The following is a 121,896-nucleotide window of genomic DNA, read 5'->3' on the forward strand; positions in this document are numbered from 1 at the left end:
GGGCTGAATGTCACTGGGTCAGCATTAACATGTCACGGTTAATAACTTCACAGCTGCGGGGCAAGACGGAGAAAGCCACAGCAATCACAGAGACCCCACAGCCATGTCCATCTCTGCTGCAGCCGTCAATAGTCCTCCCTCCAGCAGCAGTCTACACCGGCAGAAGCTCAGTCATCACATCCGGGCTCTTGTCATCCTCCCCAGCTGTGGTCACTATATTCCCATTCTCCGTCAGCTCCTGGACCGGATATTGAATTTCGCTGCTGCACTTCACCTGAAATATACGAAAGCCTGGGTCAGATTACGGAAGGGTAGACTAGAGCACAGAGCGGAAAGGCTCTTGTTTGTGATGGTGGCTCTCCGCCCACCAGTGGGGCATATGGGCCGGTCCCTGCCGCAGGTTGCAACGCCAGTCACATCACTGTGCCAACGGGACTACTGGGCAAACACCACCACCAGACACTGCCCTCAGCCGTGCCTATCCTGGTTGGCACTGGCCCGTACACCTCCCCACTCCAGAGTACCATTGGTCACTCTGCCCCACTCACCACCCATCATCCCTCCAGTGATCACAAGCTGCCACGACCCCCAACATCTCCTCGATTCTCAGTCACCTCCAATTCACCACATGAACCCCTTCTCAAATCAATGACCTTCTTCTGAGAGTCGGCCACTCCCTCCAGACCACCCGCCCATGAAGATCAGGGACCTCCCTCAACTGGAATCAGTGGCCTCAACCCAATCACCACAACTTCCCCGACTCACCACCAGTGACGTTCTCCCTTCGTCTACAGTGACTCTCGGTCACCACAAGCGACCAGTTCCTTAATCATCACATAACTGACTGACCACCATTACCCCCGATCACTAGTGACCCCTCCCCGATCTCTAGTGACCTCCCCCTGGTCACTGGTGACCCCTCCCCTGATAACTAGTGAACTCCCCGCTGATCACTAGTGACCTCTCCCCTGATCACCATTAGTGATCCCTCCCTCGATCACCATTAGTGACACCTCCCTTCAAAGAGTCAACGCTCCCCTAATCATCATCATGTCCATTGTAAACTGGCCTTGTGCACTGATTTATTCACAACACAACTTACCAGCCTGGTAATAATGCCCCGTATCTTGGTCCGATTCTCTGAAAGAACCAAAAAAAAACACACAATCAGTCAGGATATGTACCCATCGCCCAGCACCTCCCTGTTCTAGAACAAGGCAGACCGAGGCCAAGATTGAGTCCTCTGACACAAAATACGTTAACAAATATTCACAATGAACTGCTCTAACTACTCACCTTGATTGTGTGCAGAGTAAATAGCGAAGGATAGTACGATGGCAGTAAGTACTGTACTGAGGAGTGCAATGATCACAACTAAGACCACTTTGGATGGAGTTTCCAGTGTCCCTGAGAGTAAAAGATGCAGAATAGACAGCAATAAATAATCAAGAATCTTTAATAAATGATAGTTTAGATTGCTTTTACATTTTGTCTGTAAGATGGATGAATGTATAACCAAATTCTGCTAGAACCCAGACTTGGTGGCTTGGTGGTCCAAGGGATAGCGAGGCAGCTTGCCTTCTCTTTATTTGACTCCCCCATGATGTAAAGGACAAGCGAATAGGTCTGAAGAAGGGTCTCGACACGAAACATCACCCATCCCTTCTCTCCAGTTTAAACCAGCATTTGCAGTTCCTCCCTACACAGGTCACGTGAACTCCCACCTCAGAGCTAGACAACCCTGTGTGGCAGAGTGGGGCTGTAGGACCTGCTATCTGAGAATAGGTTTCACCAGCAACCTCACAGAGAGGAAGACAGGAGGTCCAGTCCGCTGGCAAACTGCGCCCACTGGTGGATGAAGAGAGAACTTACCCTGAGGAACAAACCGATTTGGAAAGGAAGCACAACTTGCCACCTGCTCTCTCACTAGTTTAGTGTTATGTATAGGAAGGAACTGCAGGTGCTGGTTTAAATCAAAGATCGACACAAAAACCTGGACTAACTCAGCGGGTCAGGCAGCATCGCTAAAGAAAAGGCAAAGGTAACACTTCGTCAGACTCTCAGTGTTATGCTGGGGCACAACAGGAGGCTGAACAATATCAACAAGCCCCCATGCACCAACTTGAAGTTTCATACCCCAGTCTTGGTTTTACTTTCATTAGGTTTGGGTATAAACAGGAGCAGTTCTAATCCAGCATTAGATTAGTTTAAGAACATCCCCTCCCCTTTCCCAGTTCTCCCACCAGTCTTACTGTCTCCGACTAGATTCTATCCCTGTCCCGCCCACTCTCCTGACATCAGTCTGAAGAAGGATCTCGACCCAAAACGTCACCCAGTCCTTCTCTCCAGAGATGCTGCCTGTCCCGCTGAGTTACTCCAGCATTTTGTGTCTATCTCTGGTGTAAACCAGCATCTGTAGTTCCGTCCTACACACTCCAGTACTTGTCGAGTAGCTGAGAAAACACTGGTTGTCTTGCAGTGTAATCCTTCCTAGACGACTTCCCAAAGTGAGAAGTGTGACCAGTGTGGGAGATACAACCTCCAATGCCCTCTTATAGGTGTAGGAAGGAAATGCAGATGCTGGTTTAAACTGAAGATAGACACAAAACTGGAGTAACTCAGCAGGACAGGCAGCATCTCTGGAGAGAAGGAATGGGTGACGTTTCGGGTCAAGACCTTTCTTAAGACTCTTATAGGTATCAGTTACATCCAATGCAAATGAATTTCTCTTTTCTTACAGAGCTTTTAGAAACAAAGTGGGGAGATTGCTAACATTTTTAACATTGGGAAAACTGGGCACATGAATTGGTAAATCAAAATCTCTAAAGTGGAACTTACCACATTCCACATCTTTTGTTGTTGTTCCATTCACCAGCATCTGGAGTGAACCACAGCTAGAGGCAAAAACAGGAAATACCTCCGTTATTTTCCTCCCCGTTTGCAGTTCTCCGCCACTCAGACCCCCTGCCTCAAGTACAACTGGAGACGGCTGATGCTGCAATGTGTATCAGGGACTCAACCCGACACATCGACTCTCCCTTCACCTCCACAGATGCTGCCTGGTCTGCTGACTTCCTCCAGCAGTTTTTTTAATATAAAACACTAGGGGCAGTCTACCTATTAAAACCTATCCCTTATGTCCAGCAAACCTCCATTAAAACATACTCTTTCAGTACCTTGGCTTTCCCATTACAGCCTTTCTCTTTGATATCTAAGAATACATTCAAATGGAAGTGCCTGAGATTTAACTCTGCCGCTGGGAAGAATAAATCAGTTGAACATTGTAAGAATGCAGAAACATTAAATTGCACCTACATTCTGAACACTCATCCCAGCTGATTCACTAGCAACATGCTTGATAGTACCGTCTCCCCTCTCTGCATCCTTCCCTGCACTGGCACTCCTGAACAACATCAGTCCAGTCACCTCCTCCTTGCCCGAGAACATAGTTTAGTTTAGAGATACAGCGCGGAAACAGGCCCTTCAGCCCACTGACCAGGGATCTACGCACATTAACACTACCCTACACACACTGGGGACAATTTTACATTGATACCAAGCCAATTAACCTACAAACCTGTATGTCTTTGAAGTGTGGGATGAAACTGAAGATCTCTGAGGAAACCCACGCAGGTCACGGGGAGAACGTACAAACTTTGTGCAGCCAAGCATCCGTAGTCAGGATCGAACCCGGGTCTCTGGTGCTGTGAGGGAGTAACACTATGCCACCGTGCCACCCGTCACACATATCAAGAATTTCTGTCTTGTGTGCACATTAGGCAAGATCTTTGCCTACTACAGGGAGTCGGCAACCGGGGTGGGGGGGAAGAGCTCCTTTCACAGCATGTGGGGAGTCTGGCCCGGGTCAGCACTGCCTGGCTGCACAAAGTAGCAAATTTAGCTGGGTCGCCAGGGGTAAAGTTGCAGGGAGGGCAGGAGCGTTGAGAAGGTGGGGGTCGGGGATCCTGCGAGCGACTCATTCACTCATTCAGTAGCTCGGGCGGCTGTGAGCGGCCGCTGAGAACGAACAGCGGAACCAGCCGCCACCTCAGCGCCTACTGCCGGCCGGCCCATTGGCCAGCCACGGTGTCCTTCGGCACAAGTACAACCGGTGGAGGTGGTGGTTGGCGGGTAGCTACTGGGCGGAAATCTGGCTGCTCTGCCCCGGGGTCTCTCTCTCCCCCGTTATGTGATCTCCCTGAGCCAGGAAGTCCTCGTCCCTCAGACCTGAACCGCACAGTGCATTGTGGGACCGGCGAAGATGGAGGCTCCCCGGTCCTCATTGCCTCCTCGAAGGAGTTTCACATCTTCCTTTCTACTGACTAAACCAAACCCTTGATGCTGTCCCTCCAGCCTTATTCCAAAATGTAGCAACTCAAAATGGGGGCGTCTTCTACGCCGGGAAATACGGTAACTCAAATTTCACTGGTTCAGTGACAATAAATGCAAAATTGATCATGAGGGTTGTTTCAATACCAGTGTCTCAAACTAATTCCTATCTTCAGTAGACATAATATTTCTTAAATATATAAATATGTCAAAGTTTATTAACCATGGCGATAGATGTGGCCCTCTAACCGTTCACAGGCATGGGACCCAGCACAACAAGGTTACCCACCCCTGGCCTACTTGCTTTGGATAATTCTACTGTATGTGAAACTACTTCTGAGATGTGTGAACATTATATCCTAGAAACTTCATCCAGTGCCAGACTCACTCGTTCCATTTCCTGCAGGGTTCCAGGTTAGAAGATACATTCGAGTAATATCCAGCCTCACACATCTCGCACACGGGGACCGTGAAATTTCCACTCTCTGAGGAAAACAAAAGCCTGATATGAAATTATGTTCCACGTACTTCATTGCAAAGTGTTTAGAAATAATGCAGTCAACAATTTGATCAAAACCTTGCCGTGTCACTCGTTAAAATCACGCCGCCTTTGATGTGTTAAACCACACTAAATTACTTTGCACTTCATAATCCAATACAAATACATATGAATCATAAGCAGGAGGAACACCCACAGGGCTGGTGATTAAATATTTGGTGAACGTTAACTTTGAAAGAATATCTTAAATGGGAAAGATGGAGAGAACAAAGGGATTTGAGTGCTTACAGCTGAAGCATTTCTGCCATTGGTGAAGTAAAGAGAGGGCAGATTTGTGGGAACACTGGGTTCTTGGACATTATTGGTCGAATTCTCCTGAGATAGGAGGCATTTAGATCACACATTTACAACTGTTACCAACTATTTTCCAAGGATCATAGAGATATTGAAAAGAACCAGCAGATGAAACTGTAAATGAAAGGCTTGGATGGAGCAGATGTGGAGAGGATGTTTCCACTAATGGGACAGTCTAGGACCAGAGGTCATGGTCTCAGAATTAAAGAACGTTCCTTTAGGAAGGAGATGAGGGGGAATTTCCTTCGTCAGAGGGTGGTGAATCTGTGGAATTCATTGCCACCGAAGGCTGTGCAGCCCAAGTCAGTGGATTTTTTTATGGCAGAGATGGATAGATTCCTGAGAAGTGCGGGTGTCAAGGGTTATGGGGAGAAGGCAGGAGAGTGGGGTTAAGAAGGAGAAATAGATCAGCCATGATTGAATGATGGAGTAGACTTGCTGGGCCGAATGGCCTATTTCTGCTCCTATCATTTATGAACTTTATAAAGATAATCTAACCGCAAATTCTCTTTGCTGAAAATACTAGATCATTTAATTCATTCAATTAATTTAATTCGATCTAGGAGGGAACTCCTTGGAAATTGTCTGATACAGTTGAAGGCCGGCTGTGGCTGCTGTCGTTTGTTTCCCTGTATGTTCCAGAGGTCGGGGGATTTACCTGCTCTGCGCACAACTCCGTAGCCAGGTTCACACACTCTGTTCACTTCACAGATCTCACAGTCCTTATTGACACAGTGCTTCCCAACCTGGCACTGACAGACTGTATCACTGGTACTGGTGCCAATCTTTTCCACCACAAATCCTCCATCTACACAAAGAGGGGCATAAAAACAAAGAATTAGAGGTGGCAGCACATTAGGTCAAAAGGTCATAAGTGATAGGTATCAGAATGAGGCCATTCAGCACCTCAAGTCTACTCCGCCGTTCAATCATAGCTGATCTATCCCCCCCTCTGAACCCTCTTCTCCCCATAACCCCTGACACCCGCACTAAACTAAATCAGACAACCTATTTGTTACGACAGAGGGAGGACTAAAAGTGATTATTAAGCAGCAATGTTTTCGCTAAGTATTAGGCAAAAACGTTTTTATCTTTAAATAAACTTTGCGAAAGTTCTTTCCCATCATGGCTTGGTACTTTTCACTGAAGATCAGCTAACTCTCCCTACTCAATTAGACGAGCAGTAATAATTGCTACTTACTACTGGTGCAGATTTTGTGCATCTGGCAGTGGTGCAATGTGTTCCACTGGGACTGGTAACGATCAGGACCACAGTGCTGGCATTCCGTGTCCTTGTCCTGTGTGCATTCACTGCTCACGTACATGCCTGCAGACAACAAACGGTCAACATCCTCAGCACAGGACACGCCCAGCGGTACAGCTAAACCTGCCTTTTCTTTACCAATACAATCGCGAGGTGAACCGATTCAGACCTCTGAAATCACCCACAGCCTCAACCCAACAGACACTTCCACAAGGTCAGCATGAGCGTGATCCTGATCCAAATGGATTCGCCAACTGGTTTACAGATGATTGGAATTAGGGTTTTATTTAATCAAAAAGTACTTTATTCAAGTAAATAAATATACAGGAACTGTGCAGAAAATTCTTCAGACATTTTTGGAGGCTGTACATACATTCAATTTGTCGTTACATGGTGTTTACACAATTTTACCACACATCATTGCCACTCATGTGTCCCACTGGCGTTAACTCCCTTCCCTTATTCGAGGGACATCTCTCCCCCCCCCCCCCTTAGAATAAAGGGGAGGTCATTTAAGACTGAGATGAGAAAAAACATTTTCACCCAGAGAGTTGTAAATTTATGGAAATCCCTGCCACAGAGGGCAGTGGAGGCCAAGTTACTGGATGGATTTAAGCGAGAGTTAGATAGAGCTCTAGGAGCTAGTGGAGTCAAGGGATATGGGGAGAAGGCAGGCACGGGTTATTGATAGGGGATGATCAGCCATGATCACAATGAATGGCAGTGCTGGCTCGAAGGGCCAAATGGCCTCCTCCTGCACCTATTTTCTATGTTTCTATGTCCAACAGCGGAAGAACCCTAGACCGTGGTCCTCCCCCACCGAGCCTTGGCGTTGGCTGCACCGAGCTTTAGTGCGTCCCTTAGCATGTACTCCTGCAGTCTGGGGCGGGCCAGTCAGCAACATTCCCCGACGGACATCTCGCTCCACTGGGAGGTCAACAGGTTTTGGGCAGACCAAAGAGCGTCTGTCACTGAGTTGATGACCTTCCAGCAGCATTCGATGTCCGTCTCTGAATGGAATTGTGCTTAATGTTTTGATACCCTTGGATTGGGTCAAATCCCTCACCTGAATGAAAAATGCAGGACTGGGCTTGCTTGACATGACACTTTACAGGCATCCTCCAATGAGGGTGTCTATAGAACCAAATTAAGGTGGATAGATGCCGTTAATTTGTAGATCAACCCTAGCTTGGTTATGAAGGCCGAACAGGCATGAGGAGCGGAATGGCCTTCTCCTGCTCCTAAAGCTCAGTCCCCAGATTAACTTGTTAATATTATCACTCACCAGGCGAACACTTCTGGCAGCACTTGCCAAATTTTGCGTATTGGTTTTCAGGGTTGCAGTTACTGCTCGAGACAAGTTGACAACACTGTAAGAGAAATCAAAGCAATATCAACAATCCGGTCAGGTCCATAATGATAACTGGCCACATCTCCTTGGATAAAGACAACGGCAATCCCCCGAACACGTCCCAAAGACCACTTCTTTGGCTTGGTGCTGAGTTACATTTGCAGGCGCTCCAACAAAGTGGAATGGTCTGTTAGGTCACAGGTGCCCCTTAAAAGAACAAGTTGTTGTTATTAAAGGTGCTCCATAACAGAATAGCGTCCATCCCCTCTAGTATCAGGCTTCTGAACAGTCTTTCCATAAGCTAGGATACTATCTGATTCACCTCTATCCCATTGCAGACATTGGATTTAGTCTATGGAACTGATGCGCTACATTGCAGAGAACTATATTCAGCACCATGTATCATCTCCTTTGTGCCACCTAGTGTACTTGAGTTTCACTTGATTGTATGCGTATATATATTACCTGATCTGATTGAATGCCATGCAGAACAAAGCTTTTCACTGTACATTGGTACAGGTAACAATAATAAACCTAAATCTAAACTTAAACCATCTTATTGTCAAGAGAGAAGGAATGGGTGATGTTTCGGATCGAGACCCCTCTTCAGTCTCGACCCAAAATGTCACCCGTTCCGTCTCTCCAGAGATGCTGCCTGCCCCATCGAGTTACTCCAGCATTTTGTGTCTATCTGCAGTTGCTTCCTACACTTATTGTCAAGAGAACCAGATGGAATTAAATCTTTGTCAATTTGGCAGGTTTGTTTACGTCCCAAGACCTTGACAATTCTGGCATAGAAATTCATGGGTCCTAGAGGTGCGGGAGGTACACTGAAGGATCTTTGCATGGTCCTGAGATTTGGGATACTGGTCGCCAATAAATGGCCTTTGCATGCTTCCCTTTGTGTGCCACCTCAATGCAGAGCCAACAAAGAAAGGTCTCAGTTAAGATCATAAAACATAGGAGCAGAATAAGGCCATTTGGTCTGTCCCACTATTTAATTATGGCCCATCTACTTTTTCATATCAAACACATTCTCCTGCCTTCTTCCTGTAATCTTTGACTCCTTAATAATCAAGAACCTATCAATTTCCGCTTTCAAAATTGTTGTTGCCTCAATACTGTGGAGCTTGCGATTTAAGTCTGAAGGGGAGAGATAAGCAAGAGAACCCAAGTGTGAGTTCTTCTGAGCCTCAGGCAGGACCTGCCCAGGGAACAGCAACAATAAAGATTAGGTGAATGTGTCCGAGAAGGATATGGTGGGCTGAAGGGCCTGTATGTGCGGTATGACAGAGATCCACAAACTTGCCGCAGTGTCATGACGATGCTTTTGCCAATTAAAGGACATACAGTCATTTCATAAACTTCCAATCTGTGTTTGTGAATCACTTTGTTCCCCTGCTTCAAAAAGAGGAATTGCTTTTCTCAGAGAAGCCACAGCCTCGGAAATCCAAAGAAATTGCAAGCGTTCATGTGAAGTGCGGGAAAACAATTACTTCTTTGTACCTGGAAAATTACCACACGTCATTCTAGACACGCTCTGAATCACAAACAGCAAGTGGATTAACTGGAACTACAAAGGTTACATCCAGCAGGCTTGTTGAGATTTCTTCATAAACTCACAAATCCCGCGGAGCAGGAGGAAATAATTTGGCCCATTTTATACGTAACATTCTTTTTTGTACAAATCCCGCTTCTCAGCTCTCAATCTGAAGCTCTGTAGATCACAGAACAAGAGCTCTCTCGGGTAATTCGTGTCTCCACACTTCAAACAGTGCGTTCCACAAACATTCCTGTAACTAGATAAGCAAACTGCAGTCAGACTACAGTATCCTGGCTGTGGCCCAGCCAACACTCATGCAGTGGACTGGACTTTAGAATTTAGAGATACAGCACATAAACAGGCCCTCGGCCCACCAGCCAGTGATCACCCCATACGCTGGCACTCATGTTTTTCCTCAGGATTTATTTTATTTGGAAAAACAGCAAGAGATTTATCTTCGACCTGTAAACCATTGAAAAAATATTGTTCCACTTAGAAATTGGCCAATTTGTCGGCCAGGTAAAATGTGTTACACTAAAGGGAAGTGTATGCCTTGTATTCATTTCCTAATGTTTTTTAGAAGTTCCTCCTTTAGTTTAAAGCTTAGCTATTGAAATGACAAATACCGGTAATGACTCACATGTCATACGCCTTAATAAATACATTTTATACAAGCACATCAGGACTTAAAATATAGATATAATATACCTGGACAAAGCCTGGCAGATAATAGATTGAAGACAGACATTAAAAAGCTGGAGTAACTCAGCGGGTCAGGCAGCATCTCTGGAGGAAAAGAATAGGTGACGTTTGGGGTCGAGGCCCTTCTGGATACAGGTCAGGGAGGTTTTTGACAGACAGATGGTTGGACAACTGTCCCTATACCTCCTCTCTCACCTCCATCCAGGGACCCCAGCAGTCCTTCCAGATGAGACAGAGGTTCATGTGCACCTCCTCTAACCTCATCTGCTGCACCCAGAGTCCTGGCCTCCTGTGCATCGCTGAGACCAAGCGTAGACCCGGAGAACATTTCACCCAACACTTGCGATCGGTCTTCTGGATCTCTCAGTTTCTGACCATATTAACTCCCATTCCATGCTGACATTTCTGTTCTGGGCCTCCTCCATTGCCAGAGTGAGGCCACACACAAACTGGAGGAACAACACCTCATATTCTGCTTGGGAACTTACAACCCAAAAGTATGAACATTGAATTCTCTTAATTTAGGTATCCATAAACACGCTCCTTCCCCCTCCTCCTCCCCCCCCCCCCCCCCCCCCCCCCCCCCCCCCCCCCCCCCCCCTCCCCTCCCCTCTCCTCCCCTCCCCTCCCCTCCCCTCCCCTCCCCCCCCTATGCCTCACCTGCACCTGCACCTATTTCTCCTCTCCTCCTCCCCTTTCACCTACATTTCAGCTTCACAATTTGTAATTCCATTGTTCACACCTTCTGTCTTTTCATCTCCTGCCTTTGTCCAACCATCTCCATATTGAAATTCCCCTTCACCTGTATCTACCTATACCTCTCTTCCAGCTTTCTTTACTCTCCCACCTCCCCCTCGATTAAAACGTGTTTCCTATTAAAAATCAGTGCTAAAACATCAACACAAACATCACAAGTGACACTAATCTCTTTCTGTACACCTATTTTGGTAACGGAATTGACACTTCTGTATTTAGATATGTTTAGAATAGATAACTCATGGATCTTACTCTTTATGGACTAGATAGACACAAAATGCTGGAGTAACTCAGCGGGACAGGCAGCATCTCCGGAGGGAAGGAATGGGTGACGTTTCGGGTTGACTGACGAAGGGTCTCAACCAGCATATACACATAATCTTTATGCAGCTGTAACTGCTGTCGTTAATTCTTGGTTAAATATTGTAAGACAGGTTTTGACAGGGTAAATAGACATGCACTAGGTGGGGATAATAACCAATGCTACAAGTTTAATGTAATTTAGTAAAAGAGCCAAGGGGAGACAAGAAGCATTTTTTATTTGCAAAAGGAAATGTTGGGATTTAGAACTCAGAGATCGATGCAGAAGCAAAAGCAAATTGAATATATTTTGGAAATGAAAGATATTGTGAGATAATATAAATAACACAGCAAGAGTGGAACTATGTGAAGGCCTTCCAAAGAGCAGACAAGTTATGAAGAAAGACTGGATAGACTTGGTTTATACTCTCTAGAATTTAGGAGATTGAGAGGGGATCTTATAGAAACTTACAAAATTCTTAAGGGGTTGGACAGGCTAGATGCAGGAAGATTGTTCCCGATGTTAGGGAAGTCCAGGACAAGGGGTCACAGCTTAAGGATAAGGGGGAAATCCTTTAAAACCGAGATGAGAAGAACTTTTTTCACACAGAGAGTGGTGAATCTCTGGAACACTCTGCCACAGAGGGTAGTTGAGGCCAGTTCATTGGCTATATTTAAGAGGAAGTTAGATGTGGCCCTTGTGGCTAAGGGGATCAGAGGGTATGGAGAGAAGGCAGGTACGGGATACTGAGTTGGATGATCAGCCATGATCATATTGAATGGCGGTGCAGGCTCGAAGGGCCGAATGGCCTACTCCTGCACCTAATTTCTATATTTCTATGTTTCTATGTTTCTATCGACACAAAAACTGGAGTAACTCAGCGGGACAGGCAGCATCTCTGGAGAGAAGGAATGGGTGACGTTTCGGGTCAAGACCTTTCTTAAGACTCTTATAGGTATCAGTTGTATCCAATGCAAATGAATTTCTCTTTTTTTACAGAGCTTTTAGAAACAAAGTGGGGAGATTGCTAACATTTTTAACATTGGGAAAAACGGGATACTGAGTTGGATGATCAGCCATGATCATATTGAATGGCGGTGCAGGCTCGAAGGGCCGAATGGCCTACTCTTGCACCTAATTTCTATGTTTCTATGTTTCTATGTTGATCTGAAAGGTAATAAGATTCTCTAATCCCTAAGCATTGACTCAGTTACTTGACAACAACAGACCTGAAAGACCTAGTTCAGTAACCAAAAGCCAACATGTACAGTATTTCACAAGACGGTATCAGTGACCAAAACCCAAATCAAAAATGGTACTAATATCCAACAAATAAATAACTTTCATTTATATATAGAACCCATAACATCTCCAACATATTTCAAAGCACTTTATCGAGGCTGATCTATTTCAGATGTAGGCAGTGTTGAGCAGCAAGACCACATGGTTCATAAGCAATACGGGCAGAATTAGGCCATTCGGTCCATCAAGTCTACTCTGCCATTCACTCATGGCTGATCTATCTCTCCCTCCTGACCCCATTCTCCTGCCTTCTCCCCATAACCCCTGACACCTGCACTAACCAAGAATCTATCTATCTTTGCCTTAAAACATATCCAGTTAAACCTACGCTCAGCAAGTTCCCCGAAACAGGAAGGTTGAACAAGCAGCTATCTGCTTCTGGTGGTGAGGGTCTGCAGATATCCAGGATATCAGGAGAACACTTCAGCTCTTCTCTGACTATGGTTTGTTCTCTGGTTGCCTGAGAAGCCATGTGGGTCCTCAGCTTAACAATGTATCTGACAAACACAATGCAGACGGTGAGGAGTAGCCCATGAACTGTGCTGAAGCTTTGGCCTGGATTACCTCCACCAGTCCTGGATTGGGAGCGGCCCGGCCCCCATGACTTTTAGACTCAGATTAGTTTAGTTTAGTTTAGTTTAGTTTAAAGATAGAGCACGGTGCCCTTCGGCACACCAAGTCCGTGCCAAACAGCAATCCCCGCACATTAACACTATCCTACTCACACCATGGACAATTTGCACTTACACCATGTCAATTAACCTACAAACCTGTACCTCTTTTATTGTGTGGGAGGAAACCGAAGACCTTGGAGAAAACCCACGCGGTCACAGAGAACGTACAAACTCCATACAAACAGCGCCCGTAGTCAGGATCGAACCCGGGTCTCCGGCGCTGCAAGCACTGTAAGGCAGCAACTCTACTGCTGTGTCACTGTAAATCAGATATTGGAAACAATCTCCTCTCTCCATAATCAAAGAAAGATTAAATAATAACTCAAACTGGTAGCAGAGAAAAATCCGCTGACTTCTAATTAACAGTCTGAAACTGATATGGAAACCTCCTGGTTATAACTCTGTGGATATACCTGAACTGAGTCTGATCAGAACTCACTCATTTGTATTCTCTCTTGTTTCCTGCTTGCGTACCTTGCACTGTCCTCGAGAGGTGGTGGAGAGTTACTCGCATTAAGACTTGCTGCTATCCATGCAATGAAGGTACCCAACCATCTCATTAGGTAGAAAGTGCAGTATGTGAAGCCCGCGGTGATAAAGGAACATCTGATGTTTTTAAACCAGAGCAGTGTATATCTCAGCGGGTAACCAATGTGTCTTGTGCCATTTTCCTTCCAGTGTTAACGATTTGAGAGGTAAATATGCTTTATTTATAAAGTACCAAACAAAATGCACTGGGATGTTCCGGTGTTATTTATAAATGGTAAGACAATCTATTCTCTTCTGTCCTATTCCATTCTGTTCTGATCTGATCTATTCTAAATGCAATACAGCTCAGCAATTATTTTAATTCCTGTGCCTATTGAGATAACAGTTTATTGTTTTAATGAATGGAATTGCTCCTGTATCAGCATCGTAGAAACATAGAAACATCAAAAATAGGTGCAGGAGTAGGCCATTCAGCCCTTTGTGCCAGCACTGCCATTCAATATGTTAATGGTTGATCATTCAAACTCAGTACGCCGTTCCTGCTTCTCCCCATATCTCCTGATTCTGTTAAACCTCAAAACCTATACCAAACCCTCTCTTGAATACATCAAGTAATACCTGATCACATCTTAATTCCAGGTGTAGAATTAATCCTTGTATTTTCTTCATCAACTCTCCTTGGCCTCCTCGGGTATCATGTAATACTTTTTTTCCACTTGTTACAATACCACTGCTTTATGTGCAATTTCACCCAGGAACTTCTGTGGAATTTCCACAGAAGGCTGTGGAGGCCAAGTCCATGGTTGTTTAAGACGGAGATTGATAGATTCTTGATTAGTACGGGTGTCAGGGGTTAGGGGATGAAGGAAAGAGAATGGGATTAGGAGGGAGAGATAGATCAGCCATGATTGATTGGTGGAGTAGACTTGATGAGCCCAATGGCCTAATTCTGCTCCTATCACTTGTGAACATAAACTAGGGTTAGCAAGGTCAACCAGGCTAACCAGACCTGTTTGTTAGATCATTACATTCACCAATGGAAGCTGATATTAAGCCGTGTAGCTTCCTGCAGTGCAGCTTTAAGATATATCTGTGATTTGGCCTGAATGACACTACTCCCTCCTTTGCTTGTGGGAATGTACCTGGATTTAGCCCAATTATTGACGTAAGAAACTGGTATTCTGGAAACTGGAGCTGATGAGATGACCGCACCATTTAGAGTGTGAATAAGAACAGTCCATATATATATATCTGTGTTTGCATAATGGTTCTGCCTGACAACATTTTAGGAACATTATTTGTCTATCTCTACTTCCCTGAAATCAAACACTCATTTAGTTCTTGCCCCACCTCGCAAAGACTGGTTTGCTTTATGCAAAAGAGGAAGCAGAAAGGATAGCCGAGAGAAAGCTGAAAGGCTAGTCAAACCGAGCTTGTACAGTATCTGTCCTCTGTGGGGCTTTTTTATGGGAAAATCCCACACGATCCAGTGGTTTCGAACATATCTGGGAATTCCTTTACCGTAAGGAATCTCATCCAACATGATTCACTCGCAAAGAACTATAAATCATTTAAATGTACAATAAATTATACTTTCTACTAATACTGATAATTAGTACATGCTGTGCTGTTGTGAATGCAAGAAATTGTTGCCAGTGGGCAGAGACCTGATTTTAACCCAAATATTCATGTCACACAGCCACTGAGATCAGAGAAGTCTTGTAACTGGAGAATTAAGACATGACTGCAAACACATCCTTGCTTTCGCTCTCTCTCTCCCCCCCCCCCCCCCCCCCCCCCCCCCCACCCCGCATCCTAGTCCTCCTAGTTTCACTGTCGTGTTGGTTAAATGTTACTGATTGTATGCCTCGTTGTCACCTTCCCCACGGCTAACAATGATCCATTCTACATGTTCCTTGATCTCTGTCCCCTTTGATCTCTCGTTTTCACACCTTTCCCTTCCATATCTCTATCTCCCTCTCCCCCGAATCTTGGTCTGAAGAAGGGTCTCGACCTGAAACGTCACCCATTCCTTCTATCCAACAGATGCTGCCTGTCCCACTGAGTGACTCCAGCATTTTGTGTTTATCTTCGGTGTAAACCAGGATCTGCAGTTCCTTCCTACACAAAATATGTCCTGAACTATCCCCCCAGTTCACCAGATGAATGCACTTAATAGGTTTTCATAGGATGGCTAATTTCATGCTGATTTTTCTCCATTCATTCACCACATCGCACCCATGCCCCCTATCCAGTTCCGAACTGACCCACCTGCATTCTGTTAACCTAATCAATATAATTAGGAAGAAACAGACAAAGAAATGGCAAGATCACATAAAGTTGGTGGTGAGACGTGGGTTGTGGTAAGCCTGGTGGGATCTCTGCACCTACTTCAAATGGTTTGGATTTAAGAGGAATCATATAAAATATGGCTGATGGCAGATACAACTTCATGAGAAAAACGTTCCCAAAAATTAGTCAATAAGAAGCAAGGATTGCAGATAGCAAGTACTGTATACATCAGACAAAAGCACAGACAAGGAACTGGCATGAATGTGACTAACCACAATTGGCACAGCTAATTGTACAGCCAGTACAAGGGAAGCAACTGTGATATTGTTATTTCTTTCAAATGCTTGACATTAGTTTAGTTTACTTTATAGATACATTGCGGAAACAGGCGAAGGACAAAGGGTCGCACCGAGTCCGCACCGTCCCCACACATTTACATTGATACCTAGCCAATTTACCTACAAACCTGTACGTCATCGTACTGTGGGGGGGAAACCAAAGATCCTGGAGAAAACCCACGCCTTCACGGGGAGAAGGTACAGACAGCCCCCTAGTCGGGTTCGAACCCGGGGCTCTGGCGCTGTTAAGGCAGCAACTCCACCAATGCACCACCCATGTTCAGGGGGCAGCGAGAGATGAAAATAATGCTGCTCGGCATCCCACAAATGAAGCAGATCGAGAACTTTTCCTATCAAAATATCCCAAATAAATCTGTTTCAATATGGTGCTCTTTTCTCAATTTGTAACGCCCCAGTAGTAATTTATCAATCCCTTTTATTTCATTGTCATTGTGCTTGGCTAAAATGTTCTGCTTCAAATACTTTACCACAACATCTATTTTTTATAAATACACCCAGAAAGTTTATTAAACCACAGCATACAGGGTGAGGAAGGGTGTTTTACTTACAAAAGTCCCCTTACAGCTACCAAAAACAGTGCTGAACTCCCATAAGAGACACAAAGCTGTTGCCAACTCTGTTGCTTGCTGTCGAACGGAACTCCCCAACTTGTAAATTACATTGCATACTTTGCTCTGATGGCAGTTCACTTTTTCACAAGTGGTATACAGGTGTACATTCACACTTACACTCACTTTACTTCAGCTTTGGTAAGTTGCTGTCATTCGGTGCTAAGCAAAGTTTAAAAGAACTTGCTTGGAGTCACCGTGGGTGGGAAGTAGGAGGTACAGCATTCAATATGCATTACTGTAAGATTTTTAAAAATGACACTGGGATTAATTACCCAATAGCCTGTCTAAATGGCAATGATTGGGATAGAAATATTGGTCAAGAGTCTGATAGAACTCTTCCCGAGGCATTCACACAAAATGCTGGAGTAACTCAGTGAGTCAGACAGCATCTCTGGAGAAAAGGAATAGGTGACGTTTCAGATTGAGACCCTTCTTCAAACTCTCGACCCGAAACGTCAACAAATTCTTTTCTCCAGAGATGCTGCTTATCGCGTTGAGTTATTCCAGCTCTTTAAGTCTGTCTTCGGTTTAAACCAGCATCTGCAGTTCCTCTCTTCTCAAGGCACCTGCTTTGAAAGGGCATTAATAATACCGGTGCCCAAGAAAAGCAAGGTGACATGCCTCAATGACTATCGACCAGTGGCACAGATGTCGGTGGTGATGAAGTGCTTTGAGAGGCTGATCATGACGTAAATCAACTCATACCTCAACAACTGCAGTTCGATTCCTGCCACATACACCAAAATGTTGCCTATTTCTTTCGCTCCATAGATGCTGCTACACCCGCTGAGTTTCTCCAGCACTTTTGTCTACCTTCGATTTTCCAGCATCTGCAGTTCAGATTCAGTCAGATGAACATTGATTCAATTTTAATTGTTGCAATTATGTGTAGGAAGGAACTGCTGCTGATTTAATTCATGATGCTTAGTTCTTTGCTATTCTTAACTTAACACTATGTGCATTGGCAGAATCTCTGGAGCCACACTGACTCAACAACATTGAATGTCTAACACACACAAAAATCAAAGTGCTGGGGGAACTCAGGAGGAAGATTCTGGGTCGAAATGGACCCTTCTGGGTGGGGACTGAGAGTCAGGGGAAAGGGAGAAACGATGGAGAGTGTATAGACGATGACCCCTATCCCAGAGAGACTCTGATCCTCCAGCACAAGCTGGAGGAACCCCTTTCAGCCCTGCTGCCTTCACCTCCAAAGAAAGATTTTGAAAAACAGTAGATAGACACAAAAACGTAATGAGGCAGCAGGAAAAGGAATAGGTGAAGGTCGGGATTGTTAGTCTGTGGGCTAGACGAAATAGAGAGATATTACAAATAAATAGATTTTCAATGATAAAGACAGGTGATTGTTAGCTGTGGGCTACGGTTACAATGCAATAGGAGTAGGCCATTCGGCCCTTCGAGCCAGCACCGCCATTCAATGTGATCATGGCTGATCATCCTCAATCAGTACCCCGTTCCTGCCTTCTCCCCATATCCCCTGCCTCCGCTATTTTTAAGAGCCCTATCTAGCTCTCTCTTGAAAGCATCCAGAGAACCAACTGAGGCAGAGAATTCCACAGACTCACCACTCTCTGTGAGGAAAAGTGTTTCCTCGTCTCCGTTCAAAATTCTTACCCCTTATTCTTAAACTGTGGCCCAGAAACACTGTTACAGATAATGAGACTCAACAAGACGACTTTGAAACTAGTACAACGACTTGCATGGGGGTGGGAAGGGGAGAGAAGGGATGCAAGGGTCACTTGAAGTTAGAAATCAATGTGGAATTGGAGATGTTGCGAGAGTTCAGACGGCATTCGGGGAAAGACAAAACCAGACACAGTTTCGGGTCAGCACCGCGAGGGAGGGAACCGAGCCGAAACAGTGGCCAGTTTCTCTTCCCAGAGACGCTGACTGACTGGCTGCGTTTTTGCAGCATTTTCGGGTTCATTTTAAATCCCAACATCTGTACTTTTATTCGTTTTCCCAAACAATAACTTCAAGACTTTTATCAACACGAGGCTCCCACGGATGCACCACTCGTGAAGGAAACACGATCCATCGGCGGCACGGTGCGAATATGCGTTGAATCACACACCTGGTGGCTGAATAAGAAGGACCACATTGCCGCATCTTCCTGCCTGCCCGCCCGCACTGACACCGGGGATGCCGACGAGGTCGCCTCTCTCTGCAAAACCGGCCGCGCCGTGGCTCCATCCGGCTCAACAAGTGATCGAGTACAGGGAACTCGCCATTTCACTCGTTCTCGCTTCTGTTGAGCACCCTGGCTTTCTCAGCAATTGGCTTTCTCTCCCCCCATCCCTCGTCCAAGGTGCAGCGATTACCTGGCTCAGCCCCAACGCACGACCCTCATTTAAGATCAGATGCCACAACTCACAGTTTACACCCCAGTGGTATGAATATCGACCTCTCTAACTTCAAGTAACCCTCTCTCTCCATCAGTGGCGGACTGGGTCTAAAAATATTGTTTGCCAGGAGACAAAGGGGGCCCACCCACAACTACAATGCAATCATTTAACAGGGGCCCACTTGCCATCACTTGCTATCACTTCATCAGGGACCCACTTGCCATCGGGCAAGCTGACACCCTGTCCAGTCCGCCACTGCTCTCCATCCCTCCCCCATCCTAGTTCTCCCGACCAGTCTGACTGTCCTCCTGATACTTTGTTTTCTTCGTTACCACCTTGCCCTAGCTAACAATGGTCTATTCTATGTTCAAGAAGGAACCGCAGATGCTGGAGAATCGAAGGGAGACAAAATTGCTGGAGAAACTCAGGGACGAAACGTTGCCTATTTCCTTCGCTCCATAGATGCTGCTGCACCCGCTGAGTTTCTCTAGCACTTTTGTCTACCTTCGTTTTTCCAGCATCTGCAGTTCCTTCTTAAATAAATGAAATAGCTACCGTGAAAGTAACCTTTTGAAATGAAACAAGCGAAAACAATGGCATGATTTAAGCTTCTAAATGGATTTGAAACAGGCTTTTTAAAAAATCTACTTGCTTACCTGAAACAGTAATACAATGCAACAAAACAGGGCGCGTGAACACATCATTTCGGCCAGATCTCTCGCCAGTATCGCCCTTTAATAAATGTCAATGACTTTCACAGTCTGGAAAGGAATCCTTTTCTTGCTCTGAAACAACAATAACTCGACAGCTGCGTTGTTCTGCTGCCTTCGGACAGAGAGACATTTATAGGAAACCAGTTGTCTCCACCCCTGTCGGGGGCATTTTCACGGGGGCTTTCCAGCCTCAACTCCCATTCACGCCGTTCATTTTCAGGTTTCTTTGTGAGTGGTGTTAATCCAACCATGTTACATAACTTTTTTTTTAGAAAAAATAATACCGCAACGCAGATCAAAGTAAATACGAAAGAGACACACAAAATGCTGGAGTAACTCAGCGGGACAGGCAGCATCCCTGGAGAGAAGGAACGGGTGACGTTTCGGGTCGAGACCCTTCTTCAGACAGTTCAAAAACGTCACCTACTTCTTCTCTCCAGAGATGCTGCCTGACCGGTTGAGTTACTCCAGCATTTTGTGTCTATCTTCGGTTTAACCAGCATTTGCAGTTCCTTCCTACACATCATAGTAAATACTGCATTTTTTTTTGCAGATGGTTACAAACCCAGGAGACTCAACCCCAGACTCACGCCCAAGAATAATTATTTTTCAAGAATATTTTTTGTAAACATTGATACTATTTTATTTCATTTCACTAAAGGCAACAAAGAAAATCTTATCGGCATAATGTAATAAAAAGGAACAGCCGGTGCTGGTTAATACCAAAGATAAACACAAAATGCTGGAGTAACAGCGGGTCAGACAGCATCTAAGGAGATATATCTTTAGACTGATTGTGTGTGTGTGTGTGTGATGTGTGTGGGGTTTGTGTGTGTGTGTGGGTGGGGGGGGGGGGGGTGGGGGGGGGGGGGGGGGGGGGGGGGGGGGAGGGGGGGAAGAAAGTGGGACTAGAAGCAAGAAAAGACCAGGACAAATCAGGACTAGCACAGAAAACCTCAGGCAGGGAGGTTCCGTGATAAGCCAATTGTTGACAATGTGGGGGATACATCGTTGTTAACTGTGGAATGAGTTGAATTATTGGCTGCCTTTGAGTGGAGAGAGGGGCAAGGTGGGGAAGAGCAGGAAGTGGGGGTGGGTGGATTAATTTTGCTTCTTTCTCTGCCGGAGCTACCTGGTCTGCCAAACATCCTCAGATTTCCAGATTTTATTTCAGATTTATCACTTCTGCAGGCTTTCTATGATTTTTGCATTATGTTCCAACCCACCACAAAATTCAATAAACCCAATTTATATCATAAATGTTTAAAATGTAAGGGTTTCCAGAGGAGAGAAGAATAACATTTTCCCACAACAACTGATGTCTGACCAGGCTTTCAGGTGTCTCCACTTCAACCTACACTCTATGGGTGCACGGATCAAGCTTCCAGAGGAGGTAGTTGAGGCTGGGACTATACCAACGTTTAAGAAACAGTAAGACAGATATATGGATAAGACAGGTTTGGAGGGATATAGACCAAGCACAGGCAGGTGGGACTAGTGTAGCTGGGACATGTTGGTTGGTGTAGGCAAGTTGGGCCGAAGGGGCTGTTTCACACTGTGTCAGTCTAGGGCAAGGCTGCTTTGTCAAAGGGAGCTGAGGGAATGCTCTGTGTTCAGTTTCATAGATACATGGCTCACCCCCAGCTCCCCAGACTCAGCAGTCTAGCCTGAAGGTTTCTCCATCCACCGTATGGACCATACACTGGCATCTGGGAAAGGGAGAGGAGGAGGCGTCTGCCTCATGGTCAACTCTGCGTGGTGCTCAGACGTGGCAGTCCTGTCCAACTCCTGCTCTCCACACCTCGAACATCTGGCGGTGAAGTGCCGTCCCTTCTACCTCCCAAGAGAATTCACCTCCCGTCATCCTGACCGCGGTCTACATCCCACCCCAGGCAGCCCTCCATCTGGCACTGGAGGAGCTGCACGCCGTGGTCAACAAACACCAGACGTCTTACCCCGAGGCATTTAGTCCCCACCATTGGAGCCCCCTAGGGACTTCAATAAGCGCCGCAGCCTCCGACTCTCCCAGCAGCAGAAGCAGCAGCGCTCCTCACCGCTCCCTCCGGAACTCCGCGACGGCAACGGTGAGTCGGCACCTGAGTCCCCGGCTTCTTCCTGTTGGAGGCCGCTCCTCGTTGAGGCCTCAAACCTGAGACCCGACGAGAAAAGGTCGGGTCTCCAGTGAGATTCAAAAAGTTCCCCCCCCCTCCCACCCCACCCCCCACCCCCACACACACACAACCCCAACATAAAATAACAAAAACTACATGAAAAACACGGACAGGCTGCAGAGGCCGCTGCTGGCCAGAGCCGCGCCGCCTACCGGATGCTGAAGCAAAGCAAGAATTTCATTGTCCTATACAGGGACACATGACAATAAACTCACTTGAACTTGGACTTGAACTTGACTCTCTCTAATTTCAACAGGTGCACAATAGAGAGCATGCTGACCAGTTGCATCGTGCCTTGGTTCGGCAACTTGAGCGCCCTGGAAAAGAAAAGACTACAAAAAGTAGTCAACACTGCCCAGTCCATCTTCGGCTCTGACCTTCCTTCCATCGAGGGTATCTATCGCAGTCGCTGCCTCAAAAAGACTAGCAGTATCATCAAGGACCCACACCATCCAGGCCACACACTCATCTCCCTGCTACCTCCAGGTAGAAGGTACAGGAGCCTGAAGACGGCAATGACCAGGTTCAGTAATAGCTACTTCCCCACAGCCATCAGGCTATTAAACTTGGCTCAGACAAAACTCTGACCAGTAATATTCCATTATCTGTTATTTGCACTTTATCAGTTTATTTATTCATGTGTGTATATACAGTATTTATATACAATGGCATTTGGACACACTGATCTGTTCTGTAGTCAATGCCTACTATGTTCTGTTGTGCTGAAGCAAAGCAAGAATTTCATTGTCCTATCAGGGACACATGACAATAAACCCTCTTGAATCTTGAATCTTGAATCTGTGACTTTATGAGTCTTAAAGCTCACACAGGTCAGACAGCAAGTGTGGAAAGAAAAACTTGTCCTTCCGCAGAATTGTGAAAGTGAAATGAAATTCTAATCTGAAAAAGCAGAGTACGTGGAGGGATCGATGGATATAACTTGGGACAAACAATGTAAATGTTCTGGTTATAATCTGATTTTTAGCAAAGGTTATATTTTATATTTATATTTAAAAGTACTTTTGGACAGGTATATTCCTGAAAGGTCGTGATGCAGTGATGTTCTATATTAAGGTAATTAAAATTTGAGAATGTTTGCAGTTTGGGAATAAAATTTAATTTACAGATCATTTGTCAGAATAATTTCCTTCTATTTACAAACTGCAAAATGGGGAAGATTTTTATAGAATTCCGGGAAAATAGCTTTGTTGCTTGCGGACTTTTACAGTAAGTATATAATCTGGTACATTCTAGGGAATTTTGTGGGTTGGGCAGCGACAGAAATCCCCCAGGTTCTCCAATGGTAATAATTAAGCTGTAATTCTTTCTGCTTTCTGGAGTTGCCAGGAAACTTCAACTTCTAGGACGCCCAGCGTGCGGCTGCCGGACAGCGCATGCGCCTTTGTGCCTCTGGTGGGTGATGTGATCGGTGGATCAAAGCGATTGAACTACAAGTCCCGGCATGCATGGCGCTGGACTGCGCAGGCGCATCAGGCTGCTTCTGCCTCCAGTCGGTCGCCATCTTTGAGCTACCGGGGGGATAGTGGGAAGGTTGTTGTCGGCTTGCGCTGTTGGTTATGGTGAGTATGAGTGACAAGGGTGTTGACAGCCGCCGCCACTGTTCCCCGATGGTCTTTGGATGCTTCAGGTCGCGATGGGTGATTGAGGGAGCGCTGGGTGAGGCGGTGTGTGGGGAGCTGCGCCTCTCCCTGTGCCCATTCTCCTCAGTGACAGGCGCCCTCACGCCTGGGCCCCCTCGCCCGGTGGGTCCCTCAGGCCTAAGCCCCCTCGCCCGGTGGGCCTGGGCCCCCTCGCCCGGTGGGTCCCTCAGGCCTAAGCCCCCTCGCCCGGTGGGTCCCTCAGGCCTGAGCCCCCTCGCCCGGTGGGTCCCTCAGGCCTGAGCCCCCTCGCCCGGTGGGTCCCTCACGCCTGGGCCCCCTCGCCCGGTGGGTCCCTCACGCCTGAGCCCCCTCGCCCGGTGGGCCTCGCACCCGGGGCCCCCTCGCTCGGTGGGTCCCTCACGCCCGAGCCCCCTCGCTCGGTGGGTCCCTCACGCCTGGGCCCCCTCGCCCGCCGGGCCTCCCACCCGGGGCCCAGTTCTGGGACCTGTTCAGGGGGCATCTAGCGCGGCGAGCCCCTCGCCTGGACCCCGTTCGCCCTGCGGGCCTGATACCTGGGCCCCTGCGCCCAGCTTATAAATTAATTTTGTTATACAGAATCAAAAACGTGCTAGAAACACTTTATAATTCAGGCAGCTCGGTGACAAGAGAAACAGTTACAGTTTAAAGTGGAATAGTTGGGATGTGCTACCTCAATTGCCTCAATACCCAAGTATTCCACCTTAAACTGTAACTGTTTATCTTGCCACTGAGCTGCCTAGCATTTGTTGTGTTTGTTGTTTGTTTCAGATTTTGTGCATCTGCAGTTTTTAAATTTTAGTTTATTGATGTTTTGTTATTTAGTTAATTAGCAAACACTAAAATACCTACCAATTCTGGCATTGATTTTCCAAAACCTTAGATAGAACCCGAAGAGGGGTACATTTGTCAAGGAGTTTGCCAGTTCCACAGTAAGACATTCTCGTGGATAGATTGTATTTTCTGAGACCCGGCAGGTACTATATGATAGAATCTTTTTCTTATTGAATCAAGTATATTTCAGAAACAAATGTACCTTTGTTCCAGATAGAACATTTCCGAATATGCACTTCAGGAACAACCTTCTTCAAAAGCAATTACTGTGAAAATAACTGGTTGCAGTTATCAAATTAGTTTGCGCCCTAGAAGGACTGACCTTGTCTAAAGTTGGGGCTTCAATTGATATTGGTTTATTATTATCATGTGTACTGAGATCCAGTCAAATTATATCCAGTCACAGCCACAAGTACAACAGGCCAGGCAAAGAGAATGTAGAATATAACATTAAAGGTTACAGAGAAAGTGTAGATAAAATGTGAAGATATAAAGTCTGAGGTAGATTAGAAGATCGCGATGAAACTGTCTGAATGGACCATTCAGTAGTCTGATAACAGAGGGAAAGATGCTGTTCCTGAATCTGATATGTGCTTTCATGCTTTTGTGCCTACTGTCCAATTAAAGAGAGAAGAGGAAATGGCCAGGGTGAAAATGGGCCTTGTTTATGTTGGCTGCTTTCTCAAGGCTGCATGGTATAGATGGAGGCAGGATGGGGTATGATGGACAGTATTACCTCCATAACTGAAATTTCTTGCAATCTTGTGGGAGTCAGCTGATAGATCTTCTAATGTCATCGGCTACGTAGCACATTTGCTTGATGTGCATTTGTGATTCCTTTACTAGTTTCTGTCAATTAGCAGAATTTGAATGGTTTGCTTCTTTTCCTTGTTTATAATCTGGCCATGAGGAACTCACCTGTATACTTACTTACTTTTTATTACAGACTCGTCCAGATAAAAGACAAGACATTACATAGAATACATTTCACATAAAAACACAATAAATTACATATAAAAGCACAGTAAATTACTTGCAAAAGCACAATAAATTACATACAAAAGCACAATACATGGTTTAAGATCAAGAATTTAAAAAAAAAATCAGTGTCCTACTACAAGACAACTATACCAACGTCTCCACAGCTGGGATTGGTAGTGTGTAGTGCTAAACCTGATGTTTAATAAGGCCAAGATGATTTTATTTTCAGTCGTTAATCTGGCAAATAAATTTATACATAAGTTTCCTTAAGACTGTTTGTAAAGTATTGACTCCTGCAGCCACAAACATTTCACTTGTATTGTGCCATCTAGGACTCTTTTGTAATATTCTCATGGCATAATTATAAGCTACTTTAAAGTCTGTAAGCTTGCTTTTCTGTCGTTTGACCACAGGTGTGCAGTATAGAGTGGTGTACAATATGCTGTACAGAGGTACAGAGGGTCCAATCAAAATATTACTCTTCGTGTAGGCCAACAAGCTATGTTCAAGTCGTATGATGATGTCGGAAGCATTACGTTGACTGCATATAACCATATAACATATAACAATTACAGCACGGAAACAGGCCATCTCGACCCTTCTAGTCCGTGCCGAACATGTATTCTCCCCTAGTCCAATCTACCTGCACTCAGACCATAACCCTCCATTCCTTTCCCATCCATATAACTATCCAATTTATTTTTAAATGATAAAATCGAACCTGCCTCCACCACCTTCACTGGAAGCTCATTCCACACAGCTACCACTCTCTGAGTAAAGAAGTTCCCCCTCATGTTACCCTAAACTTCTGCCCCTTAATTCTCAAGTCATGTCCTCTTGTTTGAATCTTCCCTACTCTCAGTGGGAAAAGCTTATCCACGTCAACTCTGTCTATCCCTCTCATCATTTAAAAGACCTCTATCAAGTCCCCCCTTAACCTTCTGCGCTCCAAAGAATAAAGACCTAACTTGTTCAACCTTTCTCTGTAACTTAGTTGCTGAAACCTAGGTAACATTCTAGTAAATCTCCTCTGTACTCTCTCTATTTGACATCCTTCCTATAATTAGGCGACCAGAATTGTACACAATACTCCAGAATTGGCCTCACCAATGCCTTGTACAATTTTAACATTACATCCCAACTTCTATACTCAATGCTCTGATTTATAAAGGCCAGCACACCAAAAGCTTTCTTTATCACCCTATCTACATGAGATTCCACCTTCAGGGAACTGTGCACAGTTATTCCTAGATCCCTCTGTTCAACTGCGTTCCTCAATTTGCTACCATTTACCATGTACGTCCTATTTTGATTTGTCCTGCCAAGATGTAGCACCTCACACTTATCAGCATTAAACTCCATCTGCCATCTTTCAGCCCACTCTTCCAACTGGCATAAATCTCTCTGTAGACTTTGAAAATCTCCTTCATTATCCACAACACCACCTATCTTAGTATCATCTGCATACTTACTAATCAAATTTACCACACCATCATCCAGATCATTGATGTACATGACAAACAACAGTGGACCCAACACAGATCCCTGTGGCACCCCACTAGTCACTGGCCTCCAACCTGACAAACAGCCATCCACCTGGCATCTCCCATTCAGCCACTGTTGAATCCATCTTGCTACTCCACCATTAAAACCCAACAATTGAACCTTCTTAACCAACCTTTCACGAGGAACCTTGTCAAAGGCCTTACTGGAGTCCATATATACAACATCCACTGCTTTACCCTCATCAATTTCCCGAGTAACCTCTTCAAACAATTCAAGAAGATTAGTCAAACATGACCTTCCAGGCACAAATCCATGTTGACTGTTCCTAATCAGATCCTGTTTATCCAGATGCTTATATATATTATCTCTAAGTATCCTTTCCATTAATTTTCCCACCACTGACGTCAAACTAACTGGTCTATAATTGCTAGGTTTACTCTTAAAACCCTTTTTAAACAATGGAACAACATGCGCAGTACGCCAATCCTCCGGCACTATTCCCGTTCTAATGATATTCGAAATATTTCTGTCATAGCCCCTGCTATTTCTACACTAACTTCCCTCAATGTCCTGGGGAATATCCAGTCCGGACCTGGAGACTTATCCACTTTTATATTTTTCAAACATGTCAGTACTTCCTCTTCTTTGAATCTCATAGTATCCATAGCTACTCTACTTGTTTCCCTTACCTCGCATAATTCAATATCCTTCTCCTTGGTGAATACCGAAGAAAAGAAATTGTTCAATGTCTCCCCCATCTCTTTTGGCTCTGCAGATAGCTGTCCACTCTGACTCTCTAATGGACCAATTTTATCCCTCGTTATCCTTTTGCTATTAATATAGCTGCAGAAAACCTTTGGATTTACTTTCACCTTACTTGCCAAAGCAACCTCATATCTTCTTTTAGCTTTTCTAATTTATTTCTTAAGATTCTTTTTACATTCTTTATACTCCTCAAGCACCTCATTTACTCCATGCTGCCTATAATTATTGTAGATCTATCTCTTTTTCCGAACCAAGTGTCCAATTTTCCTTGAAAACCATGGCTCTTTCCAATTTTTACTATTTCCTTTCAACCGAACAGGGACATAAAGATTCTGTACTTTTAAAATTTCACCTTTAAATGTCCCCCATTTCTCTTCCACATCTTTCCCATAAAACAAAATATCCCAATTCACTCATTTTAAATCCTTTCGCATCTCCTCAAAGTTAGCCTTTCTCCAATCAAAAATCTCAACCCTAGGTCCAGTTCTGACCCTCTCCATAATTATATTGAAACTAATGGTATTGTGATCACTGGACCCAAACTGTTCCCCAACGCATACCTCTGCCACCTGACATGTCTCATTTCCTAACAGGAGGTCCAGCACCGCCCCTTCTCTAGTAGGTACCTCTATGTATTGCTGCAAAAAACTATCCTGCACAGATTTTACAAACTCCAAACCATCCAGCCCATTAGTCTGAAGAAGGGTTTTGGCCCGAAACGTTGCCTATTTCCTTCGCTCCATAGATGCTGCTGCACCCGCTGAGTTTCTCCAGCTTTTTTGTGTAACCACAGCCCATTTACAGAATGTGTTTCCCAGTCTATGTGTGGAAAATTGAGATATCCCATAATCACTACCTTGTGCTTACTACTAATATCTGAGATCTCCTTACATATTTGCTCTTCCAATTCTTGCTCCCCATTTGGCGGTCTATAAGTGTTGCTACCCCTTTCCCATTTCTCAGTTCCACCCAAATAACCTCCCTAGACGAGCCCTCTAATCTATCCTGCCAAATGTAATATCTTCCCTGACAAGCAATGCAACACCTCCACCTCCTGCCCCTCCAATTCTATCACACCTGAAGCAACGATATCCTGGAATATAGAAGAAAGAAATCCACCTTTCTTACAATGCTCCTAGCATTAAAATATACACATTTAAGAAACCCACCGCCTCTTATTCTCTGTTTAGTGTCTTTTTCTTCTTTCTCCCCTACATTTTGGGTCAGAGTGCTACCCTTCTCTGCCTCCTGCCTCACACACTGACTGTGTCTCCCCAGTAGCCTTTGCGAATCTCCCCGCCAGGATATTGGTCCCCCTCGAGTTCAATATACTGTACCTTGCATGTAAGAACATAAGAAAACAGGAGCAGCTGAAGGCCACTTAGCCCCTCAAGCCTGGCACACCATTCAATATGATCAGGGCTGATCTACCCCATGCCGTATGGGACTGTCATATGAGGACAGATTGAAAAGACTGGGCTTGTATTCACTGGAGTTTAGAAGGATGAGGGTGGATCTTATAGAAACATATAAAATTATAAAAGGACTGGACAAGCTAGATGCAAGAAAAAGGTCCCAATGTTAGGTGAATCCAGAACCAGGGGCCACAGTCTTAGAATAAAGGGGAGGTCATTTAAGACTGAGGTGAGAAAATACTTTTTCACCCAGAGAGTTGTGAATTTATGGAATTCCCTGCCACAGAGGGCAATAGAGGCCAACTCACTGGATTGATTTAAGAGAGATTTAGATAGAGCTCTAGGGGCTAGTGGAGTCAAGGGATATGGGGAGAAGACAGGCACGGGTTATTGATAGGGGACGATCAGCCATGATCACAATGAATGGCGGTGCTGGCTCGAAGGGCCGAATGGCCTCCTCCTGCACCTATTTTCGATGTTTCTATGCCTTTTTTCTTTTATGCCAATTTCCCGCAGCCCTTAATATGCTAGTCTTTCAAATGTTTATCAACCTTATCTTTAAATGTCCCTTATGGTCCTGCCTCCAATACCCTCTGGGGTAAAGATTTCCAGAGATTCACCACCCTCCATGAGAAGACATTCTGAAGCACCTCAATTTTAAATGCCCAGCCCTAATCTTGTTGTTGCATCCCCTCATTCAAGATTATTAGACTACTGAAAATATGCCAACATCTACCCTGTCATGCCCCGTAAGGAAATTGTGCCTTACAATATAACTTAATGAAGCACTGTTGAAGTGTATGAAATCGCAAGCATTTATTTTTAACATTAAAACATCATTTGATCTCAGATTTCACCTCTTCCTTTGTCCATTTCTGGACATAAGTAGTTATTTTAACCTATCGTCACCACCTTCCGAAAACTACCGTAAACCAATTTTGCTTCAACCTTCTAAATTCCGACATTAATTCCTGAAACTAACTTGTTGCTTCACCTTGTCCTCTTTTGTTTAAGGAAACCTAACACTTGCCTAAGATAGGCATAACATGCTGGGTTCAGCAGACCAGGCAGCATCTTTGGAGAAAAAGAATAGGTGACGTTTTGGGTCAGAACCCTTGTTTAGTACTTGCCTGTTTGCCCAATCTTTGTCTTCATCTGAGCTAACATCTTTCTGGTTCAGTGTCTATATGTGCTTCATTGCACCTCGTTGAAGGACTCTGACATGTCTTAGCTGCATAAAAACATTTTTAGATCAATCAGCACATTTGAGATTTTGTGAACTAGGAAGGTCAGAATTAGGATCATCGGGTAGCTTTATGAAATGCTAGAGATAATCAAGCAATTGGGAAGCCAGATACATGTTGGCCTTTATTGCAGAGGTTGGAATACAAAAGTGAGGACAGGTTTCTGAGAACATATTATTTAATGTTCTTAAACTCTGAGCAGATTTTATGATTTTCTATTTGCATATCTTTACGTGATTCTGCTATTATAAAGTACTTGTTCTGTATTCACTTTTGCAATATGGGGTCAATCATGCGTCAGCCATTCAGGATTGAGATGAAAATAAATTTTCACTTAATGAGAGAAATCTTTGGTGCTCTCTACCCAAGAGAGCAGAGGGGGCTCAGTTGGTTAGTATCTTCTGAAGTCAACAGATTTTTTAATATTAAATAAATCAAGAAACTGATTTTGTGCATGAAAGTGGTGTTAAGATAAAAGAGACTACTTTTATTAAATGGAAGAGCAAGCACAAGGAGGCCAGGTGTCTATATTATTGTGTTTCTTCATCCACTTTTTGGTTTGGGAAACATTTGACAATTTGTGTGATAAATCACTATTTATAGTAGAATTTAGAAAATATGGCTGGGATTTTTTTTTGATATAAACTGCTGTTGGGATAAATTAACTACAATTCCAAAGAAGCTAATTCTTGACCGATGAAGCAAAAATTAAAATTTACCAACGTCAGTGCTTTAGATTGGATATTCAATGTCTTGTCCTGATTTCCTCTGAAGCCTTCTGCTACTTTCGTGATGTAGCTGCATTTGTGTTAATAGTCTTCCAGTTGTTTCCTGTGGGACGATTCTTTATTCTTGGAAGTTTAGGCAATGAGTGCTGTTTTCTGTAACAAGCCATTAAGCCGTGCCTGGTTGTGTCCTTGACTACTTGATTATTAGATGCTGAACAGTCAATACTGTCTTTGCCCAATGCTGCACATCCTCATTTTCCATGAGAAAAATAGGAAAGCAATCAGGATTGATAGACCTTGATTGTAGCACCACTATTTCCATCGAGCAACACAAGGTCAGAACTTGACAGAACTTGATGGCAGAGTATCCCTGGACGATACAAACATACTTTTTTTTGAGTCTTTAGCAGTGGCCTTCCGTCCAGGATTCCCACATTTCCTTTTTATCTCCTTGTTCAATTACAGCCATATCCCTCCCTCTGACTTTGCATTTCACACTTTATTTTCTTTCTTTATCTAACACCCTTTGCTCCTTTTCACCTCTAGACTTGCACTTACTCGACCCATCACCCAATCTCACCCTCACCCCCACCCCATCTCTGCTGCGTTGCTGTACGCACCCATCACTTGCAAAGTTTTGCCCCACCCTTAACCTTTCCAGTTTCTCCCCCATCACAGTCTGAAGAAGGGTCCTAATCCAAAATGTCACCTGTTCGTTCCCTCCGCTGATGCTGCCTGACTCTTGAGTTCCCTCAGCAGTTTGTTTTTAGCTCATGATTCTAGCATTTGTAATTTCTTGTGTTTCTTGTGCAAGATTTAACCTGACATGAGATCAGCATGCAGATTCCCCATTGGCACTGCCAGGGAATTGCAGCAAGTATTACAGTCCTCCATTGTATTCTCACGAGTCCATCAGAACACAGCTGGCAAAACTCCAGTGAAGTGATCAACAATTTAGGACCGCCCCTCACATGGAGATCATGAATTTGTAATAGATCAGGAATAGAATGGTTTAATAATGTCAATGCTTGTACTAAATTAATTATAAAATTAATCCATACTAAAGCTAGTTAGGTAGTGAGTACTTTGTGCTTTAATCAAATGTTTTTTTTTGGTGGGGAAGGGAATTGCTTGGTGGGGAAGGGAATCTGCCACCATGGTGTAATGTAGCAGTATAATTAAAATACACACCTCCAGATTCAGGGACCGTTTGTTCCCGGCAGATATCAGGCAACTGAACATTCCTACCACAACTAGCGAGCAATGCTGAACTGCGATCTACCTCACTGGTGACCCACGGGCTATCTTTGATTGGACTTTACTGGCTTTACCTTGCATTAAACGTTATTCCCTTCTGTATCTGTACACTGTAAATGGCTCGCCTGTAAATCATGTATTGTCTTTCCGCTGACTGGTTAGCACGCAACAAAAGCTTTTCGCTGTACCTCGGGACAAGTGACAATGAACTAAATTAAACTGAACTGATGTAGGGTTAAGCCCAACTGACACCTGATCTTTCTTTTTTTTGAGTTAACACCAACATCAGCCGGTTATTTGCCCTGACAATATTGTTGGAAATGATTTTGTCTCCTCTATACGACGTCCAGACAAAATCGCCGGGTCACTACCTCAAATGAGAATATTTTCAGTTAGCCTGACTTCGGTGGTTGGTAAGATTTTAGAGTCAATTATAAAGGATGAGGTTACGCAGTACTTAGAGGTTCACGATAAAAGGCCAAAACCAGCATGGTTTTGTTTTGGTGAAAATCTGTTGGAGTTCTTTGGGGAAATTAATGGTAGGACAAACCAACCTAGATTTTCAGGAGGCTTATGATCAGGTGCTGCATGTCAGGCTGCTGGGGAAGATGAGATCCCATGGTATTAAAGGGCAGATACTAGCATGGATAGCGGGTTGGATGGATGGCAGAAGGCAAATGGTTGTAATAAAAGGTGCTTTTTCAGATTGGCTGCCAGTGATTAGTGGAGTTCCGCATGGGTAGGTGCTGGGGCCGCTTTTCTTCACGTTGTATATTAATGATTTGGATAAGGGGATTGATGGCTTTGTAGCCAAGTTTGCAGATGATGCTAAGATAGGTGGAGGGGCAGGCAGTGTAGAGGAAGCAAGGACTCTGCAGAAGGACTTGGACAGGTTAGGAGAGTGGACAGAGGAATGACAGATGAAATTCAGTTTAGCAAAGTGTGGAGTCATGCATTTTGATAATAAGAATAAAGGCATAGAATACATTTCTAAATTGAGAGAGAATCCAGAAATCAGAGGTGCAAAGGAACTTGGGAGTGCTGGTGCAGGACTAGTCACTTGTCCAGTAGTATTCCTTCCATCCATTATAAAATTAAAATACAAATGTACTTCGATGCAAGTCTTTAAATGAAGCAGCCCATGTCTGCATGCAAAATTCAAGCTTAAACTATAATGGCATAACTATTGCCAACTAAAGTTTCTCACCATTGCTCTTTGGTCAGTGGAATTATTTTTGCTGAATCACTGGCCTTGAGCAGTGAATGAACAGAAACTTAACTTGACCAGACACAAAAATACTCGGGCTTCAAAAGTAGGTTGCACGCAGGATACCCCAAGTGAGTGATTTAACTCCTAATCTCTGAGCCTGTAGTTACTGAGATAGAATGCATTCCATTTGCATACATAAATGCAGCTCTAACTTCTCACAAGAAATCAACATTTTCCACCTCAAAGCGGACCACTTGGGTAACATCCCATCTACAATAGTTTGTCTTCTCCACTCTCAGGTAGACACAAAAACCTGCAGTAACTCAACGAGGCAGGCGGCATCTCTGGAGAGAAGGAATAGGTGACGTTTTGGGCCAAGACCCTTCTTCAGACTGACTCTCCATTCGTACCTTGTGGCTGTTGGACTGGGCAAATTTACTTTGGCCACTCCTAAACTTGCTACCTCTTGCTGTCCTCCTTCAAATTATATACCATTCTGACTGGAAATATAACGTAATTCCATTATTCTTGCTGGGTCTAAATCTTGGAACTCCCAGCCTAATTTTACTGGCAGAAGGACAGCAAAGGTTCTTAAGAACACAACTTACTCCACCAAGTCCATGGTGATTAACCATAAATTGCTGTGCTGTTAAATAACACAAATAAGTGAATTTAGTTGCAAACTACCCATATGTAAGATACGGACGGGTTTCATATTCCTGCTTGACATTTAGCACATGTTGTATATTTAGGTCATTTTGCCCTGCAGGATGTTTTCCATAATCAGGATTTGTGTTTTACCGGTACAAAAATCTCTACTGGAAGCACAACAATAAGACACGTACATATTTGTGTGTGCAGAATAGCGAGCCCTGTCTCCTGAGGCTATTTTACGGAATATGTATTGCCCAGTCATTGATATCTTTGAAATTTTCTTCAGTAAATGTGTAAAAATGTATTAAGTTGCTGGGTGCTGCAGTTTTTGTTTTCACCAGATTAATTACTGTTTCTCCAGTCCATTAATTGATGGTATGCTGATACTAACCACTGTTTTGCTCTGATTAATCCTATTCGGGTGAATATTTTGCTTTGAATAATCCTATTCGGGTGAGTTTAATCTTAAAAAGTGTGAACTGTAACAGATTAAACTCATTCAGGGGTCAAAAAAAAAAAGATGCACAGAAATAAATGGCTTTTTTAAAGACATTTTAGAGTCAGTAGAATTGATTGCCCTTTTCATCAGAATGAAACGGGAACAATAGGACTTTCAACTATTTATTCTATGGAACTTTTCTTTCACTCTACTTAAACCAAACAAAGATTTCCTCCAAGGTAGACATAAATGCTGGAGAAACTCGGCGGGTGAGGCAGCATCTATGGAGCGAAGGAAATAGGCAACGTTTCGGGTCGAAGCCCTTCTTCAGACGAAACATTGCCTATTTCCTTTGCTCCATAGATGCTGCCTCACCCGCTGAGTTTCTCCAACATTTTTGTCTTCCTTCGATTTTCCAGCATCTGCAGTTCCTTCTTAAAGATATCCTCCGTGTATATTTCAGTGTTGTGATGCTGTGTGTTGAAATTTATTGTAATTGGTACATTATCATATGGCATCTTGATTGGAGTTGTACAGGTTCTTGCTTGGGTTTCTTATGTGTTTGGATATTTATTGTGTAAACAGATGCCTGACGAATGAAGGATGTTGTGTACAGTCCATTCTGATCAACTGTTTGCAGTAGATTGATTGATTCAGCTAATTTCATTTTTGCTGTCCACTATAAATGTATTGCAAGAGGGGTAAAAGATAAGGAATCCATTAAAGTATCTCCTCTTTCCTATTCTGACACATGTGGTGTAGGTGGCAGATGGAGTATAATGTAAGTGTGTATATTTGTGTTTCTTTAAGAGGGCTGCTTTGTGAAGTTATCCAGTGCATATAAAGTTTTTGAATATAGTCTACTCCCAAGACCTTGTTATATTTTTGGTAGGATTTGGCCTTCTCGACACTTTGGTTATGATTTTCACCGATGTGATTCCCTACACCTTTCCAAGAAAAATGTAGGGTGTCACTCTAACCAGAACCAAGACAACACAAACCTTAAAAAAGGAGACATGGGTCAGGTACAGGCAGCTGGGATCAAATGTATACCTGGAGCAGGATAGGGAATTGAGGAGCATACTTAAGAAAATCAGGAGGGCAAAAAGGGGGCATGAGATAGCTCTGGCAATAGACAATAGGTGCAGGAGTAGGTCATTCGACCCTTCAAGCCAGCAATGCCATTCAATGTGATCATGGCAGATAAGCTTATGGGCAATAAACGAATGGTTTATGACTAAGGGAGAAAAAAAGGTAACTAGGGAGATAATAGGGGGCATTAAAAACCAATAAGTAGCAAGAGATGGACAAGTTCCTCAAATAATATTTCTCCTATCTTCAACCAGGGGGTGGGAGGGAGAGAGACATTACGACTTGGGAAAGTTAATGGAGATATCTTGAAGACAATCTGTGTTTCAGTGGAGGAGGTACTGGATGTCTAAAGATGTATGAATATAGATTCATCTCCTGGGCCTGATCAGATATACCTAAAGCCCTTGTCCCACTTTCACGACCAAATTCGTGACCTCTGACCACCTTAAACGACCTAAAAAAAATCAAGGTTGCGGTAACCTACGACCTCCTACGACCATCCACAATTGTGTCTACGACCTCCTACGATTATGTTGAAGACCTCCCACAACTATGAAGAAGACCTGCTTTGACTATGTTGAAGACTGGCTTCGACTATGTATGTTTTATTGCTGTTTGCAGTAGCCCTTTTGCTTCAGAAAGGCAGAAGGGGAAGAGCAAGGGTGAAGAGGAAGCACAAGAAGAGGTCTCAGTGGGTGAATGGGGATGATGTGATGGACTTTCCTAGTACACCAGGCTGGGCTTTGACAAAAGATGGAACTTTAAGCACACATGTGGGGCAGTGGATGGCAACCATGCCATTCTTGTCCCTGTCCCTGTACCCCTCATTTTCCTTTCTGTACAGGATGGCATTCTGCTGGAACCATTCCTCAAGGTCCCCCTCCTGCTGCCTGGTGAAGGTGTGGGGCATAACACAGGAGAAAGGGCTGCTTTGCTGCCTTCAAATGAGGCAGTGAAGGATGGGGTGGTGGTGGGGACATATACTACCACCCTGGTCTCTTCCTCCAGGGGTCTCTCATGCAGGGCTACCTCCTCCTGCACTATCACCTCCTGCCACTTCTCATCTTGGGTTGGCAACACCTGCATGGCCGTTTTTTTTTTAGGGTTGTGCCTTCCCCCTGCGCTGCTACCTTTTTGGTGCCATCTCTATAACACAAGTCTCCTCTCCAAAAAACTCTCCAGCTATGAATGAACATGCCTTGGAGTGACAGAGGTGACGTTCTGCTGTTTAAATAACCTTTTTTTTCTCCTGACCATTTTTTCACCCCGGAGCTATTACCTTCGACTGCCTCAGACCACCTACGACTAGCATCACGACCTACTACGACCTATCTACGAGTAAAATGTATCGATTTTTTTCCATGCCAACCTTTTTTTTACTCGTGGACATTTTTTATCAGGCTAGAAAAAACGCAGCAACTAAACTTGATGCCATGAGTACGCGGAGACCACTCGTGAGCATGAGGAAGATCTCCTACGACCTCGTGGCGACCATGCTGCGAGTATGAGTCAAGGGCAAACTCGGCAGAGGTCGCGAATTAGGTCGTGGGGAAAGTGGGACAGGGGCTTAAGGATTCTAAGGATAGTGTGGGAAGCTAGAGGAGAAATTGCAGGCTGAGATATGTGAATCATCGTAAGGCACTGGTAGAGTGCCAGAAGACTGGTGATTGTGCCAGAAGAGCTACAAAGAAAAAATAGGAAATATAAATCAATACGCTTAATGTCTGTGGTAGTTACCGGACGTTACTGGAGAGTATTCTGAAGGATAACATATACATCCATTTGGAAAGATAAGTTTAATTAGGGATGATCAACATGACGTGTAAGAAGGAACTGCAGATGCTGGTTTAAACCGAAGATAGACACAAAAGCTGGAGTAACTCAGTGGGCCAGGCAACATCTCTGGACGGAAGGAATGGGTGACGTTTTCGGGTCAAGACCTTTTTTCAGACTTCAATCTCCCATTCCTTCTCTCCAGAGATGCTGCCTGTACCGTTGAGTTACTACAGTTCTTTGTGTCTATCTGTGACCAACATGGTTTTGTACATGGGAGTTTGTGTCTGACGAATTTGTATTAGTTTTTTGAAGATGTAACCAAGACGGTTCCCGTGGGCTGGGACATAGACAATCTAAATGGACTTCAGCAAGGCCTTTAAGGTTTTGCTCTCTGGAAGATTAGATCACATGGGACACAGGGAGATCTAGCCAACTGGATCCAGAAATGGCTTCATGGTAATAAGCAGAGGATGGTAAAAAGTTGTTTTTCCAGACTGGAGGCCTGTGACTGGCAGTGTGCTTCAGGGGCTGGTGCTGGGGCCATTGCATCCATGATTTGTGTGAGAATGTACATGGCATGATTATTATGTTTGAGGATTACACTAAAATGGGTGGTATCGTAGACTGTGAGTATAGTTATCAAGAATTACTATAATCTAGCCGGATATTGATCAGCTAGACAAGTGGCTGAGGGATGGCAAATGGTGTTTAATTCAGTGCTTTGTGAGCGCTAAACCCCAGTGAGCGCAAATATGCACAAATGGAGCATCTTGTCATTATTTTTAAGGTAAATAAAATTCCATGAATTTGTTCTGATTACAAATCGCAGGTACTAGTGGGCCTAATCTATGGCAGCAACAGGACTACAACCTTGCGTGATATTTCCAACAAAGTATGAATTCTTTAAATACAGATGAACAGAATGAGATACCAATTATTTTGTCATGCCTCCGTTTGAAGGTCCTGATGTCAATGCAGAAGCGTGTCTGATTTGTATTGCCCCACCCTTCCAATGTAATGGCAATAGAATTTGTTATAACTACCAAGAAGGACCAGATCCTTGGGTAAGTGTACAAATGGATCGCTGGTACCTTCGAGTTAAAACCCTGTGTGGTTAGGAGATTTGCATTTAAAGCTGACCAGAGACACTTTCAGTGGAGTCATGCGATCATTATCCTCGCTGTGTTGCCGCCACAGAGGAGAACTATTTTGGGCCAAATTAACGTAGAATGTACGCCATAAGAGCAAATGTAGTTAGTGTAAACATATAGATATACCAGCTGTAAGTCTTAATGTTTTATGATGACTATGGTTATCTTGTTTAGTTTAGCGATACAGCGTGGAAACAGGCCCTTCGGCCCACTGCGTCCGCATGGCCCAGCGATCACCCGCACACTAGTTCTATGTTATCTCAGTTTCTGATGCTAGAAACTTGGGGCAATTTACAGAAGCCAATTAGCCTACAAACTTGCTCATTTTTGGAATGTGGGAGGAAACGGAGCACCCAGTGAAAACCCACTTGTTTGCAGGTACAAACTCCATACTGCGAACACCAGCAGTCAGGATTGAACCCTGGCCATTGGTAATGTAAGGCAGTAACGCTACCCCTGCATCATTGTGCTGCCAAATATGGAAATGCAAAGTGGAGCCATCGTGGTTTAGGAGCAGACGAGAATTCACATGAGCATGGTAGAACTAACCTGCATCTTATTAGTTATTATGTAAAACAATTTGTTATTATCTAAAGAAACATGCTTGGCCCAGGTCTTTCAATATTGTTCGAGAATGTCACAGCAAAAAAACGAGGTTCTGCACTTTGGGCAGATTAGAAAAGTAGTGCTCTATAAACGGTGAGAAACTAATAAATCTTGGTGTGCAGGGAGACTGCTGCGTTGGAGCATGAGATGCAGGAGTAATCCTACAAGTACAGTGAGCATTTTCAAAAGTAAGTGGTTTATTGTACTGCATCCTCCTGGCAACAGAAGTGTTTCTGAGATTGTGCAATGATGTGACCGGATCTCATTTGGATTATTGCTTGCCGGTTTCTTCATGTATTTTAATTCATTGCAGCATTGTTTCATGTGATTGATTTCTTGGAAGAGGTGGTTAGCTGCTGGGAGAGAGGGAGCTGCACACATTGATAAATAAAAATCCTGAAATTAAAACATAAAATGCTGAATAAATCTGACAGATCAGGCTGTTTCTATGATTTAAACGTTAATTGTTTCTGTTTTTACAAATGCTCCCAAACTTGAGTGTTTCTAGCAAGTTAGTAGAACAAGGTGATCTCACTCAGTCAACGATTTTGAAAAAGATTGACAGGGTAAAAGCTGTTTTGGCTTGAATTGAAGGCATGATCTCGAGTGATCAACTATTTAGAAATAAGATTAATATGATATTTGGAGAGTTACAAATATTCAAGCATCCACGTGTGATAATGGTTTCCACTCATTGAATATATACAAAATTAAGTTGGATAGACTTGGACACCTTTGGGGAAACTAAGCAATACGGGGAAAATAGGTTGTTGTCACAAATGCAGAGGTAGAGTGAAAAGCTTTGTTTTGCATGCTATACAAACAGAGTTCAATCAAGTCAAACTCGAGTACATTAGATGCAATGAGTAACAGGAGGTTGGGAAAGGAATTAATTTGTGATCCAAATGGTTTTTCAAAAATTGTTTGACATAGTCCACAGAGAAAAGACTGGTTAGCAAGGTTAAATGTCATGAAATAAAAGGCTGCAGTAGCATGGGAAAGTAATTGGCCTCATTGACAAATAGTTCAGATTATAATAGTGGGGTTCGTCAGGGTGAGTGCCAAATTTACTTTTAGTGTGTAGAGTTACATTTTAAATTTGCAAATAATATAATAAATATCAATGAAATTGAAAGAATGGCATTGCTGGATCCATCTACTTCGAGTTGGCATGAATTGAATGGCAAATTATCCTTTGATTAGCAGGCAACATTTACTGCTGCTGTTGTGATTGGTCTTAGAATGTGTTGAGTAGCTGCGTGACCATGGAAGACGATGCAGCTGATCCCGGTTTTATGTGGCTCACCTAACAGCTTTTTGAGCAATGGTCAGTAATGAAAATATTTAAAATGTTACCTTAATTAGTAAACTGGTTTCTTTAATCGTAGAATACCAGTTATCATTTATTTGAGAACTATTTTGCTTTTTAAACCAGGTGGCCTCTCAAGAAGAAGTCTGGTTAGTTCTGTTCTTCTACCTTGTAAGTATTTGATGGTTAATCTAACTTTATCTTTTCAGCAAAATGCCAGCTCCTGTTCGATTGCGAGAACTAATTCGCACAATCCGTGCTGCCAGAACACAAGCAGAAGAACGAGACGTAATTCAGAAAGAATGTGCACTTATCAGATCATCCTTCAGAGAGGAAGACAACACATATCGTTGCCGAAATGTAGCAAAACTCATCTACATGCATATGCTTGGGTACCCAGCGCACTTTGGCCAGGTAAGATGCAATAAATTTGTTTATTTTTCCCTGAATATTTTCTTTCCTCAATGGATTTTGTTTATGCCTTCCTATCATTAATGTACCACGAGTGTACAGTAGTTTTTTTAATGACTTCTAAATTTTTAGATTTTCTCTTTTTTTAACTCATTTTCTCAAGATGAGTTCATGTTGTAATGCAGGGTCACAGTGTCATTGGCCCTCGCTAATTGACCAGGCACTTATTCTTTATTTGATGGCCTTTTGTTCCACCTTATCCTGCTGTGGCATTTTCATGGAAGGTAGACATAAAATGCTGGAGTAACTCAGCGGGTCAGGCAACATTTCTGGAGAAATGGAATAAGTGATGTTTCGGGTCACGACCTTTCTTCAGACTTCTGACTTGAAAAAACACCTATTCATTTTCTCCAGAGATGCTGCCTGACTTACTGAATTACTCCTCCATTTTGCATCTATCTTCAGTGTAAACCAGTATCTGCAGTTCCTTCCTATACATGGTATTTACATGGGCTCTTTTCAGTCCTTGGGCACAAATAAGCGGCATTTCTGGTCGAATTGCACATTTTATTTAGCTGGTGGATTTCCTGAAATTATTTTGGAATTTTTAAATATGTCATATTGCCTGTATTCCAATTATCTAGCATTGTAGTCTTTGCTAATTAACATTGATGCCCATTACAGAGCCTTTCATATATTTTTAAGTATGATTTTTGAATTGTAGACATAGTCTTTTCCAACTCTGCAAGTTGTCTGGTAAAAATAAATTAGCAATATAGAACTATACCATACACTAACCACTAAGCAAGTCTATCCTTGCTTTATACTCCAAATTAATATATTTCCCACCCAGTTTATGTAATCATATCAGCATATCTCATATTCTTTCTTCTGGAATGTAGTTTCTCCTTAAGTGGTTCTTTATTGGTTTCAGCTACTCTTTTGTCATATTGAATTCCACATTCCAGCCACTCCCTAGGTGAATAACTTTCTCTAGAAAATCCTATTGGTTTATAAGTGGCAGCCTCTGTAGACAGTTAATGAATTATTGAAATTCATGTCATTTCTGTCCACTCTGCAAGTTTTTTTCTGAGTATCAACCATGCAACCATGGTGGTGTATTTGTAACAATTGTTGACCAAATATAGTAGTTCGTGCATCAACCTTTTATCCGGTGTTCCATAAAAATCACAGAAAAGCTCCGTAGAAAAACCGGGCCATTTTTTCTACTTGTCCCCTCATGCATCCCAAAGCTCGCGTTGGCGCCAAACGGTTGACCCAAACGACCCACGGTCAACCCAGGTCTGTCTACTTTAGCGGCTCGAGCCGAAACACCAGTCTGGGAGAAGGGCTTAAACAAGATTTCTAAACTTTTGCTCCGGAGTTAGTCAGTTAGTTTGGAGGGCTTTTTATGTGAAGGGGGGTGAAAGGGGCAACTGCAATTCTTAGTCCCCTACCTGGTCTGGAGAGGCGGGGAGCGTATCAAGGGCATTACCGGGTCGCCGTGCAGTAAGCTCCGCAGCGCTGTGGCCGGTGGGGCTGCTGGGCGGCGCCAGTTTTTTGTAGCTGTCTTTTTGGCAACTCTACCCCTGGCTGCGTGGCGCTCCAAATATTTGCGCGGCTATATGCCAGACGCCCCAACTCCGCGAATGTCGGGAAGTTCGGCGGCGTCGCGCTGAGATACCACCTGGGAGCGGGCAATGCCTTAATAAAATGTGGTCGTGCGGCAACCTCCGGAGCGCTGTGGCCGCCGATCACACAACATCGCGGAGTTCGCTGGATTTTGGGAAAGACCGCGCAGCCAGGGGTATAAGTTGCCTAGGGTAAGGCGGACCCGTTGGGTCGCCGCCCGCGGGAGGGCTGGCCCGGAGCCCCAGCGCCGCGGCTCCACCTCCAGCGACGCTCCGCGATGTTGTGTGTCAGTGGGGGGGGGGGGGGCATTCCGGAGCTTGCCGCACGGCGACTCAAGCCTGAACGTCGGTAAGGCATTGCCCGCTCCCCGCTGGTATCCCAGCGCGACGCCGCCGACTCCCGACATTCCCGGAGCTGGGACGTCCGACCCGCATGCCGCGCTGGATTTGGAGCGCCTCGCAGCCAGGGTGCAAGAGTTGCCGGGGTCGGAGCTACAACCGGCGCCGCCCGCGGCCGGACGGAGCCCCCAGCTCCGCGAGGTTGGGAGTCGCCGACCAGGTAGGTAGGGGACTAAGAATTAAAGTTTCCCCCTTCACCCCGACTCCACCACCACCACATAAAATCCCTCCAAACTAACTGACTAACATTTATGCAATGATTCTCCCGGTCACCGGGGAGGAGGCAGCAGCTCCAGACTTTTCAAGCCGCCCGCGCTACCTACCTAATCTACGCTAAAAATCTTCCATTCTGAAATCCGAAAATGTCCCAAATCCGACAAGTGTCTGGTCCCAAGGCTTTCGGATAAAAGTTGTGCACCTGTAGTTCGGAATCATATCATTTACAAGACTGAATAAATAATCACAGTTTAAATCCTCATAGAATATAATTTACAACTTTTCTACTTAAACCCCTCATGCCATTCCAAAAGCTGGAGTAACCCAGTGGGTCAGGCAGCATCTCTGGAGAAAAGGACATTTCAGGCAGTCTGAAGAAGAGACTCGAGCCGAACCCCCAGACTGAAGAAGGGACTCGACCCAAGATTTCATCTACTCCTTTTCTCCGGAGTAACCCGCTGAGTTACTCCAGCTTTTTGTCTGTCTTTGGTTTAAACCAGCATTTGCAATTCCTCCCAACGCACTTTTGTACTGTAGTCAGTTTGTTGTCTGAAGAAGGGTCTTGACCCAAAACATTCTCTGGAGATGTTGCCTGACCTGCTGAGTTTTTTTTAGTCTGTCTTTTTGTTATCCATTCTGTTACGTATCCCCTAATTATGAAGGTAATTTATTTGGGCACTATATGGCAGACTCGTAACTAATCAAAACTCTTGAAGTTCATTGTATGGTTACCTCGTGAGGCATTACCTCATTTGGTTGCCTGATAATAAAATGTGGTCGAGTGTGACCTCCCCCTTTGAAACTTGTGATCACTTATCTTTTTGGATGTTCTAACGATTTTGGGAAAGACTAATTTTTAATTCTAATAAGCAACTAGACTAAGGGGGACCCGCTGGGTCCCATGTACACACGGGAGGGCTGGTCCCCCGACGCAATATTCCACCTCTCCACCAATTCCAATATTGGTGGCCAGTAAGGGGGGGTTTCTGGAGTGCTGGTATGGGTTATTGGGGTGGCAGTTCAGTCCCTCAAGCCTGATCTGCTGGCAGCTCACTCACGGCTGGTGGGCTGGCAGTTGACTCATGACTATTCCTTGAAATTCCATTTCAAGCAGGGTGCAAGGCCACCAAATTCAAATCCATGTTCCTACCATTTCAGGCAGGGTGCAAGGCCACCAAATTCAAGTGCAGTTTCCAACCACTTCAAGCAGGGTGCAAGGCCACCGAATTTAAGTGCAGTTTTATACCACTTCAAGCTGGATCCAAGGCCACCAAATTCAAGTGCAGTTTCATACCACTTTCAGCAGGGTGCAAGACCACCAAATTCAGTGCAGTTTCATACCACTTCAAGCAGGATGCAAGGCCGCCAAATTCAAGTGCAGTTTCATTCCATTTCAAGCAGGGTGCAAGGTCACCACATTCAAATGCAGCTTCATACCATTTCATGCAGGGTAAGGCGGAGGGGGGGCTCTGAGCAAGGTTGCCAAAAATGACGGCTGTAGGTGGCGGCGTTCTGTCGGAAATCCCAGCACAATGGGCCAAAAGCGGTCAAGATCAGAGTTTTAGTATTATAGATAATAGCTAGGTTTTTCTGAAATTGTTTTGCAATGTTTAAATATATGAATCCTATTATACCAGGTCATTGGAGATGTCCTCATTCTTTAGGAAACGGGGGTTCCCCTCTTCCATTATAGATGAGGCTCTCACTAGGGTCTCCTCGATATCCCGCAGCTCCGCTCTTGCTCCCCCTCCCCCCATTCATAACAAGGACAGAGTCCCCCTTGTCTTCACCTTCCACCCAATCAGCCGTCGCATACAGCATATAATCCCCCAACATTTTCGCCACCTGCAATGAGATCCCACTACTGGCCACATCTTCCCATCTCCACCCCTTTCTGCTATCTGCAGAGACCATTCTCTCCGCAACTCCCTGGTCAACTCGTCCTTTCCCACCCAAACCACCCCCTCCCCAGGTACTTTCCTCTGCAGATGCAGGAGATGCAACACCTGTCCCTTTACCTCCCCCTCGACTCCATCCAAGGTCCCCGACAGTCTTTCCAGATGAGGTAGAGGTTCACTTGCACCTCATCCAACCTCATCTACTGTATCCGCTGTTCTAGGTGTTCATTCCTGTACATTGGCGAGACTAAACGCAGGCTTGGTGATCGTTTCGCTGAACACCTCAGCTCAGTCCGCCTTTACCTACCTGATCTCACAGTTTCTCAGCACTTTAACTCCCCCTCCCATTCCCAATCTGACTTTTCTGTCCTGGGCCTCCTCCATTGTCAGCGCAAATTGGAGGAACAGCACCTCATATTTCGCTTGGGTAGCTTACACCCCAGTGGTATGAACATTGACTTCAAACAGCTCTTGCTTTCCCTCTTCATCCCCTCCCCAATTCTCCCACCAGTCTTACTGGTTCCGACTACATTCTATCTCTGCCCCTCCCACTCCCCCGACATCAGTCTGAAGAAGGATCTCGACCCGAAACGTCACCCATTCCTTCTCTCCAGAGATGCTACCTGTCCCGCTGAGTTACTCCAGGATTTTGTGTCTACCTATGAATCCTATTACCTGTATGCCTATTCTCTGGCATTTTAATCATTTCTAATTAATGTTGATACTCGTTGCAGTGCCTCTAATTTTTTTTTTATTATACATGGTTGAAATTCCTTCCAATTGGGATTTTGAAAACAAGATCCCAATTGGAATTCTTCCCCAAGAGTGACTTTTACACAAACCCAGGCACTTTGATATCATGTATTTGTCCATTGGGACTAGTCCAGGTGGAAACGGAATCAATGGCTGTGGAAGTGCTCAGGAGTTGAAATAAATTAATTTGGGAAAAATGTGAATTTCCTTTTTCTGTACATGAAGACACTGACTTTTACAATATATGATTTCAGTGTTACCATCAGTCCAAATATACTTATTTCATGTGATGTTTCGTCATTTTTACAAACCTGGAGGCTGATGGCCAGTAGTTTTGATTATAAAATGGCATCTGGTCATCCAAAGCTGTTTTCAGCTATACTCTTTAGTACATACATCCTAATATGTCTGAATTAGTTACCTATCTTGTTCAGTTAATAAATATGAACCTGCAAACTTTTGTCAGTACAACTTATTCTGCACAGGAAATTGTTTGCATATCAGTAGGACCTGTGCTGTTTGTTTTTAAATGTCAAAATGTGTAGGGCAAATTATTGTAGGCTAAATTGAGGGGAATGTGTTAAATTAACTAAAAATTTAATTTGACTGATTTCAAGAATTAGTGTGGGTGGGTTTTAAATTGGATACCAAATGGTCGCTTACTAATAATTAAACTCTTCAATCAGTTAAAAAGTGAAGGTGATCTGTTTTGAATATAATGCAAATTTTTTCTGCTTCTCCATATTAGTAGAAACTGAATATGTTGCAATACAAAGTAGGCTAGCATTTAAAGACCTATGTTTGAAAGTTGAAACTTGTCAATTTTATTTGCACAGCTGGAATGTTTAAAGCTAATAGCATCACAGAGATTCACAGACAAGCGAATTGGCTACCTTGGAGCAATGCTGTTACTAGATGAGAGACAAGATGTCCATCTACTGATGACAAACTGCCTTAAGAAGTAGGTACTATAGGTGTGAATTATTTGACCCTAAATCACTCCCTTCAGGTTCAACTTGATTTCACTCCAATTGGGCATGGCTATGCTCACTGTTGAAATAACTCAATTGTAGGAAAGTTATTTTATTCCCTGCATTCTCTTCTGTATTGTGAAGGCATTGATTCTTCTGCTCTGTCGTCAGTCCAGTGATACTTAATTTGTGATATTTTGTCGCTTGTTGATCCAGATTACTGGTGTCAGTAAAGCTATTGATTATGGTATGCAAAATGTTCAGCATGCTGTTTTTGGCAATTTTCCATGCAAGCACACTGCTCAGCAGGCCCAAATAATTAAAAAAATATTTCAATGGTTCTTTATTATCACATGTACCAAAGTCCAGTGAAATTATATTTTTTTTGCATAGAGTTCAGTAAAATTATTGCCATGCACAAATACAAAATCTCTAATTAAGTACAGAATGTGTAGAAACGGCCCACTGGTTTTGGCGCCATTTTTAAATTCCCAGCTGCAGTTGGCCATATAGGCATGTTGCAGCCGTTGCCTCCATACGGATCATTCAACAAGCATTTGTTCCTCTCCTCACCCGGCCACCTTCAGCCTCCCACAGCTGACCTTGAGGACATGAAAGGTGAGACCTCCTTCTTACCAGCCCTTTGTTTGTGTAGCCATCGCCGATTCCCTCCACGCTACTTTCTGGTTCCCGATCCTCTGGGACGAGCACGAACTGGGCTTGGTGGCTTCCCACTCCAGGGGGGTTCCTGGTTCTGCGGCAGACGAGTCCAGCCATACCACAGTTGGGAGCTCAATAGTGACATTTACATTCTGCGAATGTTTTAAGGTTTGAAATTTCCCAGAAATGGCCAAAATTCCCCAGAAGCAGTTCCACCAATCCCATTTTCTTTATCAGGCGAGACGAGTTCTGAAAAATAAAGTTATATAAATCTCCTTCTCTATTTGATTCTTATTATATTCCAGTACACATTTGAATGACAAGTCCTCAATAACTATATCATTATCAATATTGTATGGCTCTTGCACATTTCTGCAGTTTCCTTGCAAATTTGCTGCTAGATATTCTTCCCACTCATTAAAAGCATTTAGCATTATCCCACTAATGTATTCTGTCCTTGATTGATCAAAGATATCCTATTTTCTCTGGCACTTAGAAATACAGGAGTATTAATATTAATATTTTCCTTTTCACTTCAAAACTGGATACCTTCCATCCCTGACTGTTTGTTCCCCTTCCTACTCTTTAAGCTAGGTCTCTGTTGTTGTACAATTAATTGAACCTGTGGCTCACCAGCGATATTGCCTATACCTCTTGTGCTTGCAGGCTTGCACTGTTACCTGCTGGACCTTCTTGGACTCTCATTTTGTCTGGTCCTGTCTAAAAGCGTTGATATTTGTGAATCTTAGAATTGATGTTTGTGCTTCATAACTGTGCAGACATACATTTTGTGCCTCTCTACAGCGATTTGAATCACAGCACGCAATTTGTCCAGGGCCTCTCTCTTTGTACACTGGGCTGCATGGGATCATCAGATATGTGCAGAGATCTGGCTGGAGAAGTGGAGAAACTACTGAAAAATTCCAATTCTTACATTCGTAAAAAGGTGAGTTTTTGTTTTTTTTGGCTGCAGGACCAGGAAAAAAAAAGCACAAAATAACAGGATAAACATCAACCTAGGACTGTTTACCCGTGAATGGAAAGAGGCTGAGGAGTGACCTTGTTAGAGGTTTATAACAATCATGAGAAGCATAGATAATGTGACTGTCAGCCTTTCACAAGTTGTTGGAACTAAATCTTGAGGACATAGGTTTATGGTGAGAGGAGAAATATTTAAAGGGGATCTAAGGGGCAGGTTTTTAAGAGGATGGTAGGTTATATGGAACAAATTGAACTGGTAGTGGCAAGTATAATTACAACATTTAAAGGCATTTGAGGAAGTACATGGCTAGGAAAGGTTGGGGGGGGGGGGGGTTATGGGCCGAATGCAAGCAAATGCGACCGGCTCCGGAAGGCACCTTGGTCAGCTTGGGCAAGTTGAGCCCACAAGGCATGTTTCATGCTAAATCTGACTCTTGAGATGTGCCATTGCTGATGCTGGCTCTGCCTAACTATCTGCCTATCAAAACTGCACTCGCCGGTATCCACCTTGCAAGCTTTGTCCTGCCCATTCAGTCTGAAAAAGCGTCCCTGCCTGGAATGTAACCTATCTACGTTCTCCAGAGATACTGCCTGAATTGCTCCAACATTTTTTTTTCCTGATCAAATCACATCATCCATTTTTGGTTGGATACTTGTGAGAAATCGATCGCAGTTTCTGATTGTTTGTGACCTTTAAAGTTTATATGTGGTTATAGTAAATGTTTCGAGCCACATGAGCTGGAAAAATCAAAATTCCATTAACAGTCAACATGAGGGTCATAGACCATAGAGTGTGGTTTTTAAAGTGAATGATAAAAACATTAACGGGCAAGTGAGGATAAATATTTTCATGTGGAGTGTGGTAGTTCCTAGAAACCATTTAAAATATTCCTGAACGTATAGTTGAAGAATTGACAAATGTTGATGTTAGAAGGCTGAGTATCACTCTTTGACTAGCCAAATGGCTATCTACCGTGTCAGTTTTTTTAATTCTGTTACGGCATTCTAAATAGCAATGGTAAGACGGTGGAAAAACATTTTGTAGTGAACAATCTAATGTAACCTGAGTAACAGGGCTTGTGTACACTGTAAATAATTTGCACTGCTATTGGGTGGAAATTCCCCATCTAAATAAGTGATGGTTCATTGTCCCACTAAAAACAATTTTAAAGTATGCAGTGTTTCTCAGGCAGTAGAGGCCTTTTTGTGGGTATGTAATCAACTTTTGTAAAAATATAAAGAGTTGTGAATCCTTCACTGCTAAAGTTCAGTATGAGATAACCTCTGCACTTAAAGCAAGGTCAGACAGAATGAAATAATTAATCAAGGAAACTTCCAAAGAGGAGGAACTAAAGCTCTCAGAGAGATCATCATTTCACAAGCTTCAAAGTAAAAGCCCTGGTTTAGATGTGAGCATTGAAATAATAGTGCAACCTTAAACAGAGCCGATCAGATTATCAAGATCAGTTTTTGGTTTTAAAGTAGCGTCCAACAATTAGAAACATTAAAACATTACAACTCAGCGAATTCTGCAGTGCCAAGATGCAGCATTTTCAGACTTTTACAACAAATAACAAAGCTAAATCTCAAAGCTAATTGTTATCAAATTCTATTTTCTCATTTTCTTGTGTGCATCAACTGAAGTCCTGTTTCTCTTCGATGATGAGAATGTTCTTAAATCTGCTAGTTTGACCAGACAGATGCTCTGAGGAAGGGTTGGCTAAGGCCACCGAATTCAAGTGTAGTTTCCTACCACTTCAAGCAAGGTGCAAGGCCAACAAATTCAAATGCAGTTTCATGCCACTTCAAGCAGGGTGCAAGGCCACCAAACTCAAATGCAGTTTCATACCATTTCATGCAGGGTGCAAGGCAGGCATGTGCCGTTAGTAATTACTCAGGGTAGACAGTTAGTCAGCTTTTAAAAAAGGGACCAATTGGAGGGAGAGCTTCTTTCACAGCGTGTGGAGAGTCTGTGCCAGGGGTTAACGTTGGAGGGCAGGAGTGTTGAGAAGGAGGGGGTCGGAGATCATGTCAGACTCACTCACCGCTGCCGCAGCGCTCCGGGCTCGGACAGCAGAACTGGTCGCCACTTCCGGGGAAGGAAGCAGGTCGGGTGACTGCGAGCGGCCGCCGGAACCCGACAGCAGAACCGGCTGCCACTTCAGCGCCTTCAGCCAGCCCGCTCACCTCTGGCAGTGCTCTCCGTGTGAACACGTCTCACCTGCCTCTCGCCGGTTTCGCTCATGTCAGCCGCTTCCCACAAATCGTTAAATTCCGACAGCCGAGTAACCTCAATTGGTCCCGATCGGAATTTAAGGACTTGCAGGAAGTGGCTGACATGAGTGAGGCCGGCGAGCGGCAGGAGAGCATTGCCAGGGGTGAGCGGGGACCAGCAGAAGGGGCTGTCCGGTCCCGGTGGCAGCTCGCAGCCACCCGAGCTAATTCACTCCCTGGCCACAATGCGTTGGCTCCGTGCCCAGAGCGTCGCAAGTGGGTTACTGGCCCCGACCCCCTCCTTCACAATGCTCCTGCCCTCTCCGCAACTTTACCCTGGGCCAGACTCCTCAAACACTGTGAAAGGAGCTCTCCCAACCCCGGGAAATACGGTATTTAAAAACATAAAGCACCTAGAAATGTACTTACTCGAAGGACCGAATGGCCTCCTCCTGCACCTATTTTCTATGTTACCACGTTATTGGTACACAAACTCCATTCTTTACTCTTTGTTTCCTAAGATACTCTTAAAATAATGACAATCCATATTTGAAAAACCCGCCAAGAAACTCGCGATGCGCATACGCAGTAGTCTGCTGCGCATGCGCAGTGCTGCAAAGGCAGAATTTCAGCTGCCTTCAGCCTCGCTTGTCATTGACGGCTTGAAGCAGCACTGACGGCACGTGGGCTGCACAGATCTTCGCGTGTTACAAGTGCTGCGGATGAAAGGCACTGAGAATTATGCCTACCTAAGAGATCGATCTCTTAGATAGGCATAATTCTCCTATGCCTTTACTATTTATATTTAATAATTGCCATTTCATAATTTTAGTCTGGGTAGGCAGTGCCCACCTTGCCTACCACGACGGCACGTGCCTGGTGCAAGGCCACCAAATTCAAATGCAGTTTCATAAGCAGGGTGCAAGGCTACCAAACTCAAGTGCAGTTTCATACCATTTCATGCAGGGTGCAAGGCCACCACATTCAAATGCAGTTTCATACCATTTCAAGCAGGGTGAAACCACCATAAAACCACACAAAACACCACAAAAACACCACACTCACAGTTCAGTAGACATTCAGTGTATTCAGTTGATTCACAGCTCAGACAGAGTCTTGACCTCTCCCTCCCCCATCTTGCAGAGACTGAGCCACGCCCACACTTCTGGGTTTTATAATCCCTCCCCCTCCCACTGGAAGGGGCGTGGCCTTCATGGCCTGATTGACAGGAGAGAGATGCTCAACATTTTTTAATAACACTTTTATTTTTCATTAATGGGAAAAATCCTCTGCATCTGATGAGCGGAGGGGGGACTGAGTAAGATGGCCAAAAATCACAGCCGTAAGTGGTAGCGTTTTATCTAAAATCAATATACAGTGCAAACAGGAAGTTGTCAAGTTTAGACTTTTAATCATTTGCCATTTCAAACCAACCACCACCAACCATTTGCTGGGCTTTATTTCAAACCAATCACCGACAACCATTTGCTGGGCTTTATTTTAAACAAACCACATTTTCATTTTCAAACCACATTAAGGGCACTCAATGTCAGTAAAACCACACTCACAGTTTAGTAGACATGTGTTCAGAGTTATTCACAGCTCAGACTGAGAGACATAGTAACCCTCTCGCTTCCCCCCATCTTGCAGAGACTGACTGAGGCACTCAACACTTCCGGGTTTTATAGTCGCTCAGGAAGGGGCGTGGCCTTCAGGAGAGAGAATCTCAACATTTTTTAAACACTAATAACTCTTTTATTTTTCATTGATGGTAAAAATCTTCTTGTCCTGCGGAGTGGAGGGGGACTGAGTAAGATGGGCCAAAAATCACGGCCGTAATGGCAGCGTTTTTTCTAAAATCAATATACAGAACAACAGGAAGTGGTCAAGATCAGACTTTTAGTAATATAGATATGATATGATAAGATAGAAACTTAACGGCAGTAAATATGAAGTTATTTGAAAAAAATTCTACACTTAAAAAATAGAAAATATTGCATTGCTAATGTGCTTTGTATTTTGCAAGAATTTCAGAGGTCGTCTTGTTTCTGGGACTTGAATGACTCACAGTTGACTGATGTCTTGTTCACAGGCTGCACTGGCTGCTGTACATGTTATAAGGAAAGTACCAGAGCTGCTGGAAATGTTTCTACCTGCTACAAAAAACCTTCTTAATGATAAGAACCATGGTATGTGACCTCTTCCATGCATAGCTTGCAGAAAATGCTTTTTTACTTAATAGTTTATTGTTCAATCTTCATTCTACTTTTCTCTAATCTTTTGAGAGTCTCGTTTAGATGTTTAATTCCCAGGATATTAGTGAACCAATCTAACTGCTTCATGATCGTCTCTCCTAAAAGAAGGGTGTTTTCCTTTTGTTGGACTTGCTCACTTTTAAACATCAGTGGTGGAATTTAAAAACTGTTCTGAATTATTAGTCAACTAATGTAATTGTGATACCATCGCACTTCCTGCAGTACATTTTTAACTAAATAAATTGAACGTTCAGAAAAAATAATTGTTGCCGTCTAAATGTTGTTTTAATTTAGCAGAGGGGCAAGAATAATATCCTGATGTGCAATAGATGCTAACCCTGCTAGGGACACCAAGATCTCAATTTTTTAATTTTTTTACAAATGTGGAACGCAAGCTTTTCCAAAGAATTATTAATGAAAGCATAAATGTGCATATTGATTTGGGTTTTTAGATAATTATTTTGACAGTGACTGGCCACTTTCTTTTTTTCATGAGTGCATTTGAATTCATAGTAAAGCATAATACGGTAGGAGTAATGACGTAATCGAAAAATTATAGTAAGTTATAAGGAAATGTGATCTCGCATTGTGATCAATTGCACTACATTTAGTAGAGCATGATTTAGGAAACACATGACTGCTGCAGTGTTTCCTTTTCCCGTTAAGAAAACTGCAAGTAATGATGTTCTCCCTTTAGTCCTTTGTTTTTAGAACATCGTTTAGAGTTTTGCCACTTAATCCATTTAATTGTACATCTTCTGAACCTACTTGAATGGGGGTTCTATATGATATAGATTTTGAGCGAAGAATGTGTTTTGCAATATTTAAGCAGTACATAAAACATAAGAAATAGGAACAGGAGTAGGCAAATCAGCCTGCTCCAACCATTAAGCATGATCAGGCTAATCTTCGACTTCAAACACCCTTTTCCTGCCTTATTCCCTTTTCTGTTTAAAATGGATCTGTTTTGATTGTACCTTGAGTTCTACATGTGTAGGCTCAGTCATTGGTTGCACTCAGACATTCAAGTTCATCTTAAAACTGGGAAAGGCAAACTGTAATGTCTATAGTCTTGAATTTCAAAAGGCATTTTATAAATTGAATTTTAATGAATATAGAAATTATAGTGATTTAATGATGTATTGATATAGAATAAACGGAAACTAAAATGAAAGTAAGAATACTTTGTAGTATTTGACTGCCACAAAGCAGTCCAAATTAATATTGAAACCATATGTACTCAATCTACAGGGTAATTGATTCCAATTTACTGGTAATTTTCTCGGATAGATATTCTGAAGGAAAACCTCATCAGGTATAATCTAATTGAAAGCCATGAATAGGATACTATCCAACTCTTAGTGGGGTATAATTTCACAAATGCTAGAAAATCTCCCAATTAATGTTGATAGAGCTTGTAACTGCATGACCTAAGTAAGATGCTCAGTCAAAGCAGTCCTTGGCTAAAGTCCTCCATTTACTTTTCATCATATAAAGACAGAATGGAAATCCTAGCTAATATTATTCTACCTGTTTCTCCCCACTCCCAGTGCCCCACAATCCAAGGCTGTTGGCTTTGAAATAGTTTGATCTGATGAACCAGCTAGCTCAACACAACACATGGGAGCAATTGAATGGGAGTTTCCTGGTGTGAAATCATGGCCAACACTTTTCATACAGCCTTTAGATCATCTCTTGATTCCCTTTAGTGATTTGGTCTTCCTATAACTTGGTTTGTCATGGATAATGGGATGTGGTCCGCTTCTATTGCTGCTGGGAGATGTGCAAGTGGTCCACAATGCTTCAATATTCCTTATAGCTTAACAGAATATTCAGCCTTAACTCAGTATTTCTCTGTGACAGCTGAGGCAGATATTTCACAAACCTACTTGACTTTGTTTTCTCCATTCTATGAGCTTCAGCAATAATATAGGAAGATTAGTTGCTACGTTTGTAGATGAACAGTTATTAAATGCATCATTCATGCATTTTATAAGTTGCTGAATTGTTTTATATCCTGGTGTATTTGGTTTACAGACTGGGTGCAATATCATGGTATCTCTTAATAGCAAACAAAAACTAGAAATGACTGAAGGTGTGGTAGTTTTTGAGGTCACCGGCATTATAATTCACTGCCTTGTCGTTCATTTGATGCATTCATCAGTTAAAACACTTTTCTCTCTCTTTGTCTTAAAGGTGTCCTCCATGCTGCTGTTGTCCTTGTCATAGAAATGTGTAAACATAGCCCTGACACACACACTTATTTTCGCAAGGTACAGCCACGTCATGTTTACCATTGCTATCAGAAACCTGTTTTTTCAATGTACTCATTTATATCCAGCTTTTGCTTTAAAAAATATTAATTGCTAATGCTGCAAGCACTATTCATTGTGCCATTATAAAAAAAATATTTCAATATATCTGAAAAATAATAAAGTATACTAAATTTGTTCATTGTTCTATGAATGAGAATATCTAGAAATTAATTTGATGCAAATTTATCTACACAATGTGTGCCATGGAAAATGTTTTTAATACTACAATTTGGATAAAATTGCTAAAATTAACAGTGAAGCTACCACGTAGTGAGTGGCTCTCGCACCGTAAGCTTTCAGATTTGATACCCAGTCTGCATATGTATGATAATTAATTTTGATTGTGCGATAGGAAGGAAGGTAAACACGTCTCCGCTCTTAGGAGGGGACAAATTTTGTTCCCGAAAGATGACCAGGTACAGATAATGAGGGCTAGGCCAGGATTGTTTTGTCTCTTCTTGATTATTTGGTGTTCTTACTTCCTTTGTCATATGATCACTTGAACGAACCATGATACGATATCTTAACTAGTCTTAATGCCTTTAAAAGGAGAGGGAGAAAGGTACATTTTTTTTTTTTAAAGCTGCAATGAAATTGAAGTTCCAATTTTTTAATGGATAAAGTGTTAGATCTGTGTTAATCTAAAGGATTACGGTGGTGGGTGTATGGAACAAGCTGCCAGAGGAGGTAGTTGAGGCTGGGACTATCTCATCGTTTAACAAACAGTTAGACAGATACATGGATAGGAACGGTTTGGTGGGATATGGACCAAGCGCAGGCAAGTGGGACTGGTTTAGCTGGGGCATTGTTGGCCGGTGTGGGCAAGTTGGACCGAAGGGCCTGGTTCCACACTGTATCACTCTATGACATCTATCCTCTCGCAATGGGGCTTAACTCAGTTGAGCTGAGTGATGCTTCAGAAGTGTGGCCAGGTGCATACACCAGAGGAAGCATGATAGTCATTTGGAGAAATAAGAATAAATATTTTTTATCAAAGTAGTTTCAGCATTAATCAGATAATGCAAAACATATAAAAATAGCTTCAGAAATGATTAAAAAATTAAGTATGTTTTTGATGGTGCTACTTTCCCAGTAGCAGATACTGCTCTAATTTAAACTTGTAATTTGTGCAATTTAAGATGTTGATCACTGCTTTGTCACAGCTTAATCATTTTTTGTTTAATAATTACATTTTTGATCAGTAGCCCAGTGACCTGATCCAGGGGAATTGGAGCCAGTTGGTGGATGCATAGTGCTGTAACGTTATAGAACCTGCCGCAAACTAGGCATTGTCCCTAAGCTCATAGGTCCGAGGCCCAGGTATCCTACTCAATATGGAGAGTGAACAGGCTATGGCCAACTAGGAAAGTGGACAATTACAAAATTATGCATTTCAGTACGTTCACTGAGAGTGGTCGAGCCTGGTACATGTATGGTGTTTAAAAGACATTTGGACAGGTGTGGATAAGAAATGTTTAAAGAAATAGGGGGAAAATAGGCGCATGGAATCAGTTTAGATGTATCTTGTTGGCATGGACAAGTTGTGCCTAAGGACCTGTTTCTGTGCAGTATAATGTGTGAACACTGGGAACTTAGGAAGTCCAGTCAGACAGTGCTGTCATTGACTGGATGCAGCCAGGGGTGGGGCCCTAGATAACAGACACCAGATATGGCCAACAGAATTTGAGACCTTGACATTTCGGAACAGCGTTTAGAAGTTGGGAGGTTATGTTGCAGTTATATAAGACATTGGAGAGGCTACATTTAGAGAATTGGGTTCAGTTCTGGGTTTGGGTTCCATGTTATAGGAAAGATGTTGTCAAGCTGGAAAGAGTACGAAGAAAATTTATGAGGATGTTGCTAGAAGTTACAGGGAGAGCAGGGCTCTTGCTTAACTTTTTTTCCCTGTTGCCAGCCGGGCAACCTTGGCAGCTTTTTAGGTTGCCAAATGACTGTTTAGGTGGTCATTTAAGATGGCTTGCATGAAGCGTGTGATAATGTGCTCGGACGAAGCGCATAGTTACCAGTCAGAATTATACTCAACGAAGCATTCACATATTATTTCTGCTTCAAATAAAATCACAAACTAAACATTCACCAATCAAGACATGATATATCCCACAATGACATGCAGCAAAATTATAAGACAATCTCAACTCTTTTTACACATTGCAATGAATGCAATATTATTAGTTCTTTCCACTTCCAAACAAAAATGTGGTTGGATTATTCAGCGTATGATCAACCTGTTCGTTAAATCCTGGACCATGGTAACATATATGCGTACGTATTGTTGTGAATGTTGTTCATTAAATAACTACAGTACTGATACTCCATATTAAGAGCATTGATTTGCCGTTAAAATGAATTCTGTAATAACGTGTCAATGGTAGCAGTGACAATCGAACACTGCGGTTTTAATGTTTCACCCGTTCACAATTGAATTAATCCATCTTTATGGATTAAAACAAATAATAACATTGGGAATTAAAACACATTTGATTGCATTCCGTTATCAAACATAGTCAATATTCGCTCTGAAGACGTTTCCAAGACAATAGGGTCAGGGAAGGGGGTGTGTGTGAATCAGTGCGGGGTGGATAGATGGCGGGGGGGGGTTAGAAGGCAGTCGGTGCAGAATGGATGGATCAAGGCAGGTGAATTAGTATGTGTTGGTTGGAGAAGGTAAAATTGTGAGGGGAGAGCACGGGGATGTCAGTGGTGTGGAAGGGGGGGTTCAGTACGGGATGTGTGGGGGTAGACAAAAGTGCTGGAGGAACTCAGCGGGTGAAGCAGCATCTATGGAGCGAAGGGAATAGGCAACGTTTCGGGTCGAGATCCTTCTTCAGACTGTTCCCCCCATTCTTCGTGAATGGGAGGATCAGTACAGGATGGATGGGGGGGTACAGCGCAGGATGAATGGGGGGGGTTAGTATAGTGTGGTTTAGAGGGTCTGTGCAGGATGAATGGGGATTACTGCAGGATGAATGGGGGAAGGTGCAGGGTAAATGGAGGGTGGGTCAGTACGGGATGAATGCGTGGATTAGTACAGGATGGATGGAGGAGAAGTGCAGGATGGATGGGAAAGTGGTAAGTACAGGGTGAATTGGGGAACCAGTGTGGGATGGATGGGGGGGGGGGGGGGGGGGGGGGGGGGGTGGCGGCAGGAGAATTAATGCGGGGTGGATAGACTGATCAGCGCATGATGAATAGATTGAGGGGGGGTGGGGTGGGGAGCACAGGTGATGTCAGAGGACTGAATGGAAGCAGGAATGTGGATCAGTGCGGGATGTAGAGGAGGGGTCCCAGGATAAGGGGGGGGTGGAGGGGACGTACAAGAGAGAGAGAGAGAGTGAGAAGGGGGGCGAGGTGGGGAGGAAGGAAGGTCAGCGCAAGCAGCTTCATCTCCTCCTCCTCCCGCTGCTTGCAAACCCGCTAACGGCGCACTTTCAAAACAAACCCTCCCGCACGCCGAGACCTCCCCCTCCCTCCCTCCTCCCGGCCTCGGCGCGCGGGAGGGTTTGTTTTGAAAGTGCGCCGTTAGCGGCAAAGATCCTATAGCTCTGCTATAAGATCTTAGGTTAGCGGATTTGCAAGCAGGAGATGGAGTCACTGTTCGGGACCTGTCATTCGCTGCGACCCTTCGTCACCCCGCACCTGGTATCTTTCCCACGCAATACAGCCGTCACCGCCGACACAAAACGTTGCGTTCCTTCTCTCCAGAGATGCTGCCTGACCCGCGTAGGTACTCCAGTTTTTTGTGTCTATCTTCGGTACAAACCAGTATCTGGTTGCCAAGCCGGGCAAAATGACTCTGTGTTTAGTTGCCCGGCGGCGCTTTGAGTGGTCATTGGCACCCGGGCAACTGTTAATTTCGAGCCCTGGAGAGGTTGAGAAGGCTGGGACTCTATTCCTTGGAGTGCTGGAGGATGAGGGGTGATCTTATAAATGTGTATAAAATCATGAGAGAAGTAGATGCAGAGTATTTTGCCCAGAGTAGGGGAATCGAGGACCACAGGACATAGGTTTAAATTGAAGGGGAAAATATTTAATCTGAGGGGTAAGTTTTTCACACAAAGGATTATGAGTATATGGAACCAGCTGCCAGAGTAGATAGTTGAGGCAGGGACTATTGCGACGTTTGTGAAACAGTTAGACATGTACATGGATAGGACAGGTTTGGATGGATATGGGCAAAAAACAGGTGAGACTAGTGTAGTTGGGATATGTTGGCCGGTGTGGGCAGGTTGGGCTATATGACTATGATGTCGGTGAAGCCACACTTGGGCCAGGACTTAAACATTCCTACTTCTGTTTGCTCCTCCAAATGGGAGGTATAATTAATAAGATGGTGTTGTAAAATCATAAGGTGGTGTTGTAAGATCATAAGATCATAATTAGGCCATTCGGACTATCAAGTCTACTCCGCCATTTAATCATGGCTGATCTATCTATCCCTCCTAACCCCATTCTCCTGCCTCTCCTCAGAACCTCTGACACCCGTACTTATCAAGAATCTTATCTATCTCTGCCTTAAATATGTCAACTGATTTGGCCTCCACAGATTCACCACTTTTTGGCTCAAGAAATTCCTCCTCATCTCCTTTCCAAAAGAACGTCCTTTACTTCTGAGGCTATGACCTTAAATCCTAGACTCTGCCACTAGTGGAAACATCCTCTCCACATCCATTCTGTACGTTTCAATAAGGTCGCCCCTCATTCTTCTAAACTCCACCAAGTACAGGCCCAGTGCCATCAAATGCTCATCATACGATGAGTTAACCTGCTCATTCCTGGGATCAATCTTGTAAACCTCCTCTGGACCCTCTCCAGAGCCAACACATCCTTCCCTCAGATATAGTGCCCAAAATTGCTCACAATAGTCCAAATGCGGCCTGACCAGCGCCTTATAGAGCCTCGGCATTACATCCAATGTTTTGTATTCAAGCCCCCTCGAAATAAATGCTAGCATTGCGTTTGCTTTCTTTACTACCGATTCGACTTGCAGGTTAACTTTTTGGGAATCCTGCACCAATGTTAAGGTTCATTTTTTTAAAACAGACAACTTACAATAAGTTGGGTAAAACCAATACAAGCTTTAATGATCATTTAGCTAGAGAGTGCTAGGAGATACAAAGTCAAGCATATAGCAGGTGCTTAACTCCTCCCAGGCCATCACTCTAATGAATGAAGACATACAGCATATTTTTATACTGTTTTGGATGCACAGTCACATGTTCATACAGAATGGCAGCAATGACGTCTAACATATCAATCACAGCTCTACCCATTCAAAGTATGCTTGTCATTAATACAATATAATCATGCTATGGTTATATCGATCTTAGTTTAGTCATGAAACCCCAAATAAGAGGAAGTTAGTCAAAGGTCTATCATCTGCAGTACCTTCTTAAACAATGTAAGGATCCTTATCAGTGGCCCACAGAAGTTTCTGCTAGTCGAGGATACAGATTTCTCAGGAAGTTCCCAAGCTCCGAAGGCTTGTGTTTACAGAAGCAAGCCAGAACCTTCTCACCATTGTCAATATCTTTTGCTTGGGCACAACAGGAAGCAGCTTGGATGCAGTTTGAATACTGGCCTCCAATTTCCTGATTACCCAGCCCTTCTACAGAATCCAATTTCAAAGCTTTCATTTACTAAGAACCCAAAACCCAAATTAATCTTTACTTGATAAAATACATAACGTATTCCATTATTAACTAGGATATTATCACCAGCACCCCCAAGTCCTTTTTGCACCTCCGATTTCTGGATTATCTCCCCATTTAGAAAATAATTTACGTTGTGGATAGCAAGGAAGATTGTCAAAGGCTAAGGTCGAACACAATATTAACAGATTGAATTTCATCCTGAATGATGCGCGGTGATGCAGTATGGGAAATCAAATGCGGCAAAATATACATTAAGTATTAGGTTGCTAAGGAATGTTGATAAACAGGGACCTTTGGGTCCAAGTCCTTAGTTCCTTGAAAGTGGCAACATGGGTAGATAGGATGGTGAAGAAGGCATATGGTATGGTGGTCTTCACAAGTTGAGGCATTGAATAGAAAAGTTGTGATGACGTGTTGTAACTTTGCAGTATATCTGTTGGACCGCTCATATTATTGTGTGCAGTTCTGATCATCACGCTAGAGGAAGGATGTTGGTGCGCCAGGGAGGGTGCAGAGTAGATTCATCAGAATGTTATCTGAATTGGAGGACTTCAGTTATGGAGAGGGAATGGATAAGGCTTGTTTTTCCTAGAGTGAAGAAGGTTGAGGAGGGTATCTGACAAAGGTACATGAAGGGACATAGAAGGGGTATATAGCCAGAATCTTTACCATAGTAAGGTTATCAAAAACAAGAAAACACTGTTTTAAGGTGCGAGGAAGGAGTTCCAAGGAAACTTTGAGAGGCAAGTTTATTTTACCCAGAGTGGTTGATATCAGGAACTCTCTGTCGGAGGAGGTGATGGAATCATATGTGATCACTCCATTATGAAACTATAAAGAGGCACTTGAACGGGCAAGGCATATAGCAGGATGTGGTCCTAATGTGGGCAAATGGGATTACAGTAAATGGCCAGAAGATTAACTAAGATGTCGAGTGATGACGGACCTTTTTCTGGGGTGTATAATTCTGACTTGTATCCAATGTTTTGATCAAGCTTTTGGTCATCTGTCCTAATTCTCGGCAGCAAATCTTTCTTAAAATCATTATATTGAGGGGCTTGGGATGTTTTCTGTTACCAGTGCACACACGCTGACACGATGCTGGGTCTGAGGAGTAGGATGGCAGTTAAAGTGCAGAGCATATGTTGTTGGTATCAATAATTCTATCTGCAGAATAATTTTGGCAGTGTTGTGATGCACCACTAGTTTGTCAATGTATTTGGTATTCTATATCTTGGGATTTCAGGTGGAATGTGAACCTATCCTTCGATACTTCAAACTATAATGTGCACACCATGGCCATGTTACACCAGATGATCCTGACATAGTTTTCACTTATTTTAACTAATATTACATGTATACATTTTTATTCCCGTCTCCCTTGTGCTTATCTAGTTTTGCCTCTGCTACTCTTTTTGGTATATTTCACGTCCTTACAAATAATTGGATAAAAGCTATTCTCAATAGCCTATTGGTTAATCTATTTATGTTTATTTACATTTTACATTCACCCCCTCCCCCTCCCAACCAGAACCTCTAGCAGGTTATGCCTCGCCCTTTGGCCAAGTCTTTCCTGGCATGGTTACTATCTCTCATTCACACATTCCCTGACAACAAAGGAGTAGACCATTTTGCCCAATTGTGATTGTTCTGCGAACCTGCGCTTATGTGTTTCCCCCACTTCATCTATTCTCTCTTTTACATGACTATTAACACTTCACCCCCTCACCTCCATATTTTCCTACCACCCATTTACATTAAGGTGACCAATAGGCTGAATAGCCAGGATAACTTTGGGATATAGGAAAAAGAACAGGAAAATGCTGAAAAACTTGTGTGGCCACAGTGGGAACATGCAAACTCCACACAACACCAAAAGTGAGAATTGAGCCCAGGTGACTAGAGCTGTGATGCAGTTATGCGACCTGCAGGACTACAAGATCAGCTTATTCCTGGCATGATTCTTGTGAATCCCTTTACATCTTTATCAATGCCTCCATTTCTTTTCATAACATACTGATTAGAATTCTGCAAAGTCGATCTACACAATTCTCAAAGATAGTGTTTATGTGCCTTTTAATAAAAATTAAAGCTGATCTTTACCACAGTATAATTTTCCTGCACTAATTTCATCCTTTGATTCCCTTGATCTCTTTCTTGAAAATACATGAGCTCCCGTGCCTTTCTTGAATGGAGAATTCCAACAAATCATTTCCCTCTGCATGAGGAAAATTCAATGTCCTGAATAGCTGACCCCCCTCTTACTGTGAGACCACTCGATGTTGTTAGACAGTACAGCCAAGCAAAATAGGCCTACCTCAACCACAAATAATGTTTTGTACATTTCTATGATGTCACACCTCATTTGAAGATTGGCCCAGTAGCTTAACCTCTCCTCATGACAAATCTGACATCCCAGAAATCATTTTTGTAAACTTTCACCACAGTACCATCAAAAATGGTGTAATTTCTTCAGTAGGGAGGCTAGACCTATGCACAGCATTCTAGATACAGGCTAACCAAGGTTCTTTGTAATTGATGCAAGCATCTCTGCTCTTGTACCTAATTTACTTTTACAATAAGACCAAAGAACAGTTGGTCTTCCTAATTGATGTGCCTGAATTTAAGTATCAGTTATTCATGTACAAGATCACCCTGTGAATATCAACACCATTCCATCTCTCGTTATGGAGAAAGTACTCTGCAGTTTTTCTAGACAAGTTTTTCCATGCTATATTCCATCTGCTATGCCTTCGCCCATTCACTTATCTGTCTGAAGCCTCTGCGTTCTTTGTACGATCACACCATTTCTACATTATTGTCATCTGTATTTTGTGCAATTGCATTTCGATTTCCAAAGATCAAATCTAATCTTCCTTTTGTAACGTCACAGGATTCATTCACTTGGCCAATCATGACCCTCCCTCTTAAAATCTGCCCTGACTGACAATTTGGATAAATATTCTATTTTGATGACAGCACAACTCTAGTTCATATAGTTTTATGGGATTTATTTTCATTAAACACGGGAATAATGTAGGGGGACTTGTTCCTCTAAGAAACTGGTTCAAAATATTGGCAGAATAATGAAAAATATTATTGTACGTGGAGCATTATGCTCCTTAAATGTTGTTTTAGTTAGAATACTATGCTCTTTAAATTTAGCATAGTCGAAATGCAAATCAGTGGTTAATAGAGTAATAGCCCCCTCGCCCCCTCCAAGTGCAAGGGAACAATGTTTCGTTACATATATCACTGATTTTGACTCTGACATATATCACTGACTTTGGCTTTGACATCGGGAGGAGAATGGGGAGTGCAGGGGAGAGATAAGACTTTGCCTTCCATCACAGTGAGGAGGAGATTCACTGTGGTGAATGTTTATGTAAATTGTGTTGTGTCTTGGTTCTTTACTTGTTGTATGACTGCAGAAACCAAATGTCGTTTGAACTTCAATGAGGTTCAAATGACAACAAATAAATTGTATTGTGAATAGCAAATGGTTTCTGTCCTCAGTTGTATTAGTTTGGCTATAGCTTCCCTTAGTTGAGAAAGGTGAATTACTGGCTAAGTTTTGGTTTGTGTTTGCTGGGTGACTTGGATCTTTAATTTCAGTTAGTTATTTGCTCATTTATCTTCGTGATGGTCTCCCATCCAAGTGCTGACTAGGCTTGAATCTACTGTCACAGTGACTATAACGAGAATTCTGATCAATTACTGATCAATTATCCAGTGAGCCATATTTGCATGTGCATAAGTGAATTTTGGAGGAGTCCCAATTTATCTGTAATATTCTTTTGGGCTTGTATAATCTATCGCTGTAGTTTCTCTCAAAATGATCACTATACCTTGCTTTCACTTTTTAGCTGTTTCCTGTCTGAGTAAATATCAATGCTACTAACTAACCAATGCAGTGTCTTTCCTCTGTCTACTTTCTTCTTTTAATGAATACCTTTCTTTTCTCTGCTTTCATGATTTGGAATATAGAATGAGAAGGTAAGGGTAAACCAATAAGAAGACAAATAAATCATCCTGTACTCACTTTTAAGATTATTCAGGAAACCTTTAATCTGCTCTCAGATAAACGAGCTAACTTTGGTCGAAGCGAGCCACCATCAGTAAAATCCCCGAAAAAAGATGCTAGCTGTAGTAACACTGAGAATTGTCAATAAATGAGTCAAAGATTCATGATTGTAGATTTGCAGAGTGGTTCTGTATAAATAGAATAAGGCAAATCTCCATGTGCTGCCGTTTGAGTTGTGGGTTTGTGAACTAATGACTAAATGAACTTGCTCAAACCCAGCATCACCAATCATGCATGTTATTGATAAGAGATCCACCCCTTCTCCGCCCACCCCACTGCATTCCTTAATCTAAAGTTCAATATTTAATAAGTGTTTTCTCCATAATGCTAATACTCCAAATCTATCTTTGATATATCCCTTCAATAGTCAATTTCCAGACAAATGATAAGTTCATATGTTCATTGATGACAAGGCAGTATTTATTGTGCATCTTGGACGGCTCTTAAAGGTAGTACTGAACTTCCATAAACTGCTGCAGTGTCTGGTGAGAGTACTTCTGCAGTAATGTGCAAGGGGGTTCTGCAATTTAGGCTGCCATCATGAAGGTAAAGATTTCTTTAAGTTAGTCATGCGTGTAGTGTGGATGAAAGCATGCAGATAATAGAAATATAGAAATTAGGTGCAGAAGTAGGCCATTCGGCCCTTCGAGCCTGCACCGCCATTCAATATGATCATGGCTGATCATCCAACTCAGTATCCCGTACTTGCCTTCTCTCCATACCCTCTGACCCCCTTAGCCACAAGGGCCATAATAGTGATGTAAGTTGCCTTGACCCTGTACCCTGTATGCAGCAGAGGGGTTTTTTCTTGAATGCTGTTCGAAAAGCTTAGTGGAATAAACACAGTTGAAAGAAGTGGATCTTAAAGGTGATGGTTGGTGGTATGTAATCTCAAGGGCTGCGTAGTCCTGTATGGTTCAGAGTTTTTTTCTGCTTTTGGATGTTGTGCTTACCAGGAATGCAGAGTATTCCACTCCTTCTTGACTTGCCCTATAAATGAAGAGTTGACTTTAGGGAATCGGAAGTCACTTGGGATACCCAGCTTCTTACCTGCTTTTATCTTTGATGCATGTGCGCTTTCTATTCATTGGTAACCACCAAGGTGATGGTAAGAGTTGACTTGGAATTAGTATTTTCTTTGAGCATTGACAATGGGTTGTCAACCAGTCTTGCTGAAGATAATGACATGCACAGAGTAGCTGTTACTCAATGTTCACCAGTCCATGCCTGGAAGTTATCCAGCTTTTGTCACATGTGGGCATAAGCCACCTCATTTTCTGAGGAAATGCAAGTGGAGTTGAATGTTGCGCAATTGCTCGTGAACATCTACTCTTCTAACCTTGTGAAGAAAGGACGATTATTACATCGGCTGAAGACAGTTGGTCCTAGTATACTTCCCTGAGGAACTCTTGCAACAATCATGTGGGGCTGGGGTGAGATAGGACTCCAATGAATTCTGTTTTGCCTATGAGTCAGAGTTGACCAGTTTTATCGAAGACCCTTTGAAGCCACACCTGGTTAAATGCTCATTAATATCAAGGGCATGCACGGTCTCAAAACACCATTTCTAAAGCCAAAGGTACCAGGTTTTAGCTGTAGATTTGATTGATTTAACCATAGAATTAGTGTCGCCTTTAATTATCCAGCCAACAAATTTCAAAATGGACACTAGTCCTACTAAATTTAGAGAATCAGTTTACTAAAGAGAGGCACCAGTAAAATGAAAAGCTTTTATGTGTACAGTGTTGTGTACAGTATTTTTATCTGTTTGTAGAGTGTTAATGAATACAAAAACCTTAATTCAAGTGAATGATGTCCAGCACAATTTGTGCCCGAGTTGAGCGATTGTCGTCTGTTACTTTCATGTTGCTAGATTTCTTTGTTTTCGTATTTGCATTCTATTATAGTTCAACTATTATTGTTTCTATCACCAGCTGGGAATTGCTTGTTTAAGGGAAGCATTTAGTTCATACTTGTCAGGTTTTGGGTCCAAGGTTTGGGGATTGTGGGTAAAGGATAAAAAGATCTGAAGTTAGATACAAAATGCTGGAGTAGCTCAGCGGGCAGCATCTCTGGAGAGAAGGAATGGCTGACGTTTCGGGTTGAGACCCTTCTTTCACCCAAAAGGTCACCCATTCTTTCTCACTGGAGATGCTGCCTATCCCGCTGAGTTACTGCCGCATTTTGTGCCTACGGGGTAAACCAGCATCTGCAGGTCCTTCCTGCCTATTGCGATCTGACATAGTTTACAAAACTAGCTTTGCTGGACGCTCAACAATAACGTGAGTCTGCCAAGTGAGCAGTTACACCACTTGATATTGAAGGCCTCTGTAAACCAACTGTAGTGTTAGTACAAAACAGAAAGTTTGTGCACCAGCTGCAAGATTTTTATTATGTCAATAGGGTATTAAGTTTCCTCATCTTTCATCCATTCTTTGATATCTACTGTAGTATGTGATTTAATCCCTATGCATTTATAGATACCCGTGTTAAAATTGCAACAGTTGTGCTGGACTGGAATAGTTGTATAGGCTCTCTAGCTTAATGGGTGATAATCATACTACTTCCTGTGGCATTGCGCCTGCTCTAGACAAAAAGCAAAACTCTGCAGATGTTAGAAATTAAAAATCTAAACAGGAAATGCTAGAAATACAGAACAAGTCGAGAGAGAAACAGTTATCATTTCAGAGAGATGACCTTTTAGCAGTGAAGTGTTGAAGTGTTTGAAAGTATTGAAGTGTTATCCTCTTGTTTTTCTCTCAGCATACCTGAATATTTTCAACATTTTGTCCTCATTGAAGAACACATTCTGATGTTGGTCAGAGCCGTAGTATTTCTCAGCCTGGCAATACCAGTGTGTTACAACTGTTCCCTTACCTCACTTTAATGTGGTTTAAAATCGCCCAGGATGCCATTTTGCCCATTTGCGTAGTGTTTGAATTTGAATCTATTTTCTTACTCTTAAATTTAAATATTTTACGTCCCCAACGGCTGTTTAGGAAGATAAAGTGTTAAGCCATTCAGACAAGCTAGTCAAATTGTTCCCTGGTAAGTTAGTTGATCTTAAGATTGGGTACTGTAGAGAAGGAGAAAAAATAATCAGCCAGGGTTCCCATTTCTGTCCCCTACAATGCAATTAGATTGAATTGTCCCAACTCCTCTTCCTTGTCACTGAACATTTCCCTACACATATTATATTTAACAAAGTATGATTGAGACAAATATACCATTTTCCAATCTTGGGCATTGAGTTCCATTTTTAGAATTGTGCTTATTTTACTATCTTCATGTCTTGTTTTTTTCGTCCCTCAGATTTGTGTACAAAGCTAATCATTGGCTGGAAGTCTAGACATTGCCCCCTTAAGCTCTTTCTGCTTGGTGTAGACCAAAATGTTTTTTTATCCCAGAGCAAAATATGATCGAGCATGATAACCTATTTCCAATCATTGAGGAGTTCTCACTCTGCATTCTTCTCTTTAAGTCTTTGATCCAATTTGCTACTTTCTCCTAATTCAGTTCAATTGTATTGATGTGACCAATATCATAGTTCATTTTCTTGGAATGTAATCATTAACGTACTGTTTTCATCATTTACTTATTCTTCTTAGGTTGTTCCACAACTGGTCAAATCCCTGAAGAATCTAATAATGTCGGGTTACTCACCGGAACATGATGTGTCTGGAATTAGTGACCCATTCCTTCAGGTTTGTTTCCAAATCTCTGTTAAAGAAATAGCCATCACATATTTATTGGGTTGTTCATTTGTAATCTTTCTGAAGGAGTCTTTGGTGCTTCTAAGCGTGACGTCATTGGAAAACAAAACGTTTTATCAACAGACATAAATTATTTTTTCACTGTTGCGTAGAATTGTGCAAAGTACAAGGTGATCAATATGTCTGTATTGGTTAGAAAAAAGTTATGTGACCTAATCCCAAATTCCATCAGTCGGTCTGCTGCCCTTCAAGTTGCTTCTCTCAACTACTGTTTAAACATGCAGGCAGTCCCGACTTGTGTGGCAGGCGAGGTACGTTAATCGCACTTGGTGGAAACAATTCACAAAAGGTGGTCCCACTTTGAGTCATAGAGTGATACGTTGTGGAAACAGGCCCTTTGGCCCAACTTGCCCACACTGGCCAACATATCCCAGCTACACCAGTCCCACCTGCCTGTGCTTGGTTTATATCCCTCCAAACCTGGCCTGTCCTATCCATGTAACTGTTTCTTAAACTTTGGGATAGTCCCAGCCTCAACAGTCCTCTGGCAGCTTGTTCCATACACCCACCACCCTTTGTGTGAAAAAGTTACTCCTCAGGTTCCTATTAAATCTTTTCCCCTTCACCTTGAGCCTATGTCCTCTGGTCCTCGATTCCCCTCCTCTAGGCGAGAGACTCTGTGCATCTATCCGATCTATTCCTCTCATGATTTTATACACTATAAGATCAAACAAACTTCTTGAATGACCTGTGTTATTGCAATGGGAGGTTGGTGAGGGCTTCCCATCCGCTTCATAGACATTAAAACATCGCCCGGGTTCACTGCTCTTCCAGTTTTGGCGACTGTCGGTGCGACACTGGGAAGGTGAGTGAGAATGAAGGAGGTAGTGGAGAGTAAATCCTGGCCGAGTCACTGACATCTTCCATAAGATGCACCAGAGAACCCTTCTTCACCAGCTGCCGCACCGTCTGGTTGACACGGCTGTTGTTGTGGCTCGCGTTGTTGCCCCTGGCTGACGGCGCTTTCTTCAGGCCACTGCTACCACCATGTGCTCAGTCACTAAGGGGCTCCCACCCCTCTCACCAGCTGCCGCTTCGTCCTGAAGCCCATCACTTGGTCCGCTTCCACCGGCATCTTCTCCCCATACAGTAGCCATCATTTTCTGGGGTGGAAGACATCGGCAACTCCAGGGCAAGAAGAGGAGGCAGCGGTGGAGGGGAAGCAGCGAAGTAGACAACAGCCACATCAATCAGATGATGAGGCAGCCGGTTAAGAAGGGCTCGCTGATGCAGACCAGTTGCATCTGCGCCCAGTTTGAAGGTGCAGCGACACAGTGTTGGAGTAACTCAGCAGACCGAATCAGTTTGAAGAAGTCCCAACCTTAATTCGCACCTATCTATATTTTCCAGAGATGCTGCCTGACCCACTGAATTTCTCCAGCATTTCGTGTCATTTGTGCATCTGCCATATTTTTGTTTCTACCTAGTTTGTAGGTGATTCCACTGGCGTAAGATCTAACTTGCCTCTGGTTTTACGGAACATAACCCTGGCGTAAGGCAGGGAATGTCTGTAATGAGGATTGCCCTCTGTTTGGGTTCTTCCCATTTAGACCTCTTGGAATTTTAAATACCTGAACTAAGTCTACCTGCAGACTCTGTCTTATTAGAAAACAGCCCTATTCTATACAATCTTTCCTCCTCCCAATATCTGTCCACCAGTGCACCACTATTCCATGCTGGGGCTCTGATCACCATGAATCCACAGAAAACCCTTTATGTGTGAACTAGACATATGGCTGCAGACAAGTGGAGGGTAGAGGGAAAAAAAGCTAAAGCCAGTCAAATTTCAATTCTGTTGTAGAATATGCTCTTTCCAAGCATTGAATATTACAGCAATAGAAACCTTTGCTGAATGCGCATCACCATAATCCAGTAACGCATGGCCGTCTTTTTTTGTTTAATTCATTCAAGGTATATGGGCTTCAAATGCAGAGCCAACAGTTAATTGTCAGAGGTTATGGGGAGAATGGGGTTATGAGGGAGAGATAGATCAGAATGGCGGAGTAGACTTGATGGGCCGCATGGCCTAATTCTGATCTAATTGCCCTGGAAAAGGTGGTGGTAATTTTAAGCCACTGCAACCCAATGTGGGGAAGGAGTGCGGCAAACACTTGCTATCTCCACCTCTGCCAATCATCCCTACTTGCCCAAAGGCACCTGAAACTTTTAAAAAGGAACTGCAGATGCTGGAAAATCGAAGGTAGACAAAAATGCTGGAGAAACTCAGCGGGTGAGGCAGCATCTATGGAGCGAAGGAAATAGGCAACATCTGAAGAAGGGTTTCGGCCAGAAAGTTGCCTATTTCCTTCGCTCCATAGATGCTGCCTCACCCACTGAGTTTCTCCAGCATTTTGGGCACCTAAAACTTGCCAATTTTTGCCACACTCCTTCCCATCACCTTTGTCAGCTTTTTCCCTACTCCATGGATTCAAACCCAGGCCCCATAATTTTTCCATTAATATCTAGATTATGAATCTAGTAATAATACCACTGCATCATCTTTGTCAAACTAGCAGGCTTCCCACAGCAAGATTACACTTGGAATTGCTGACCACCTTGATCAGTGATTCCCCAACTTGGAAGGATAGTCATTTCCTCACCACCTATACCTTTCTAAAATTTAGAAAATAGACAATAGGTGCAGGAGTAGGCCATTCGGCCCTTCGAGCCAGCACCGCCATTCAATGTGATCATGGCTGATCATCCCCAGTCAGTGCCCCGTTCCAGCCTTCTCCCCATATTCCTTGACTCCGCTATTTTTAAGAGCGCTATCTAGCTCTCTCTTGAAAGCATCCAGAGAACCTGCCTCCACCGCCCTCTGAGGCAGAGAATTCCACAGACTCACCACTCTCTGTGAGAAAAAGTGTTTCCTCGTCTTCGTTCTAAATGGCTTACCCTAAATTCTTAAACTGTGGCCCCTGGTTTTGGACTCCCCCAAAATTACGTACTAACGGTTTTGAGCAGCCCCTCCTGCCTTTCATTGAGATCATCCTTGTGCCCTAGAATACTGCAACTGCAGATATTTTCAGTTAGGTTATGAAATACAATAATGTATTTTGCTCTTTTGTGCATAACAAGAAGTAGAAACAAAGTGGGCTAAATGGCTATTTGAGTGTGCATTGCCATTCACCAACCTCACAGCTCGTTGTTTGAGTATTCAATTAACTGTGCTTGCCACAATCCTCTTTGTACCACCACCTATAAATGCATACATTGCATCAATCAGACAAATGGACAGGATTGCAAATGTGCTTCTAACTCCCCTTTTGTTTTCTATAACATGTTTTCCCTCAATGTCACGATACGCTGCTTTAGACCTGTCTAATTGGAAAATGCTGCTAAATTATTTTATTGGTCATCTGTCTGATCTTTTCTTCATGTTTCCTATGGAATGTATTTTGAAAGGGGCTTTTCTATTTCACAGGTGCAGATTTTAAGGTTGTTGAGAATGCTGGGGAAAAGTGATGACGAAGCTAGTGAACAAATGAATGATATTCTCGCTCAGGTGAGCAATTCTGACAAAGGGTCTTTAACCTGAAAAATTAACTTTCTCTGCCCACAGAAACTGCCTAATGATCTGAGTATTCCCAGCATTTTCTATTTTTATTTTGGCACAATTAATAAATACATCTTTCTAAATGACACCAGTACACATTTTATGAACATTTGATTGAAACTAAAAGAGGAAAAGATTGAAAGGACTTATTTAGTTATAACATTAATCTATACAGGTAGGCTATATTTGTAATCCATGGGTGAATTTGCTGGGTTTCATTGCATGGTGTAGCCATTAGTGTGACGTGATTTGTGAATGAGTTAATTTCTTTACCGTCAAATAGTATACCCTTGTCCTCTACTCAGTCTTGGTTCCAGCTTTGCCCTTTCCTAATCCAGATCCTGTTTCTCCGATCCTTCCACTTGGTTCACTTTCTTTCTTTCCCAGTCTGCCTTTCTCACCCTGTGCACTTTTTCGTGTTTCCCAGCACCACCTCTGGTCCTGCCTACACTGTTACCCACTTAGCCCTTTCTCTAACTGCTTCCATTCCCCCAACTCCTTCACAAATAAAGCTTTAGAATTGTTGTTGCCCAATCTTGTAGATCTCTTCTTGTTTTTGTTAAAAAAAAACACTGAATGTAGGCAGATATCACGCATCCCTCAGTTCAAGAACCCATTTTGGGGATGAAATGTAAATTTACTCAGAAATCTATATTTTAATACGAATGAAAATATTTGTATAAAGCTCTAATTGAAAAAAGGAATACTGAAAATAATAAAATGACCCTTTAGAAGAAGCAATGAATATTAAGGCTGATTCACAAAAATTAATATCATACTTTTATAATAATATATTAAATAGAGAATCACCCTCAACAGAAGCACTAAGGGAAGATTGGGAACATGAGCTAATGATAAAGATCTCAAAGGATAGATGGGAAAAGTCTTTGATGAATACACATAACTTCTATTAATGCAAGACATAATTTAATTCAATTCAAATTATTACATAGACTATATGATTCAAAAACGAGGTTGAATAAATTTTATCCAAACGTCTCTCCCAGATGCGATAAATGTTTGTTTCAAAACGCTAATATAACACATTCATTTGTAGGATGTGCAAAGTTGAATACATTTTGGAGTGATATATTTGATATATTTACAAAGCTTTTCAAGTCAGGAATAGAACCCAAAACGGAATGGATTATATTTGGAATAATAGGAGAAGATACCAATTTAAATAAAGACCAAAATGTTTTTTTTAATTATGGGTTAATAATTGGAAAGAAATTGATACTTAAATTTTGGAACAATACAACCATACCAACTGTTAAAATGTGGATTAGGAATATGATGGACATAGCACGCCTTGAAGAAATGAGACTCCGACTAATAGATAAATATGACCAATTCTTAAGGAGTTGGTCTCCTTTCATCGACTTTTTGGAATCATGTGATGCAGCGGTGCCGTAAAGATTGCTGATTTCAGATAGACCTACATCTCCGAATACAGATTTGAAAAATTATCTTTTAAGGGGCCTTCTTCTATTTCTACTTTCCACTTTTTCTTTTTCTTTTTTCTTTTTTATATACACACTTCACGTTTTTCTACTCTCTACCATCTATTTTTCCACTTTTTCCTCTTTCTATTGTTTTCTTTTTCTTGTCTTGCTTACTTCCTTCTCATAACATAAAACTAGAGGTTGTACATAGAATGGATTACGGTATTACATAGTTGGCACCTAAAATTAGGTTCCACTGTACTGTTTTGTACTGTATTAACTTCTAATAAAATAAACAAAACAAAAAAAAAAAAAAAAAAAAACACAAAAAAAAAAAATAAATAAATAAAAAAATAAAATGGCCAAATTGAAAATCTTTGCAAAATTAGTCGCTTGTCATGTCCATCCATCTTTTGGAAACAGAGTTGTGAACTGCACCTTTATACTAGCTGTGCTGTCTCAATGTCCTGTATAGTTCTTGGCAAGACTTTCTTTTATACACCAAACCTTTCGCAATAAAACCCACCATTTTGAAAAGATTGTGGAATTTGGAATCAACAAGATTGTCCTCACTTTGCTCCTACATTGCTGGTGATGGAAAATAAACATGTTCCTTTTGTTGCTGCTTCTATATTGCTGTTTTGTTTTGGTTTTGAAATAACTTTATAAAAACATCTTTTTGCTGACTACTGCAGCTGCTGGCAACCCGCCAGTTACCATACGCATAGAAACTTGGAAGTTTGAAAAACGTTCAGTTTCTCTGTTACTGGCCTTGACCGATTCTGTACATTTTGCAATTGTTGCTGGTTGCATAAGATGCAAGTGTCAAATAAAATGCAAGCAACCAATATAAATGCAACTTCCGTGAAATGCATTAAAAACTATGTGGACTCAAGTGATCTTAGTAGATTACATCTGGAAAAGTGGATTTATTTGAAATCTGGAAAGACTAATAACTGCAGAAATATACAATTCTCGTATGCATCCAATTACATTTTGTGTTGAGTTAGGTGTGAGATTAAGAACTCATTAGATATATTTCAATTGTGGTGAGAAATTGGTGTTATGTATGAAAATGGGTCTATTTTTGTTTCATCATTTACCTGTGTGATAGCATTTTAATGACAAATTGAAGATAATGAAAAGCGCAGATTATGCTTTAAATCCCTCAGGATGTTTGATATCACCTGAACTCTATTCCCACTACAGACTAGTGTTTCAAACAGTCTAAGTTGTGTCTATGGCGATATGCCTTGCAGAAGCCTTTATTCAGATCTGACCAGTGGTTGATTGTGATTTAGACAATAGGTGCAGGAGTAGGCCATTCGGCCCTTCGAGCCAGCACCGCCACTCAATGTGATCATGGCTGATTATCCCCAATCAGTACCCCGTTCCTGCCTTCTCCCCATATCCCCTGACTACGCTATTTTTAAGAGCCCTGTCCTGCTCTCTCTTGAAAGCATCCAGAGAACCTGCCTCCACTGCCCTCAGAAATTTCCACAGACTCACCACTCTCTGTGAGAAAAAGTGTTTCCTCGTCTCCGTTCTAAATGGCTTACTCCTTATTCTTAAACTGTGGCCCCTGGTTCTGGACTCACCTCCTCCCCCCCCCCCCCCCCCCCCCCCCCCAACATCGGGAACATGTTTCCTGCGTGTCCAAACCCTTAACAATCTTATATGTTTCAATGAGGTTCCCTCTCATCCTTGAACTCCAGAGTGTACAAGCCCAGCTGCTCTATTCTCTCAGCTCTAAGATTTCTAAAATCTCTAAGATTTATACTTGGCATACATGTTGAGAATATGCCCTTTCGTTCAAATCATTTTGCCATCCTCAATTGAAAATATATTGTTGCAGTCATGTTTCTTCCCATTTTAGGTGGCAACCAACACTGAAACCAGTAAAAATGTAGGCAATGCCATTTTATATGAAACGGTGTTAACAGTGATGGATATCAAGTCTGAAAGTGGGTTAAGGGTAAGTCAGATTTCCTAATGACAAATTGATTCAATTAACTTTGCATGGGTGACCTGTTGCTTCAGTCCTAATTGTGATTAATTTGAAAAGGAAAATTCCACCCGTCTGATGGATGTTGTTCATCTGTTTAAAAAAAAGAACTCTACTATCCTCTGTATTTCTGTATAATTCTGGCTGAGGTGAGTTGGCCTCAGAGTTAATACAAAATACTTAACTTCAAGATCTGGTGGTGAATCTTCTCATCCAATGCCTCTTTGATGCATAATGATCAGCTTGGCTCCGGTAGTCTTCACACAGTTGCAGCATGTGCTTACATTTGGGCAACTTGCACAAGCTGCAAAGAGCAACTGTGGCATTATTCCCAGCGTGTCAAAATCGGAAGGGAAGAATTTAAACTTTTGTTATGCGGTAGTGTGATCCAAATTGTTTATCAGATTCAGACATGGTTTAATCTATGTGAGATTGAGCCCTTCTTGATGGGTGAAGGAGAATCCGAATGTATGTAAGTGGTGGGATGTTTTTACTGTGAAAGTTGTTGGAACAATGTATCTAACTGAAAATCTCAAAGTGAATAGTGGGCCTGTCCCACGTTCACAAGGTAATTCACAAATTCTCCCGAGTTTTCCCCTTGATTACAAACTCGCAGAATGTTCGTAACGAGTCCGTAGGAGGTTGTAGGAGTTTGTAGATATATCGTAGCGGCTCGTTATGCTAGCCGTAGGCACTCGTGGCATCAGATAAATTGGGACTTTTTTCCATCCCGATAAAAAAATGTCCACAAGTTAAAAAAAATGGTCGAGATGAAAGAAATTGCAACTTTTTACTCATAAGAAGGGCATCGAAATAGTAGTGGGAATTCATAGACATATTCGTAGGAGTTTGTGAACATAGTCGTGGAAGGTCTTAGGTGTTCGTAGATTACCACTATCTTGATTTTTTTTTTAGGTCCTTTAAACTCGGCAGGGGTTTTGAATTAAGTCGTGAAAGTGGGACAGGCTCTTAAGAGGATTTAAGTCCCTTAAGTCGCCACATGTTCGCGGGTGGTTGCCGAGGAGTCGCATTCATGGTTGCGAGGAGATCCCACATTCTGGAAACTAGTCTCGGCCTCATTATGGTCGCCGAATTTTTCAACGTTGAAAAATTAGCGGCGACTAGAATGAAACCGCCATGGAGAGTAGTGAGAATTCTCGAGCTGTAGATGGGTCGCAAGGAGGTCCTAGTGGGTTGCCAGGAGGTTGAAAGTTCTCTTAGGTTCTCGTAGGCTGTAGCCAGAGCTGACCGGAGAATTTCATTGGCTCAATGGGGGAACAAAACGTAAGCAGTAGTTTTCAAAACCAAGGATAACTGACCAGTAATGTTAAATGTTCGCCGAACTTCACAGCCGTGTATCTCTGGCTTCTTAAATGTTGTCTAGCTTCATAACAGTTGTCTCCACTCTTCTCTCACACACCCCCCCCCCACCCCCTTTTTTTAAAGGACTTACCGCCGTCTTAATTACAGCGCCAACTTTCCTGTGCATCGCGGTGTATGTCTATCAGCGTGGCTTTGCACCGTGTGAATATCAAACAGTGCTCCCCCCCCCCCCCCCCCCCCCCCCCGCTTGCCTTGGCCCCTGCCTTTGCTGTGTGTGCGTGTGTTCCACTCTGACAGTCGCTGTTCCGGCAGAGGTCGCCGGCAGAGGTCTGAAAAATCGCTTAAGTGGGACAGGCCCATTAGACCTTCACAGCTCTTCAGTAGTTAATGTAGGGATGGAAAAGTAATGAAGTGAAAGCACATTTATTCATGTTTTGGGGTGTTTTTCAAAAAATATATAGCAATGCTTGTAAATGTATCACTGAGTAAAATTGTAGGATGAATCGTATGCTAAGCTACATTCATTAGGTATATATATCAGCAAAAAAATGTTTTCCCCAAAGGACAGGGTGGAATGTAGATGGCCTAGCTGACTTTTACAGAAGTATTACTAGTCTTCCCAAGAACGAACAAGAAAGTGTAGTCAAGTATGGTGGGACAGGTAGTGAGAGGACGGTAGAGATAAGTAATTTGCTTAAAAGGCTCAGAGGGTATCATTTACAGGAATGATGAATTTCAAACAATTTATTTGAACCTCTCATTGATTTTAATAATTACTGTGCTGCTTTCCTGCAGCTTGATCCCCTGCTTTGCCCATGGTGAGGAGGAAAACACATATCTTGGATCTTGCCTGAGTGTAGTACTGGAAACCTGCAATCACTTGTGTGGCCAAGTGTCTGCATTCCAATAAAAGGCCAAAACCATAGTTCTGACAAACATTGTCAACAGCGGTGCAACAATAGTTAAGTTATGAATAGAGACACATGAAATTGCAGATACTGATATCTTGAGCAAAACCTCAAGTGCTGGAGAAACTCAGCAGGTCAGGCAGCATCTGTGGAGGGAATAGGCACACAATCTTTTGGGTCAGTTTGAGTGTTCAACATAACAACAAAAATAGAGGCATAACTGAGGCCCATATGAGTTAGTAGGTCATGTTAGTAGGTTTTTTTAATTAGCTTTGACGTGAAGAAAATGAGAGGAGTCAAAAGAGGAGTTGTTGAGGACAGGGACAAGTTCAGTCAGGCAGGGGGGAGCGCTGGTTGAGGGAACCTGATTGGGTCTCTATTCAAGGAATAAGCGAAGGGTCCCACGGCCTTTCTGGTGTGGAACGGAGGTGTAAAATAGACTGGACATCCACAGTAAAGATGTGGCAATGGTGGGGGGAAGTGTTGATGAATGTGTGCAGTGTCTGGGATGTAGGTCAGAAGTGTGGACAAAATGGAATTGAGGTAATAGAAAATGAGCTTCTTCTGAAGAGTCCCGGCCCAAAACGTCATTTGTCTATTCCATCCATGGTGGCTGCCTGACCCACTGACATCCTTCAGCAATTGTGTCTTTGCTTAGCTATGAAAAGATTTGTTTATTTAATATGTAATAACCTGTTTTTTTCTAATCCGCAGGTTCTAGCTGTAAATATTTTGGGTAGATTTTTACTAAACAATGATAAAAATATTAGGTGAGTATAATTCTAAGATTTATTTTGTGTATCAGACGTTCAATCTTGCTGTCTAAACTGACTCTGTAGCTAAACATTTTCTCCTCCCCTTGAAGATAGACACAAAAAGCTGGAGTAGCTCAGCAGGTCAAGCTGCCTCTGGAGAAAAAGAATAGATGATGTTTCGGGTCAAAACCCTACTTCAGAGTAGGTTTCAATGAGATCCCTCCCCCACCCCCTCATCCTTCTAAACTCCAGCGAGTACAGACCCAGAGACATCAAACGCTCTTCTTGCATTAACCAAATGGAAATGGTATCATTTCCTCCTCTAGACCCTTTCTAATGGCAGCACATCCTTCCTCAGTTACGGGACCCAAAGTTGGTGCACTAGACTCCCTTCGGTCATGACTGACCATGGGTGATGCATCCTAGTTTGCAGGTGATGTGTGGTCGGATGCAAGCCTGGGCGATGTCATATGGAGGACAGGCTGTTGCCCAGGCAGTACGTGTCCCCCCCCCCCCCCCCCCCCCCCCCCCACCACTTCGCTGATCGATCCAAAGGAACAGCAGGGCAGTTACAGTTTGGCACCAGCGCCGTCGCAGGAGCTGCCAGAGCGAGGTTGTAGACAACGACAAACTGCCTTAGGGGCTCCGACTCCGGATTTTCTTGAGGTTTACTCCAGGAGTCTTTTCCATGACTGGATATGGCCACAAGGCAGTGGAGGTTTTAAATCAGAGTTTCCCTCTCCTAGATGTACTACCTTCCCAGGCTGACGAGCCCCATCTGCCAGAGACTCATGGGGGCGGGAGTGTCTACCTTCCCGTGCAGGTCTATAGCACCTGCCCACTGCCCGGGACCTAAAACAGCTCACAATATTCAATTTGTGACTTCACCAGTGCTTTATAATGCCTCGGCATCACATCCTCACTTTTATATTTAAGTTCTCTCAAAATGAATGCTTGCGTTGCATTTGCCTTCCTTCCCATGACTCAACCTTTTTGGAATCCTGCACCAACCCTCCCAAGTCCCTTTGCACCTCTTATTTCTAAATCCTCTCCCCATTTAGAAAGTAGTCATGACCGTACACTTTGCTATGCTGCATTCCATTTGTCTCTTCTTTGCCCACTCTCCCAACCTATCCAAGTCCTTATGCAGACTGACTGCTTCATCAACACTATCTGCCCCTTCACCTACTTTCATATAATCCGCAAACTTGGCCACAAAGTCATCAATTCCACCATTTGCAGAACTATGTCCGACCCCTGCAGAATGCCTCTGGTCAACAGCAGCCAAAGAGTCATAGAGTGATACAGTGAAACACTTCGGCCCAACCTGCCCTCACCGGCCAACATGTCACAGCTACACAAGTCCCACCTGCCTGTGCTTGTTCCACATTCCCTCCAAACCTGCCCTATCCATGTACCTGTCTAACTGCTTCTTAAACGTTGGGATAGTCCCAGCCTCAACTACGTTCTCTGGCAGCTTGTTCCATACACCCACCACCTTTTGTATGAAAAAGTTACCCCTCAAATTCCTAATATCTTTTCCCCTTCACCTTAAACCTATGTCCTGTGGTTGTCAATTCACCTACACTGGGCACGAGACTCTGTGCACTCTGGGCAAATATAAAAGGCCCACTTTACTCCCACTCTCTGCTTTCTGCCAGTCAGCCAATCTTCTATCCACGCTATCTTGACTTCGATTGAAGACTCGCTGGCATACATAAAACTGTTGCAGTAAATTAGTCTCTTTCAGGGTGGAGAACAGGGTACCCCAAGGATTGGTTCTTGCCCCTCAATTGTTTACTATTTATATTATCAACTTGGAGGAGGTAATGAGGTGTAAGGTTTCTACGTTTGCTGATGATATGAAAATAGGTGGGAGGGCATGTTTGTGAGAACGTTGTGATCCTGCAGCAGATTATTGATGATTGATCAAACGATAAGAAAATCTTGCAAAAGTTGTTAAAGAATTAAAAGAATTAAAGAATCAGGCTATTAAACTCGGCTCGGACGAAACTCTGAACATTAATAGTCCATTATCTGTTTATTTGCACTATTATCAGTTTATTAATGTGTGTATATATTTATATAATGGTATGTGGACACGCTAAGCTGTTCTGTAGTCATGCCTACTATGTTCTGAAGCAAAGCAAGAATTTCATTGTCCTTATCAGGGACACATGACAATAAACTCTCTTGAATCTTGAAAAGGATGACTATTATAGTGTGAAATTCAGAGGAATCGTTGTTCCATTGCATGAATTACAATGTTATCAGGCAAATCCTACAAATAATTGAGAAGGCAATATTGGCTTTTCTTGCAAACTGATTGGAGGTTTGTTCCATTTATATTGGATAATGGTTAGGCTACACCTGGAATACTGTAGATGTTTTTACCTTTCCTAAAAATTACATTGGAAGCTGTCTGAGAAAATCCTGGAGATCTGAGAGTTATCCTATAGAGAGGCAAGACAGTTTGGGCCTTTATTTCTTGGAGTGTAGGAGGCTGAAGGCCTACCTGATTTAAACATTTAAAATCCTAATGGTGCTTGACAAATTAGATGTCGAGATGTTTTCTCCAGTGGGAGAGTCATAAACTAGCTAAGGGGCAGATCATTTTAAAACTGAGGTGCGAGGAATTTATTGTGATACAGAACAGTGAGTCTCTGGATTTCTCCTCCCTGGAGGCTGGTGAAGGGTAAGTCATGGAATGCACTTTAAATTGAAGATGGATAAATATTTGAACGGTTGTGGTAGACTGACAGAAGCGTTAATGCCAGCATCAGTTATCCATAACATTGCATGCAAGGGCAGGCTTAAGGGTCCTAATGCTATTTTCTTGTGTTCTTGTGAAAGAAATGTGACTACAGAAGTAAGCTTTGGTCAACATCATATTACAAGCAAGGGAAATCCCTTAATGAACCCCTGTCCCACTTAGAAAACCTGAACGGAAACCTCTAGAGCCTTTTCGTCTCCCCTAAGGTTTCCATGCGGTTCCCGGAGGTTGCTGGAGGTTGCAGGTAGTGGAAGGTGGTAGGGAGACTGTCAAAAACCTCCGGGAACCGCACGGAAACCTTGGGTCGGGCGCAAAGTCTCCAGAGGTTTCCGTTCAGGTTTCCTAAGTGGAACAGGGCCATTGCACTCAAGGCAGGGCTCTGTAAGTAACTCTATAAAGATTTAAATGTTGACTGTCTGTTTGATAAGTACAATATTTATATTGTACTCTTGAGGAGTTGACGTGCCAAAATCACACTTGGTTTCATTGAGAATAGTGTCATAAGGGCAATTCTGCATTTTTGTAACTCCATAATTTGGGTTCCCAGCACTGCAGCATGGAAATTCTGCAGAACAGATGGTTCCCTTTTGTCTGTCATTCTCCTATATGACGTTAGACCGGCCCTTTACTTTCAGTAAACCACTTAGTGGGGGCGTGCTGCTACTTCTCTCTCATTTATTTTCATATTAAAAATCATATTTGAGGTTTTTATTCCCCGAAGGTATGTTGCATTGACGTCACTTTTGAAGATGGTGCAGACAGACCACAATGCAGTACAGAGACACCGGAGTACGATCGTAGACTGTCTTACTGACCTCGATGTCTCCATTAAAAGGTAATGGCCCTATCGCATGCTGCCAGATCCGCTGAGTTCCTCCAACATAAAATAGTTTTCTAACATTGGCATGTTTCAACTGAAAACATCATTCACAGTACACTGTTTAAGAAGGAACAGCAGATGCTGGAAAATCGAAGGTAGACAAAAGTGCTGGAGTAACTCAGCGGGTGCAGCAGCATCTATGGAGCGAAGGAAATAGGCAACGTTTCGGGCCGAAACGTTGCCTATTTCCTTCGCTCCATAGATGCTGCTGCACCCGTTGAGTTACTCCAGCACTTTTGTCTGCATTCACAGTACACTGTTGAAAAGTTGTGTCGATGTTTTCTCATACTCCTGGTTTACGTTTCAAATACACCTTCCTTCACATTTAAGCCCAAGATTTGTCTGTACGGGCCATGCAGCAATTATTCACAGGATAGGAGCAGAACTAGGAAATTCAGCCCACAGACTACTTGACTTTAAAGGGTGGCCCAGTTGTCAAATACAAATCTTGCGTGGTGGGCACAGTTAACATAAACCACTGCGAATAGTTAATTTCTACCAATGGCTTTTAGATAGATGGCCATGTTAGGATGCAGGATGATGAGTTTGTGTTTGGTTTGAAGTCTTGCAGATTAATGAGATGTTATTTGGGGTATTATTGATCATTGGTAATTTTATGTTAAGGTTACAGTGGCAGTGTTGCTATAGCAAAGTAATTCTCCGTGTTTATTTCCTTTGGGGAACTGCTGCAGGGCCTTATTGCAGGAGACTCTGAATAAATCAGTTCAAAGGAAGGCAGTAGCGATGGCGCCAAATTATTTATCACACGATCAGATACTAGCACTCCTGGTTCCAGAAGCAAATATCATTTGAATTTTAAATTACATTTTAAAATGTGACATTTCCTAGATGGATGGGTGCTCAACATATCTTTCAGAAGTAGTTGATATTTCATGGTCCAATTTTTGAAGAAAAAAAATATTGGAATATTTGCTGTAAATTATTCTGTGCCTCTAATATTTAAAGAATATTTCAGAGCATAACGTGCATTATTTACACGTAGCCCTTGGTATTCAGCTTTGGTACGAACCATATTCCAGACGGCACTTTAATTTCCATCTCAGCAGTATAAATATCAGAATGCAATCCCACACCACTATTTCTTATTCCCTTGTCAACTATGCTGCAGTTGAATAGTTCTCCTGGCTTTGTGTTAAATTCCAGGCAATATTCTGTAAATCTGCAGTGTGTAGGAAAGAACTGCAGATGTTGGTTTAAATCAAAGATAGACACAAAAAGTTGGAGTAACTCAGTGGGACAGGCAGCATCTCTGGAGAGAAGGAATGGGTGACGTTTCGGGTCGAGGCCTTTCTTCAGACTGATGTCGGGAGTGGGCGGGACAGAGATACAATGTAGTCGGAGTCAGTAAGACTGGTGGGAGAACTGGGAAGGGCGAGGGGATGGAGAAGAGAGGGAAAGCAAGGGCTATTTGAAGTTAGAGAAATCAATGTTCATACCGTTGGGGTGTAAGCTACCCAAGCGAAATAGGATGTGCTGTTCCTCCAATTTGCGCTGGGCAATTGGAGGAATTCTGACAATGGAGGAGGCCCACGACAAAAAGGTCAGGTTGTTAGTTGACAACTGGAACAGTGGATACAGTAAATGAGGTTGGAGGAGGTGCAAGTGAACCTCTGCCTCACCCGGAAAGACTGTTGGGGTCCTTGGATGGAGTCGAGGGGGGAGGTAAAGGGACAGGTGTTGCATCTCCTGCATTTACTGGGGAAAGTACCTGGGGAGGGGGTGGTTTGAGTGGGTGGGACGAGTTGACCAGGGAGTTGCGGAGGGAACAGTCTCTGCGGAAAGCAGAAAGGGGTAGAGAAGGGAAGATGTGGCCAGTAGTGGGATCCCATTGGAGGTGGCAAAAATGTTGGAGGATTGTATGCTGTATGCGGCAGCAGATGGGGTGGAAGGTGAGGACAAGGGGGACTCTGTACTTGTTACGAATGGGGGGAGGAGGAGCAAGAGAGCTGCTGCAGGATATCGAGGAGACCCTAGTGAGAGCCTCATCTATAATGGATGAAGGGAACCCCCGTTTCCTAAAGAATGAGGACATTCCAATGACCTGGTATCATCTACTGTATCCGCTGTTCCAGGTGTCAACTCCTGTACATCGGCGAGACCAAGCACAGGCTCGGCGCTCGTTTCGCTGAACACCTCCGCTAAGTCTGCCTTAACCTACCTAATCTCCCAGTTGCTCAGCACTTTAACTCCCCCTCCCATTCCTAATCTGACCATTCTGTCCTGGGCCTCCTCCATTGTCAGAGTCTTGACCCGAAACTTCGCCAATTCCTTCTCTCCATAGATGCTGCCTCACCCACTGAGTTTCTCCAACATTTTTTGCAAACCTTCGATTTTTCCAGCACCTGCAGTTCTTTCTTGTTACCAAGTGAATAACCATATTCCAAAAACAGTTCATGCAATTGTTAATTATTTAATTGCACTGCACTGTGCTGACTGCTTTTCACCCAATCATTTCTGAAAATGTAGTGAACTTGTAATTGGGGAAACATGAGCATTTTTTGGTAAAGGAAATGATACTGGGGGCCCATGCGTTTTCTGCTTTCACTTCTGTTTTTGTAATTTAATAATTGTTCAATTCTGAATCGTAATTTCAGACATTCTGAATTGTGGTTATGCTAACTATCCTGCAAGATAACTTCGGAGTGGCGGCGCGGCTCTGGCTGCAGCGGCTCACCGGCAGTCCCGTTTGTTTTGTGTTTTTTGTGTTGTTTATTTTGTTTTGGTTAGTCTAGTTTTTGGTTTTTAGTTTGTGTTTTGGGGGGGGGGGGTTGAAACGGGGTTTGCAGTCTCTCCCTGCGGGGGAATGCGACCTTTTTGTCGTATTCCCCTTCTCTGCCTCCGTCTGCGCTGAGGCCTAATGGAGCTGACGACCTCGAGGCTCCGGAGGCAGAGCCCGTCAGGACTCGCCCTGAGCTCGCTCCCGTGAGGGTGGTCCGGCTCAGGGCTGGAAGAGGTTGGGACGCTCCCGTGAGGGCGGCCAGCCCGAGGGTGGAACGAGGCTCCCGTCGGAGCGGCCGAGCTCGGGGAGGTGCGGCGCTCGCAGCCCGAGGGAGGTTCGGCGCCCATGTCGGGGCGGCCCGGCCCGAGGGAGAAGCGACGCCCAAGTCGGGGCGGCCCGGCTAGAGGGAGAAGCGACGCCCAAGTCGGGGCAGCCCGGCCCGGGGAAGAAGCGACGCCCAATGTCGGGGCGGCCCGGTCCGGGGGAGGTTCGGCGCCCATGTCGGGGCGGCCCAGCCCGAGGCTGAAGACGGTGCGGTACTCACGTGAGGGTGGCTGGGACGGTGTTCTGGCGGTGGTGGCCTGAGTCCGGGGTTCGGCCGCGGGCCAGCGGCTGCGTCTGCAGGACTGGTGGGCGGCAGCTTCAACCACCCCGGGCCGCGGTGTTTGAGCCGCGGGACTGATTTATAACATCGCCCGGGGGGTATCGCCTCAGCGCAGAGGGAGAAGAGGAGGGAAGAGACTGCAGACCTAAGACTTTTGCCTCCATCACAGTGAGGAGATGCTGGGTGGACTCACTGTGGTGGATGTTAATATGTGTTTATTGTTGTTTTTATTGTATTATATGTATGACTGCTGCAATTTTGTTCAGACTTCGGTCTGAATGACAATAAAGGCTATCTATCTATTGGTGCTAGTCAGATTTTAATGCAAGTCTTTTGTTCTTTGTTACAAATAGACGTGCGATGGATTTGTGCTTTGCCCTGGTTAATGGCAGCAATGTCCGAGGAATGATGAAAGAATTACTCTATTTTCTGGACCACTGTGACCCAGAGTTTAAGGCAGACTGTGCTTCAGGAATATTCCTCGCAGCAGAAAAGTAAGTGAGGAATTCAACGTAACCTAATCTTTGAATTCACTGGGATGTCACTGGTGGAGTCACTTTGCGTTTTGAAAATGCCATTCTTGCTTTTGCGTTTATGCCTGCCTGTATTATACCTCTGCTAAGGGGGTTGAAGCTATAAAAAAGGCAATCTTAGTTTGTTCTTAGACTATGTTTCATTCACATGCTTAATCTTGTGCACAACAACTGTACAATTTTCTGGTTTTAAGTTATTTGATGGTTGTCTTTATCTCATTTTTCCTACAACAGTCACAATAATGTTGTTTGAATTGAGCAGTGAACTTCCTGTTCAATACAAAATCAACCTGCCCCAAATATAGGGTACTTATTCAAAGGCCAGCAGAAGATCACAAATGACTTTGAATTGTTCTGACTTCCCAACTATCGAACCATTTGCAATCTGGTCCCTCAACATTATCATGGAAAGATGCTGTTCCCAGTCCAACGATCTTCCAGGGCCTATTGAATGTCTTCCCATTCTTAAAACTCAAAAGCATGGTATGGTTCCTGGGATGGGTATGAGGTCAACACCAAGATGCAATGGCTCTTTGACTATTATCGTTATTTCTAGTTCCTGAAACTATACCTTGTATCTTAGAGACCTCCTAAACCCAGTTGCAAAACAGGGTAGAAATATGGACACATTTTTAGATGCTTTCTGTGTATTTGTGAAACAAAATGTTTCTTTGCAGAAAGTATGATCTATTAATGTAAAAGTGCAGAATGTAATTTCTGTTAATGTTCATGCTTCTAATGCAAGGCCAAAATGTAGGCTTTAAAATATTGTGAATTAATAAGCAATTGTGCCCAATGTCTGGCAACTACAGTTCCCTCCATAATTAACAGTTGAAACGTTGCACGTAGGTGTTTGTAACAAACTGAGGTTGAATAGGAGCATGAAACCTGTTATGAGAAATGTAGAGTAAGGAGGACAGAGTTTGCTACCTTATAGATCTTGCTATTAAAATATGGGAATTATTGTTTTCTAATTTGCTGCAGTCAGTGTCGAATTGCTCTCAAGACTCGGTGCAGTCCTGAGTTTCTCTTATTTAGGTGACTACTGATGGTTATGTGAGATAATTTTGGCATGTTTTAATACAATCTTGCACCTACAAGATGTTTGTTCTGCTATGTGTATTGAGTATTGGACATTATGCATTGGTAGGTATTAGCTGTGGCAGTTGGCCACATAAAATGCAGTTAAATCATGATGGTCCAACTGAATCTGTAGGCACTATGAAGTCTTCTCCAATCCATCACTTTTCCTTAAGTATTATTGAATGTTGAAAGCCTGTATTAAATAGAATTTGGCAGTTAAGAAGATAACTGCTTGCAAAACCATTGGGTTTTTTTCTATGTTTTACTGAAACCTGTGCTCTGACTGTCAAGGCCTGCTGGAGCTATTGGTTGCCAAACCGTTTAACTCGCCTTACCATTCCCATACCAATCTTTTGTTCTGCGTCTTCCATTGCTAGAGTGAGGCCACCTGCAAACCAGACGATTGTATTTCACTTCGATAGCTACAACCAATTTGTATGAACATCTCCAATTGCAAGTTAAACCTCCAAAGTGGTGCATGCACAATTTTCCTACCATCTTCCATCACCCTGCTTCTTTCCCCTCCTCTGAATGCTCATCTCCCCTCCCCGAGGCCAATATTTCCCTCCCTTATGTTTTACATTTCACTCCTTATCTGACCCCCATTTTATCTCCTCTTTGTCTGTAGTCTTTATCTCTACCCATCTGCCCATCACCCCCCTCACCACCTGTATTTGCCTTTCACCTGCTAGGCTTTCCCCATCCCCACCTTGTTTCCAGCTTTCTCTCTTCTCTCCCTACCCCTCCCTGTTTCCTTCAGTCTGAAGATGGTCCCAACTTGAAACATTGTCTGTCCGTTCCCTTCGCCTGGCCTCTGAGTTCCACCAGTACATACATTTTTGTTCATGATTTTAGGCTCTACAGTTTCTTGTGGTTCCATTTTACAGGAAAAGGTCACTTGCCCTCCAAATTACATGGATCATTGCCTGATAAGATGAGATAAAGCATTATGGATGGCGAACTGTTTACCTATAAACACATATAGCACAAGGGCATATCTGAATCATACAGAGCAGGTTTTTTTAAAAACATGTTCGTACTCTGCGGTGGTTTACTCTACATTTCATTCCACAATATATTTCAGATGTATTAATGGCCAGCAACTGTTTGAACTTGGATCCAGTGACTCAAGGTTCAGAGGTGGCAAACTTTTTTGCAGTGCATCCAGGAGAGCTTTTGACACTCTATGTGGATAGACCAACGAGAGTGTCAGGAGGGGATCATTTTGGTAATGGTGACTATAACTCTGTATATTTCAAAGTGGTTATGGTTCAAGATGATCTTGTGATGTGTAAGATTGTCAAAGGGGTTCTGCTAAATGCAGAGGTTGTCTGCTGAAAGGCTGTTTCTTCTGCATGATCATAAGGTCATAAGTGATAGGAGTAGAGAATTAGGCCAATTGACCCATCAAGTCTACTCCACCATTCAATCATGCCTGATCTATCTCTCCCTCCTAACCCCATTCTCCTGCCTTCTCCCCTTAACCTCCGTCTCTAGACTACATAAGTCTCTAGAGCAAATGAACTGAATTTTTATGCTTGATCCTGTTTACTTCAAAATGGTGTAACTGTCTCAGGAATACAGCCTCAAGCCAGGGGTCAGCCACTTTGAATTGGGATGAGAAATTTCTGTTATACAGATTTGTGCAAGTCTTTAGAATTATCTGGTTCAAGATTGCTATAGGTGCTTGGTCATTGAATGTACTCAAAGCTAAGATCAATCCATTTTGGAATTAATTGAAAAAGTGGATGAAACATGCAGCTCAATCTTGACATTGAATAGCAAAGGAGCTTCAGGGTTCTGTTTAGCTTACAGAAGCGATTACATTTTTATTTGTAAAAATGTCTTTTCTAGATACGCTCCAAACAAACGATGGCACATTGACACCATCATGAGAGTTCTCACCACAGTATGTATTACTTCCAGCAAATGCCTCTGATATCTGGAATTTAAAGTTGTTCGAACGTTAGAGGGCAGGTTCCAGTGCTGCAATGTTTTTTTGTTGTCCTTCTCAACAGGCTGGAAGTTATGTTCGAGACGACTCGGTGCCTCTGTTGATTCAACTCATCAGTAATGCAAACTCCCTTCATGCATACATTGTGCAGAAGCTCCACCAGGCCATTCGTGTGGATATTTCACAGGCAAGTAGCAAAGTGTATTGCTTAATTTGTTAAATATAAATGTTGCTTGCATCTTCATAATATGTATTTGGCGTTTAATACATTGTGCTGTATTTTACACAATTTTAAATATTTATATTAAACCATGCTTAATAATATTATGGGCAGAATCCAGCCTGATTCTATTTTCCAGCCCTTATTTCATTGCCTTGTTGGCCAAAGCAATAGTCATGGCCAAATTCAATTTAACTTGCCACTGCCTTTTAATTTGAAGATTGTCTTGTGCCTTAGTCTTCCTAATTTGATTAATAGCAGATCTGGAAATATCTGGCTAGCTAATATTTCAGGCTAATGAGAATTTATTAAAAGATGTATTTGAGTGACATTGTTAAAGTTGAAACAATCAATTGCTCCAAATCTTTCTCCCATTCTATCAACCCCTCTTTGACTTTTTATACAACCAAATCATCAAAATTTGCCTGAATAAAATCTGATCCGCAGTTGACTATGTTTGATGTGGGTGCATTTCTTTCTTGCAGCAACCTCTTGTGCAAGTTGCAGTGTGGTGTGTTGGAGAATATGGGGATCTTCTTTTGTCGGGGGAGTTTGAGGAGGAAACACCAGTTCAGGTGCAAATGCATTTTCTAGAATACAATAATATTATACTCCTGGAAAGGTGACCTTTCCTGATTAAATAAATGGAGGTCTCGAGCAAATGAACGGAATTTTTCTGCATGATCCTGTTTACTTCAATACTTGTGTGTCAATTCTATTGTGCCTCATTTAGTTTATGCAAAGATAAGGCGTTTTGAAAGTTGGATGCTGTTAATCCAGCTGTTGTCATCTTCTGTAACTGAGTACTAACGCTGAGTTGCCTCCAGCATTTGTCTGACCTAATGAACTGCTGTACAACTAAAATCTAACCATGTGGGCCCACAATGTCCTGATTGTTCACGAGACTCCAGTCATCAACGTGTTTAACTCGAGCAGAATTGACTAGCGACCCATCAATTACTGTTTTTAATTTTGATGTAGGAAATTGTCAATATTAAATTGCTAAATATTCTTGAAAATTAAGTTGGATTTTAATAGCTTGTGCTTGCTTAACTATGAATGGTCGAATTATGTTGCTGCATCTTTACCTATGTAGGTTACAGAAGATGAGGTGTTGGATGTTTTGGAAAAAATTCTGCACTCCAGCCTCTCAGCACTGTCAACCCGTGAATATGCTCTAACTGCCATTATGAAGCTTAGCACACGACTGCAGAGCAGCACAAAGTAAGTGGAAACTGTGTTTCTTTCCACCTCAAATATTAATTAGCTGGTTCTCTTTAAACAAAAGCAATTCTCCAAATAGCGTTATGGCTGAGTGGTGAGCATCAGAGCGTGTATCCGATCAGTCATAGATCTCTTCTGAGAAGTTTATTTTTCACAAGGGAAAGTTAGTCTCAAAATGCTCATGCTTTTGAAGTAATTTTTATAACCGAGTAATGCAATTCTTGAGTAAATTCATACGTCATTAATTTTTACGGGTGCTTCAATGACAATCTCCATGCAAGGCAAGGTCAAGAATCTTGCTGCAAACTCTTCACTTTTATTGACTTGTTCCCTACTGCAGCTGTGATGTAGTCTGTAGATTGTGTGGGTCATCACATAATTCAGTAGATTAGACTAGATTTTTACCATTGAGAAACTTACATATTAAGATCTTATCTACTTTGAATTTTTTGGTGAAATAGCCTGCTTACCTCGCTGCCTACCAGTATTCTACATAGTCGATCATCTGATCTGACCACTGCATAAAGTAGTTCTAAAAATAAATGAAGCCCAAATGTGGCAGCATTCAGCCATTCGTTGACGAGGTAAGAAAAATGTTCTGGCCTGGCATTGCGATGATTGCCAACAAGAGAGAGTCCAGCAACCTTCTCTCGACATTCAGTGGTGTCATCATTGCTGAATCAACATCCAGGGCCACTGTTGATCACACATTCAAGTGAACTGGTCACATTCTGTGGCTGTGGGAGAGATTGAAGGCTCCTCCTGGCGATTAGTGACGGGTAATAAATACAAAACACAGATCCTAAAAAAAATAATAAATAAATGCATCAGTGGATGACATGGTGGCACAGCTGGTAAAGCTACTGCCTCACAGCACCAGAGATCTGGGTTTGATCCTGACCTGGGGTGCTGGCTGTCTGTGGAGTTCGCCTTGTGACTGCGTGGGTTTCATCCAGTTTTCTTCCACATCCCAAAGAGTTTGATTGGCCTCTGTAAAATTGCCTCTAGTGTGTACAAAGTGGATGAGAAAGTGGAATATCATAGAACTAGTGTGAATGGGTAATCGATGGTTGGTAGGGACTCGGTGTGCAGGACGGTCAGTGGAGGCGCTGCGAGTCGGCTGCCCTGCCAGCAGCGTGTTCGTTCTTTTGCCTTTTTGGTTTTTTTTGTTGTGTCTAATGTTAGTTTAGGCGTCTTTTGGTGTGTCTTGTGGGGTGGGATAAGGGGGGGGAACTGCTTTCGGTCGCCTCCTCGACGGAGAGGCGACTTTTTTCATGTTGCCTCCCTCTCGCGGCCTAACAGCATGGATCAGAGCGGCCCTTCCTGGGGCGAACCCTTGCCGGGGGTTGCCAGAGAGGAGTGCTAAGATCGCTGGCCTGGAGATTTTGGCATTATGGGGCTGTGATCTGCAGAGCTTCTATATGTGGCTCTACAACCACCTCTGGCAGCACATGACAGCACCAGAGGGCAAAAAGGAGCATGAGATAGCTTTGGCGGATAAAAGTAAAAAAATAATCCAAAGGGATTCTACAAGTATATTAAGGGCAAAAGAGTAACAAAGGAGAAAATAGTGCTCCTTAAAGATTAATAAAGTTGTCTATGTGAGGTACTGGAGATAGGCAAGGTGTTAAATTAATATTTCTCACATGAATTTACTGTGGAGAAAGGCATGGATGCTTGGAACTTGCAGTTCACAGTGATGTCTTGAACTAAATCCACTGTAGACCAGAAAGTGCTGAAGGCCTTAAAATGCATGAACTTGGGCGGCATGGATTAGTTGTACTAAAGGGCCTGTTTCCATGCTGTATAGCTCTGACTGGCTCAATGTCAATGTGCCTTTTGAAGCTAATACTCCATAATCCAGGCAGCATCCTGATAAACACAAAGTGCTGGAGTAACACAGCGGGACAGGCAGCATCGCTGGAGAGAAGGAATGGGTGATGTTTCGGGTCAAGACACTTCTTCAGACGGCCTTCATGGTAGATCCCATGAGTCGTAATCTTCTGGATTTTGTCAAATGCCTCACTAAACACCACTAAAGATATAACTACTTTGGAGAGTTTCTTCTGTTTCCGTTTACATGCCGGAGGATGTTTCACTTCAACTTGTGATTGTTTGCAGTCGCATCAGAAAGGCAGTTTCTATCTATGGAAGCAGCTTGGACGTTGAGCTTCAACAGCGAGCAGTGGAGTACAGTGCACTCTTCATGAGGTTCGACCACATGAGGTAAATGAGGCTACATTGTGCGTTTATGGAAATGAAACACAAATAGAAAAACATTTTTTTCCCATTGTCCTTTGTGGTCTTTCCTCCCAGCCTCGGATCTGGGAACGTTTCTTGAACTATTATTGTGTTGACTGGTTTTGATGGAGTTTTGCTAGCAGTTATCCACTCATGCTATGAGTGAAGTCTAATGACCCACCTCATTTTTCTTTGCCTCCTGTGTATCTTTTGGTACTTGACATCCCTGATCATTTCACCTGGGCTCTGGCAGTGAACATCTAACTTAGTTTGTTGTGGGATATAGCCCAAGCAGTCACCAGCTAGTATACTGATTAAGTGTTTAAGAGGGAACTGCAAATGCTGGAGAATCGAAGGTTACACAAAAAAGCTGGAGAAACTCAGCGGGTGCAGCAGCATCTGATGCTGCTGCACATACTGATTAAGTGTACTGATCAGTCTTTGTGACTGCAGTAAGGTTACTTGAATTATTCTCATCGTCATAAGGTTAAAGAAAGGAACATTCCTCAAAGGATGGCAGAAGTAGCGTCTTTGGCTCTAAGGCAGATATATGTATATTTTTGATGGGTAACAGATTACCATGGGTAGATGGGATTGACGGAATTCCGTTTATGTACTGATCAGCCATGATCTGATTCAGTTGCACAGCTGCCATGAAGGCCTTTTAATGCTTATAGTTAATATGAATCTTGTGCTGTTTGTAGACCAGCTTTACTGGAGCGCATGCCTCTCATTCAAAAGACTGGTACCAATGGACCTATGAATGCTACGCTTCATGGTGATGAAAAGGAGGAAGGGGGGAACTTACCAGCACAAGAGCAGCTGTCCCAGCAAGCCCAGGTATGAAGATTATACCAGTGCTGTCAACTTTGTGAAATGCAGAAACTATCTTTTTGAAGTAAGAATTGTACTTCATATATTCAGTTCCACATATGCCAACTTCTCTTTGATTCTCCTGAAGACTTATCTTCTGAAAAATTTCAGTTATCATCTGAAAATTTTGCTGTTGGTCACAAATTATTATTTTTTAAGTGTCCTACATACAGTAAGAAACATACCCTCAATTTCATCATGTCCATACAGATCAGTGTCCAGCTGCACTAATCCCTATTTCCAGCATTCGGTCCATTGCCATCTGTGCCTTTGCAAAAACAAGTGTTTTTCAAGATGTATCTTAAATATTGAGGGAGTCTTTGCCTCCTCCATCCTCTCCAACCACCTTTGAAACGTTTCTTATTTAACATTTCCCTTTATTATTTTGCATACTTCAGTGAATTTCCCCCTCAGCCTCATCTGTTTCAAGGGAAACATATCTAACCCACACAGTCTTTCCACATAACACTTCATCCATCCCAAGCAATCTCCTGGTTAAACTCCTCTGCACCTTCTCCAGTGCACTTGCATCCTTCCAGAAACCAGAATTGCAAGTGGCATTCCAGCTGTGACCTAGTTAATCTTTTAAATATTTTGATAAATTTGATGAGTTATTGTACCACTGAGGGAATTCAGTCAAAGTTTAATTAAAAATCAGCACAACTTAAGCAATATACTGGAGAGGACAAAAGTTTGGTCCACTAATTTAGCTCAACTGCATGTGACCAAAAGCACTAAAAGAAACATGAAAGGAATTGATAGGGTGTCTGTGCAGGGTCTTTTACCCAGGATAGGGGAATCAAGAAATAGAGGTCGCATGTTTAAGGTGAGAGAGAGGGAGAAAGAGAGAAGATCTAATAGAAACCAGAGGGGCAACTTTTCCACTCAGAGTGGTGGGTATATGGAATAAGTTGCCAAAGGAGGTAGTTGAGGCAGGTACTATAACGACATTTAAAAGACTTGGGCAGGTACATCGATAAGAAAGCTTCAGAGGAATATGTGCCAAATGCGGACAAGCAGGAATGGCTTGGATGGTCAGCGTGGACACGTCTGGCCTGTTTCTACTCTGACTATGACACTTGATGTATTCTGGTTGGGGGCAATGGTATCCATCACCAAGTCCCTTGGCAGCAACACCACTGACTGAGCCTTAAGGACTCTGCTGTCAAACCTGATCTACAGCAGACAGTCAGTAAACTTCTTTGACCTCACAAATCTGTCGCTGGCATTGACAGCATTGGTTGAAATGAAGATGCAAGGAACTGCAGATGCTGGTTTACAAAATAAATAGTGCTGAAATAATTCAGCAGGTCAGGCAGGATCTCTGGAGAACATGAATAGGTGACGTTTTGGGTTGGGAAGTGACACTGCATAATTCTTGTGGACACAATCGCCTGTCATGCTGAGAACATTGTGGGACATGACAAACATGTTAAATGATAGACTTGTACGGTCATATGGTCATATGAGTAGAATTAGACCATTCGGCCCATCAAGTCTGCCATTCAACCATGGCTGATCTATCTCTCCCTCCTAACCCCATCCTCCTGCCTTCTCCCCATAACCTCTGACACATGTACTATCTTGATTATATCTATAACAGAACTGGCAATGCTAAATTGGGTATCCATGAGACATTGTAGATCATCAGCAGAAATCAACTCTGGGGCGTCACTGGTAGAGCTGCTGCCTCACTGTGCCATAGTTTAAGGTGGTAACCCATAAACCCGGGTTCGATCCTGATCTTGACTCCTGTCTGTGTGGAGTATGCACGTTCTCCCTGTGATCGCGTGGGTTTTCTCCGGATGCTCCAGTTTCCTCCCACATTCCAAAGGTGTGCTGGTTTGTAGGTTAACTGGCCCTATGTAAATTGTTCCTAGTGTGTAGGGAGTGGATGCAAAAGTGGGATAACATTGAATTAGTGTGAATGGGTGATCGATGATTGGCATTGACTCCGTGGGCTGAAGGACTTGTTTTTATGCGTAATTCTGAACTAAACTCCACCAAAACCTGTAATCTAACGGCCTAGCAACTCTCCCACGATAATCAAAGGAACAAAGGAAACAACACTCATTAAATATGGAGTTCAGAAGAACATGCTGGGAAGAGCACCAGGCATACCTATAAATGAGGCACAACTTAGAGTGGCAGCAATAAAAAACTACTTGCATATAAAAAAGCTAAAGCAATATGGTAAATGAAGCTAAGTGATCTTGCAAACAATAGAATGGGTGTAAACTCTGCAATTGAACAGCTAATGGGAAGAGGAGACTGCAAGAACATCTTTAGTTTTAAAAGAGGGCTCATGATGTCAATGCTAAAGAAAATGCCCCAACCGATGAAGGCAAGCATACCATATCCCTTCTTTACCACTCTGTCTACTTGTGTTGCCACTTTCATGGAGCCATAGACTTGGACCCCAAGATCCCTCTGTACGTCGCTGCTGTTAAGAGACTTGCTGTAACTTAACTGTATACTTTCCCCATCCATTTTACCTCCCAATGTGCAACACTAAATACTTACTCGGGTTATTTCCATGTACCATTTCTCTCTGACCATATCTGTAACTGGTCTATATCCTGCAGTATCCTTTGGCAGCCTGCTTCGCTGTTCACATCTTCACCAGTTTTGATGTCATGTTGAAAACATATCGACTAATTGTCTACATTTACATCCAAGTTGTTGTTTCTGGGCCACCTCCATTGCCAGAGCAAGGCCACTTGCAAACTGGAGGCACAGTACCTCATATTGTGGTTGGGTATCTCATATTGTCTGCCCATTTGGCCATGATTATCATACAATGGAATAACACAATAAGGGAAAGGAACCAGTCTAATACAAGTGGTAGTGCTCATTACTTCTGCATACTTGTGTCTGGAGTTTATACACCCTCCCAACAGCACCCCTTGCATACGTATCTGAAGTCCACTCGCCCTCAATCACCTGTATACTCATACCTAGAATGTACACATGGTCCCAACACAGCGATCTCTGTAGTCAAGAGTTGAGAATATGCCTAGTTCATTTGATTACATTGTACCTGAGACGGGCTAAATTCATGTATTTTACACCACAGTATTTTGTTTCAGGTTAACAATTTGTTGGATCTGCTTGATGACAGCAAGCCAACTGTATCACTGCCTGAAGCAAGCAAAGTACATCAAGCAAGGGGAGAGCTGCTAGATCTTTTAGATGGGTTGAACATGCCAGGTGAGCAAACATCCTTGTAGGACAAGTGTCCATTTAATAATATACGTGCTAAATGAATGTAAGATTTTCCTTTCATATATGAACAAAATTATATGCAAGAATGAGTTTTGGAGGATTTTGTGAGGGAAAGAAAGGAAAGAAAAGTAGAATGAAATTAGTGAAAATAGACTGTGGGACCCATTGTGTCCCATTTTTACACAGGAGGCCTGATCCCCCCCCAACGCAATATTCCACCACTCACGCATAGTCCCCAACTGCGCAGGCGCGGCTGACGGGTTCCCGTTGTGATGCACCCCCTTCCACCCCCACGCCCACGCACTCACTCCATCCCCCCCCCTCCCCTCCCTCAACCCCCCCCTCCAACCCCCCACATCCACTGTAGCGGCTCCCGGCAGCCCAGCCATTCCCACCCATTGGGTTCCCATTATGACGGGCACAGCAACTGGAAAAGGGATTTATTAAAGCTTAAAATGTGAATAACTTAAAATATATCAACAATTTAAAGGTTAAAGATAAGATTTATTCAGTCCATGCTGTCTTGTTGCATCTCTTGTTGAGTCCTGCAACTAGGGGAGGGGCACAGCTTCAGGCAGGGGCCGTCGGGGACCGGTGGACAAGGGGGGAGCGTCCTGCAGCCGGGGGAGGGATTTAGGCGGGGCCTGTTGGGAGCCAGTGGCGAGGGTAGCCCTGCTGTGGGGGGGAGGGGGAGGGGTGAGGTCCTGCAGCTGGGGATGGGGACGGCTTCAGGCGGGTCCCCGGCGGGACGTCTTGTTGCCGGGGAGCGGGGACGGCTTCAGATGCGGCCTGTCGTTGGCCAGTGGGCAGGGAAAAGCGCTGCCGTGGCCCAGCCCTGCCTACCTGTTGCTTCCCAGCTCCGGCCGCACTCAGCGGCTCCCGCCCAGGCTCCGACTCCGGCGGGTTCAGCGGTTCCCGGGCTCAGCGGATAGTGGTTGCTCCACGCTTTGCTCCCTACGCTCCTTCAGATTTATTCTCCTCGCCGACGGTGATTGACAGGGGGAATCACCTGTCTGGAAGGGGCATCACCGTCCGGGCAAATGACAGGAGAGAAGAACAAAAAACTTCATAACTTTTATTATACTAATATTCCACCGATCCAAACAAAACTTGGTGCGCTTGCAGCACAGTGGATTGGCGAGTAAGGTGGCGAAAAATCGTAGCGCTATCGAGTACTGTTTTTGTGCAAATTTAAAAACAGCACAAACCGGTAGAGGACAAGATGAGAGTTTTAGTTAAGTATAGATAGATGGACGGACAAACGTTAGTTAAGGGAAATTGTATCAATACCTCCCACCTTTAATTTTACCCTTTTTCCCTTGCTGATTGTCTGCTATAACTAGTTAAGGGATTTGCTCCAGCCACCTCGTGGTCACTCCATGAAATAGCAAGTTGTTTTCAATTGTCCTTTTTTAACAAAAAAAGTATTTTTTTAACAACAAAAAGTGTAACTTTGTTACTGCAAGCTAAAAAGACTGAAGGCAGTTTGTCACATTGTTGAATAGAGTACCGTTGCACAAGTGTCGATCAAAGCAATTGCTTGTTAATTTTCATTGGCATCCCGTAGTGTAACTAGCAGCCTATGTTCTTGAATAGACAGTGGTGTCCGATTACTGTGGGGATGCTCCTTCCATTATAACTGAAATCCGTTTTAAAGAGGTCCGCAATAATGTGAGTTGGCTGTCTGTTTGGATTCTCCTGATGCAGGATCTCGACCTGAAACATTGACCATCTCTTTGTCCGCATAGTAACTGAATTTCTCCAGCTTTTTAATTTTTACGTGAGAAATAACAGTGGGAATTCCTTTCCCATTAAACAATTCTAGCACAATAGCACAACTTCCTGACTCTTTGGTAGATATTTGTTTTCGGGAGCACTTTAGCTAAGCAGGCTAGGTGGTCTCTCCTTATTGTGATAGATGAGCTTTGGTGTCTGCATGATGTTCGAAGAAAATAATTGCTTCCTCAAATCTCATCCATTTATTCACAGGCCCTACTCCTTCCCCCACCCAGCGATAATGAAGCCTTATCCTGTTGGCTCGGCCAGTTCCTGAACAAGTCCCCCAAGGCGTTAGAATCATATTCATAGACTCGCACCGCGTAGAACTAGGCTCATGTGTCCAACCATAGAAACATAGAAACATAGAAAGTAGGTGCGAGAGCAGACCACCAGGTCCATCGAGCCCGCACCGCCATTCGCTCATGGCTGAACACTAAACAGACACACTTACCCACAAACAGTAGACACAAGACACAGAACACAAGACACTACCCTCCCCTTTATACCGCTATCACCCCTCTCCACCCCAAGAACCTCGTGATCTCCTGGGGGAGGCAAAAAAACGGATAAAAACCCAGGTCCAATTCGGGAAAAAAAATCCGGGAAATTCCTCTCCGACCCCAATCTAGGCGATCGACACTTGTCCAGGAGATCACTCAGGTCTTACTATACTAACCATACCTAGGTCCATATCCCTGCCCTCTCCCCGTAGCCCCTTATCCCCTTGGCAGCTAAAAAAACCATCTATTTTAGTCTTAAATATATTTAAAGTTTCTGCTTCCACTGCTCCCTGGGGCAGTGAATTCCATAAATTAACCACCCTCTGGGTGAAGAAGTTCTTCCTCATCTCAGTTTTAAAAGAGCCCCCCCTTATTCTGCAACTATGTCCCCTAGTTCTAGTTTCCCCGATCATTGGGAACATCCTCGGTGCATCCACCCGATCAAGGCCCCTCACGATCTTATATGTTTCAATGAGATCGCCTCTCATTCTTCTAAACTCCAAAGAGTAGAGTTCCAGCCTACTTAACCTTTCCTCATATGTCAATCCCCTCATTGCAGGAATTAATCTTGTAAACCTTCGCTGCACTGCCTCCAGGGCTAGTACATCCTTTCTTAAATATGGACCCCAGAACTGTACACAGTATTCCAAATGTGGTCTCACTAATACTGTGTACAGCTGCAGCAAGACCTCCGTGTTTTTATACTCAATCCCCCTAGCAATAAAGGCCAAAACTCCATTGGCCTTCCTGATTGCTTGCTGCACCTGCATACTAACTTTCAGTGATTCATGTACTAATACCCCTAGATCCCTTTGCGTTGCATTACAACGCAGCTCCTCCTCATTTAGAAAATAACTTGCCCTATCATTTTTTTTTCCCAAAGTGAATGACTTCACATTTATTAGTATTAAATTTCATCTGCCAAGTTGTTGCCCACTCACCTAGCTTATCTATATCCTTTTGCAGACTCTTCCTATCCTCCTCATCCCCTACTTTTCCTCCCATTTTTGTATCGTCCGCAAATTTTGATATATTACACTTGGTTCCCTCCTCCAAATCATTTATATAAATTGTGAACAACTGGGGTCCCAGCACCGACCCTTGCGGAACCCCGCTAGTTACCGGTTGCCATCCCGAGTATGAACCATTTATCCCCACTCTCTGCTTCCTATTTGTTAGCCAATCCTCTACCCATGCTAATATATTACCCCCAATCCCATAATTTTTTATTTTTAGCAATAGTCTCTTATGTGGCACCTTGTCAAAAGCCTTTTGGAAGTCCAAGTATACCACATCCACCGGTTCCCCTTTATCCACCCGGGTTGTTACTTCCTCAAAGAATTCGAGCAGATTCGTTAAACAGGACTTCCCCTTCACAAAACCATGTTGGTTCTGTCCGATGAAGTCATGTTTATCCAAGTGCCCCGTTAGTGTTTCTTTAATAATTGTCTCTAACATTTTACCCACCACCGATGTTAGACTAACCGGTCTATAGTTACCCGCCTTCTGTTTACTTCCTTTTTTAAATATAGGTGTTACATTGGCCATTTTCCAATCCACTGGGACCGTTCCTGCCTCCAGGGAGTTTTGGAAAATTATCACCAATGCATCCACAATCCCCACCGCTATCTCCCTCAAGACCCTTGGATGTAATCCATCAGGCCCAGGGGATTTATCCTCCTTCAGTCTCATTAATTTCCCTAATACCACCTCCTTGGTGATCTTAATAGTATTTAGCTCCTCCATTCCTACCGCCCCCTGTTTATCCAGCGTTGGAATATTTTTTGTGTCTTCTATGGTGAAGACTGATACAAAATACTCGTTTAATGCCTTTGCCATTTCCATGTTCCCCACCAACAACTCTCCAGTCTCACCCTCCAATGGACCAACGTTCACCTTAGCCACCCTTTTTCTTTTTTATATAGCTATAAAAACTCTTACTATTAGTTTTTATGTTGTTCGCTAAATTCCTTTCATAGTCTATTTTCCCCGTCTTAATTAATCTCTTAGTTATTTTTTGCTGACCTTTAAATGCTTCCCAATCCTCTACCCTCCCACTATCTCTGGCTACCTTATATGCCCTTGCCTTCAGCCGAATACTATCCTTTATAGTTTTACTGAGCCATGGCTGACTGTTCTTACCCTTACCCCTTTTTTTCTTCATAGGAATAAATTTTTCTTGAAGGTTATACAGTATACCCTTAAACGTACACCACTGCTCATGTACCGTCTTATTCTTGAGTCTGCTATCCCAGTCAACTTTGATCAGCTCAGTCCTCATACCTTCATAATCCCCCTTATTTAGACTAAGCACCCTAGCCTGAGTTTCAACCTGCTCCCCTTCTATTTGAATATGGAATTCGACCATATTGTGGTCACTTGTTCCCAACGAGTCCCTAACTATGACATTTTTAATTAATCCTGCTTCATTACACAGGACCAGATCCAAGATTGCCTCCCCCCTTGTCGGTTCTGTGACATACTGTTCTAGGAACCCGTCTCTAATACTTTCTATAAACTCTTCCTCTAGTCTACCCTGCCCAGTTTGGTTTGCCCAATTAATATGAAAATTGAAGTCCCCCATGATTACAGCAGTTCCCTTTTTACATGCGTCAACTATTTGCAGATTTATGTTCTGACTAACAGCGTCACAGCTATTTGGAGGTCTATAAATTACACCCACTAGTGTTTTTTTCCCCTTATTATTCTCTATCTGTACCCAAGCTGTTTCACTATCCTGATCCTTCAACGCAATATCCTTCCTCTCTATTGCCGTTATTCCCTCCCTTATTAAAAGGGCCACCCCTCCTCCCTTTCTTTCCTGTCTATCTTTCTTTCCTGTCTATCTTTCCTAATTGTCGAGTACCCCTCTATATTTAACTCCCAGTCCTGATCCCCTTGCAGCCATGTCTCCGTAATGGCCACGATATCATAACTATATATACTTAATTGCACCGTTAATTCATTTATCTTATTACGAATACTCCGTGCATTTAGATAAAGCACTTTCAGATGATTTTTACTACCCTTCCTTTCCGTTTTTGCCCCTTTTACATCTAAAGCTTTATCTTCACACATTCTGTCTCCTGTCACATTTTGACTTGCCGCTTCCCCACTGATACCCTGCTCTATTTCCTCTACCCCTGCCGTTATTACCCCCCTTGATACCTCCCCCCCGCTACTTAGTTTAAAGACCTCTCTACTGCCCTAGTTATATGATTTGCCAGGACCCCAGTCCCAGCACCGTTCAGGTGAAGTCCGTCCTTACAGAACAGATCCCCCCTGTCCCAGTACTGGTGCCAGTGGCCCAAGAAGCCAAACCCATTATTCCCACACCAGTCTTTGAGCCACGCATTTAGCTTCTTAATTTTACGTATCCTCGCCGATTTGGCCCGTGGCTCAGGTAGCAATCCGGAGATCAGTACCCTCGAGGTTCTGCTTTTTAATTTATTCCCTAACTGCTCAAACTCCTTCAGCAGATCCTCCTTCCTCGTCCTTCCTATGTCATTGGTCCCCACATGGACCACGACCACTGGATCCTCCCCCTCCCACTGCAAATTTCTCTCCAGCATCGCAGAGATATCCTTAACCCTAGCACCGGGTAGGCAACACAGCCTTCGGGACATGTTCTGCTGGCTGCAGAGAACCCTATCTACCCCCCGAATAATACTATCCCCTATCACTACGGCATTTCTTCTAACTCCCCCCTCTTGAATGGCCTCCTGATCCACGGTGCTGCAGCCAGGTTGCTCATCCCTCCCACAGCCCCTGATCCCGTCCTTACATTGAGTAAGAGCCTCGGTGATGCTCGTCAGGGACAAGGGCTGTGGCTCCTGCCGCATCTCCTCCTGGTTCCCCCTACCTGCCTCGCTTATTGCGTGGTCTCCTCTCCTCAGCCTCCTCTCCAAAGACTCACACTTTTCTCACAGGGCACTTCACTCACTGCCGCTCGCAAAGAGCTGTCCTGCTTAAATTGACTGATAAATTGCCTATTTACCAATTTACACAGCCAATTCCTCAGTTTTCAACTGTTTTCACCCCTCTCCTCACACTTGGGCTAGAGCCAATCAGTGGTATCTCTAGCTAATCTGTTGCTGCTGTTGCTCCTCCCAAATCTACAGCAGTACTGAGAGTACCTGTTTATGCTGTTATTACTGACAGTACCTACAGAGTACCTGTTTATGCCGACCAAGATCCTCATCTAAGCTAGACCCATTTACCTTTTCGGCCCACATCCATGTAAACCTTTAACATGGGTAAAACTATGTACCTGTCTGTGACTTTTAAATGCTGTTATTGCCCCTGCCTTAACAACTTCTTCTGGCAGCTCATTCCATGCACCTACCACCCTTTATGTGAAAATGTTGGCCCTCGGGTTCCGATTAAATCTTCACCCCCTCTCCTACAACCTATGGTTCTTGATTCCACTATCCTGGGAAAAAGACATTCACCCTATCTATTTCCCTTTATAAGCCTCAATGAGATCACCCCTTCTGGGCCTGTCCCACTAAGGCGACTTTTTAGGCGACTGCAGGAGACGATGCAGTCGCCACATGTTCGTGGGTGGTTGCCGGGGAGTCGCCTTCATGGTCGTGAGGAGTTCCCGCATTCTGGGAACTAGTCGCCGCCTCAGAATGAAGCTGCCATGGAGAGTAGCGGGAATTCTCGTGCCGTAGGTGGGTTGCCAGGAGGTCGAAGGTTCTCGTAGGTTGTAGCAGATGCTGACCGGTGAATTTCATTGGCTCATTGGGAAAAATAAACGTAAGCAGTATTTTTAGAGCCAAGACTAACCGAATGTTAAATGTCCGCCGAGCTTCACAACCGTGTATCTCTGGCTTCTTAAAAGTTGTCTCCACTCCTTCTCCCCCATTACAGCGCCAACCTTCCTATTCATCGCGGTGTGTGGCTATATCACAATGGCTTTGCACCGTGAGAATTTCACTCAGACAACGCTTCCCCAGCTTGCCCTGTCCCCCGCCTGCTGGTGAAGGAAGGTGTGTGTGTGTGTGTGATTGTTTCACTTTGACTGCCGGCAACTTGACAGTCGCCTGAAAAATCGCCTAAGTGGGACAGGCCCATTAGCCTCCTGAGCTCCAAGGAATAAAGTCCTAATCTGTCTAATTTCTCCCTGTAGCTCAGGGCTTGAGCTACATAACGAAGAACATCAATACTCAATTCCCCAACTGATGAAGGCCGGCATACCAAAAGCCGCCTTCACGACACTATCTAACTGCGATACCTCTTTCAGGGAATCATGTACTTGTACTCCTAGATCACTCTGACCTACAACACTCCCAGGGCCCTATTGCCAACTTTGTAGGTCATGCCCTGGCAACACTTATCTGAATTAAACTTCATTAGCTATTCCTCAGCCCACTTGTCCACCTGTCAAGATCCTTTTGTAATTCTTGATAACCATTTTCAGACTACGATTAGGCAACTAATTTAAAGAACTACTGATGTGTGCCATTATTTAATGCTTAACTAATTAAGCATAAATAATGCTTAGGATGATGGTTCCATAACTTTAAATTTAATGTCGGAGAATACTGATTTAAAAAAAACTCTTAGAAAATCAACCGAATGCCTGAAGGATTATAAATGATTTTGTAGATAAAATTTTATGATAAAGATTTTAAAAAGTCAAATGTTTTAGTTTTACTCAGTCCGGTTAAAAATGTATTTCAGATTTGCAGTCATCAGGTCTGTCAGCTGGGCAGCCACAATTACTTCCAGATGGCATTGCTCCTCCCAGTTTTCAGAATGCTTCCAATTCAAAGCAAGGTAAGGTGTAATAAATCCAATACTGGACCAACGTGTACCAAAATAGAGCTTTGTCATATTTTCTAACCTCGATGTGGTCTAAGCGCGTTGTGACGTTTCCATTTATTCTGAGACATCCAGATGCATAGATGATGTTGTTGTCATTGTAGTGAATAGATGGTGAGAACTATTGGAAAAGCAAACTAAGTGGTTAGCTTAGTTAGCCTAAAAACTGCTCTTGAGCGCTGGAATCTGAATTTATGAATGCCAGTCAAAGGATGCAGAAATTCAACTTTTACCAGTTGCATCAGAACTATCCAACCATTTTCTCTTTTATCAGCATCCACTTTGAGATTTTTGAAACAGTGGATCCCATTTCATGGGAGCTATTGCTTATTTAGTTTCCACTGAAAGATGTTGGATCTCTGCATTTTGCTATCTTGGTTAATCCTAACTTTTCTTGTATGAACATTATGAAGTTCCTGCTAGAACGTTCTCTAACAATATGGAATGGCTGTGAAAGAGCAGCACTAGAGAATTGCCTTATTTATTGTTCAAAAAAACCCTGAGTGAAGCTTTGGAAGCAAAGTGCTCTTAATAATAGCTTCTACGCATTACATGATTGAGCATTGCAAAATGAACTCGTAGGTAGACCAATTCATAAAGGAAATTGAAACCATGAGGTTAACAGTTCAATTGGCCAACATTTCTCAATAATGCACATTACAGAAACGCAACAGTTTGAGCTGTTGCCAATTGCTTTCACCACCCAGGTTTCATCTCTAGCTCAGGATGCTGTCAGAATGGACTTTCTACGGTATATTGTCCTTGGTGTAGCTGGGCAATAGATGATGTTGTTGTACTAGTGGAAGCATGAGAATGAATAGTTTACAGGGAAATATGGGGGAGCAGGACTGATTGTTTTGAGCACCAAGTCGACTTAATGGGCCAAATGACCTTGGTTGTAAGGAAATGTACAAATCTGGACATCTGTGTTACCTTTCTGTCTCTAAAATGACTTGCACTGAGTATGTGGCTGCTATGATGGCCATTAAATTGAAATTCTTTTCATTTTTTCTGATATCATTGGAATCCTGACAAAGCTGTTTCTAAATAGAAGTTCAAAGATTTAGAATGTCTAAATACAATTAAGGAATCTTATTTGGAGAAACTCAGCGGGTGCAGCAGCATCTATGGAGCGAAGGAAATAGGCAATGTTTCGGGCCGAAACCCTTCTTCAGACTGAAGAAGGTCGAAACGTTGCCTATTTCCTTCGCTCCATAGATGCTGCTGCACCCGCTGAGTTTCTCCAGCTTTTTTGTGTACTTTCGATTTTCCAGCATCTGCAGTTCCTTCTTAAACACAAGGAATATTATTTGTTCCAGGTATTCCTTCCATCACCGCCTTCAATCAAAATGGGCTGAAAATAGAGTTTTCTTTTGAACGTTCCAAAGCAAACCCTAATATGCTGTTCATTACCCTGTGCGCATCAAATTCCACTGAGATGGATATGAGCAACTTTGTTTTGCAAGCTGCTGTACCAAAGGTGAGTTTTGGATAGGTTATCTATTGTTTAGGTGTTTAGTATGGAAAAAGTGGAAGTTGACACATGAAGAGTTTTTTTACCCCTGGATGGTGAGTGTCTTTGGGACTAGAACCTCTGCTGATATTGCTGCCAGTGTCATCATTCTGCCCTTCATTTGGGCCAAGACCACCTACTTCACTTTGCTACTAAACTTTGAATACCAATATTTCTTTAGTTTCTCCAGTGTCCTGTTAGGCCCCGCTTGTCCATCGGACCCTATTCCAACTTCCTGATATAACTCCCTTGCTTTATAAATTGTTCCCTCTTCTTGGATGCAGTTGCTGAGCTAGCAGTTTAGAGGCCTGGATTAACAGTTCAGAGAAGCAAATTCAAACCCTTCACACCAGCTGTGGAATTTAAATTTAGTTCATTTAATATATTTTGGAATTAAATGTTATGAAAAGCTGTTGAGTCTTGAATTTGTGACATCCCAACTGCTTTACAATCTGTCATCTGGTGTTTCTTTGACTTCAGATCTATGATCTAGATTTATATTTGTTCTCTGCAATGACCCGTCATTCGGTTGTTTTAAAGTGCCCAAGTTAGCACATGGTAAGAATATATCTGGACAGGCCAGTCCTATATTGACTTGAATAATAAAATTGCTAGTGGTCCGACTGATTTGAAACTCATAAGTGTTAGGAGAGCTATTTCAGGGGTGATTTAAGCAATAGCCGGAATTTATCATACTCAAATTCTATTGTGCAGCCAACCGGCTACATTTCTCCATTAGCTATATATGCTGGGTCATAGACAGGGCATATATGCTGTGTCATAGATAGGGCAGACGCAACAGAACAGACACACAATAGAGTGAAGGAGAGGCAGGAGTGAAAAGGTCTGATATGTCTTCAACATTGGTTACATACCCCAAGAAGTCTCATGGCACAGGTTAAACTTAGACAAGAAAACCTACTCATGATTACCTTCCGACAGTCTTGCGAGGCTTAATGATTCAGTGCTCCTACATGTTGAATAGGACACAAGGATGTGAGGCTTTTCCAGCCCGCATCAGGAAAGTATGAGGGCCTTCCTTGAATGGAGGCTCAACCACTCTACGGACACACTCATTTGACTGGCAGAGTGGCCCTTATGCTCAACAACTTCTCCGTTCCACTCTTTTCCCAGCATCAAGGTGTAGCTTTGGACCTCACTTGGGTGCCAACTGTCTTTTTGTTGAATGCGTGGAACAGACCTTGTTCCAATCTTATTCAGGACCCTTTCTCCAACTTTCTCCAATATGTTACCAACCGCTTTGGTGCCACATCTTGCACTTGTACATAATTCAAATGTCATCACTTTTTCTGCCAATTTCTATTCTGCACTCACATATATGTGGTCCTTCTCTGAAACTTCCCTTGCCTAGCCAATAACCTTGTTTACAAGCATACTGATTCCCACAGCTACCTTGACTATACATCCTCTCACTGCGCAAAGGATATAATTCTTTTCCCTCTGTTTAATTCTCCATTGCTTTTGTTCTAGTGATGAGACCTTCTGCTCCGATGTCACTGTAATGTTCTTATTCCTGAAATATGACCCCCTCTCGGCCACAGTGGATGGAGTTCTCAACTGCTTTTCCAGTCTGAAGAAGGGTCGCGACCCGAAACGTAACCTATTCCTTTTCTCCAGGGATGCTTTCTGGCCCGCTGAGTTACTCCAGGTTTTTGTTTCTATCTTCCTTTACTTCCCTCGGAGCAGAACAAAGGCCAAATTGTCCTGTACTCACTCATCTTCCACCCCATTTGCCTTTGCAGACAGCATCAATTTCTGCCAGATCCAACATGATTGCACCACCAGTCACACCCTCTCACATACTCTCCTTCCCTTTGTGCTTTATGCACAGATTCCTCACTTTGTGACTCTCTGGTCCACTCTTCTGTCCACACTCGCCACTTGATGTAACATAGCACCTCACGTAGTAGTACCTGTCTAATCACCCTTTTCCTTTCCCACCATCCCAAGGCCCCACGCAAACATACCAGGCGAAGCATTGATTTGCTTGCACTTCCAATACAATGTTCTGCATTTGGTGTTCATAGTGTGACCTGTAGTATATTAGGCAAACCAAATGGAGATTAGGTGATCGCATCATGGAACACCTATGCTCAAACTGCAGGAATGAACCTGATCTTCCAGTTCCATGCCAATTTAATTCTCAAACACACTCCCTTTCTAACCTATCTGTCGCCTCCACTGCCATGGTAAGGTGTAATGTAAATGAGAAAACCAACATCTTATCTTCCATTTAGGCACTTTTGCAACTTTCTGGAATGAACATTGAATTCTCCAACTTCAGGTAAACTCTTCTCTCGTCATTTCCCTTAATATTTACATCTTTCTCACCCCACTCTTTAAAATGCCTTGCTAACGATTAGCACTCATGCTCCTTTTCTAACCTATCTTAACCTATCTCTATTTGGTCTTTCGACTTGTAACTCACTTCCTCCAATGTCTCTGCTACGAAAACTGCAAAAATACCACTCTTTCCACAGTTCTGAGGATGAGTCTGACCCAAAACACACACCCTTGACTGGATTCGATACTGGCTAAGTTCTTCCAACATTTGTTTTTAATTTCACATTCCAACATCTGCAGTTTTACTTGTTTGTCATCATATTTTCTCTGTGCAGTACTCAATTCCAATTTCAACTCCTCCAGAAAATGGAGCAAATCAGGCAGAATCTAGGCAGAATAGTGGCATGAGCTGATGTGTGTGTTAATGTTATTTGCTGCATGTGAAGTAAGGGCCATCTCCAAAATGTCTAACCACCAGCCTTTGTAATTCATTAATACTACTGTTGACAAGATTCCCACCATCATTGTCCTTGCTTGCAAGAGCAGTTCACAGCTGGGAATTGTAAGCAATAGTTTGCCTCCTGATTTTTTTCAAAGTTCTTCCACCATCTGCAGGACATGACAAGAGTGTGGTGTAATACCCTCTCATGCGCTCCAACCTCTCAAAAATCTTGATACTATCCATGTCTGCAATCTGCTTGATTCATACTCCATTCACCACCACAAATACTAGCCATTCCTCTATAATAGCAGAGTGAATCATCAAAATGATTTGCAGTTAATAGCCTAGAACACGCCCGACACCTCCAAACCCATGACCTCTAACCCCCCAGAATGACAAATACAGTAGGCATATGGGAACTTCACCACTTACAGGTTGCCTTCCCAGGGGAGTTACCCTGTCATGGAACTAGCTTGCCTTTCCTTCATAACTAGATCTAAATCCTGGAATTTCCTGCTGTGAGAATGTTTTTGATAGGATGGCAGAAGTTTAAAAAAGGGTCACCACAGATGAAATGTCACCTATCCATTTGCTCCACAGTTGCTGCATGACCCACTGAGTTACTCCAGCGCTGTTATGTCAAATCTTTTTTTACATACACGTCAATACACCTCGCGTTTTTTCCCATCTTATTGCAGCATCATGGTGAATGGTGGGTTGGCCTCTATGGGACATACGAGGAGCCATCCAGATTTGATTTAATAATTCCTGCATTTAGCTGCTGGTTAGAGCAACATTTTGCTGTAATAAAAACAAAAAACCCTGGAAACAATTAGCAAATCAGACTGCAATTGTGGAAAGAGAAATAGTGTTAATGTTCAAAGTCAAAGATCCTTTCGCAGAAATGGAAAAGTGAAAAAAAAAAGTTTGGTTTAAGTTTCCGAGAGGATGGGGAGAGATGGATAGGACAGTGAGGTCAGGGTTGTTGTGGTATTGAGATGCAGCAATCATCTGGTTAACGGGTTAATGAGGACAGTTAATGATTAAAAAATGGAACAAACGCTGAGCTGAGGACAATTCAAAAGTGAGATCAGAGACAAAGGAAATGAAAATGTCCAAAATGTGGGGTTGTGTGACCTCAACAGGTCAGGTTGTGCTAATAGAAACAACTGAGGCAGTATCACACAACTTGCAGTAGAAATGGCCAGTTTTGATATCGGCAAATATCCAAAATTGTAGAATGTAATGTTGACTCCAGAAGGCTTAAACATGAAGATGAGGTGCTGTTCCTCAGGCTTGCATTGAGTATCATTGGAACAGTGCAGGTGCCGGAGAAATCAATCCTTTACTTAATTTTACTTGCATTTATTTGGGGTCTATTCTTGTCCCCGTTTTCCTTACCCTTCCTGTCGTGAGTTATTTTTCTTCCCGTCCTCTCTTGGCGTTCTGCCTCTGGTCTGGGTCACAGCCAGTATTTTCCCATCGAGTAGGATTTTCCCTGTCCGGATTCCGTTTATTATTGATCCTGCCGACTACGCCAGATTGTCAGGGAAATCAATCGAGGACTCGGACTTGTGGAGAGCGAGTAGTTCCGGGAGAAAGTTCCTCAAGAGTACAGATGGCACCGGTCTATATACTGCCGAAGAAACAATTGTATGTCCAGACTACCACATATCTTAGTTCCTTAATCAGCTTAGTCGGGGAGTTGCGATTTTAACAAAACCGCCTAAATTACATTACTCAGACCCGTATATATGCAGATAATAACATCACGCACAAAGAAACAGATATCTGTACACAATGCTGCAATCATTCGGCCAAGGCGTTCCTAAGAACAATGTGGCATCTTTAGTTTCAACAGGCAGAACAGTTCAAGTTTAGCAAAATTCTCTCACAGCAGGACACCATGAGCTGTGCAGGAGGTGATGGTGTGCATTGGGCTAGAAAATAAAAGGGCAGCAACAGGGAGCTCTGAGTTGCTCCACAAAGTGGCCACTCAATCTGGTTATTTTCTTCAATGTAGAAAAGACTACATTGTGAACAGTGAATGCAACACACTAGATTAAAAAAAATCTGGTAATTTATAAAGAGGTGAGGGGGACACTCTCTACCCTCTTAATGCTTGCTATCTACCCTCTTCACTCTCAGTCAGACCAAAACATTGACAATTCCTTCCCCCCCACACAGATGCTGCTCGCCCCACTGAATTTCTCCAACAGATTTCTTGATGCTCCAGATTCAAATAACCCATCTCGTGTGTCTCCAGAGTTACACAGCACAGAAACGGTCCCTTCAGCCAACTCATCTATGCCCTCATGAATTTATAAATCTAAGGTTACACCTTGGCCAAGCGCTCCAGAGAGAAATGTTGTGGTTTATCCAGCCTCCTCATGTCGAGCCCTCCAGTCCTAACTTGTGAATGTTTTCCTGCACTCGTTCCAGCTTAAGACATCCTTCCTATTGCAAGACAATCAGAACTCCGCCCTTACCAAAGTCGTGTAGAGTTGCATCATGACTTCCTATCCCAGTCTCATTCTTAAAACAATACCCTTTTTTCTAAGCGATGCCCCTTGGAGATCTTCTTGAGTGTAAGGGTATTTATATGTTTCTTTTTAGATTGAAGCATGTATTTTATCTTCTCCTTACCCGTCCCATCCGGATGTAAAGATTCTGTGGTGGATTTGTAAACAGGTTTAATACGTGTTGCAACTCATTCTAAAGATATAAATGCTGCTGGGACAGGTTAACTGTTGTCCATGGAGACAGATCTACTTACACTCTTGTTTCCCTTCCGAGTTTCAATAATATGGAACAGTCCATGATCATGATGCCAAGACCAATTCTTAACTGCCTGCACATAATGCATGTCTCTCTTCCCACCATATTGGTGTGCCTTTCCAAAGATTTCTTAAATGCCACTACCATATCTGCCTAAACCATCATCCCTGGCAGTGCATTCCAGACACCACCTTTAGCATGTTTAAAAAAACAACTTGCACCACACATCTACTTTAAACTTGGCCCCTCAAAGCTTAAATGTATGGCCACTGGTATTTGATTTCTCCATCCTGGAAAACTGTTCTGACTATTCACCCTATCTATGCCTCTCATCATTTTCTATACTTCCATCAGGTCTTCCCACATCCTCCAATGTTCCAGGGAAAACTATTCAAGCCAGCCCAACCTCGCTCTGCAGCTAATATCCCCTATTCCAGGCATCGTTCCGGTAAACCACCTCTGCACCCTTTCCGCCACGACCTTCCTGTATTGGGACGACCAGAACTGCATGCAATACACCAAATACGGCCAAAGCAAAATCCTGCAAAGCTACATAATGACTTCCTGGCTCTTATACTCAATCTACTGACCAATGAAGGCAAACATACCATATGCCGTCTTTACCACTTTATCTATTTGTATTGCCACTTTCAGGGAGTCATGGATATGGACCCAAGAGCCCTCTGTACATTAATACTGTTAAAGGTCATGCCATTAATTGTATATTTTCCACATGCATCTGACCTCCCAAAGTGCACTTGCTCAGATTAAACTCAATCTGCCATTTCCTCGCCCATTTCTGTAACTGATCTATTTCCCGCTGTATATTTTGATAGCCTTTGTCATATTCTGCAACCCTAGCAATCTTTGTGTCAAGATTACTACAGTCCTATCATTGATAAATTGCAGATAAACAAATCGACTGTCGTAGCAAGACTATTTTAGGGCAAGATCCTTAGTGGACTGGGACTGAGGAGTGTTTTCAGCTCTGTAACACGTGACCACACTTTCTGTCTTCTAACATTTAAACTTTTTTTCTACTAGGTGCCATCATCTACAATTAATAAGATCAAGTGGATGGAGTAATTTAATTGGGTCAATGTGCACCCTATTGTTTCTCTTGATCATTTCACAGATTAGATTAATTGATATTAGCAATACACCTTTGGGTCTAGTCAGTGAATAACTTTTTTTGGGTGTGGATAGGTGTTGGGGAGAATTTTGTGCTACATCAAAAACGTGTATCTGGCTTTACTTAGATAGGGACAAACACAAAATAAAACAGCTCATAGATCAGTGGTAAGTCTATATAACAAGTCGGTTTAGTGAAGGCCTTAACAGTGTGCACTGGTACAATCTGAGAGAACCCAAAGTGTTTTCAAAGACTCACAGTACCTGCAGCATTTTATATTCTTACTTGAAACTAAAAATTATATTTTTTAAATAAGTCATCATTGATCATGGCTCCGTAATCTTTCAATTTTGTCTTTCCCCAGAGTTATCTTTAACCTTCTGCTTCCCGTGTCTTAAAAAACCTCTCTCCTAACAAATAAATGCCAATATCCCTATAGGGAGAATTGATGGGGTCTACTTACCAAAATGGGGGCCACTCATTAACTTCTTGGAGATTTGCCCGCAAAACACAGTGATTAATAGCAGCTGTAATCTCAAGTTTGCAACGGATCTGAACCTAGCCACAACCTCGAACAACTATCCCCCTCAGTAGCTAAGGAAGCCTGTTTTTCAGCAGAATGTATTGCAGTAGTGTATTGTAATCTGTCACTACATGTATTTTTACCCGTAGCTACTTATGTTTATTTTAACTAAACTATCTGTACAGTGGAACCTAAACAGCATGATAAATCTATTTGTTACCCTCGTAACATCCTATGTTGGCCATTTTACCCATTATGCTTCCCCGTATATAAGCTCTAGGGTAATATACAGGCTATAACCAACTCATCTTCCTTATATTTTTCATCAACAATAAGGAATATCCATCACAGCATGACATCTCAACCCTTGTACCGAATACCCTGACCAATGAAAGCAAGGCTGCCACACACCACCTTCACTACCCTGTCTACCTGTGTTGACACTTTCAGGAAACGATGTACCTGTGCCTCTAGTTGCCTCTGTTCTACAACGCTCCAGGGCCCTGCTATTTACCATGCAGGTACTGCGCTGGTTTAACTTCCCAAATTATCGAGGAGGGGGTGAGAGCAGAAATACAGAAAATAGATGAGATGTGGTTCAGGGCTTTGTCGCAGAGATCTCTGAGACATCTCTATAAAAGGATCTATGGTTCTTGGGATAGGAAGAGTAAAGCCAATTTACATGGAACACCGATGAGACATCAGATGACAGCACATTTGTAATTTACTGTGAATTCAGAATACTGCCATGTCGAATGTATACTGTTGTCAGCTCGCTTCAATAATGACCCAGTAAAGAAGTCATGAGAGGGGAGGGCATGGATGAACACAAGAGAGTTTGAGTTGGTCATTCATATTCAATTTCTGCCTTGCAGTCTTTCCAACTTCAATTGATGTCTCCCAGTGGCAGCATCATTCCTGCTAAGAATTCTGGAGCAATCACACAGCTGATGAGAGTTCTCAACTCCCAAAAGGTTGGTATTTTGTCCCTACCATCACTGCCTGTCCCCTGTCAACTCTCTCCCTTCTAACATGTTTGTATATCTTGTTTAAAAGTATCTATTTCTCACAGTGGCTCTGTCACCTGTCCATTCATACCATTAAATAAATGTTTGGAACAGCTTCTCTCTGCATGCTTATATTGGAGCACTGGAGTGTAGTTTTATGCAGTTTTGAGGGGCATTTACAGGAAAAGCACGAATAAAGTGAAGAAGTTGAACATTTTAGTTAGTCATTTCCTGTTAAACATGGTTCATGGTTAAACTGTAATTTCCCCAAGTTCCAAGGAATATCTTGAAAATCAAAGAATGCATGTTGTTTTCAATTACTGTTGAACTGCCAAATAATTGCCTCTGTCTGAAGAAGGGTTTTGGCTCGAAACGTTGCCTATTTTCTTCGCTCCATAGATGCTGCTGCACCCGCTGAGTTTCTCCAGCAATTTTGTGTACCTTCGATCATCCAGCATCTGCAGTTCCTTCTTGAACAAATAATTGCCTCTTACTGATTGATAAAAAATACATCTATTGATGCTCCTGAACACATCATCAGTGATGTAACCTGGGGTCATTGGGTGTTTCGAGTCTTTCAACATCAGACACCCTCACCCAGGCGACCCAGCCGTGGTTGATCAGACCACGACTTGTGTTCAAGTGGCATTTGCTCCTCCCCATGGACCTTCTCTCCTGATCCAGAGCCATCTCGAGGCCTTCTCCACTACCTCTGTGGTGTTCTTGAAGGCTCTTCTCCTCGCCGTTGATGCCCAGTGCACTCAAGGCTTTGTAGAGCGATTGCCCTGCTAAACCTCTGCAGCCAACCTCGATGGGCATACACCTTGCCTTCCAGCCCTGCTTACGGCAGTCTATGACCAGCTCTTCATACTTGGTCATCTTGCCTCTTACTAATAATTTATGACTTTTTTCCTTGAATAAAGCTGTGGGGTTAAACAGACAATAATCTACTCATCTGTCTGAAGAAGGGTCTCGACCCGGACCGTCACCCATTCCTTTCGTTGAAGAATCAGGGATATGAAGTCTTATACCTTGGCAAAGTAAATTGACGATATAAAACTGCCCTGCAAGAATTTCACGTGGCCAATCAGCTGTATCTCCTTTCATAGAAACATAGAAAACATAGAAATTAGGTGCAGGAGTAGGCCATTCGGCCCTTCGAGCCTGCACCGCCATTCAATATGATCATGGCTGATCATCCAACTCAGTATCCCGTACCTGCCTTCTCTCCATACCCCCTGATCCCCTTAGCCACAAGGGCCACATCTAACTCCCTCTTAAATATAGCCAATGAAGTGGCCTCAACTACCCTCTGTGGCAGAGAGTTCCAGAGATTCACCACTCTCTGCGTGAAAAAAGTTCTTCTCATCTCGGTTTTAAAGGATTTCCCCTTTATCCTTAAGCTGTGACCCCTTGTCCTGGACTTCCCTAACATCGGGAACAATCTTCCTGCATCTAGCCTGTCCAACCCCTTAAGAATTTTGTAAGTTTCTATAAGATCCCCTCTCAATCTTCTAAATTCTAGAAAGTATAAACCAAGTCTATCCAGTCTTTCTTCATAAGACAGTCCTGACATCCCAGGAATCAGTCTGGTGAACCGTCTCTGCACTCCCTCTATGGCAATAATGTCCTTCCTCAGATTTGGAGACCTGATCAGTTGAAAAACAATTTCAGCCAAATAACTTCCTTCAGGAATTTATAAGTTCAATTAAAATTCAGTTGGCTTTACAAAGCATTCTGGACTGAGGATACCATCAACCACGTCCGCACCCTGCCCGCCCCTCATTGATATCACAAATATTCCCTCTGTATATTGGAGCTGTCCACGGATGTTTCTACCCATGATAGGTCCAACGCATATACAGGCTGTGCAATAGATAACTTCTTGTATTCTTCCCACTCTCATGGGTCCAAATGGTGATTGCTATACTTTTATTTCATATGTTTTGGTGGAATTCCTTTAATTACAGGAATCAAACATATTCCCAGCCTTGCCTCTATATCTGCTGAAAACCAGCCAGATGACAGTTCTTATTACTAATGAGAACTCATCAAATAATTTTGCTGTGTTCACAGGCGTCTAACCTGCTGAATTAACTATTTTTATTTTTCTGTTTCTAATGAAACACTTTAGCACCTGTACAAAACATTAAACATTTTTTCCCCCACTACTGATATACGGCCATCCTCTGTTTCCCGCCCACCACAAGGGCTTCTGGAGAACTCTTCAGCCTCCAGACCATCGTTCTGCCAATGAAAGTGAAGCCCACATAGCTGCAGGCAAACCGAATTGGTGGACATCACAGGTGAAGTCAAAAGTGACTGCAGATACTGGGATCCGGAACAAAAGCAGTGCTGGATAATGGCAGATCAATCAGCATCTGTGGAGGCAAATTTTCTCGTCAATGCCCTGCATCAAGACTCAGAGAGTGGGGGGAAATGGGGATGGTTACCCATATGAAGCAGTGCGTAGGGGAGAGGATCATTGCTGGCAGGTGATAGATAGATCAAGATGGTGAGGGTATGATGGGCAAATAGAACGTATTAGACTGTAGAATACTCTGCAGGGTCAAAAGTGCTGGGCAGTAATTGTCGTAGCTGTCCACATAGCAGCTTAAACTTGAGGTTCCAGAACTACTTTACACAGCCTCTCAACTGAGTTTACATACAAGTAGAAGGGACTGTGGCTTTATTCTATTTGTGCATCTAGCAAATGAGTTTAATGCCTTCCTGTAATCTAATATTTCATTTGAGATAATCATAAATGTCATTGACTATTCCAATCTCTGGAGGTTTCCTGGAAACATGATGATGGGGTATAATAATACTGAGGTTTGATCTAAAGTGTTTTTCTTGCCTTTAAAGCACCCATTGAGGATGAGACTGAAGCTAATGTACAATCACAAGGAAGTACCGTTTGAAGTAATGACAGACGTCAATGAATTCCCGACCCAAGCCTGGGAATGACTTGAACACAAATGTTTAATCCATGGACTAGACTATACACTGTGCTGCAATATACAGTCACCCTGTGGTAAAGCTGGCATCAGACTTCACCTGTATTGAAGAAGAAATTGATTATTTCCTGGTAATTCTACAAGGACATTACTTGTGTGCTGGATCCATTGTATATCTGAGGTGGAATCTTATGTCTTTAACAATCTGTTACCATGGATCTGTTTGTAATAAGATGTTAAGTAGCTTTGAACAAAAAATATTACCTAAATGAATAGGTAGGCAAAATCATGTTCACAACCCAGCCCATTGGTTTAGCTCAGAATTCTATTTATTATTTGAAATATTCAGAGAAAACACAAGGAATATTCATGTTAATGCTGTGACAACTTGTACAATTTAATGTATCCAGATAATTAATTTCCGATTGTTACATGTAGATGTTCCATTGATGGTTTTCTTCAGGCAGAATGCAAACCTCTTCCCACTGACCAAGTCAACCAGTGCCACTATCTTGCAGACTCCCTCACAGATTTCGAAGGCTTTTGGCAGTGTAATTGTGTCATTCTGCAAGCACCGATCCCCCTCCACTGGAATGGTCTGTGTTTTATTGAAGAATGGGACAAGGTGAGGGAGACAGCAGGTGCTGTTTACAGTCCAGCTTCTTGTTTTCTCCCTGAGGAAATCCTAACGACCAAGAGCCTTTAACCACACTGTAAGCTATTAAAAATGGTGTTGCTTTCTTTGCTGAAGACCTACACTTCTATTACAAACTTGTTTTGCACTGATATGAAAAGTAAACAGAATTGGGCACTGGTTACTCACCAAAACATGACTGCTTTTTAAAGGAATGGCGTTAGGCCATCTCGCATTTTGAAATGAGCCATTTTGCAGATTCACTGATGGGGCAACACACTCCCATTGTTGGGCATAGCTTTATTTCTTTTTGTTGACTATATTGTAACATGGCAACATTCTCATTTTTAGAGTCTTTGTTCAAAGTTCCCAGGTGACCATGAAAATCTGTAGTAATGACACACATAAATAGGTATTCTATCAGCATAATACATTGCTGCTAATTTGTTTAAACCTAAGGTGAGGTTTGTCGTACCTAAGGAGACTATAATACTGTTCCCCAAAATAGATCTGTTTAACTTGCATCCAAACAGTTAATTGTATCTTAATTTTTTTTTCTCCATGTTTTCATTAAATCGGGATTCTACACTCTAAAGTGACAGCAGAATTGCAATATTTGTTCTTCTGCCTTCATCTCCAGAAAGGTGTGAAATATGTAGTTAACATTGCTGTAGCTCACAGATCAAAACAAAGTGTAACTCTTGCAATTAAATTCTGCCTACGGGCAGATCATATGGGTGGAGATGATAGGACACAAATTTAAAATCTTGTTTTGTTGCATTTGCTTTATCCAATGTCACCTTGATTGGGTATTTTCTGTTTGTTTTGTGTATATGTCAACTGGTCTTACTATTCCCTTATGTAGCTACTGGTGTAGAAAGTGCAACGCAAGTGGCAAGGTTTGTGGCTGTAAACTGCAATTGCATTCTGGCCTTTGGCTGGAGACAGCAAGCTGTACCGCAAAGCATTTATAGCCAACTCCATAATTTTTAGTTTGAAATGTATTTTGATGTTTGACACAGTGTATGTCCATGTGGAGTCCGGTAATAAAATTGCTGGGTTCTGGAGCTCTCAGAACGATCTGTATTACACCATTTCTGTAGCTGCATTGAAGTCAAGAACGTGACTGCAACGCAACTTTACTCAAGAGAGCTAATAACTCATCCATGAAATGAGATGTGTTGGTTTCAAATCCATCAACAATGTCCTGAAGGCCATCTGCTGGCCACTCTCTGCACCAGAACACTAACAGGTTACAATTTCCGGGTTGCAAGCAAAATAAACCAGACAACTACAAGCCTTGTGTTAAGCAGGTGAGACTTAGTGAATGCTTTTCAGAATCTGTTTATCAAATGAGTGACGTGTATCATGGTGCCTGGAATAGTTTGGGTCACTTCACCAATATTCAGGCAACATATGCCCAAACAGTAGCACAATCTCCATAGGCTATTGAGGTTGCTGGAAAACTGTTGCTGCACCATCCCATTTTTCTGTAAAATAAGTCTTGTTCACAGTTTAATTTTATGTACATTTTGAAAGTGTTCAAATGAACTTTTATTTTGTTCAATGAATGTTGTACACAATGGTGCAGACACAAATGTAGGTTGTTAACTTTGTACCCAGTAATAAAAGAAAATTAACCATGGATGTTTTCTTGTACACCTGGAGAACTGAAAGATTGGGATGGTTCACAGAGCCGTTTCAGACTGGTTATAACTCCTGTATGAAGAATGTAGACAAACGTTGATATCGTGAATAAATGGCTCAACTGAGTGAAACAAAAGAGCAAAGGCTTGGCCCAATACACTGGATTATTGGTTGTAACCAGAGCAAGGGGGTCTCCTGACTGGAGCTGAATCAGTAGCTGGTTCACATAACCGTGTTTGTTTTATAATCCTGGCTGGTGTCTGACTCTATGTCAGCATGTGAGATTTACGCCTGCCTGGTGGGTGACAAGAGTGCAGTGGATGTACTACTAGGTGAGTTTGAATTGGATCTCTGTAGAAATGTTGCACTGATGAGATGTGGCAGTGATATGTTGAGTATATCATGGGCATATAAACAGAAAGACCATACTATCAGTTCGGTACATTTTGGCACTGAATAAAAGTTATTTTGAAAGTAAGTCTCATTTGTCTTTTTAAAACACTATTCCTATCCCAGTATTTGAGAATTTCTTGAATTCTGGTTCCATACTATGGATCTTTAAAAACTTTCAATTTCAAATAACATCCCCCTATTCCCCCTTTCCTGTGTATGCTCACCCTGGTATGCACACATTCCTCCCACTATCTTCCACTTATTTTGCTCCCCTTTCCCCACACTCTTCTCCTTTCCCCTTCTTCCCACACTTCTCGCCCATCCATAAGTCTCCCCATTAACTCCTTATCCTTCCCACGTCTCCCCCTCATCCACTTTCCATCCATATCCCTTGGGCTAGCTATACATGCACTCCTCTCCATATTTAATGTTCCAATCTCCTTTTCACCATTCGCCTTTATCACTCACTCTACCCATCAGCTAATCAACCCACCCCACCTTCACCTGTATCCACTTATCATTTGCCAGGCTTTGTCCTGCCCTCCTCTCTCTCTTCCAAATGGTTTCTCTCTCCCCCCACACACACACACACACTTTCAATAAGAAGAAGAGACCTGACCTGTAATGTCATCTGCCCATTCACTTCGGATATGCTAAGTTCCTCTGGCACTCTGTGTTTTGATCATGATTCCAGCATCTAGTTTCTTGTGTCTTGTCCTTCAATGGATGTTGGTGCAATGACTGTATGTTTAGCTACATGTCCTTAGGATATACCACTGCAGAAAAGGTGTAATTTCTGCTGCTATCTGGTACTTGATTAAATGAGTTGCTTATTTTATTATGAGTTGCCTGATTGCATTTCATTTTTAGTGGAGTAACTGTCCCATCATCATTTGACAAGGGGGTTCAATAATGTAACTTGTGCCGTTTGGTGAGCCTGAGTGGGGTCATGGGAAAGACACTGGTGCAGTGGCCTTCTGGCTCTGGCGACTTGGTCCTGTTGGCTGCCTTCAAATTTGAAATAGACCATTTGGTCAAAATACACTATTGGCCTGTGCTATCCTGGGCACAAGACTCCAGCTATGAAGAATGGCACTGTTTAGATACAGTCCTCATTACTCTTTATTGGGTTGTGTGGTTCCAGTGGTCCATAAAGAGCTAACATGGCATCCAGAACTGTCCCTGGGAATCAAGCGAAGTACATGG

General features: G+C 43.0%; 2 protein-coding genes across 3 annotated transcripts in view; one reads left to right on the top strand and one right to left on the bottom strand.

The window, feature by feature from the left end:
* The window catches only part of LOC129707181 (tumor necrosis factor receptor superfamily member 5-like), a 21,169-nt gene extending 873 nt beyond the window's left edge, over window positions 1–20,296 (bottom strand). The window contains exons 1-9 of one of the 2 annotated variants that reach the window (XM_055651987.1): window positions 19,846–20,296; window positions 7,732–7,816; window positions 6,384–6,509; window positions 5,841–5,990; window positions 4,718–4,814; window positions 2,839–2,894; window positions 1,297–1,407; window positions 1,103–1,140; window positions 1–274 (exon numbers count right to left, since the gene is read on the bottom strand). The exon at window positions 1–274 is cut by the window's left edge and continues 873 nt beyond it. In XM_055651987.1, coding sequence (XP_055507962.1) covers window positions 152–274; window positions 1,103–1,140; window positions 1,297–1,407; window positions 2,839–2,894; window positions 4,718–4,814; window positions 5,841–5,990; window positions 6,384–6,509; window positions 7,732–7,816; window positions 19,846–19,893 — 834 coding nt within the window. In that variant the 5' untranslated portion in view covers window positions 19,894–20,296 and the 3' untranslated portion in view covers window positions 1–151. Of the gene's footprint in view, window positions 275–1,102; window positions 1,141–1,296; window positions 1,408–2,838; window positions 2,895–4,717; window positions 4,815–5,840; window positions 5,991–6,383; window positions 6,510–7,731; window positions 7,817–9,303; window positions 9,488–19,845 lie in introns of those variants that run through there. The other variant, XM_055651988.1, reaches the window with a different exon arrangement.
* A 3,240-nt stretch (window positions 20,297–23,536) lies between these two features.
* LOC129707179 (AP-1 complex subunit gamma-1-like) lies at window positions 23,537–121,474 on the top strand. The gene is made up of 23 exons (XM_055651985.1): window positions 23,537–23,653; window positions 40,887–41,091; window positions 46,822–46,946; window positions 48,421–48,562; window positions 52,904–53,000; window positions 55,263–55,339; window positions 68,746–68,841; window positions 72,335–72,415; window positions 75,788–75,886; window positions 78,862–78,917; window positions 82,397–82,510; window positions 86,253–86,393; window positions 89,370–89,424; window positions 89,534–89,656; window positions 90,175–90,264; window positions 90,786–90,913; window positions 93,035–93,139; window positions 93,859–93,994; window positions 97,117–97,237; window positions 105,220–105,315; window positions 106,680–106,840; window positions 114,928–115,026; window positions 117,925–121,474. The coding sequence occupies exons 2-23, from the start codon at window positions 40,891–40,893 to the stop codon at window positions 118,024–118,026; spliced, it is 2,445 nt and encodes an 814-aa protein (XP_055507960.1). The 5' UTR covers window positions 23,537–23,653; window positions 40,887–40,890; the 3' UTR covers window positions 118,027–121,474.
* Window positions 121,475–121,896: the final 422 nt, after the last annotated feature.

The sequence above is a fragment of the Leucoraja erinacea genome, chromosome 21 (assembly GCF_028641065.1).
Source record: "Leucoraja erinacea ecotype New England chromosome 21, Leri_hhj_1, whole genome shotgun sequence".
Lineage (NCBI taxonomy): Eukaryota > Metazoa > Chordata > Chondrichthyes > Rajiformes > Rajidae > Leucoraja > Leucoraja erinaceus.

Coding starts and splice junctions, on each gene's coding strand:
- LOC129707179 (XM_055651985.1), top strand. CDS start 40,891: ATGCCAGCTCCTGTTCGATTGCGAGAACTAATTCGCACAATCCGTGCT. Junction 53,001..55,262: donor TCTTAATGATAAGAACCATG/GTATGTGACCTC, acceptor TTTGTCTTAAAG/GTGTCCTCCATGCTGCTGTT. Junction 115,027..117,924: donor GAGTTCTCAACTCCCAAAAG/GTTGGTATTTTG, acceptor TTGCCTTTAAAG/CACCCATTGAGGATGAGACT.